This window comes from Salvelinus namaycush, chromosome 15, assembly GCF_016432855.1.
Source record: "Salvelinus namaycush isolate Seneca chromosome 15, SaNama_1.0, whole genome shotgun sequence".
Lineage (NCBI taxonomy): Eukaryota > Metazoa > Chordata > Actinopteri > Salmoniformes > Salmonidae > Salvelinus > Salvelinus namaycush.
The window spans coordinates 7,993,998-8,138,176 of NC_052321.1; the positions used below are offsets into that span (position 1 = coordinate 7,993,998).

Consider the following 144,179-nt stretch of genomic DNA (forward strand, 5'->3'; position numbering starts at 1 on the left):
GAGGTCAAATTGCCGAGGGAGGCGTTTTCTGTCGCTCTCTTCTGTCGGGTTGTGAGGATGGCATTCCTTCATGTAATATGATCTCTTTCATCCCTTCTTTCTTTATGGCGACTTCCTTAAGTGCACTGTCTGTATATACAATTACAGTTTATGGGAGTCTCTAGTCGTCAGATCACAACACATCAAAGTGGTTCAGAATATCCTATCACAAGAAATGACCAGGAAAGCGAGCAAGCATTTTTTTGTTGTCTTTGAATGAGTTGCGTTCAAGAGAGTCCATTCCAGCCTTTTTGTGTCCCAGGTAAGAGACGTAGTAAGGGTAGGGGCTAGGCTAGGCTAGGGGCTAGGGTAGGGGCTAGGCTAGGGTAGGGGCTAGGCTAGGGTAGGGGCTAGGGTAGGGGCTAGGCTAGGCTAGGGGCTAGGCTAGGGTAGGGGCTAGGCTAGACTAGGGTAGGGGCTAGGCTAGGCTAGAGGGTAGGGGCTAGGCTAGACTAGGGTAGAGGCTAGGCTAGGGGCTAGGCTAGGGTAGGGGATAGGGCGTCCTGTGTATGACTAGTCAGTCCCCTAGTTTATGGACATAGTTCACAGGGAATGTCCCACTTCTGGATGGATAGCCCTCGATGTGGCCGACCTGGAGGTACAGAAACAATCAAGATCACTAACCGACTAGATAGAAAATACAGAGGTAATATATTTGATATAAAGGGACATTAATGAAAGGGCTTTGCCTATGGATTTTGTGTTTGCGCAGAAGGAAAACCCTCCAGTTGCCTTTTTTTGTAAAAATATATAGGTTAAAACATGTTTGGCTTAATACAGAAAAGCAAATAGCTCAACGTTCTGTTTTAAAGCTGTGCTTATTAAAAGTAACAACGGATTTACAGAGGTAAAAAGATAGAGGTGTAGTTCTACTCACCCACCAGTGGGGGTCCTCGGTGGCTGTGACCACGATGACCTCATCCTTGAAAAAGGCCAGCTGGTCCGAGCTGACGGCTCTGCAGTCCACCAGCGCCTTGACCCTCTTCTGGGTAGGCCTCCTCTGAGACACCTGGCGGATACACACGCTGCTCTGTCATGCTCTTGTACATACTAGTGTCCCGCTACTGTATTACAGACAACTGATCTGTACATGTAACCCATTGTCAGTTGGTTGGGCTTTATTATCCTTCAACATCACTATTCAATGTGCGCCGCATCTCAGTGCAAGAGGCGTCACTATAGTCCCTGGTTCGAATCCAGGCTGTATCACATCCGGCCGTGATTGGTAGTCCCATAGAGCGGTGCGAAATTGGCCCAGCGTCATCCGGGTTTGGCCGGGGTAGGCCGTCATTGTAAATAAGAATTTGTTCTTAACTGACTTGCCCAGTTAAATAAAGGTTGAAGATAAAACATTTTTTAAATGTAACAGCGTTATTGTGCCTTAAATTGACATTGAATAGTGATGTTGCAGGATAATAATGCCAACCAACTGACAATGGGTTACATGTAGCAGCTGAAGAAAATGTATGAGTATTTCTATCAGAGTACCCACAAAAATATATACATTCTTTATATTTCACGTGTCCTAAAATGCATCCCAAAAATATATTTTAAATATGTTTTTTCTCTCGTATGGGGGCATTATTTATTTAATTCCATGCTCTAACTAGCATACCATATATAGATGCCATTCTCACTCAGATACCAGTGGTTTTGTTGTCACAGAAGTTGGCAGTGTTTGAAATGATGCTCCAGTATTAGTGGTAAGGTCATGTTGCGTGTCCTACCATAGCGTTTCTGCGAGGGCGCACAGTGATAGGAGAGGAGGAGGAGGAGGCTGCAGGTGTGGCGCCGGGGGCGGGACCAGTAGGTACCACGCTGCAGTACAGCTCCTCCTGGCTGCCCAGTGCCACACAGCTGGGTGAGGTCACAGCTGAGGTCACGGCTGAGGTCATGGCTACAGAACACTTCCCTTGTCCTCCGCTGCTGGTCCGCCGGTACGATGTTGTTTTCTCTGAGCTGGGGAGGAGGAGAGGACAGGTTGGTAAAACACAAGGACTTCACCTACTCACAGATACATAGGGCACATACAGTACCTACATGGGTCCTACTGGATTTAGATAGTTTGGATTTTCCATCTGTAAATGCTATTAACAGACTGTTTGCTAATGATTCCAGGATGGACAAAATGTGTGCACTCACTACTGCAAGTCGCTCTGGATAAGAGCATCTGCTAAATGACTAAAATGTAAATGTAAAATGTTACGGTTAAGATAAGAGTTAAGGTTAGTAGATAGTTAGTTGAAATGTTACTGATAGTCTGTAGACTGTCCAAATAAAGTGTTACCATGTCTTTTCATGTAATGTAATCCAGTATGCATGTAATGTAATCCAGTATGCATGTAATGTAATCCAGTATGCATGTAATGTAATCCAGTATGCATGTAATGTAATCCAGTATGCATATAATGTAATACAGTATGCATGTAATGTAATCCAGTATGCATGTAATGTAATCCAGTATGCATGTAATGTTCACCAGTATGCATGTAATTGCAAAGTTTTGTAACATTAATGATTTTTTTTATATAATTCATTATCAAACATTATTTTGCTCACTAGGAGTTTTTTTGGGGGACAGTGACAAAGTAGGTGGTCATTACTGTCAGAATGCGCTATGTGCTCAGCTTGTAGAGAATTGTTAGGCTTCAACAGCGGGCGCTGTGAGGTCATTTTACCTGGCAGTAAACTGCTGCCCGAAGGCAGGCATCTTCAGAACTGATGAATTCTCTCTCTTAACTCTAGGGTTGTTCCATTTAAACATATATGTATGTTTGACTATTCATTTCTAACAGTAAGGGAAATCAAATCATGAATACAAACATTTTACTGTGAAGACCAGGAAGGAGTCTAACATTTTAACTAGCAGGAATAGAGGGAGTCTATCCGTCATAACATTGCAAAACCACACTGATCTCCTACTTTCTCTGTCGGTTATGAAAGTATTTTAGGATTACCTGACAGGTCCTATGTGGTTCTGAGGGGAGCTGGAACTACTGTTAGACTTGGTGCTGTCTCTGTCTGAGGACCCTGACCCAGTATTGGCCTGACCCTCCCAGGCTGCGGTCTGTCTCTGTCCCCTCACCAGGATGCCCTGGCCGTGGGGTGATTTGGGTGGTCGCCCCCCCTGACCCTCCAGCATGGGGGAGGGGGGGCTGGACTGGGGGGCTGGGTTGGAGCAGCTGCACCTGTTGCTTAACCCCTCCTGGGTGGACAAGGAGATCTGGGGGTCCGAGCGACCTGGGGGTGCGGAGAGAGGGAGACAGGATCAGGTGAGTGAGAGACACATACAGCCATACAAAACAATTTGTCCTTCCTTGATTCCTCACATCCTTGCCTCCTCAAAAGGTGAGGAAGATGCGAGGGAAGGTCCTCAAATACAGTTAAGAAGAAAATGGGATGAGGAGATGAGATGAGCGGAGAGGAGATGGGAGGAGAGGAGATGGGATGAGCGGAGAGGAGATGGGAAGAGAGGAGAGGAGATGAGAGGAGAAGAGGGGATGGGAGGAGATGGAAGGAGAGGAGAGACAGCTCTCTCAGCTACGAGACTCAAACACCCACTATAAACTATACTAGACCGCTTTCCAGGGTCTTGTTCATTTAAGCACCAACCAGAAGAAAACTGACAAACAGAGGGGGACTACCTGGGCTATAATGTTCATGTCAATGCGTGTGTTCACCTCTCATGATGGCTTTAGCGGGCAGAGGGGGCGGGGGCAAGAGGACGCCAGATGGAGCACTATTGGGGGGGTTACGGTAAAGGAAGTCCACGTTTTCGTAGGTCTTACACGCCACGGGGGCGTTGGCGAAGCTCCAGCGGGAGGGCGAGGCTTTGGAGGGCAGAGGGGAGCGTAGGTTCCTGTGTAAGGGGTTCACCTGAAGAGTAGAGAGGAAGGGGGAGATGGTCAGTATATGATGCCAAACATGACACTGGGGTTTCATCAAAAACAACCTCTACCCCTACCCCCTACACCCTAGGCCCTTGTGTTCTGAAATAATTGGATAAGAGTAAACAATATGGTGAAAATTCCATCTAGCTTACATCCATCCCCCATTCTTCCATCCCTCCATTCTAACACCCCCACCCCCCATTCTAACACCCCCCCCCCCCCTCATTTTCCATCCCCCATTCTAATATCCACCCATTCTAACACCTCCCCCATTCTAACACCACCCCCATAATTGTTCCATCCCCCATTATAACATCCCCCTCATTTCAACATCCCCCATTCTAACAACCCTACCCCCATTCTAACATCCCCACCCCCATTCTAACACCCCCCACTCTAACACCCCCATCCCCCATTCTAACACCCCCACCCACATTTTAACACCCCCACCCCCATTCTATCACCCCCACCCCCATTCTAACATCCCCACCACCATTCTAACAACCCTACCCCCATTCTTACACCCGGATATGAGCAGAGTCTCAGAGGTAAAGTGTGGTTGCACCGAGGTAAACACTGAATAAAACTCTAGTGCAGTGTTTCCCAAATCCAGTCCTTCAGTAACCAGTACACATTTCTTATGTAACCCCAACAGTACACCTGGTTCAACTTGTAACCCCAGACACCTGGTTCAACTTGTAACCCCAGACACCTGGGTCAACTTGTAACCCCAGACACCTGGTTCAACTTGTAACCCCAACAGTACACCTGGTTCAACTTGTAACCCCAGACACCTGGTTCAACGTGTAACCCCAGACACCTGGTTCAACTTGTAACCCCAGACACCTGGTTCAACTTGTAACCCCAGACACCTGGCTCAACTTGTAACCTCAACAGTACACCTGGTTCAACTTGTAACCTCAACAGTACACCTGGTTCAACTTGTAACCCCAGACACCTGGGTCAACTTGTAACCCCAACAGTATACCTGGTTCAACTTGTAACCTCAACAGTACACCTGGTTCAACTTGTAACTCCAGACACCTGGTTCAACTTGTAACCCCAACAGTACACCTGGCACAACTTGTAACACCAGACACCTGGTTCAACTTGTAACCCCAGACACCTGGTTCAACTTGTAACCTCAACAGTACACCTGGTTCAACTTTTAACCTCAACAGTACACCTGGTTCAACTTGTAACCCCAGACACCTGGCTCAACTTGTAACACCAGACACCTGGTTCAACTTGTAACCTCAACAGTACACCTGGTTCAACTTGTAACCCCAACAGTACACCTGGTTCAACTTGTAACCCCAACAGTACACCTGGTTCAACTTGTAACCCCAGACACCTGGTTCAACTTGTAACCCCAACAGTACACCTGGTTCAACTTGTAACCCCAACAGTACACCTGGTTCAACTTGTAACCCCAGACACCTGGCTCAACTTGTAACCTCAACAGTACACCTGGTTCAACTTGTAACCTCAACAGTACACCTGGTTCAACTTGTAACCCCAGACACCTGGGTCAACTTGTAACCCCAACAGTATACCTGGTTCAACTTGTAACCTCAACAGTACACCTGGTTCAACTTGTAACTCCAGACACCTGGTTCAACTTGTAACCCCAACAGTACACCTGGCACAACTTGTAACACCAGACACCTGGTTCAACTTGTAACCCCAGACACCTGGTTCAACTTGTAACCTCAACAGTACACCTGGTTCAACTTGTAACCCCAGACACCTGGCTCAACTTGTAACACCAGACACCTGGTTCAACTTGTAACCTCAACAGTACACCTGGTTCAACTTGTAACCCCAACAGTACACCTGGTTCAACTTGTAACCCCAACAGTACACCTGGTTCAACTTGTAACCCCAGACACCTGGTTCAACTTGTAACCCCAACAGTACACCTGGTTCAACTTGTAACCCCAACAGTACACCTGGTTCAACTTGTAACCCCAGACACCTGGTTCAACTTGTAACCTCAACAGTACACCTGGTTCAACTTGTAACCCCAGACACCTGGGTCAACTTGTAACCCCAACAGTATACCTGGTTCAACTTGTAACCTCAACAGTACACCTGGTTCAACTTGTAACCTCAACAGTACACCTGGTTCAACTTGTAACTCCAGACACCTGGTTCAACTTGTAACCTCAACATTACACATTTCTTTTGTAACCCCAGACACCTGGTTCAACTTGTAACCCCAGACACCTGGTTCAACTTGTAACCCCAACAGTACACCTGGTTCAACTTGTAACCCCAGACACCTGGGTCAACTTGTAACCTCAACAGTACACCTGGTTCAACTTGTAACCTCAACAGTACACCTGGTTCAACTTGTAACCCCAACAGTACACCTGGCTCAACTTGTAACACCAGACACCTGGTTCAACTTGTAACCCCAGACACCTGGGTCAACTTGTAACCCCAGACACCTGGTTCAACTTGTAACCTCAACAGTACACCTGGTTCAACTTGTAACTCCAGACACCTGGTTCAACTTGTAACCCCAACAGTACACCTGGTTCAACTTGTAACCCCAACAGTACACCTGGTTCAACTTGTAACCCCAACAGTACACCTGGCTCAACTTGTAACCTCAACAGTACACCTGGTTCAACTTGTAACCCCAGACACCTGGCTCAACTTGTAACCCCAGACACCTGGTTCAACTTGTAACCCCAACAGTACACCTGGTTCAACTTGTAACCCCAGACACCTGGTTCAACTTGTAACCCCAACAGTATACCTGGTTCAACTTGTAACCTCAACAGTACACCTGGTTCAACTTTTAACCTCAACAGTACACCTGGTTCAACTTGTAACCCCAGACACCTGGCTCAACTTGTAACCCCAGACACCTGGCTCAACTTGTAACCCCAACAGTACACCTGGTTCAACTTGTAACCCCAACAGTATACCTGGTTCAACTTGTAACCCCAACAGTACACCTGGTTCAACTTGTAACCCCAGACACCTGGTTCAACTTGTAACCCCAGACACCTGGTTCAACTTGTAACCCCAACAGTACACCTGGTTCAACTTGTAACCTCAACAGTACACCTGGTTCAACTTGTAACCTCAACAGTACACCTGGTTCAACTTGTAACCCCAGACACCTGGTTCAACTTGTAACCCCAGACACCTGGGTCAACTTGTAACCCCAACAGTATACCTGGTTCAACTTGTAACCTCAACAGTACACCTGGTTCAACTTGTAACCTCAACAGTACACCTGGTTCAACTTGTAACTCCAGACACCTGGTTCAACTTGTAACCCCAACAGTACACCTGGCTCAACTTGTAACACCAGACACCTGGTTCAACTTGTAACCCCAGACACCTGGGTCAACTTGTAACCTCAACAGTACACCTGGTTCAACTTTTAACCTCAACAGTACACCTGGTTCAACTTGTAACCCCAGACACCTGGTTCAACTTGTAACCCCAACAGTACACCTGGTTCAACTTGTAACCCCAGACACCTGGTTCAACTTGTAACCTCAACAGTACACCTGGTTCAACTTGTAACCTCAACAGTACACCTGGTTCAACTTGTAACCCCAGACACCTGGGTCAACTTGTAACCCCAACAGTATACCTGGTTCAACTTGTAACCTCAACAGTATACCTGGTTCAACTTGTAACCTCAACAGTATACCTGGTTCAACTTGTAACCTCAACAGTATACCTGGTTCAACTTGTAACCTCAACAGTATACCTGGTTCAACTTGTAACCTCAACAGTATACCTGGTTCAACTTGTAACCTCAACAGTATACCTGGTTCAACTTGTAACCCCAACAGTATACCTGGTTCAACTTGTAACCTCAACAGTACACCTGGTTCAACTTGTAACTCCAGACACCTGGTTCAACTTGTAACCTCAACATTACACATTTCTTTTGTAACCCCAGACACCTGGTTCAACTTGTAACCCCAACAGTACACCTGGTTCAACTTGTAACACCAGACACCTGGTTCAACTTGTAACCCCAACAGTATACCTGGTTCAACTTGTAACCTCAACAGTACACCTGGTTCAACTTGTAACCCCAACAGTATACCTGGTTCAACTTGTAACCTCAACAGTACACCTGGTTCAACTTGTAACTCCAGACACCTGGTTCAACTTGTAACCTCAACAGTATACCTGGTTCAACTTGTAACCTCAACAGTATACCTGGTTCAACTTGTAACCTCAACAGTACACCTGGTTCAACTTGTAACCCCAGACACCTGGTTCAACTTGTAACCCCAACAGTACACCTGGTTCAACTTGTAACCCCAACAGTACACCTGGTTCAACTTGTAACCTCAACAGTACACCTGGTTCAACTTGTAACCTCAACAGTACACCTGGTTCAACTTGTAACCCCAGACACCTGGGTCAACTTGTAACCCCAACAGTATACCTGGTTCAACTTGTAACCTCAACAGTACACCTGGTTCAACTTGTAACCTCAACAGTACACCTGGTTCAACTTGTAACTCCAGACACCTGGTTCAACTTGTAACCCCAACAGTACACCTGGCTCAACTTGTAACACCAGACACCTGGTTCAACTTGTAACCCCAGACACCTGGGTCAACTTGTAACCTCAACAGTACACCTGGTTCAACTTTTAACCTCAACAGTACACCTGGTTCAACTTGTAACCCCAGACACCTGGTTCAACTTGTAACCCCAACAGTACACCTGGTTCAACTTGTAACCCCAGACACCTGGTTCAACTTGTAACCTCAACAGTACACCTGGTTCAACTTGTAACCTCAACAGTACACCTGGTTCAACTTGTAACCCCAACAGTACACCTGGTTCAACTTGTAACCCCAGACACCTGGGTCAACTTGTAACCCCAACAGTATACCTGGTTCAACTTGTAACCTCAACAGTACACCTGGTTCAACTTGTAACCCCAACAGTATACCTGGTTCAACTTGTAACCTCAACAGTACACCTGGTTCAACTTGTAACTCCAGACACCTGGTTCAACTTGTAACCTCAACAGTATACCTGGTTCAACTTGTAACCTCAACAGTACACCTGGTTCAACTTGTAACCTCAACAGTACACCTGGTTCAACTTGTAACCCCAACAGTATACCTGGTTCAACTTGTAACCTCAACAGTACACCTGGTTCAACTTGTAACCTCAACAGTACACCTGGTTCAACTTGTAACCCCAACAGTATACCTGGTTCAACTTGTAACCTCAACAGTATACCTGGTTCAACTTGTAACCTCAACAGTATACCTGGTTCAACTTGTAACCTCAACAGTATACCTGGTTCAACTTGTAACCTCAACAGTATACCTGGTTCAACTTGTAACCTCAACAGTATACCTGGTTCAACTTGTAACCTCAACAGTATACCTGGTTCAACTTGTAACCTCAACAGTATACCTGGTTCAACTTGTAACCTCAACAGTATACCTGGTTCAACTTGTAACCCCAACAGTATACCTGGTTCAACTTGTAACCTCAACAGTACACCTGGTTCAACTTGTAACTCCAGACACCTGGTTCAACTTGTAACCTCAACATTACACATTTCTTTTGTAACCCCAGACACCTGGTTCAACTTGTAACCCCAACAGTACACCTGGTTCAACTTGTAACACCAGACACCTGGTTCAACTTGTAACCCCAACAGTATACCTGGTTCAACTTGTAACCTCAACAGTACACCTGGTTCAACTTGTAACCCCAACAGTATACCTGGTTCAACTTGTAACCTCAACAGTACACCTGGTTCAACTTGTAACTCCAGACACCTGGTTCAACTTGTAACCTCAACAGTATACCTGGTTCAACTTGTAACCTCAACAGTATACCTGGTTCAACTTGTAACCTCAACAGTACACCTGGTTCAACTTGTAACCCCAGACACCTGGTTCAACTTGTAACCCCAACAGTACACCTGGTTCAACTTGTAACCCCAACAGTACACCTGGTTCAACTTGTAACCTCAACAGTACACCTGGTTCAACTTGTAACCTCAACAGTACACCTGGTTCAACTTGTAACCCCAGACACCTGGGTCAACTTGTAACCCCAACAGTATACCTGGTTCAACTTGTAACCTCAACAGTACACCTGGTTCAACTTGTAACCTCAACAGTACACCTGGTTCAACTTGTAACTCCAGACACCTGGTTCAACTTGTAACCCCAACAGTACACCTGGCTCAACTTGTAACACCAGACACCTGGTTCAACTTGTAACCCCAGACACCTGGGTCAACTTGTAACCTCAACAGTACACCTGGTTCAACTTTTAACCTCAACAGTACACCTGGTTCAACTTGTAACCCCAGACACCTGGTTCAACTTGTAACCCCAACAGTACACCTGGTTCAACTTGTAACCCCAGACACCTGGTTCAACTTGTAACCTCAACAGTACACCTGGTTCAACTTGTAACCTCAACAGTACACCTGGTTCAACTTGTAACCCCAACAGTACACCTGGTTCAACTTGTAACCCCAGACACCTGGGTCAACTTGTAACCCCAACAGTATACCTGGTTCAACTTGTAACCTCAACAGTACACCTGGTTCAACTTGTAACCCCAACAGTATACCTGGTTCAACTTGTAACCTCAACAGTACACCTGGTTCAACTTGTAACTCCAGACACCTGGTTCAACTTGTAACCTCAACAGTATACCTGGTTCAACTTGTAACCTCAACAGTACACCTGGTTCAACTTGTAACCTCAACAGTACACCTGGTTCAACTTGTAACCCCAACAGTATACCTGGTTCAACTTGTAACCTCAACAGTACACCTGGTTCAACTTGTAACCTCAACAGTACACCTGGTTCAACTTGTAACCCCAACAGTATACCTGGTTCAACTTGTAACCTCAACAGTATACCTGGTTCAACTTGTAACCTCAACAGTATACCTGGTTCAACTTGTAACCTCAACAGTATACCTGGTTCAACTTGTAACCTCAACAGTATACCTGGTTCAACTTGTAACCTCAACAGTATACCTGGTTCAACTTGTAACCTCAACAGTATACCTGGTTCAACTTGTAACCTCAACAGTATACCTGGTTCAACTTGTAACCTCAACAGTATACCTGGTTCAACTTGTAACCCCAACAGTATACCTGGTTCAACTTGTAACCTCAACAGTACACCTGGTTCAACTTGTAACTCCAGACACCTGGTTCAACTTGTAACCTCAACATTACACATTTCTTTTGTAACCCCAGACACCTGGTTCAACTTGTAACCCCAACAGTACACCTGGTTCAACTTGTAACACCAGACACCTGGTTCAACTTGTAACCCCAACAGTACACCTGGTTCAACTTGTAACCCCAGACACCTGGTTCAACTTGTAACCCCAGACACCTGGTTCAACTTGTAACCCCAGACACCTGGTTCAACTTGTAACCTCAACATTACACCTGGTTCAACTTGTAACCTCAACAGTACACCTGGTTCAACTTGTAACCTCAACAGTACACCTGGTTCAACTTGTAACCTCAACAGTACACCTGGGTCAACTTGTAACCCCAACAGTACACCTGGGTCAACTTGTAACCCCAGACACCTGGTTCAACTTGTAACCCCAACAGTACACCTGGCTCAACTTGTAACACCAGACAACAGGTTCAACTTGTAACCCCAGACACCTGGTTCAACTTGTAACCCCAGACACCTGGTTCAACTTGTAACCCCAGACACCTGGTTCAACTTGTAAACCCAGACACCTGGTTCAACTTGTAACCTCAACATTACACATTTCTTTTGTAACCCCAGACACCTGGTTCAACTTGTAAACCCAGACACCTGGTTCAACTTGTAACCTCAACATTACACATTTCTTTTGTAACCCCAGACACCTGGTTCAACTCAATGAGGGCTTGATTAGTTGGTGAATTGAATCAGGTGAGTTTGTACAGGGATACAATATAAATGTTCTGTTGGGGTCCTGGAGGACTGGTGTACTGGTTGTACAGTGGTTAGTGTGTGTGTTTACCCTCTCATCCAGGTCGTATTTGGTGTGTCTGTGTGTGTTAACCCTCTCATCCAGGTCGTATTTGGTGTGTCTGTGTGTGTTAACCCTCTCATCCAGGTCGTATTCGGTGTGTCTGTGTGTGTTAACCCTCTCATCCAGGTCGTATTCGGTGTGTCTGTGTGTGTTAACCCTCTCATCCAGGTCGTATTCGGTGTGTGTGTGTCTGTTTGTTCCTGTGTGTGTTTACCCTCTCATCCAGGTCGTATTCAGTGTGTGTGTGTGTGTGTGTGTGTTCCTGTGGGTGTTTACCCTCTCATCCAGGTCGTATTCAGTGTGTGTGTGTGTGTGTGTTCCTGTGGGTGTTTACCCTCTCATCCAGGTCGTATTCAGTGTGTGTGTGTGTTCCTGTGGGTGTTTACCCTCTCATCCAGGTCATCTTCGCTGTCATACAGGTCCTGGCTCTGTGTCTCCCACACGTACTCCACATGGATCTGACTGTTGAACTTCCCACTCTGGGCCAGCTCTAGCTAAAACACACACACACACACACACACACACACACACACACACACACACACACACACACACACACACACACACACACACACACACACACACACACACACACACACACACACACACACACAGGAACAAAAACACACACACACACAGGAACAAAAACACACACAGGTCAGCTACAAATCCATATTTTGCTCAGATTACAAACATAGCATAGCTAGTCAAGTCATTGCTCCTATCAGTACCTTTAAACACTCAAGTATCACCCAGAAAATAAAATAGTATATTCAAGCCTTGGGACAACTGTTAAAACCACTGAAACTTTAGTGCTAGAAACCAGAACCAAATCTTACATGTGCTGGCCAGTGACTTAATTATGCTAACATTTATGTTAAAGTGCAATTCCACCACTTTTCAACCTCATTGTCATTATCTCCAGCACAATGCCAGTGTCTACATATGTGAAAACGGCGCTTTTCTACGTTTTGTAGAAGAAAAAAAAATAAAGTTAAAAAGGTCTACCCGATGACATCATCTAAAGTTAAAACGTTTGAAAATACCCCTCTGTCTAGAAACTCACTGCAGGTTTTGAAAATCACTGTTTTCTTACTTTAAATCTTACCCTGTGATGTCACAGAAGCATTTATTTATTTATTTTACTTTATTCATTATTTTTCTTTACCACAGATCATAGAAACACGCTGTTTTCACATATGTAGACACTGGTATGGTGCTGGAGATGGTGAATATGTAGACACTGGTATGGTGCTGGAGATGGTGGATATGTAGACACCGGTATGGTGCTGGAGATGGTGAATATGTAGACACTGGTATGGTGCTGGAGATGGTGGATATGTAGACACCGGTATGGTGCTGGAGATGGTGAATATGTAGACACCGGTATGGTGCTGGAGATGGTGAATATGTAGACACCGGTATGGTGCTGGAGATGGTGAATATGTAGACACTGGTATGGTGCTGGAGATGGTGAATATGTAGACACCGGTATGGTGCTGGAGATGGTGAATATGTAGACACTGGTATGGTGCTGGAGATGGTGGATATGTAGACACTGGTATGGTGCTGGAGATGGTGAATATGTAGACACCGGTATGGTGCTGGAGATGGTGGATATGTAGACACTGGTATGGTGCTGGAGATGGTGAATATGTAGACACTGGTATGGTGCTGGAGATGGTGGATATGTAGACACTGGTATGGTGCTGGAGATGGTGAATATGTAGACACTGGTATGGTGCTGGAGCAGGTGAATATGTAGACACTGGTATGGTGCTGGAGATGGTGAATATGTAGACACTGGTATGGTGCTGGAGCAGGTGAATATGTAGACACTGGTATGGTGCTGGAGCAGGTGAATATGTAGACACTGGTATGGTGCTGGAGCAGGTGAATATGTAGACACTGGTATGGTGCTGGAGCAGGTGAATATGTAGACACTGGTATGGTGCTGGAGATGGTGAATATGAGGTTGAAAAGTGGCGGAGTTGCCCTTTAACAGTCTGTCACGAAACAGTATTGAAACAACAACTTAGGTTACTTGACTTATCACTGTTTTAACAGGAAATAATGGATATGGTTTTCCAGTAAAACACAACCAGAAGGAAATGAACACTTTCTTTCATTACGGACTTTACTATGACAATTCAGCACCTCACCATAATCAGAGACAGTGAGCATGTTATCTATTGTTCCATAAAGGATAGGAAGACAGGAAATTGAACGGGGTCAAAGCAGGTTTAGCAGGGGAAAACAGGGAGCCAGAAGGAACATAAAGACTGTATTTGCACTGAGAGTTGACTGTAAAGTCAGGGTCAGTCAGTCCCTTTCTTGGCAAGAGCTCTCAAACTACGCAGATGACTATCAGTAAAGACATTGATACTTATATTTATTGATTTAGTGTTTCGCCAATTTGTTGTTTATGACGACGATTAACTAATTCGGCTAATCATATCTTCTTCGTTGTGTTTTATATTGTAAGATATCGCATTTTATGCTCGTTTCTGCTTAAGTACCAAGATGTTGAAAACAACCTAAACCCAGTCAGTCATGTCTTACCAGTTCCACACACTGGGAGTGCTGCAGTCTCCTGGCGATGTCCAGAGCCGTCTCTCCGGATGAGTTCACTGGATGACGAGAGAGAGAGAGAGACCGGTTAAGTCTCTAACTGTGGGATCCCTATTGAACCCAGCTTACAAGCACTAAAGGCACTGTGTGTACATACTGTATATATACTGTAGGTGTGTACATACTGTAGGTATATATATACTGTAGTTGTGTATATATACTGTATGTGTGTCGATACTGTAGGTGTGTATATACTGTAGGTGTGTGTATAGGTGTATACATACTGTAGGTGTATATATACTGTAGGTGTGTATATACTGTAGTTGTGTATATATACTGTATGTGTGTCGATACTGTAGGTGTGTATATACTGTAGGTGTATACATACTGTAGGTGTATATATACTGTAGGTGTGTATATACTGTAGTTGTGTATATATACTGTATGTGTGTCGATACTGTAGGTGTGTATATACTGTAGGTGTGTGTATAGGTGTATACATACTGTAGGTGTATATATACTGTAGGTGTGTATATACTGTAGTTGTGTATATATACTGTATGTGTGTCGATACTGTAGGTGTATACATACTGTAGGTGTATATATACTGTAGGTGTGTATATACTGTAGTTGTGTATATATACTGTATGTGTGTCGATACTGTAGGTGTGTATATACTGTAGGTGTGTGTATAGGTGTATACATACTGTAGGTGTATATATACTGTAGGTGTGTATATACTGTAGTTGTGTATATATACTGTATGTGTGTCGATACTGTAGGTGTATATATACTGTAGGTGTATACATACTGTAGGTGTATATATACTGTAGGTGTGTATATACTGTAGTTGTGTATATATACTGTATGTGTGTCGATACTGTAGGTGTGTATATACTGTAGGTGTGTGTATAGGTGTATACATACTGTAGGTGTATATATACTGTAGGTGTGTATATACTGTAGTTGTGTATATATACTGTATGTGTGTCGATACTGTAGGTGTGTATATACTGTAGGTGTGTGTATAGGTGTATACATACTGTAGGTGTATATATACTGTAGGTGTGTACATACTGTAGGTATATATATACTGTAGGTGTGTATATACTGTAGGTGTGTATATACTGTAGGTGTGTGTATAGGTGTATACATACTGTAGGTGTATATATACTGTAGGTGTGTATATACTGTAGGTGTGTATATATACTGTAGGTGTGCACATACTGTAGGTGTATATATACTGTAGGTGTATATATACTGTAGGTGTGTACATACTGTAGGTGTGTACATACTGTAGGTGTGCACATACTGTAGGTGTATATATACTGTAGGTGTGTACATACTGTAGTTGTGTATATATACTGTAGGTGTGTACATACTGTAGTTGTGTATATATACTGTAGGTGTGTGTATAGGTGTATATATACTGTAGGTGTATATATACTGTAGGTGTGTATATACTGTAGGTGTGTACATACTGTAGGTGTGCACATACTGTAGGTGTATATATACTGTAGGTGTGTACATACTGTAGGTGTATATATACTGTAGGTGTGTACATACTGTAGGTGTATATATACTGTAGGTGTGTATATACTGTAGGTGTGTACATACTGTAGGTGTGCACATACTGTAGGTGTATATATACTGTAGGTGTGTACATACTGTAGGTGTATATATACTGTAGGTGTGTATATACTGTAGGTGTATATATACTGTAGGTGTGTACATACTGTAGGTATATATATATACTGTAGGTGTGTATATACTGTAGTTGTGTATATATACTGTAGGTGTGTACATACTGTAGGTATATATATACTGTAGTTGTGTATATATACTGTAGGTGTGTGTATAGGTGTATATATACTGTAGGTGTATATATACTGTAGGTGTGCACATACTGTAGGTGTGTATATACTGTAGGTGTACTGTATATATACTGTAGGTGTATATATACTGTAGGTGTGTATATACTGTAGGTGTGTATATACTGTAGGTGTGTATATACTGTAGGTGTGTATATACTGTAGGTGTACTGTATATATACTGTAGGTGTATATATACTGTAGGTGTGTATATACTGTAGGTGTGTATATACTGTAGTTGTGTGTGTATAGGTGTGTATATACTGTAGGTGTGTGTGTAGGTGTGTACCATGTACCTGTGTGGAGGACAGCCTTTCCTTTGAGCAGCAGTTTGAGGCACTCTGTTTTGTGGTGCTGAGCGCTGTAATGTAGAGCAGTGTTCCCCTCTAGAGTCCTCTTCTCCAGACAGACACTGTTAAGTGGCGACAGACAGTTGGAGTCAATGTGATGTACATGTATGTCTCCGGGGGCTGGTGTAGCTAAGACAGTACTAAAGGTCAGTGCTGGTGACAGAGAATGTGTCCCAAAATGGCACCCTATTCCCTACGTTGTACAGTCGTGGCCAAAAGTTTTGAGAATGACACAAATATTAGTTTTCACAAAGTCTGCTACCTCAGTTTGTATGATGGCAATTTGCATATACTCCAGAATGTTATGAAGAGTGATCAGATGAATTGAAATTCAGCTGCAGGATCGGGGCACCACCAGTACAGAGCTTGCTCAGGAATGGCAGCAGGCAGGTGTGAGTGCATCTGCACGCACAGTGAGGCGAAGACTTTTGGAGGATGGCCTGGTGTCAAGAAGGGCAGCAAAGAAGCCACTTCTCTCCAGGAAAAACATCAGGGACAGACTGATATTCTGCAAAAGGTACAGGGATTGGACTGCTGAGGACTGGGGTAAAGTCATTTTCTCTGATGAATCCCCTTTCCGATTGTTTGGGGCTTCCGGAAAAAATCTTGTCCGGAGAAGACAAGGTGAGCGCTACCATCAGTCCTGTGTCATGCCAACAGTAAAGCATCCTGAGACCATTCATGTGTGGGGTTGCTTCTCAGCCAAGGGAGTGGGCTCACTCACAATTTTGCCTAAGAACACAGCCATGAATAAAGAATGGTACCAACACATCCTCCGAGAACAACTTCTCCCAACCATCCAGGAACAGTTTGGTGACGAACAATGCCTTTTCCAGCATGACGGAGGCCCTTGCTATAAGGCAAAAGTGATAACTAAGTGGCTCGGGGAACAAAACATTGATATTTTGGGTCCATGGCCAGGAAACTCCCCAGACCTTAATCCCATTAAGAACTTGTGGTCGATCCTCAAGAGGTGGGTGGACAAACAAAAACCCACAAATTCTGTCAAACTCCAAGCATTGATTATGCAAGATTGGGCTGCCATCAGTCAGGATGTGGCCCAGAAGTTAATTGGCAGCATGCCAGGGTGGATTGCAGAGGTCTTGAAAAAGAAGGGTCAACACTGCAAATATTGACTCTTTGCATCAACTTCATGTAATTGTCAATAAAAGCCTTTGACACTTATGATCCCGTGTGGCTCAGTTGGTAGAGCATGGCGCTTGCAACGCCAGGGTTGTGGGTTCAATTCCCACGGGGGGACCAGGATGAATATGTATGAACTTTCCAATTTGTAAGTCGCTCTGGATAAGAGCGTCTGCTAAATGACTTAAATGTAAATGTTATGAAATGCTTGTAATTATACTTCAGTATTCCATAGTAACATCTGACAAAAATATCTAAAGACACTGAAGCAGCAAACTTTGTGAAAATTAATATTTGTGTCATTCTCAAAACCTTTGGCCACGACTGTACATAGTACACTACTATAGGCCCTGGTCAAGAGTAGCACACTATATAGGGAATAGGGAGCCATTTGGGACCCAGACAGTGTAAGGCTAGAGGAAGGAGTGCTGGGGTGTGTTCAGGAGGAAGGAGTGCTGGGGTGTGTTCAGGAGGAAGGAGTGTTGGGGTGTGTTCAGGAGGAAGGAGTGCTGGGGTGTGTTCAGGAGGAAGGAGTGCTGGGGTGTGTTCAGGAGGAAGGAGTGCTGGGGTGTGTTCAGGAGGAAGGAGTGCTGGGGTGTATTCAGGAGGAAGGAGTGCTGGGGTGTGTTCAGGAGGAAGGAGTGCTGGGGTGTGTTCAGGAGGAAGGAGTGCTGGGGTGTGTTCAGGAGGAAGGAGTGCTGGGGTGTGTTCAGGAGGAAGGAGTGTTGGGGTGTGTTCAGGAGGAAGGAGTGTTGGGGTGTGTTCAGGAGGAAGGAGTGTTGGGGTGTGTTCAGGAGGAAGGAGTGCTGGGGTGTGTTCAGGAGGAAGGAGTGCTGGGGTGTGTTCAGGAGGAAGGAGTGTTGGGGTGTGTTCAGGAGGAAGGAGTGTTGGGGTGTGTTCAGGAGGAAGGAGTGTTGGGGTGTGTTCAGGAGGAAGGAGTGCTGGGGTGTGTTCAGGAGGAAGGAGTGCTGGGGTGTGTTCAGGAGGAAGGAGTGTTGGGGTGTGTTCAGGAGGAAGGAGTGCTGGGGTGTGTTCAGGAGGAAGGAGTGTTGGGGTGTATTCAGGAGGAAGGAGTGCTGGGGTGTGTTCAGGAGTGTGAAACGTGATCACGTATTTCTATCTGTACCATTCTAAACGTTTTTGCCTCACCGAGAACACACCCCCTGGGCCGTGTCTGAAGACGTTACTAGCCGTCAAATACTTGCCTCCTCCTTTCCTTGTTCCCTAAACTCCTTTCAAAGCCATTGGTTGGAGGAGGTCTGAGTAAGGGACCTTGGATCCTCTCCTCCAATGCACTTTGGGCCCGATTCAGACTGGGGATAAGGGGTTAAGTCTACTTATCTCAGGTCTGCATAGGGCCCACTAAGGAGGGTGTTATTGAGGGGTCTGGTGTTATTGAGGGGTCTGGTGTTATTGAGGGGTCTGGTGTTATTGAGGGGTCTGGTGTTATTGAGGGGTCTGGTGTTATTGAGGGGTCTGGTGTTATTGAGGGGTCTGGTGTTATTGAGAGGTCAGGTGTTATTGAGAGGTCAGGCGTTATTGAGAGGTCAGGCGCTCACACCTGTTCTGTATGAGGAAGTCCACCAGGGATAGAGAGCTCCTCTCCTCCAGTCTCACAGCCAAGTGAAGAGCTGTTTCTCTCAGATGCTAGAAGACAGAAGAAACTCATTAGGTACACCCACTGAGTGTGTGTATGCGTGTGAATGTGTATTTATGTGTGTGTGTGTGTGTGTGTGTGCATGTGTATTTGTGTGTGTGTGTGTGTGTGTGTGTGTGTGTGTGTGTGTGTGTGTGTGTGTGTGTGTGTGTGTGTGTGTGTGTGTGTGTGTGTGTGTGTGTGTGTGTGTGATGAATGAGTACGACTATGGAGTGTTCCCCTTAGCTCTCTGGAGACATGAGCTCTGACCCAACAAGCTGAAATAATAAACCATACCCTGCCAACACACACACACACACACACACACACACACACACACACACACACACACACACACACACACACACACACACACACACACACACACCCCACCACACACACAAAACACACACAGATCAAAATGTGTGCAGGACAGTACTATTACATACCCTTAGGAAGCAACAGACGGTGAATTTGATTAAAGAAACGAAAAGAGAAGGAGCGAGAGAGAGGAAACATAACCTTTTAACAAGAGAGGAGAGGAGAGAGAAGGGTGTAAAATGAGAGGGATAGATTGAGTGTGATTACAGAGAGAGAAGGGAGTGGTTACTAACTACAGTTCTGGGACTTCTAACTTACTACACAATCACACTCACACACATTTCATTGCGGACACACACACACAGCGATATTTACAACATTACAAGGTAGAAGAATTGTAGCGGTCTATTTTGAGATAATAACCCACAGTAGTCTTGTGAGAGAAGAGGCCAGCCACAGCCAGATGAAACAAGCCCATTGAGGCATGTTAAAGTCGCAGTCTGAGATCTGGCAATCTGTTCAATGATCATCTTCATGTTTTGTTGTTCTTCAAATCCCAGAATGTAGTTTTAATGGAGCCTTCCGCCATTAGCTAGCTAATTAAACCATATGGGGACGACCCGCTGCCTTTTGTTTGAATCATTTCACAGCTCTTTACATTAAAAAAGGCAGAGCAAACACTTCAAACCTTCCACTGGGAAGTTATCTTGGGGATTTCATACGCAATCCTACATGTAATATGACCATGTTCATGTTTATGCTGTGTGTGTGTGTGTGTGTGTGTGTGTGTGTGTGTGTGTGTGTGTGTGTGTGTGTGTGTGTGTGTGTGTGTGTGTGTGTGTGTGTGTGTGTGTGTGTGTGTGTGTGTGTGTGTGTGTGTGCGCGCGCAGTGGGGCAAAAAAGTATTTAGTCAGCCACCAATTGTGCAAGTTCTCCCACTTAAAAAGATGAGAGAGGCCTGTAATTTTCATCATAGGTACACTTCAACTATGACAGACAAAATGAGAAAAGAAAATCCAGAAAATCACATTGTAGGATTTTTAATGAATTTATTTGCAAATTATGATGGAAAATAAGTATTTGGTCACCTACAAACAGGCAAGATTTCTGGCTCTCACAGACCTGTAACTTCTTCTTTAAGAGGCTCCTCTGTCCTCCACTCGTTACCTGTATTAATGGCACTTGTTTGAACTTGTTATCAGTATAAAAGACACCTGACCACAACCTCAAACAGTCACACTCCAAACTACACTATGGCCAAGACCAAAGAGCTGTCAAAGGACACCAGAAACAAAATTGTAGACCTGCACCAGGCTGGGAAGACTGAATCTCAATAGGTAAGCAGCTTGGTTTGAAGAAATCAACTGTGGGAGCAATTATTAGGAAATGGAAGACATACAAGACCACTGATAATCTCCCTCGATCTGGGGCTCCACGCAAGATCGCACCCCGTGGGGTCAAAATGATCACAAGAACGGTGAGCAAAAATCCCAGAACCACACAGGGGGACTTAGTGAATGACCTGCAGAGAACTGGGACCAAAGTAACAAAATCTACCATCAGTAACACACTACGCCGCCAGGGACTCAAATCCTGCAGTGCCAGACGTGTCCCCCTGCTTAAGCCAGTACATGTCCAGGCCCGTCTGAAGTTTGCTAGAGAGCATTTGGATGATCCAGAATAAGATTGGGAGAATGTCATATGGTCAGATGAAACCAAAATAGAACTTTTTAGTAAAAACTCAACTCGTCGTGTTTGGAGGACAAAGAATGCTGAGTTGCATCCAAAGAACACCATACCTACTGTGAAACATGGGGGTGGAAACATCATGCTTTGGGGCTGTTTTTCTGCAAAGGGACCAGGACGACTGATCCGTGTAAAGGAAAGAATGAATGGGGCCATGTATCGTGAGATTTTGAGTGAAAACCTCCTTCCATCAGCAAGGGCATTGAAGATGAAACGTGGCTGGGTCTTTCAGCATGACAATGATCCCAAACACACGAAGGAGTGGCTTCGTAAGAAGCATTTCAAGGTCCTGGAGTGGCCTAGCCAGTCTCCAGATCTCAACCCCATAGAAAATCTTTGGAGGGAGTTGAAAGTCCATGTGGCCCAGCAACAGCCCCAAAATATCACTGCTCTAGAGGAGATCTGCATGGAGGAATGGGCCAAAATACCAGCAACAGTGTGTGAAAACCTTGTGAAGACTTACAGAAAACGTTTGACCTCTGTCATTGCCAACAAAGGGTATATAACAAAGTATTGAGATAAACTTTTGTTATTGACCAAATACTTATTTTCCACCATAATTTGCAAATAAATTCATTAAAAATCCTACAATGTGATTTTCTGGATTTTTTTCTTCTCATTTTGTCTGTCATAGTTGAAGTGTACCTATGATGAAAATTACTTTTTTGCCCCACTGTATGTATGTATACTTGTGCATGTACGATCCAGTACCTGTCCCTCAGGCAATTCTAATGGGTTGGCCAGTAGTGTGTGTGTGTGTATCTCTCTGCTATCTAGTACAGGGCTGGCACAGTTACCGTATAATCGCGTAACCGACGATTATGGATGAAGACCGTCGTGAAAATAAAATAACTGTCAAATGTCTTATTTTAATTCATTTTTTTGTGGAACGAACAGCTGACTGAAGACGGGACAGCCGGGCATTTGTGCGGTTCAGTCCGTTTCTGAGGTAACATGGACTCTTTACAAAATCGAACGATTATAACGGTGACCATGGTCATTTGGCTGACCATAACTGTCATCCAAATTTCCATGACCATCTCAACCTTATGTCTAGTACCTGTCCCTCAGGCAGTGCTAGCGGCTTGGCCAGGTCCTCTCCCTGGGCGTACAGCTGCAGCAGAGCGGTCAGGTCCCGGCTCCTCACGGCATCGTACACACGCCACGGCTCACCCTCCTCCCTGTCCCGGTCCCGGTGCAGCACGTAGCGCCGTTCCACGTACTTGGCCACGATATACTCCTTCCTGGCATTCCTGGTTGCACAACGGGACAGAGCCATAGGTATGCAGCAACTGGTAAACTATATCCTCCATGTTGGCACCAGCAACTGGTAAACTATATCCTCCATGTTGGCACCAGCAACTGGTAAACTATATCCTCCATGTTGGCACCAGCAACTGGTAAACTATATCCTCCATGTTGGCACCAGCAACTGGTTAACTATATCCTCCATGTTGGCACCAGCAACTGGTTAACTATATCCTCCATGTTGGCACCAGCAACTGGTAAACTATATCCTCCATGTTGGCACCAGCAACTGGTAAACTATATCCTCCATGTTGGCACCAGCAACCGGTTAACTATATCCTCCATGTTGGCACCAGCAACTGGTTAACTATATCCTCCATGTTGGCACCAGCAACTGGTAAACTATATCCTCCATGTTGGCACCAGCAACCGGTTAACTATATCCTCCATGTTGGCACCAGCAACTGGTTAACTATATCCTCCATGTTGGCACCAGCAACTGGTAAACTATATCCTCCATGTTGGCACCAGCAACTGGTAAACTATATCCTCCATGTTGGCACCAGCAACTGGTTAACTATATCCTCCATGTTGGCACCAGCAACTGGTTAACTATATCCTCCATGTTGGCACCAGCAACTGGTAAACTATATCCTCCATGTTGGCACCAGCAACTGGTTAACTATATCCTCCATGTTGGCACCAGCAACTGGTTAACTATATCCTCCATGTTGGCACCAGCAACTGGTTAACTATATCCTCCATGTTGGCACCAGCAACTGGATAACTATATCCTCCATGTTGGCACCAGCAACTGGTAAACTATATCCTCCATGTTGGCACCAGGGTTGTGTTCAATTTCATTTCAATTCAATTCAGTCGATTCAAGAACTGAATTGAGCCCAACCCTGGTTGATACCAAACATTCTGTTACAACATTCTCACTTTAATGTCATTGTTTTTGGAATTTTTGGTGCCAATATGGCTTCTGTCAAAATGTGTTGTTTCAAACCAAGATTGCCCCACCAATGAGAACATGATTGAAGTATGAGGCGTATTAATGGACTTACATGTCACTCTGGGGGAGGGGTTTGATGGAATCATTGGGAAGATTGGCCTCCATGATGTCATTGAAGCGGGTGTTGCCTATACTGACTGCCAGCTGTGGACAGACGGAGAGTGGAGGCGTTAGGATACAAGATATGTGAGTACAGCTGTATAGGGACTAAACTTTCAGTGCATCAAATAACACATATCTAACCCATGCCATTATCACAACTAAAAACCAAGTTAGCATGCTGAGCTAAAGCCAAAGCAGAGCTCAGAAAACTAACGCTTGTTTAGAAATGGAGGTGTATGTGTGTATAGATCAGTGTGTGTGTATTGGGACTAAGACGGAGTCAACATTACTAGTAGTTCGGAGGTGCTGAGCATGTCCAGCGTGAGGGACTGGATCCTGGAGTAGTGGACTCCCAACTCCCTGTGGATCCCAGAACACTCTATACACGTCAGGATGCCCAGGTTAGTGGAGAGCCACGTGGGGTCTGTTGACAACACAGGGACAGAACACGACGAGTACAGTTAACACTGGATTTACACTGAAGCAATAAGGCCCGTGGGGGTTTGGTATACGGCCAATACACCTGGGCTAAGAGCTGTTCTTAGGCACGACGCAACGGAATTAGAGCAGTAAAAATAAATGTTTTGTCATACACATGGTATATTGTCTATTATAAACTGGGTGGTTCGAGCTCTGAATGCTGATTGGCTGACAGCCATTGTATATCAGACCGTATACCACAGGTATGATAAAACATTTATTTTTACCTCTCTAATTATGTTGGTAACCAGTTTATAATAGCAATAAGGTACCTCTGGGGTTTGTGATATATGGCCAATATACCACGGTTAAGGGCTGTGTCCAGGTACTCCGTGTTGCGTTGTGCTTAAGAACAGCCCTTAGCCACGGTATATTGGCCATATACCACACCCCCTCGTGCCTTATTGCTTAAAAATACCACGGCTGTCAGCCAAATCAGCATTCAGGGCTCGAACCACCCAGTCCTACTGGCTGTGTCCTGATTCTCCACCCTTCTCTTTAAGTGTGGAGACAGGACAAGAGCACATCCTAAAGTCTCTCGGTGAATCCTCCCACTGACTATCTCCTGTCCACCAGTCTCACCGTGGGCTCCACAGTCGGCGCAGGCCTCGTTGCCGGACATGTGTCTAAGCTCGGTGATGACTGCCCTGGCCAGCTCCTGCAGCCCGGAGTCCTGGAACTGCGGCTGGTCCCCTCCCAACACTGTGTTCAGGGCTTCCTCCTTACTGTTCTGCAGCACCGACACCCAACTGGGGGGGGGGGGGGGGGGGGGAGAGAGATTAAACAATGCAATATAGTGTTTATACAGTTATGTATTGTAGTACAAGTCATTCTTTCCGGGAAATGTCTTCCTGATTTTTTTTTATGGATCTACGACAACCGGTACACTTGTTTAAAAAAAAATGAAACTACTATGGTGGTCTACATTATGTGCTTCAAAAGCACGGACTGCCCACATGATAGTCCTGTGTGCAGCTGTGTGTCTTTAACCCAAGTATATAATTGTACCACTGAGAGCTTGGCACATTCACACTGCAGTAAACCTCCTTTCTCTTTCTCATCCCTCTCCTTCTCCATTTTTCTTTCTTTTTGTTGTTTTTGTTTCAGCTGACCCTCCCTCCTTCTTCTTCTCCTCCCCACAGACACAGATGACTTCCGAAGGCTTGATCCTGAGGCCCACACAGAGAGGAGAAGAGGAAGAGGGGCTCCCGAGTGGCGCAGCGTTCTAAGGCACTGCATCTCAGTGCTAGAGACGTCACTACAGACCCTGGTTTGATTCCAGGCTGTGTCACAACCGGCCGTGATTGGGAGTCCCATAGGGCGGCGCACAATTGGCCTAGTGTCGTTAGGGTTTGGCCGGTGTACGCCGTCATTGTAAATAAGAATTTTTTTCTTAACTGACTTGCCTGGTTAAATAAAATAAAAATAAATAAAGAGAGGAGAGAAACCCCCTACTCAGCTCTGTACGCTCTAGAGAGAGGTCCCAACCCAAACTAGTTATCCGCTCTTGTGAAGCTGAGTTACCACCTCATTTTGTGGCCAGTAAGCACATAGCCTCGAGAGCCAGGTCTGCCTACGGTGGCCTCTCTCAATAGCCTACGGTGGCCTCTCTCAATGGGTCATTCACAGTGGTCAGGTATTCTGCTACTGTGTACTCTCTGTTTAGGGCCAGATAACATTCCAGTTTGCTCTGTTTATTGGTTGATGTTTCTTTCCAGTGTGTCAAATTGTTTTCTCATAATTTGGTTTGGTCTAATTGTGTTGCTGTCGTGGGGCTCTGTTGGTGTTTGTGAACAGAGCCCCAGAACCAGCTGGCTGAGGGGACTCTTCTCTAGGTTCATCTCTCTGTAGGTGAGGGCTTTGTGGTGGAATCTGTGGCCTTCGCTTCCTTTTAGGTGGTTGTAGAATTTAACAGCTCTTTTCTGGATATTGATAATTAGCGGGTATAGTCCTAATTCTGCCCTGCATGCATTGTTTGGGGTTTTGCGTTGTACATACAGTAAAGGACATTTTTGCAGAATTTTGCATGCAGAGTCTCAATTGGGTGTTTGTCCCATTTTGTGAATTCTTGGTTGGTGAGCGGACCCCAGACTTCACAACCATAGAGAGTATTGGGTTCTATAACTGATTTAAGTATTTTTAGCCAGATCCTGGTTGGGATGTCAAGTTTTATGTTCCTTTTGATGGCATAGAAAGCCCTTTGTGCATTGTCTCGATTGTTGTAACTTCGGGAAATTACCTGTGGTGTTGATGTTTAGGCCGAGATAGGTATAGTTCTTTCTGTGCTCTAGGGCAACAGTGTCTAGATAGAATTTGTATTTGTTGTCCTGGCAACTGGACAACCATTATTTTTGTCTAACTGAGATGTACTCAGGCCCCAAGTCTGACATAATCTGTTCAGAAGATATAGGTGCTGCTGTAGGCCCTCCTTGTGGGGACAGAAGCACCAGATCATCTGTAAACATGTGACTTCAGAGTACAGTAGGGTGAGGCCCGGTGCTACAGACTGTTCTAATGCCCTCACCAATTCCTTGATATATACCGTGCCTACAGAAAAGTCTTACTCCCCGTTCAAAATGTTCAAATAGCCTGGAATTAAAATGCATTTTAATGATCTAAACTTCCTACCCCACACCTTCGAAGTGAAAAAAAATATACAGGCTTTTATGGACAAGACTGGTCAAAGTCTGCATGAGACAACGATATCCCAAACACTCCACAAATCTGCCATGTATTGTAGAGTGGCCAGAAGCAAGCCATTACTCAACAAAGCCCACCATGAATCCTGTTCGAAGCTCTGGAGATTCTGTAGCCATGTGGCAAAACGTTTTATGGTCTGACTAAACTAAAATTGAACTTTTTGGCCTAAGTGCAAAGCATTACGTTTGGTGCAAACCCAACACGGCTCATCACCCAAAGAACACATCCCTACTGTGAAGCATAGTGGTGGCAGCCACATGTTATGGGGATGTTTCTCATCGTCAGGGACTGGGACACTTATCAGGATAGAAGAGAAGATCAATGGAGAAATGTATATAAAAGTCCTTGAAGCAAACCTACTGCCCTCTGCAAGAAAGCTGAAACTGGGAAAGAAGTTCACCTTTCAACATGACAACGTCCTGAAGCACACAGCCAAAGCTACAGTGGAGTGGCTAAGGAATAAAAAGGTAAATGTCCTTGAGTGACCCAGTCAGAGCTCCGACCTAAATCCAATCGAAAATGTGTGGCACGACTTGAAGATTGCTGTCCAAGGAACTCGAAAGTACAGTTTTGTAAAGAAGAATGGTCAAATATTTCCTAATCTAGGTGAGCAAAGTTGGTAGAGAGCTATCCCAACAGCAATCACAGCTGTAATTGCTGCCAAAGGTGCTTCCACCAAGTATTAACTCAGGTGGGTGGAGACTTATCCCATTGTGATGTTTCAGTTTTGTATTTTTAATACAGCATTTCACCCCCCCCCCCAAAAAAATACCTTGAAAGTCTGGTTTGTTAATCAGTGGGAAAACATTTTTATTTAAATGCATGAAACTCTGAGGCAATGACAAAAAAAGGAGGAAAAAATTCACAGGGGTGTAGACTTTCTATAGGCAGGGTATGTTCTCTGCTGCCAATGACTGGAACGAACTGCAAAAATTACTGAAGCTGGAGACTCATATCTCCCTCACTAGCTTTAAGCACCAGCTGTCAGAGCAGCTCACATATCACTGCACCTGTACATAGCCCATCTGTAAACAGCCCATCCAATTAATTCATCCCCATACTGTATTTATTTATTTATCTATCTTGCTCCTTTGCACCCCAGTATCTCTACTTGCACATTCACTGTATATAGACTTTTCTTTTTTCTACTGTATTATTGACTGTATGCTTGTTTATTCCATGTGTAACTCTGTGTTGTTGTATGTGTCGAACTGCTGTGCTTTATCTTGGCCAGGTAACAGTTGTAAATGAGAACTTGTTCTCAACTAGCCTACCTGGTTAAATAAAGGTGAAATAAAAATAAATACATTTAAAAAATGTTGAAGAGGGTGGGGCTCAAACTGCATCCCTGTCTCACCCCACGGCGCCAATTTTAACAGCACACGTGTTGTTCGTATGTTTTCTTTCTACGTATCTCTATCTTGGTATCTTTTTCTATTTCTCTTTCTGACAGAAGATCTACCTTGCATCTGTTCCTCTCTTTGAAATAAATACTATATTGTAATCTTTTCCAATTTTTTTATGGAATTTCTCTCTTTCTGAATGACACAGTCACTGTCCTTATCTACACCTCAGTGGATCTGGAACAATGCTTGTATAGAATCTAGGAAGGATGTCAGTGTATTTGGGATAATCATAGAAATTGAAGGAATAGAACGGGTTTGGAACCTTTAACCCTGGCAATTTGACTGGTAAACTCATGGGTACACTCTTAGTAGCTGCCTGGTATTGTGATGCAACAATTTCCATGGTAATGTAGAATGTTCATCCAAATTATGTTAATTGATGTGGCTCATGCAATGGAAAGTATTTTCGTATAGTCAGTTGAGGTGATTCAACAAATCACCGTACAGATTGATGGGTACACTTGCTTTTACTTCCTGCTTTGCTCCTATGGGTACACTCGCAATGGCCGCCAGTCCACCCATTATGCCACCACTGACTTGAATGGGGATGCCCGTTCTATTCATTACATTTATATGAGAACAATGCTTGTTTAGAAACAAAGGAGCGATTCCAGTGTATTTAGAACAATACTTGTATATAAACAAGGAGGGATTCCAGTGCTGTGCTTACATCATGCATTCCTGCTCGTCCTCGGCTTGGAAATGGTACGTCCGATTATCTGGAGAGAGGAAAGATAGGTGTGAATTTAGAGGGACAGGAGAGGAGAGAGAAAGGAGGACGACAGAGAGAGTGCAGTAGGCTACATTCCAGGGGATACATACAAGGGGAAAACCTGATCCACAGACACAGAGAGAGGATCGGTTGAGGGAGACTCGCCTCTCTGCACCGTCTTTCCATTACATACACAGGCTCAGACAAACACACACACATAGACAGGCAAATGCACTTGCACACAGCTCAGACCATAGTTATGTGGAGAGAGGTGAGAGGTCAAGGAGGGGTGAACCTACGTGTGACCAGGTCAAAGGTCCTCCTCTCATCGGGGTTGGGGCGCACCTGACAGGTCAGGAGGTTGAGCTTCGCAGGTGGTCGGTTGATCTGTGGAACCAACGACACTGGGGTCAATTCCCACCCTAGGGCTGACACACACTTTACTACGCTGGCTCAGATGCTAGCTTTTCACATCGTCTTTTCCAGAATGGTCCCAACAACTATGGTATATAGGGCATTCGGAAAGTGTTCAGAACCCTTCACTTTTTCCACATTTTGTTACGTTACAGCCTTATTCTAAAATTGATTAAATATATTTTTTCCTCATCAATCTACACACAATATTCCATAATTACAAAGCAAAAACAGGTTCATAAATTTGCATAAGTATGCATAAGTATTCAGACCCTTACCTCACTACTTTGTTAAAGCACAGCCTCAAGTCTTCTTGGGTATGACACAACAAGCTTGGCACACCTGTATTTGGGGAGTTTCTCCCATTCTTTTCTGCAGATCCTCTCAACCTCTGTCAGGTTGGAACTATTTTCAGGTCTCTTTTCAGGTCTCTCCAGAGATGTTAGATCAGGTTCAAATCCGGGCTCTGGCTGGACCACTCAAGGACATTCACAGACTTGTCTCAAAGCCACTCCTGCCTTGTCTTCTATGTGCTTAGGGTCGTTGTCCTGTTGGAAGGTGAGCCTGGAGCAGGATTTCATCAAGGATCTCTCTGTACTTTGCTCCGTTCATCTTTCCCTCGATCCTGACTAGTCTCCCAGTCCCTGCCACTGAAAAACATACCCACGGCATGATGCTGCCACTACCATGCTTCAACGTAGGGATGGTATTGGCCAGGTGATTAGCGGTGCCTGGTTTCCTCCAGAAATTCAGGCCAAAGAGTTCAATCTTGGTTTCATCAGACCAGAGAATTTTGTTTCTCATGGTCTGAGAGTCCTTTAAGTGCATTTTGGCAAACTCCAAGCGGGCTGTCATGTGCCTTTTACTGAGGAGTGGCTTCCGTCTGGCCACTCTCCCATAAAGGCTGGATTGGTGGAGTGCTGCAGAGACGGTTGTCCTTCTGGAAGTTTCTCCCATTTCCACAGAGGAACTCTGGAGCTCTGTCAGAGTGACCATCGGGTTCTTGGTCACCGTGCTTCTCCCCCGATTGCTGGCTGGGTGACCAGCTCTGGGAAGAGTCTTAGTGGTTCCAAATTTCTTCTATTGAAGAATTGTGGAGGCCACAGTGTTCTTGGGGACCTACAATGCTGAAGAAATGTTTTGGTACCCATCCCCAGATCTGTGCCTCGACACAATCCTGTCTCGGAGCTCTACAGACAAAACAAGTTGTAGAAACATCTCAAGGATGATCAATGGAAACAGGATGCACCTGAACTCAATTTCGAGTCTCATAGCAAAGGGTCTGAATAGTTATGTAAATAAGGTATTTTTAAATAAAATTTGCTACAATTTCTAAAACCCGTTTTTGCTTTGTCATTATGGGGTAGTGTGTAGATTGATGCAGAATAAAAAATAAAAAATAAACATTTTAGAACAAGGCTGTAACGTAACAAAATGTGGAATTAGTGAAGGGGTCTGAATAATTTCAGAGTATGCATTACTAGGCCAGCCCAGTACAGCTTGGCTTAACTATAGTACATTTCAAGAGCATCAGCAACCTGGCGACTAGGGCTGTCCCCAACAACAACAAAAATCTTGGTCGACCAAGAATCGTCTGTTCTTTCGACCAATCAATTGATTGAAATATAGGCCTAAGTAAGTGACGGTATTAAGACTAAACAGGAAACGCTCTCAGGCCTACAGCTCGATGGTGGTTATACAAGGCTGCTAATGACAGTGACATTACCTATTATTATAATGATGATCATAATAATAAATAGCAATATGGAGATCAAGGAAAAAGGAGGGTTATTATTATTATAAATAAATAAAAACAGACAATTTAAAACGATGTAAACAACGCTAAATAAATGATAAGTAATATCAGAGAGGCTGGTCTAACTGTCACGTTCCTGACCTGTTTTCTGTTGTTTTTGTATGTGTTTGACGGTCAGGGCGTGAGTTTGGGTGGGCAGTCTATGTTTTCTGTTTCTATGTTGGTTTAATGGGTTGCCTGGTATGGCTCTCAATTAGAGGCAGGTGGTTTTCATTTCCTCTAATTGAGAGTCATATTAAGGTAGGTGTTTTCACACTGTTTGTTTGTGGGTGGTTGTCTCCTGTGTCAGTGTTTGTCGCGCCACACGGGACTGTCTCGGTTTATGTAGTCTGTTCCTGTTCGTGAGTTCTTCGTGTATTTATGTAAGTTCCATGTCCAGGTCTGTCTACTCCGTTTTGTTATTTTGTTAATCATTCAAGTGTATTTCGTTTCGTGTTTTTTTCGTCTTGTTCATTAAAACCATGTCATTTCACAACGCTGCGTTTTGGTCGAATCCCTGCTCCTCCTCTTCGGATGAAGAGGAGGAGGAAAGCCGTTACACTAACGGAAATAAGTGTCAAGCCTTTATTACAGGAAAGATGAAAAACAACCGAGTTTGTGAAATGGTTGCGTGAGGCTTGGTGCTTATGGAATCAATAGGCTATTACACAAACAGTCAAACAGGCAGGATCTGTCTTATTTCTGTATATACACAGTACCAGTCAAAAGTTTGGACACACCTAATCATTCAAGTTTCATTCATTTTTTACTATTTTCTACATTGTAGAAAAATAGTGAAGACATCAAAAACTATGAAATAACATGTATGGAATCATGTAGTAACCAAGAAAGTGTTAAACAAATCAAAATATATTTTATATTTGAGATTCTTGTAAGTAGCCACCCTTTGCCTTGATGACAGCTTTGCACACTCTTGGCATTCTCTCAACCAGCTTCATTAATTAACAGGTGTGCCTTGTTAAGAGTTAAATAGTGACATTTCTTTCCTTCTTAATGCATTTGAGCCAATCAGTTGTGTTGTGACAAGGTAGAGGGTATACAGAAGATAGCCCTATTTGGTAACAGACCAAGTCCATATTATGGCAAGAACAGCTCAAATAAGCAAAGAGAAACGACAGTCCATCATTACTTTAACACATGAAGGTCAGTCAATACGGAACATTTCAAGAACTTTAAAAGTTTCTTCAAGTGCAGTCGTAAAAACCATCAAACGCTATGGTGAAACTGGCTCTCATGAGGACCGTCACAGTAAAGGAAGACTCAGAGTTACCTCTGCTGCAGAGGATAAGTTCATTAGAGTTACCAGCCTCAGAAATTGCAGCCCAAATAAATGCTTCACAGAGTTCAAGTAACAGACACATCTCAACATCAACTGTTCAGAGGAGACTGTGTAAATCAGGCCTTCATGGTCGAATTGCTGCAAAGAAACCACTACTAAAGGACACCAATAAGAAGAAGAGACTTGCTTGGGCCAAGAAAAATTAGCAATGGATATCAGACCGGTGGAAATCTGTCCTTTGGTCTGATGAGTCCAAATTTTAGATTTTTGGTTCCAACCGCCATGTCTTTGTGAGACACAGAGTACTGTAGGTGAAGCATGGAGGAGGAGGTGAGATGGTGTGGGGATGATTTGCTGGTGACACTGTCTAATTTATTCAGAATTCAAGGCACATTTAACCAGCATGGCTACCACAGCATTCTGCAGCGATACGCCATCCCATCTGGTTTGCGCTTAGTGGGACTATCATTTGTTTTTCAACAGGACAATGACCCAAAACACACCTCCAGGCTATGTAAGGGCTATTTGACAAGAAGGAGTGATGGAGGTCTGCATCAGATAACCTGGCCTCCACAATCACCCGACCTCAAACCAATTGAGATGTTTTGGGATCAGTTGAACCACTGAGTGAAGGAAAAGCAGGCAACAAGTGCTCAGCATATGTGGGAACTCCTTCAAGACTGTTGGAAAAGCATTCCAGGTGAAGCTGGCTGAGAGAATGCCAAGAGTGTGCAAAGCTGTCATCAAGGCAAAGGGCGGCTACTTTGAAGAACCTAAATGGGGTGTCAGCCCTGTTGGCGACTGATTTAAAGTTACAGGTAGTCAAGTATACAGTAGTTTGAGGATTACTTTTGGCACTGAGCTTTACTGTATGGTTTATATACTGTATTGGGTACAGGATATGAGAGGTGAATGAGATGTCAACTAAAAGGCCACATGACATGTTGAGTCTCACCGTGCTGTGGGAGATGGTCAGACAGCCGTACTTGACACCACACTTCCTCTTCTGCCAAACCTTCCTAATCCTGGAGGGAGGGAGGGAGGGAGGGAGGGAGACAGAGCGCACGAGAGAGAGGAAGAGACTCAGACCACATTCTAAGTCAGGCATAACTTACTGTATATCTACAGTACCATCAAGCTTACTCATCATATCTATCTAGGAATACAAGTTCGTTTCCCCAACTGACTCACATCCCCCCTATGTTATCACACTGTAATCTAACGCTCTGAGAACAAGGAGAAAACAGGGGAGAGAGGGGCTGGAATGGAGACATAGGACTGTTTTAGACTTCCAGGCTACCCCTGTCTCTCTCTCTCTCTCTTTACTCTCCTACCCCTCTCTCTCTCTTTCTCTCTTTACTCTCCTACCCCTCTCTCTCTCTCTTCTTTCTCCTCTCTCTTTACTCTTTCTCTCTCTCTTCTTTCTCCTCTCTCTCTCTCTCCTCTCACTTTACTCTCTCTCTCTCTCCTCTCTCTTTACTATTTCCCTTTCTCTCTCACGCTTCTTTTTCTCTCTCCTACCCCTCTCTCTCTCTTCTTTCTCCTCTCTCTCTTTCTCTCTCTCTTCTTTCTCCTCTCTCTTTACTCTCTTTCCCTTTCTCTCTCTCCTATCCCTCTCCATTTTCTTTCACTCTCTTTCTCTCTCTCCTCTCTTTCTCTCTCTCCTCTCTTTCTCTCTGCATGACATGGGTTAGCTGGAGTAGCTGAATCCACTCATCCAGCCAGGCCTCTTCGCCAGGATCCAAACCCCAGAATAATGAAGACCAGCTGGGGCTGACATAGCACTGTGCCCCCACCCCTCCCACCCAGCCTCTCCATAATGTCACGCTGCACCCTGCTACAGACCCTAACCCTGCTGAGGCCTAACCTTAACCCTGCTCAGGCCTAACCTTAACCCTGCTGAGGCCTAACCTTAACCCTGCTGAGGCCTAACCTTAACCCTAACCCTGCTCAGGCCTAACCTTAACCCTGCTGAGGCCTAACCTTAACCCTGCTGAGGCCTAACCTTAATCCTGCTGAGGCCTAACCTTAACCCTGCTCAGGCCTAACCTTAACCCTGCTGAGGCCTAACCTTAACCTTAACCCTAATACTGCTCAGGCCTAACCTTAACCCTAACCCTGCTGAAGCCTAACCTTAACCCTAACCCTGCTCAGGCCTGCTCCCATGTTAGCCCCATAGATATCCTAATATCATATACCATATGTATACATCACTGGATCATTGCCTGAAGAATCTATGGGTCAGGAACCCTGAACTTGAGCCATATAAAGTGGATAACATGATAGCCATAAAACAGGGTTGTGACTAGATGGAGTACAGCTACAGACAAGACTTACCACTGAACTTGATTTTGGAAGTTTTAAAGCCAGACGATGAGACGGGGAGGGCACTTTCGTTGCTAAGGCGATAGCTAGCTAGCCTCTAGCGGTAGGACAGCAACAGGTTGTCAGTAGGGGGAGAGTTTTGATTTGAACATACCATATTTAGGCAGCATTGGCATTTAGCAGGACAAATTGGCTTGGTTCTATTGTATCTGTTCACTGGCAATAAAATGGGATGTTTATTTCCCACCTCCACCAGAATTTGGCATGCGCGAGCGAATACATGATAGGATAAATATGATTAATACATTGTGCACTACCGTTTGTTTATATCGATTTAGCTAGCTAGAATTGTGAAGAAGTGTCTATGGATACAAGCAACAATACACAGATATTTAAATCAGAAATAAACTAAATCGCCAGTGAAGCTATTGATTTTTACTTGAGAACTCTAAGAGATATCTGACTCCGACTCATCATCAAGTCCCAACTTCCGTGGTAGTTCAATGGTTAATCTCGTCCGTACCTGTACTAGCCACAACCATAAAACAGCCTGTGGAATCCTAGCCTAGTTCCGGGTCGGTTTGTGCCGTCTTGCCAAATCCAATGTGTGCTAGCTTATCATATAGCGCCGCCCCCCTTAAACTTGCCTCTGACTGGGCTTTAACCACGGTCCTCTGCCTCACCAACACATGAGACCGCCCGCTTGACAACATAAAAACCAGTTGAGCTATAGAAAAGGATCCAATTCGATAGCACCATTGGCAACATTTCAAGCTGGCTGTGAAGTGAGCTCACAGCACGTTCTAATCTCCGTTACACAGGCTAACAGAATCCTTCTACTGGGGTTAATGCTGGAAGTGGAGCCTTGTGTGTTTTCAGTACACGGTCAGTATATTTATCAGTATTTTCCACAATCTCCAGACAGACTCACCCGTCACTCCTCTTCTGTAGGAAGCCTGACTTCTCCGTACCGTACTTCTTGTTGCCTTGAGGCTGGTGGATGCTGTAGCCGTTACCAGAGTTCTTTCTGGTCTGGTACTCCTGGGACAAAACGGGAGAAAAATACTTTATTACAATATAGATTGACTATGATTAGTTTTCTTCTTTTTTTAACCACCCACCAGGGTTGTGTTCATTAGGGCAAGCAATGGAAAATGTTTAAAGCATTTTCCAACGGAAAATGAACACTTCTTATTGGACAAGCCCAGGTAGTCCCCCTCTCTGTTTCGGTCAGTTTTCTTCCGTTTGGTGCCTAATGAACAGTACCTCTTTCCCCTCCATCTGTAGCAGCAGTCTTAGGGAGTCTCGTAGCTGAGAGAGCTGTCTCACCTCTTCTTCCTGGTCCTGACGCACCTACCGTATACACACACACACACACACACACACACACACACACACACACACACACACACACACACACACACACACACACACACACACACACACACACACACACAAGACAGATCAGCTGAATGCAATCTACTGTAGCTACTATATAAACAGACACTGATTTGGCTAATATATTGGGAGCATTTGGAGGGAGTTGCTGGTGTACGTGGCGTGCACTAGCTTTTCACAACACCAACTGTCTCTCAAAAAGAAAGGATTTGGGATGGGTAGCTTTGCTGATCTGTTCCCAATCAATGGGTGTGGACAGCTATTAAACCAAGCTTTGCATAATGTCTCAAAATAAAGTGTAACAGAGCATACTAGAACAGTCTTTGGTTTCTGGGTCCCCATCTTAGCCTGGTCCCATATCAATTTGTGCTGTCTTGCCAAATCAAACAGGATAACAACACAAAAACGTTTAGGTGAACCGTGAAAAAGTCCCAACAGGTTTCTTTTCCATAATTCTTCCTTGAACCTGAAAACAGCGTGCCCGAGCTTGCCCCTTTTCCAACCATGTAGAGCAAGAAGAACCACTGACACTCTCATTAAACTCAAGTGTCCGTTACGAGAGAGTGAGTGAGTGAGTGAGTGAGTGAGTGAGTGAGTGAGTGAGTGAGTGAGTGAGTGAGTGAGTGAGTGAGTGAGTGAGTGAGTGAGTGAGAGAGAGAGAGAGAGAGAGAGAGAGAGAGAGAGTGAGAGAGAGAGAGAGAGTGTGTGAGAGTGTATGTGTGTGAGAGAGTGAGTGTGTGTGTGTGTGTGAGAGAGAGAGAGTGAGTGTGTGTGTGTGACAGAGAGCAACCCGACACTAGGTCAGTAAACCACTAGGTGGACCAGGCTCAGTATAACCACCACACCATGTCATGTAAGGTGGACCAGGCTCAGTATAACCACCACACCATGTCATTTAAGGTGGACCAGGCTCAGTATAACCACCACACCATGTCATTTAAGGTGGACCAGGCTCAGTATAACCACCACACCATGTCATTTAAGGTGGACCAGGCTCAGCATAACCACCACACCATGTCATTTAAGGTGAACCAGGCTCAGTATAACCACCACACCATGTCATTTAAGGTGGACCAGGCTCAGCATAACGACCACACCACCAGGCTCAGTATAACCACCACACCATGTCATTTAAGGTGGACCATGCTCAGTATAACCACCACACCATGTAATTTAAGGTGGACCAGGCTCAGCATAACGACCACACCACCTGGCTCAGTATAACCACCACACCATGTCATTTAAGGTGGAAAAGGCTCAGTATAACCACCACACCATGTCATTTAAGGTGGAAAAGGCTCAGCATAACCACCACACCATGTCATTTAAGGTGGAAAAGGCTCAGTATAACGACCACACCACGTCATTTAAGGTGGACCAGGCTCAGTATAACCACCACACCATGCCATTTAAGGTGGACCAGGCTCAGCATAACGACCACACCATGTCATTTAAGGTGGACCAGGCTCAGTATAACCACCACACCATGTCATTTAAGGTGGACCAGGCTCAGTATAACCACCACACCATGTCATTTAAGGTGGACCAGGCTCAGCATAACGACCACACCATGTCATTTAAGGTGGACCAGGCTCAGCATAACGACCACACCATGTCATTTAAGGTGGACCAGGCTCAGTATAACCACCACACCATGTCATTTAAGGTGGACCAGGCTCAGTATAACCACCACACCATGTCATTTAAGGTGGACCAGGCTCAGCATAACGACCACACCACCAGGCTCAGTATAACCACCACACCATGTCATTTAAGGTGGACCAGGCTCAGCATAACGACCACACCACCAGGCTCAGTATAACCACCACACCATGTCATTTAAGGTGGACCAGGCTCAGTATAACCACCACACCATGTCATTTAAGGTGGACCAGGCTCAGTATAACCACCACACCATGCCATTAAATACTCCCACACCACTGCCATGTAACCCTGACAACCATAACCGGTACCGAGTGATAGACTCCTGGTTTGGCAGTTGGGGGATATGGGCAGGAAAATGTCTGGTCTGGTTTGGAAAGCCTGTCTAGGCGATTATAGCATAAGGGCCCGTACCTCCAATGAAATTGGGAAATAATTTTGGTTTCCCTTTCAGGAATGAAGGAGCAGTTCTAGGAATTGCATCATAGTGGACAGACCGTGTGTTGGGAAAGTCTGGGAGGAGAGACGAGGTTGAGGTTTAGGAGGTTTGTCTTCAGCGATGCATAATCTGTTAGTGTCTGTACAGGACTTCAGTAGCAGCTGATCACTAAGGTCCAGTTGGAGTTGGTAGTTAGTTAGTGTGTGTGTGTGTGTGTGTGTGTGTGTGTGTGTGTGTGTGTGTGTGTGTGTGTGTGTGTGTGTGTGTGTGTGTGAGACAGACAGACAGACAGACAGACAGACAGACAGACAGACAGACAGACAGACAGACAGACAGACAGACAGACAGACAGACAGGTAGACAGGTAGACAGACAGACAGACAGACAGACAGGTAGACAGACAGACAGACAGACAGACAGACAGACAGACAGACAGACAGACAGACAGACAGACAGACAGACAGACAGACAGACAGACAGACAGACAGACAGACAGGTAGACAGACAAAACAAAACAAATCGGTTGTTACTACCATGTGCACCGATGTAGCCAGCTTCTCCACAAAGGGACTAAGGTTCTCGGCAGCTTTCAAGCCGTCCTGGAAAAAACTGAGATGATACAACAATACTGAGTCATTGGTGGATGTCGACCATAACACTCAGGTACACACACACACACACACACACACACACACACACACACACACACACACACACACACACACACACACACACACACACACACACACACACACACACACACACACACACACACACACACACACACACACACATAACATATGGAACAAAATTGTTAAGTAGCGTGGCAATACCTGGTAAAAGGAGCCAAAACCAAACAGCCACAACATTTGACACCAGAAACCACAGTAACATTCCTGAGGTAAGATCTTGGTGCTGTTACTATGAGTAGTAGCAGGGAGATATGAAAGCCATACGCTTCCCATAAGGCCAAAGGAGTACAGCGAGTACTCTTACGATTCACACTATAGGACCAACCAGAACCGTACTGTCTTTGATATTACATTTTCTTAAAATGTTTTCTTTTAGACTATAGTGCAGTATAGCTCGGCTTGGCTCAGTAGCGTGAAAAAGGGGCATTAAAGCATAGAAGGAGAACTTACTTGAGCTGGGCCTGGAAGTACTTGATGAGACTCTGGAGCAGGTCTGGACCCTGACGTACCCTCAGCTCCTGGATCTTCAGTAGATACTGGACAAACCAGAGGACGAAAGTACTGGATTAGTAACCATGGTTACAGAGCTGGTTTCAGGTTCAGAAACGGTCACACTGGTTATAAACCGTTGGGTATCATTTTACTGATTTAACCAGTCACTCATTGAATCACGGTAGGAGAAATGTACTGTCTGTTCAGGAAAAACTCCTGGTCTTAGTTGTAGCCTGGCACAGAGTTTTTCCTGGTCAGGACACATGGGCAGGAAAAATGCTAGACTTTCATATGAACAAGTCTCTTCTGCCATAGACAATATGCTTCTCAGGACATAGCCTAAACATGACACGGCATAGAACAGTTTCAGGGTGTGTTTTTTTACCTGATCCATTTTTTGAACTGTTTGAAGTGTTTTAAATGTTGCTTTAAAAGGGAAATGCCTTGGTGAGAGCCAGCTGAAGGAGCTCTCTGCTGCTTTTGGAAGGAATGACTGCAGTCTGCTGTGTCTCTGCTCCATAAAGCCTTGTTTAAAACTGTCTGTCTGCGGCTGTGCTGGGTCATGTTTATTATGCACCAAATGGGGCAAAACGGACTGAAACAGCCCACTGGGCAAAAACTGGTAGAATCAACGTTGTTTCCACATAATTTCAACCAAAACAAAATCAGTGTGATGATGTTGAATCAACGTTGAAAACAGATTGGATTTGCAAAAAGTAATCAACGTAAAGACGGGGTTTTTTACCCAACTTTTAAGCTAAATCCATAGACATGGTGACAACTCAACCAAATGTAAATCCAAACTGGATGTTGAACTGACGTTTGTGCCCAGTGGAAGGAATGTACAACCTCGACTTATCCAAAAACGTATTTTCGTTTTCAGTTGCATGTTTTCAAATGTTTTCTCTTGTGTGCCATAATGAACATGACCCAGACAAGGGCCTTGGAGAAGGGGGGGGGGGGGGGAATTCTCCTCCTCTACTTCTCCACCCATCTCAGCAGCTGGCCTCACAGAGAGTCCAACTAAAGAGTAAATTCCCCTACGCTCGTAAAGTGTAACTTTGGACTTTAACTGAGCTTAGCATTGGCTTCAGTGCCATTTCCAATCTGTACTGCACATTTTTACATTTCACAGTCCAGTCTGGGTCTGGCATCCTCCCCCACCTTGACACGATCTGTGCCGTTCAGGGGAGAAATTGTCCATATGCACAGACCTAGGATCAGATTCCCATCCCCCAAACCTACCCGTAAGTATTAGTGGCATTAGTGGAATAAGTGGCATTAGCGCCGTTTGCCGTAGTAGTAGTGCTGTTAGTGGTAGTAGTAGTGGTGTTAGCGGCATTAGTGGTATTAGCAGTGTTAATGGTAGTAGTGGTGTTAGAGGTATTAGCAGTGTTAGTGGTGGTAGTAGCAGTGTTAGTGGTAGTTGTCCCGTGTAGCTCAGTTGGTAGAGCATGGCGCTTGCAACGCCAGGGTTGTGGGTTCGATTCCCACGGGGGGCCAGTACAAAAAAGTATGAATGTATGTACTTGTAAGTCGCTCTGGATAAGAGCGTCTGCTAAATGACTTAAATGTAAAAATGTAAAATGTGTTAGAAGTGGTATTAGCGGTATTAGCAGTGTTAGCGCCGTTAGTGGTAGTAGTGGTGTTATCAGCATTAGCGGTATTAGCGGCGTTAGCGGTAGTTGCAGCGTTATCGGCGTTAGCGGTAGTAGTGGTGTTAGCGGCGTTAGCGGTAGCAGTGGCGTTAGCGGCATTGGCAGTGTTAGTGGTAGTAGTGGTGTAGTGTTAGTAGTGGTATTAGCTGTGTTAGTAGTAGTGGTTTTATCACCACTATTACCAAGACTTTAAATCAGTGTCTATGGGTAACTTTATCCTACTACGTGTGTGTCCGTCCTAGCTCTGTGTCCTCACCTCACACATCTGCAGCTGGAAGGTCCTCCTCTCTCGCTCCATGTCCTCCGTCACGTCGTATCCCTCCATCCTGATCAGGCCCGGCTGACGGCTCTTCTCCCTCCTCTCCTTCTCCAGCTTCCCACTGAGATAGAGAGAGAGGTAGAGAGAGGTAGAGAGAGAAATGTAGAGAGAGAGAGAGGTAGAGAGAGAGAGAGGTAGAGAGACAGAGGTAGAGAGACAGAGGTAGAGAGACAGAGGTAGAGACAGGTAGAGAGACCGAGAGAGAGGTAGAGAGACCGAGAGAGAGACAGAGAGAGAGAGAGAGAGAGAGAAAGAGAGAGAGGTAGAGCGAGGTAGAGGACTTTAGACTGTAAAGCATCTTTATTGATACCGTTCAATGAAAGAAAAGAGCATTGTTAAATGGAGACGGACTCAACGTCAACATTCGTGGACACAGATGCTGACGAGTGAAAGGACAGTGCATTAGATATATGTAGAATTGTCTTGGCATGAGGTGTGAGTGTGTGCATGTCTGTGTGTGAATGATAGAAAGAGATACGGGTGGATTTACAGGTATTTACTGTCCTAATCTTGGCCATTTTAAACATCATTTTCCTGTAACACACTCCCAACTATTTCACCTGAGGAAACAGGAGAAAGGATAAGAGAGAGTGGAGGTGAAACCCCATTCTTATATTACATTGACTTAAAACCAGAACATGACTGGATGGGTGTACAGGAACACTCTCTTTTCATCTTTCTGAGAGGCACCACAAACCATATGGAAGACTACTTCCCTCATAATCACTTTGGTAGAATGATATCAACTCACACTTTGATGTCATAATCCTTCCAGCTCTTCTCCAACTGTTTCTTCAACTCCTAAAGAAGAGAAGACGGAAGACCGATAGTTGAGTTGGGCTGCGCTCCAGACAAGTCAAATAAACACTGCGTCTATATTATCTGAAGTGTGGACAGTCACAGAACACTGTACAGTCACAGAACACTGTACAGTCATAGAACACTGTACAGTCACAGAACACTGTACAGTCACAGAACACTGTACAGTCACAGAACACTGTACAGTCACAGAACACTGTACAGTCACAGGACCCAGGGGTGAATAGTAGGCTCTGGCCCCTTCATACACCTTATATGACACTTCAACAATGCGGTTTACTGTACCAATAACAAAACCTATTGCTGGTGAATGACCTCTCATTAAGTAGGACAAGGAAGCCTGGCCTGGTAAAACTCCAGGCCCTAGTACCTGTAGCCTTTGGCTCGGGAGAGGCAAAGGTCGAGTCATGCGTCCTCCGAAACATGACCCGCCAAGCCGCGCTTCTTAACACCCGCTCGCTAAACCCGGAAGCCATTTGCACCAATGTGTCGGAGGAAACACCGTTCAACTGACGACCAGAGTCAGCCTGGAGGTACCCGGCCCGCCACAAGGAGTCGCTAGAGCGCGATGAGCCAAGTAAAGCTCCCCTGGCCAAACCCTTCCCTAACCCGGACGACACTGGGCCAATTGTGCGCCGCTCTATGGAACTCCCGGTCACAGCCAGTTGTGACACAGCCTGGGATCAAACCCCAGGCTGTAGTGACGCCGCAACACTGTGATGCAGTGCCTTAGACTGCTGTGCCCCTCGGGAGGCCCTAGATGTATCTCTTATTGTCTAGATTACTTTACAGACACAGTAGAGGAGACAGAAGTGTTCCACTATGTAGTGTACACTACAGTAGGGTTACTCACCAGTCTGCTGTCTCTAAGCTCACTCTTCAAGACATTCTCCAATGGAAAAGAGATTATATTGTTCAAATTCTGGACCTGGAAGACAGGAAGGGAGCGAGGGAGGGAGAGAGGGAGAAAGAGGAAGAGGGAGAGAGGCAATGAGTCACATAGCTACACACAGACACACACGTTCCGATTTAAAACGATGAAACAACAAAAACCTGTATTGGTTCCTAGGGACCCTATAATGTTGTTCCAGCTTCCCAGTGAGTCACATTCCATGGGATGGCTATGATCAACTTGTGATTCAATCCATATGTTCCCAGAGTGCACCATAATTTGTATGATTTTATTTGTGGGCTCAGAATGTGTGCATTACCAAATCAAAATTGCGATTCAGATGGAATGACTGTATTCTAGTTAGTCATGCTGAGATACATCCTGTTATGCAGTCAGTTGGACTACAGATGTACGGTGCCCGTTTTAGGACATCCACAAGACATGTCCATTAAAATGAAAGCTTGGTGCAGTAAAGTCGGTCAAGTCCTCCTCCACCTCAGATCTTACAGGGCTAATAGATCATATAAACCCTACCACCCAGGGAAAAAGGAAATGTCCTTAAATATACACCATACACATGAACGCTTGGTGCAGTCAAGTCCTCCTCCACCTCAGATCTTACAGAGCTAATAGATCATATAAACCCTACCACCCAGGGAAAAAGGACATGTCCTTAAATATACACCATACACATGAACGCTTGGTGTAGTCAAGTCCTCCTCCACCTCAGATCTTACAGAGCTAATAGATCATATAAACCCTACCACCCAGGGAAAAAGGACATGTCCTTAAATATAAACCATACACATGAACGCTTGGTGCAGTTAAGTCCTCCTCCAGTTCTTGCTCTTACAAGGCTAGTGCATCATATAAACCCTACCACCCAAGAACATGGCACCGTGCCATCCCCTCCCTCTCTCTTATCTCAAGGCAGGGAGGGGAACTACTGAATGATTAGCTCCACGTGTTGCATAGTGTCTATGTAGGTTTATTCTCATTCATATACAGTAGGTCAACATGTTGGGGTTTTAGGCTGGGCTTCTGTATAGAACTTTGTAACATCGGCTGATGTAAAAAGTGCTTTATAAATACATATGACTGATTGATGTCCGCCATTTTCCTCTGTTTTGAATAACAGCATGTCACATGGGGAAAATCTACATTGGTTTAAGCCTGTTCTTTCAATTCAATATACTTCATTTATCCCACAAGGGGAAATTATGTAGACAGGAGTGAATATGTGACTTGTTTTAGGAAACTAGGCGTATGTCGCACGTCACTACCTCACAGGAGAGCCATTTGAACTGAAACATTTACCAAAATGTGTTTTTTGGCAGAAATGCCTTCTGGAACATGTGAACTTTTATGTGCCTTAATAACAAACTTGTATTCCATCCATAAATACAAATAAAATTGTTAAATTATGAGCATAGTTGGTTTAACCATGGAAAAAGCCAGGAAGCTTCCCGCTAGCCATGATTGGCTAAGATAATGGATGGGCTGGACATGCCGGGAGAGGAGTTTGGATTGGTCTGCCATGTAGCATGCGTCTGTCTATAACGTTAGCTGTTCAGTATGTGTTGACGGTCCTTTCTACTGCATCGTTTGTGAAAGATATAACGTTAGCCATCGAGAACAACAAAAGTTTTGCTGCTTTTCTCAACAACGTAGATGCCCTGAATTTAGCAGGCGCTATCGACAGATCAGTTGGAAAAAGTGATGGTCTTTCTGCACACGCCACGGTCAGTGTGAACCGGAGTGACTTGACACAACGCTGGCCAAACAAGATGTAGCTACAAACAAAACAGAGTTAAATGGTTCCAGTCTGCCGTGTAGTATTCATCCATACGGGTAAGAGGCTAGCTACATTTTTAGAAATAAGTTTCTAATTTTGTCAGAAAGTCATTTTTATTGCAAGTTATTAAAGAGTACTGTTAGTTAGCTAGCAAACGTTAGCTTGCTGGCTCGCTAGCTAACGTTACGTGTGTGATCTGTGTAGTAATGTTATTCAAATCAGAAACCCATTTGCATTGCTAGTTATAGCCTAATGTTAGCTAGCTAACATTAAACCTAGTTTGTTAGCTTTAAGCTACAAGCAGATTCATACTACAGCTAAGACCATGTTTGTATTGGTAGTAGTATGAGTATGGATTATTCCAGTTCATTGTTTAGGTAGCTTGTTACATGTCTAAACAGAAGACTATACTTAGGCCGGATTATTACATGACCCATCAAATTAGCCAGGTGTGTCTGGGCGTGATTATGGCCATCTATTGTATTTCATGAACATGCGTACATGTCTAGACAATAGTGACCCATCCACTTAGCTAGATGTGGCTGGGGGGGGGGGGGGGTTACAGCATTTCTTTCACATGACCCATCAATTTACAAGTGTGTCTGAGTAAGCGTCATCTAATAATTATGAAATATTTATCTGTACACTTCCTGTTTTTGATATTGCTACTATGCAAGTAACCACTTCACTGTACCGTTTACACCTTCTGTATCATATGCATGTGACAAATATACTTAGATATTGTTTGATATATGGTGTGTTTACCACATGGCCTCACATGTGAAACCTTAAAGAGATGGGTGGGGCTAAGGCTTAAGAGGGTGTGAATGATGCTGAATGGATGTAGACAAAGAAGAGCTCTCCAGTAGGTGTACCAAAACATGTAAAAAACACAATTTCAAATTTTGCTACATGAGACCGAATCGAGGCGGTCGTTCACATATACAGTTGAAGTCAGAAGTTTACCTACACCTTAGCCAAATACATTTAAACTCAGTTTTTCACAATTCCTGACATTTAATCCTAGTAATAATTCCCTGTCTTAGGTCAGTTAGGATCACCACTTTATTTTAAGAATGTGAAATGTCAGAATAAAAGTAGAGAATTATTTATTTCAGCTTTTATTTCTTTCATCACAATCCCAGTGGGTCAGAAGCTCACATACACTCAATTAGTATTTGGTAGCATTGCCTTTAAATTGTTTAACTTGGGTCAAACGTTTTGGGTAGCCTTCCACAAGCTTCCCACAATAAGTTGGGTGAATTTTGGCCCATTCCTCCTGACGGAGCTGGTGTAACTGAGTCAGGTTTGTAGGCCTCCTTGCTCGCACACGCTTTTTCAGTTCTCCCACAAAGTTTCTATAGGATTGAGGTCAGGGCTTTGTGATGGCCACGCCAATAACTTGACTTTGTTGTCCTTAAGCCATTTTGCCACAACTTTGTAAGTATGCTTGGGGTCATTGTCCATTTGGAAGACCCATTTGCGACCAAGCTTTAACTTCCTGACTGATGTCTTGAGATGTTGCTTCAATATTTCCACAATTTTCCTACCTCATGATGCCATCTATTTTGCGAAGTGCACCAGTCCCTCCTGCAGCAAAGCACCCCCACAACATGATGTTTATTTTATTTTTATAGTACCTTTATTTAACCAGGTAGGCTAGTTGAGAACAAGTTCTCATTTACAACTGCGACCTGGCCAAGATAAAGCAAAGCAGTGCGACATACAACAACACAGAGTTACACATGGAATAAACAAACATACAGTCAATAATACAATAGAGAAAGTCTATATACAGTGTGTGCAAATAGTGACAAAATAGGCCATAGTGACAAAATTATTACAGTATGGCAAATTAAACACTGTGGTGATAGATGTGCAGAAGATGAGTGTGCAAGTAGCGGTACTGAGGTGCAAAAGAGCTAAATAAATCAAATAAATAACAATATGGTGATGAGGTAGTTGGATGGGCTATTTACAGATTGGCTATGTACAGGTGCAGTGATCTGTGAGCTGCTCTGACAGCTGGTGCTTAAAGCTAGTGAGGGAGATATGAGTCTCCAGCTTCAGTGATTTTTGCAGTTCGTTCCAGTCATTGGCAGCAGAGAACTGGAAGGAAAGGCGGCCGAAGGAGGAATTGGCTTTGGGGGTGACAAGTGAAATATACCTGCTGGATCGCGTGCTGCGGGTGGGTGCTGCAATGGTGACCAGTGAGCTGAGATAAGGCGGGGCTTTACCTAGCAACGACTTATAGATTACACTGATGATGATGCTGCCACCCCCGTGCTTCACAGTTGGGATGGTGTTCTTCGGCTTGCAAGGCTCCCCCTTTTGCCTCCAAACATAACGATGGTCATAGTGGCTAAATAGTTATATTTTTGTTTCATCAGACCAGAGGACATTTCTCAAAAAAGTACGATCTCTGTCCCCATGTGCAGTTGCAAACCGTAGTCTGGCTTTTTTATGGCGGTTTTGGAGCAGTGGCTTCTTCCTTGCTGAGCGGCCTTTCAGGTTATGTCGATATAGGACTCGTTTTACTGTGGATATAGATACTTTTGTACCTGTTTCCTCCAACATCTTTACAAGGTCCTTTGCTGTTGTTCTGGGATTGATTTGCAGTTTTCGCACCAAAGTACATTCATCTCTAGGAGACAGAACGCGTCTCCTTCCTGAGCGGTATGACGGCTGCGTGGTCCCATGGTGTTTATACTTGCGTACTATTGCTTGTACAGATGAACTTGGTACCTTCAGGCATTTAGAAATTGCTTCCAAGGATGAACCAGAGTTGTGGAGATCTACAAATTTTTTCTGAGGTCTTGGCTGATTTCTTTTGGATTTTCCCATGATGTCAAGCAGAGGCACTGTTTGAAGGTAGGCCTTGAAATACATCCACAGGTACACCTCCAATTGACTCAAATGATGTCAATTAGCCTATCAGAGTCTTCTAAAGCCACGACATAATTTTCTGGAATTTCCCAAGCTGTTTAAAGGCTCAGTCAACTTAGTGTATGTAAACTTCTGACCCACTGGAATTGTGATACAGTGAATTATAAGTGAAATAATCTGTCTGTAAACAATTGTTGGAAAAATGACTTGTGTCATGCACAAAGTAGATGCCCTAACCGACTTGCCAAAACTATAGTTTGAAATTTGTGGAGTGGTTGAAAAACGAGTTTTAATGACTCCAACCTAAGTGTATGTAAACTTCCAACTTCAACTGTACGTACATCAATAAAATATATGTTGGATGTGAAACAAATACAAATCTTGTTCTGCCCACAGTTTCTATTTACTTCATATGATGGATGAAGTGATATCACTCAATGGAAACAACCATTCTCAAATATAATTCTTAGATAATCAAACCTATGAGCAAACAACATTCCAGAAAAGCATCCAGAAAATTGTGCTTACTGGGAAAACATCTGAAGGTCTTATGTAAATCCAATTGATTAACAATACACTGACTGACTGTTCAAAAACATGTCCTGTACTGAAGCAGCTTTGTAGGTAAATACAAGTCAACCACTTCCCTCTTCTGAGTTCATACACAAGTTAACCTTGAGAAATTGATCCAAAGCTTTGTTTGTTTTGATTGGCTTCCAATAACTTAGCCAATGGAAAAAGGCCTTGTGTAGGCCAAACAGTGAAACCACACACACAGTTTACTTTGAAAGCCCCTAAATCAAACAGCGGTAGTGAGTTGGATTGGTTTCCCCAGTTCCCTCAAACACTTCCTCTAGAGCCTGCATGGGAAACTTTGATTGACAGATGGGGGGAGGGACCTTGTCCACTCACAACACACAGAAGTCTGGGAGGAATTATCATTGCCATGGAGACTATCAGTGGGAGGGTTTCGGCTTGCTCCAGTTTTCTGAATGGCTCTAATTGCTCTCATGCAGCTGTTGTATCCCTCCAACACACACACACACACACACACACACGCACGCACGCACTCCTACACGCATTTATGCACACACACATACCTGAGACAAGTTTCTCCCCTCACCCTTCCTCTCCCTAAAAACTGAGGCGCTTTGACCCTCGAGTTGTGACCAAACTGCAACTCATTCATAAATAACCCCTCTGACAGCACACACCCACACACACACACACACACACACAAGGGGTTATTGAGATCATGGCTTGCATCTTGCATCTTAACGTTGACATTGTGGAGAGAGTTGAGTAATGCTTCTAGGACCATACTTTAATCATGTAACATAACCAGATAATAATTTAATTGATGGAGCTCAACTACACAGGTTTATGGATTATAATATTGCCCCGGGGTGTTTTCATTATGCTACAAATAGAAGAAATTGACTGAAACAGTGACCACAGGACAAAATGTAGACAATAGTACAAATAAAAAACCCTTGAATGAGTAGGTGTGTCCAAACTTTTGACAGGTACTGTATATACACTACCGGTCAAAAGTTTGGACACACCTACTCAATCAAGGGTTTTTCTTTATTTTTACTATTTTCTACATTGTAGAATAATAGTGAAGACATCAAAACTATGAAATAACACATATGAAATCACGTAGTAACCAATTTTTTTTTTTTTTATCAAAATATATTTTATATTTGAGATTCTTCAAATAGCCACCCTTTGCCTTGACAGCTTTGCACACTCTTAGTATTCTCTCAACCAACTTCACCTGGAATGCTTTTCCAACAGTATTGAAGGATGTCCCACATATGCTGAGCACTTGCTGGCTGCTTTTCCTTCACTCTGCGGTCCGACTCATCCCAAACCAACCACCATTCGACCATCAAGGCCTGATTCACACAGTCTCCCCTGAACAGTTGCTGTTGAGATGTGTCTGTTACTTGAACTCTGTGAAGCATTTTGTTGGGCTGCAATTTCTGAGACTGGTAATTTTAATGAACTTATCCACTGCAGCAGAGGTAACTCTGGGTCTTCATGAGAGCCAGTTTCATCATAACGCCTGATGGGTTATGCGACTGCACTTGAAGAAACTTTTAGAAATGTTCCGTATTGACTGACCTTCATGTCTTAAAGTAATGATGGACTGTCATTTCTCTTTGCTTAATTGAGTTTCTTTCCATAATATGGACTTGGTATTTTACCAAATAGGGCTATCTTCTGTATAGCCAGCCCCTACCCTGTCACAACACAACTGATTGGCTCAAATAAGGAAATCAATTCCACAAATTAACTTTTAAGAAGGCACACCTGTTAATTGAAATGCATTCCAGGTGACTACCTCATGAAGCTGGTTGAGAGAATGCCAAGAGTGTGCAAAGCTGTCATCAAGGCAAAGGGTGGCTATTTGAAGAATCTCAAATATAAAATATATTTTAAAGAAAAACCCTTGAATGTGTAGGTGTTCTAAAACTTTTGACCGGTAGTGTATATACTACACACTACCGTTCAAAAGTTTGGGGACACTTAGAAATGTCCTTGTTTTCCATGAAAACATACATGAAATGAGTTGCAAAATGAATAGGAAATATAGTCAAGATGTTGACAAGGTTATAAATCATTATTTTTAATTGAAATAATAATTGTGTCCTTCAAACTTTGCTTTCGTCAAAGAATCCTCCATTTGCAGCAATTACAGCCCTGCAGACATTTGGCATTCTAGTTGTCAATTTGTTGAGGTAATTTGAAGAGATTTCACCCCATGCTTCCTAAAGCACCTCCCACAAGTTGGATTGGCATGATGGGCACTTCTTACATACCATACATTTCAGCTGCTCCCACAACAGCTCAATAGGGTTGAGATTCGGTGACTGTGCTGGCCACTCCATTATAGACAGAATACCAGCTGACTGCTTCTTCCCTTAATAGTTCTTGCATAGTTTGGAGCGGTGCTTTGGGTTATTGTCCTGTTGTAGGAGGAAATTGGCTCCAATTAAGCGATGTCCACAGGGTATGGCATGGCGTTGCAAAATGGAGTGATAGCCTTCCTTCTTCAAGAACCCTTTTATCCTGTACAAATCTCCCACTTTACCACCACCAAAGCACCCCCCAGACAATCACATTGCCTCCACCATGCTTGACAGATGGCGTCAAGCACTCCTCTTCATTTTTTCTGCGTCTCACAAATATTCTTCTTTGTGATCCGAACACCTCAAACCTAGATTTGTCTGTCCATAACACTTTTATCCAATCTTCCTCTTTCCAGTGTCTGTGTACTTTTACCCATCTTAATATTTTATTTTTATTGGCCAGTCTGAGATATGGCTTTTTCTTTGCAACTTTGCCTAGAAGGCCAGCATCCCGGAGTCGCCTCTTCACTGTTGACGTTGAGACTGGTGTTTTGTGGGTACTATTTAATGAAGCTGCCAGTTGAGGACTTGTGAGGCATCTGTTTCACAAACTAGACACTAATGTGCTTGTCCTCTTGCTCAGTTGTGCACCGGGCCTCCCACTCCTCTTTCTATTCTGGTTAGAGTCAGTTTGCTCTGTTCTGTGAAGGGAGTAATACACAGCATTGTACGAGATCTTCAGTTTTTGGCAATTTCTTACATGGAATAGCCTTAATTTCTCAGAACAAGAATAGACTGACGAGTTTCAGAAAAGTTCTTTGTTTCTGGCCAATTTGGGCCTGTAATCGAACCCACAAATGTTTTTATTTTTATTTCACCTTTATTTAACCAGGTAAGCTAGTTGAGAACAAGTTCTCATTTACAACTGCGACCTGGCCAAGATAAAGCAAAGCAGTGCGACAAAAACAACAACACAGAGTTACACATGGGATAAATAAACGTACAGTCAATAACACAATAGAAAAATCTATATACAGTGTGTGCAACTGTAGTAAGACTGGGGAGGTAAGACAATAAATAGGCCATAGTGGCAAAATAATTACAATTTAGCATTAACACTGGAGTGATAGATGTGCAGATGATGATGTGCAAGTAGAGATACTGGGTGCAAAGAGCAAAAATAAATGACAAATGCTGATGCTCCAGATACACAACTAGTCTTGAGGCCCAGTTTTATTGCTTCTTTGGTAGTTGGTAGAGCATGGCGTTTGCAACGCCAGGGTTGTGGGTTCAATTCCCACGGGGGGACCAGGGTTCAATTCCCACGGGGGGACCAGGATGAATATGTATGAACTTTCCAATTTGTAAGTCGCTCTGGATAAGAGCGTCTGCTAAATGACTTAAATGTAAATGTTTAATCAGAACAACAGTTTTCAGCTGTGATAACATAATTGTAAAAGGGTTTTCTAATTAGCCTTTTAAAATGATAAACTTGGATTAGCTAACACAACGAGCCATTGGAACACAGGAGTGATGGTTGCTGATAATAGGCCTCTGCACGCCTATGCAGATATTCCATTAAAAATCAACTGTTTCCAGCTACAAAGGTAATTTACAACATTAACAATGTTTACACTGTATTTCTGATCAATTTGATGTTATTTTAATGGTCAAAAAATGTGCTTTGCTTTCAAAAACAATGACATTTCTCAGTGACCACAAACCTTTGAACGGTAGTATATATATATATATATATATATATATATATATATATATATATATATATATATATATATATATATACAGTTTAAGTCGGAAGTTTACATACACCTTAGCCAAATACATTTAAACTCAGTTTTTCACAATTCCTGACATTTAATCCTAGTAATAATTCCCTGTCTTAGGTCAGTTAGGATCACCACTTAAGAATGTGAGATGCCAGAATAAAAGTAGAGAGAATGACTTACTTCAGCTTTTATTTCTTTCATCACATTCCCAGTGGGTCAGAAGTTTACATACACTGAATTCGTATTTGGTAGCATTGCCTTCAAACAATTTAACTTGGGTCAAACGTTTCGGGTAGCTTTCTACAAGCTCCCAGAATAAGTTGGGTGAATTTTGGCCCATTCCTCCTGACAGAGCTGGTGTAACTGAGTCAGGTTTGTAGACCTCGCACTTTTTCAGTTCTGCCCACACATTTTCTATAGGATTGAGGTCAGGGCTTTGTGATGGCCACTCCAATACCTTGACTTTGTTGTCCTTAAGCCATTTTGCCACAACTGTGTAAGTATGCTTGGGGTCATTGTCCATTTGGAAGACCCATTTGCGACCAAGCTTTAACTTCCTGACTGATGTCTTGAGATGTTGCTTCAATATATCCACATCATTTTTCTTCCTCATGATGCCATATATTTTGTAAAGTGCACCTGTCCCTCCTGCAGCAAGGCACCCCCACACCATGATGCTGCCACCCCCGTGCTTCACGGTAGGGATGGTGTTCTTCGGCTTGCAAGCCTCCCCCTTTTGCCTCCAAACATAACGATGGTCATTATGGCCAAACAGTTATATTTTTGTTTCATCAGACCAGAGGACATTTCTCCAAAAAGTACAATCTTTGTCCCCATGTGCAGTTGCAAACCATAGTCTGGCTTTTTATGGTGGTTTTGGAGCAGTGGCTTCTTCCTTGCTGAGCAGCCTTTCAGGTTATGTCGATATAGGACTCGTTTTACTGTGGATAAAGATACTTTGGACATGTTTCCTCCAGCGTCTTCACAAGGTCCTTTGCTGTTGTTCTGGGATTGATTTGCACTTTTCGCACCAAAGTACGTTCATCTCTAGGAGACAGAACGCGTCTCCTTCTTGAGCGATATGACGGCTGCGTGGTCCCATGGTGTTTATACTTGCATACTATTGAATGTACAGACAAACGTGGTACCTTCAGGAGTTTGGAAATTGCTCCCAAGGTTGAACCAGACTTGTGGAGGTCTACAATTCTTTGGCTGATTTTCCCATGATGTCAAGCAAAGAGGCACTGAGTTTGAAGGTAGGCCTTGAAATACATCCACAGGTACACCTCCAATTGACTCAAATTATGTCAATTAGCCTATCAGAAGCTTCTAAAGCCATGACATCATTTTCTGGAATTTTCCAAGCTGTTTAAAGGCACAGTCAACTTATTGTATGTAAACTTCTGACCCACTGGAATTGTGATACAGTGAGTTATAAGAGATTATTTCAGTCTGTAAACAACTGTTGTACAAATTACTTGTGTCATGCACAAAGTAGATATCCTAACTGACTTGCCAAAACTATAGTTCGTTAACAAGAAATTTGTGGAGTGGTTGAAAAACAAGTTTTAAAGACTCCAACGTAAGTGTATGTAAACAAATTTGTGGAGTGGTTGAAAAACAAGTTTTAAAGACTCCAACGTAAGTGTATGTAAACTTCCGACTTCAATGTATGTATGTATGTGTATATATATATATATATATATATATACACACACACACATTGAACAAAAATATAAAACGCAACATGTAAAGTGTTTGATGAGCTGAAATAAAAGATCCCAGAAATTTTCCACATGCACAAAAAGCTTATTTCTCTAAAATGTTGTGAACAAATTTGTTTACATCCCTTTTAGTAAGCATGTCTCCTTTGCCAATATAATCCATCCACCTGACAGGTGTGGCATATCAAGAAGCTGATTCAACGGCATGATCATTACACAGATGCACCTTATGCTGGGGACCATTAAATTAAAGGACACTCTAAAATGTGCAGTTTTGTCACACAACACAATGCCACAGATGTCTCAAGTTTGCGGGAGTGTGCAATTGGCATACTGACAGCAGGAATGTCCACCAGAGTAGTTGCCAGATAATTTAATGTACATTTCTCTACCATAAGTCGACTCCAACGTTGTTTTTGAGAATTTGGCAGTATGTCCAACCGGCCTCTATGCAAACATTTCTGGGATCTTTTTATTCCATGAAACATGGGACCAACACTTTACATTGTTGCGTTTAGGATGCTGGAATTATAATTTGAACGAACGTGCAAAATTGTGACTGGTTGTGTTAATGCCACATATGGAAGGTAATACATTTTAAAAGTTAAATTATTTAGTTAAGCTTTCCTGAATAAATGGGCCTGCCGGGAGCCACATAATTATAGGACAGCGCATCTCCGTATCAGAAGTAAAAATACAGCCAGACTGGCCTGCTACTGTGCCTTTCTAGACTGTGGAGAGTCGACCCACAACTGGTCCAAATGAAATGAAACGTTCAAAATCACAGGGTTTTTTGTGCTGTTATTCAAATGACATTTTCACTGCAGCCCTATAGTAGAATGTTGTACTCACTTGGAAAACAATAATGCAGTTATTCATTGCATTGTGATGTTGTAGGCTACTACAGTCTAGGTAGGATAGTTGTATTGTCCCTAAACAAGATCAATATAAAGCTTTTTGAGCTGCAAGTCTCATGTCTCCACTTTTCTTTTCATGTGTAATGACCCACCTGGCCTCTCCACTGCCCATCAGCTATTCCTCGATCTTGTGGATTCATAGAAAAAAAAATTGATGCAGCTTTGAATGCTTTTATGTGTGGTATGATCGCTAGTTAGCCTATCGCAGATCTGGACAAACGATCCACCTATCACTATTGTCACTATGAATGGTGGATAGAGGGCAGGACAGCCAAGAGTGGTATACTATATTGACCTGTGGTATAGTAAAACTGCAATGCATAAGGGAAGTACTAAAACACCTTGAAATCGAGGAGGTGCATGCAAGCAGATGAGGACATGTGGCTCGGATGGAAGACATTATATAGTCAAACCTGCAAAAGAGCCAATGTAAACCAGGGAGAAAACACACTACCCTCCCCAAAGCAAGAAAAATAAAAACTTCCCCCACCCCCCCAGTAAATTTCAAACTGTCCCTTACCCAATCTATATGTGCATATCTATCTCAATGACATCGTACACCTGCACATCGACTAGGCTCTGGTACCCCATTTATATATCCAAGGTATTGTTACTAATTTTGTATTTATTTAATGTGTTACTATTTTTTTAAATGTTTCTCTCTGCATTGTTGGGAAGGGCTTGTAAGTAAGCATTTCACTGATAGTCTACACCTGTTGTTTATGAAGCATGTGACCAATACCATTTGATTATCTACCAGCTCCCCTATTAGTCACACCAGCCAGCATTCTGTTCTGTCACCACCAGCACAATAACAATCAGATCACGTCTGTCTGCCCTGTTTCCCTCTGAACCGTACCCTTCCCTCTTCCTATTACTGTCACTGCAGTACATCAACACCATCTCAACACCTCATCACCATCACTCCAGTACATCAACACCATCTCAACACCGTCACTGCAGTACATCAACACCATCTCAACACCGTCACTACAGTACATCAACACCATCTCAACACCATCTCAACACCGTCACTGCAGTACATCAACACCATCTCAACACCGTCACTGCAGTACATCAACACCATCTCAACACCGTCACTGCAGTACATCAACACCATCTCAACACCGTCACTGCAGTACATCAACACCATCATCACCGTCACTGCAGTACATCAACACCATCTCAACACCGTCACTGCAGTACATCAACACCATCTCAACACCGTCACTACAGTACATCAACACCATCTCAACACCGTCACTACAGTACATCAACACCATCTCAACACCGTCACTACAGTACATCAACACCATCATCACTGTCACTGCAGTACATCAACACCATCTCAACACCGTCACTACAGTACATCAACACCATCTCAACACCGTCACTGCAGTACATCAACACCTCTCAACACCGTCACTACAGTACATCAACACCTCTCATCACTGTCACTGCAGTACATCAACACCATCTCAACACCTCTCATCACCGTCACTACAGTACATCAACACCATCTCAACACCGTCACTACAGTACATCAACACCTCTCATCACCGTCACTACAGTACATCAACACCATCTCAACACCGTCACTACAGTACATCAACACCATCATCACCGTCACTACAGTACATCAACACCATCACTCCAGTACATCAACACCTCTCAACACCGTCACTGCAGTACATCAACACCTCTCAACACCGTCACTGCAGTACATCAACACCATCACTACAGTACATCAACACCTCTCATCACCGTCACTACAGTACATCAACACCATCACTACAGTACATCAACACCATCTCAACACCATCACTACAGTACATCAACACCTCATCACCGTCACTACAGTACATCAACACCATCATCACTGTCACTACAGTACATCAACACCATCTCAACACCGTCACTACAGTACATCAACACCATCTCAACACGTCACTACAGTACATCAACACCATCTCAACACCGTCACTACAGTACATCAACACCATCTCAACACCATCACTACAGTACATCAACACCTCTCATCACCGTCACTACAGTACATCAACACCATCATCGATGTCACTACAGTACATCAACACCATCTCAACACCGTCACTACAGTACATCAACACCATCTCAACACCGTCACTACAGTACATCAACACCATCATCACTGTCACTACAGTACATCAACACCATCTCAACACCGTCACTACAGTACATCAACACCATCTCAACACCGTCACTACAGTACATCAACACCATCTCAACACCTCTCAACACCGTCACTACAGTACATCAACACCATCAACACCGTCACTCCAGTACATCAACACCATCATCACTGTCACTCCAGTACATCAACACCGTCACTACAGTACATCAACACCATCATCGATGTCACTACAGTACATCAACACCGTCACTACAGTACATCAACACCATCAACACCGTCACTACAGTACATCAACACCATCATCACCGTCACTACAGTACATCAACACCATCACGTCACTACAGTACATCAACACCGTCACTCCAGTACATCAACACCATCTCAACACCTCTCATCACCGTCACTACAGTACATCAACACCATCATCACTGTCACTACAGTACATCAACACCATCTCAACACCGTCACTACAGTACATCAACACCATCTCAACACCGTCACTACAGTACATCAACACCATCTCAACACCGTCACTGCAGTACATCAACACCATCACTACAGTACATCAACACCATCTCAACACCGTCACTACAGTACATCAACACCATCTCAACACCCCTCACTCACAAATCTTCCCCCAAGTCTTGCACCCATTGCCTCTTGTCCTCTCCCCCACTTCCCGACTCCCAACCTCCTCCCCCTCCTCTCACCAGGTTCTTGAAGAGAGAGGTGACCTCCCTGGTGAAGACGGCCATGTTGAGGAATCCTGTGGACACCTCGTTGTTGTCCTGGGTCAGGTGACTGTTCCCCAGGTTCTCCAGCACCTCGATGTACTGCTCCTTGTTCTCCGCATGACCTAGAACCACAAACACACTTCATTGTTGTTTCTCCCTCTCTCCCTCCCCCTCTCCCCTCCCCCCCACACTCTCTCTCCCCCTCGCTCCCTCACCCTCTCCCAGTGTAGTGTCTAACCCAGCGGTGCCACTGCTCTCTGACTACAGCCTGTCAACATAAACATAACAAGAGAGAAAGTGACCACATATACCCTTTCATATACTCTTTTCTCACTACTGAGCAGATCTGTACTAGATGTAATAGTTGCTGGAACCCAGCTGGATCAGATCCAGCATACTGTCGTTTGCACAATAGTGTGAAATGGGTAATGTAAACAAGTCTTTTTGAGTACCTATCTCCAGTTTTCTAGCATGGGTGCCAGTATGTGGATCCCAATCTGTTTGTGCTTTAGCCAGGTCCTTTGTCAAAGGTCTGGCATGGCAACGACAGTGGGAGCAGTAACAGCCTGGCACCGAGGCTACAGTTTTTCCAGTAACTATTACAAAATGTACATCTATGCCATCCTGATGGCTTACCCCAGATAATAGTCTGCTTTTGTTCAAAATGGTCTCTTTCAGTCTTTAATGTTGTGTGTGTGTGTGTATGCTTGTTTGTGTGTCAGAGCCAAGGTCTGCGGCTGCATCCTAACTGCGGGTTTGTTGACAACATAAATCTGACGAGCAGCACAACATTAACTAACATATTTGAGGAAGATCATAAATGGCCCCATGGGGGGGGGGGGGGGGGGAGAGAAGAGAGAGAAGAGAGAGAGAGAGAAGAGAGAGAGAAGAGAAGAGAGAGAGAAGAGAGAGAGAAGAGAAGAGAGAGAGAAGAGAAGAGAGAAGAGAGAAAGAGAGAAAGAGAGAGAAGGATGGTGAGTCAACCAACCAACCACATACTGTATCACTCATGGCTGATTGAGGGGTTCTGAATCAGCCAGCCACTAGCAACAAACAGGAAAAGAGGGGCCCCCCTTAGCCTTACTGGAATGGAACAGCCTCATATGATTCCAGTTAAGAGGGAGAAAGAAAGTGGGGGTTTAGAGGGGGGATGTGTGGATAGAAATGAAGTTGGGGTATCTCTGTACTGACTGACCAAACATAATTTCCTAACTTTGTCTCTCTCTGACTTACAACCGAACAGTTAAACCCCCCTAATAGGAAACAGACTATTTCACAGTTCAGTAAGAAGAAAAACAACTTCTTTTTTTATGTGTTCATCCATGTTTTCTGTATGTTGTTATCATTGTGAATCTGGTGAGTAGTTGCTTCATCACATCAGTATGAAATAGTGAATAGTAGTCATCGGGGTTGGGTAGGTTACTTTATAAATGTAATCCATTACAATTACAAGTTACCTGTCCAAAATTGTAAATCAGTAACGTAACTTTTGGATTACCCAAACTCAGTAACGTAATCTGATTACATTCAGTTACTTTTAGATTACTTTCCCCTTAAGAGGTATTAGAAGAAGACAAAAATTGAACAACATCTATTAAATCAAAAAAATAAATCAATGTTAAAGTTAACATAGCTGGCCATATATGGATGTTAAATGTTACTTTATAGGTTGGTTATGTAGGCTTCTTCTAACCCATCGCTTTCTACTACATATAATAATACAATTACATTATATCTTTACATTAAAAACCAAAGTCTATCAGAATTCCAGTCATTCCAATAAAAGTTATACCCCTTATTCAAGAATAGGACTTGGAAATATGGAAGTGTAGATTAGCAAATTGTTTTACCTGAGCTAACCCCAAAACTAAGGACTTATTAGCCAGCCCTGCTCTGTTTATGATTTTGTTGTCATGGAGGACTGATTGGGCTCATTGATTCGAGTTAAAAAATAAACGCTGCACTCATGGAATGGCATGCTTTGAGCAATACTGAAAAGTGCTATGTGAAAAATGAATACCATATGCTGCACTTGCTATAGGCCTATTGTTTACCTTTTTAGTTGGTGACACTTTGATATCTTGATAATATGCATCTGTTTAAAGGGCAAATCCACAGATGAAACAATAACAAAATGGACCCCTGCCCCCTGTTTTTTTTTAATTATTTTTTTAAAGCTGAGGTATGGGCCTGGACAAATGGAACCACTCTCAGATTAATATGGGGACCTCGGTTCCGTCAGCACTGTGAACCCGAAAGATATATTTTAATGTATTCTATCGTATAAAAATACAAGACCTACAGGTTATGTCTACGCTGCGTTCTATGCCTCTCGAGTAAAACTGAGCTGGAAAAAAAAAACACAGTTCAGGCTACACCCGTTAAAACAAATAGTTGTAAAACAAACAACTTTGTTATCAAAATTCAACTCTTTAATTGGCGCATTTCAAACTGTCATTTTGTGATGCGCAGCCGGGAACTAGTTCTGTACTACGGCGAGTAGTGGGGTCGATAAACCAGGAAGATTCTCCATCGTTTAAATCTTCAGTTTGGGAACATTTTCCCAGTAGATTACAACGGTGATGGACAGAGAGAGTATGTCTCCACTGCTCAACCAGAATAACCTCTGCAGCTGCCAACACCTCAAACATGTTGACACATTTACGTCGACATCACCCCAGTATTACCCAGGTTTCAGCACCTCATGAAAGAGTTCGAGCCACGTTACGAACTTTGTTCACGGGCACCCATTTCAGCAAACAGGTAGTACACGCTCTATATAAGCAAGCTAAAGTCGAAGTTGTCAATGAATTGGCCAATGCACCCTGTGTTGCGTTTACTACAGGTAGATGGACCTCTAGGGTTACAGACAGCCCATCACATTACCCCGGAGCAGGAAATTAAAAGTACCGTGCTACAGACCCTTTGAGAGTCACACAAGTGCGCATATTATCTCTGTACGAAAACATTATAGCATAGACCTATACAATGTCTGAGCCATGTTTATATATTGATTTCACATGTATATTGCACTTTATTTTAGTGTTGTTCAAAAATCGAATCCAATTTATTGGTCACATACACATATTCAGCAGATGTTATTGCGGGTGTAGCGAAATGCTTGTGATCCTAGCTCCAACAGTGCAGTAATATCTAACAATTCACATCAATACACACCAACCTAAAAGGAAAAGAATGGCTCCCAAGTGGCGCAGGAGTCTAAGGCACTGCATCGCAGTGCTAGAGGTGTCACTACAGCCCCTGGTTCGATTATAGGCTGTATTACAACAGGCCGTGATTGGGAGTCCCATAGGGCGGCGCACAATTGGCCCAGTGTCGCCCGGGTTAGAGTTTGGCCGGGGTGGGCCGTCATTGGAAATAGACATTTGTTCTTAACTGGCTTGCCTAGTTAAATAAAATGTAAATAAAATGTAAATAAATATTTAAATATTAGGACGATCAATGTCAGAGTGGCATTGACTAAAGTACAGTAGAATAGAATACAGTATATACATATGAAATTAGTAAAGCAGTATGTAAACATTATTAAAGTGACTAGTGTTCCATTATTAAAGTGACCTGTGATTCCATGTCTATGCATATAGGGCAGCAGCCTCTAAGGTGCAGGGTTGAGTAACAGGGTGGTAGCCGGCTAGTTATGGCTATTTAACAGTCTGATGGCCTTGAGATAGAAGCTGTTTTTCAGTCTCTCGGTCCCCTTCTTTGATGCACCTGTGCTGACCTCGCCTTCTGGATGATAGCGGGGTGAACAGGCTGTGTCCTTGATGAACTTTTTGGCCTTGCTGTGACATCGGGTGCTGTAGGTGTCCTGGAGGGCAGGCAGTTTGCCCCCAGTGATGCGCTTGGCAGACCGTACCACCCTTTGGAGAGCCCTGTGGTTGTGGGCGGTACAGTTGCCGTACCAGGCAGTGATACAGCCCGACAGGATGCTCTCAATTGTACATCTGTAAAATTTTCGGAGGATCTTAGGGGCCAAGCCAAATTTCTTCAGCCTCCTGAGGTTGAAGAGGTGCTGTTGCGTTGTTGTTGAGTAATCGTGTTTTCATTTAAGAAAATGTAGAATACCAACACTTTGGATTTTCTTAAATACACTAAAATTAAGTACAGTAACTGTTGGCAATACATTTTCCTACTCTACCGAAACGTGAACCCAAAACCACAATACATACCGAACCATGGGTTTGATAAACTGTTACACCCCTAAAAGACAGACAGGGTGGAGTGGCTTAGCCAACGCATCATATAGAACCCATACAACGACACCATCCCCAAAACACACATTATCCCTCATCCCACACCCTTATCACGTGACTAACAAAGAAGCCTAACAAACAATGCCCACACAACAAGCCACTTGATGTCATTTATAAGGGAATTGGCAGCCATTTTGAAAATGCTGCTGATCAACACTTTTTAATTTTTAGTCAGTTAAGAACAAATTCGTATTTATAATGACGGCCTACCCCCGGCCAAACCCTAACCTGGACAACGCTGGGCCAATTGTGCGCCGCCGTATGGAACTCCCAAACACGGCCGGTTGTGATACAGCCTGGAATCGAACCAGGGTCTGTAGTGACGCCTCTAGCACTGAGATGCAGTGCCTTTGACCGTTGCGCCCCTCGGAAGCCCCACCTAAAGCCTGTCGGTATAATGCTTTATAACTTGTTGAACACATGTATGAGCCTTTATAATGTATTATAATAAGGCTTATAATGCCGTGTATGTATGTGTGTGTGTGTGTGCGTGCGTGCGTGCGTGCGTGCGTGCGTGCGTGCGTGCGTGCGTGCGTGCGTGCGTGCGCTTACTTAGTCCAGAGCTGTGGATGGCCTTGATCATCTTCTTCATCCTCTGTAAGGTGCTCTGGTCCATCTCTAAGGACTGCAACACATAAAGAGAGGAGAAGAGACTTAAGGAAACATATACTTGACATGTATTGAGCAGTATAGGGAAAGATCTGCCTTCCTGAAACCCTGAGGTAAATCCTAACTTCCGATCGGTCTGTCCATGCAACTCTGACTTTGACGTAAATCATGTATTGATGATGTCAATGACACTTGAACATTTTTGGGGGGGAATATTACAACACAGACTCCCAAGTTAGGATTTCACCCAGTAGTAATGAGAAACAGCAATGGAGAAAAAAATGTACCCTGTCCAAACTGTCTCTAGGGAAAACACACTTTCTTTGACTTTCTAGCAGCGGTCATGACGACTGTTTAGTTCCCACGCCATGACTAATGTTAAGTGAACAGGTGAATCAGCACTTAGTCCGTATAGCACCGTCACATTTACCATCATTGGGCTGATGTCACTCACTAACCACCGACCTCGCCTGACGTTTTGTTTCAGGTTCACCGACTCTTTCAGGTTCACCGTGCATTTGACATGTTGAAACTTCCCTCTGCTCTGTTTGCATTAGAACAGTGGTATTCAAATCTTAGCCACGAGGTCTGCTGGTTTTCTCTTCTACCTGATCATTAATTGCACCCACCTGGTGTGCCAGGTCTAAATCAGTCCCTGATTACAGGGAAGAATGAGAAGAGAAAAAAACAAGTATGGAACTGGATTCGAGGTCCAGATTTACTAGTTACAGTTTTTATAAGGATTATTACATTAACTCGATCAGTAGTGGTTAGTTATCCTGTGACATAACGGCTCTTGTGGGGGACTTCCACATGTCTTATTTGTCAAATTCAAAAGAGCATGGGACTTTATACTGTATAGAAATGTATGGAAAGACTCACTTCTGCTTTATTTTCCACTTTTACAGTCAACTGCTGAGCAAGGCCACGTACAGTAGGAGTCAGGGCAAGACATAGTGGTCAAAGTGAAACTGTTACGCTCCAAGGTCATAAATGTGTTTACTTAAGTCTATGAGACCGTCCGGGTGAAGGTGATGTGTCCAATATGATGTTCCCTATGAACAAAATGATGTAATGTCACCATTTAACAAAGAGATAACCTTTTTAAAACCTCTCCTCGTACACAGAACCCAAGTACAGGCCACACCACCATGGTGCAGTAGACGGTAGAACAGTTACAACGCACCCTGTTACGGTAAATCAAAAGGTATGTTACGCTTCCTAACGGAGACTTTAAAACCCCCCCAGCATGCATTTAGCATAAAACCTAAGGTCCCGAGGATCAGACCTTGTGGTTCATCCCTGCTGTGTCCTGTCTGCAGCATCTGCTGATACTCTGTCTTACACACACACACACACACACACACACACACACACACACACACACACACACACACACACACACACACACACACACACACACACACACACACAGAGCTGCTGTAATAATAGAGCAGTGTCCAAGGTTTGAAACAGACAGTAGAATGGAAGATTGCATTGTCTGTGGAGAATACACCCAGTCTGTCTCAATGGTAACACGTGTATTTATGGGCGTAACTGTTTTGCTCTTCTCTCAAGGGTATAGGGAATTTTGGTATGTGTGTGTCCCTGGTTGCATGTGTGTGTGTGTGTTGTGTCAAAACCCCAGTGTGTGTCACTGTCAACCCATGGTCAGGCAGCACAACAGGAATTCCTGGCTTCGGGGATATCTGATCCTATGAACCTGCTGCTGGCAAGAGGACAGATTTGTTGAATAACCACAAGAACGACTAGCCCTTGGAATCTGTCTTTCCCTTACTCTCTCTCCTTTTATCTCTCTCTCTCTCTCCATTCAAATAACCTTATCAGCACTCAACTACTATCAAGAGTAACAAGCAGCAGTAGGAGGCCACAGCCAGACCAACACAACCACTATAGCCATAACACACTGCCTCCCCTAAAACATCACGACCTAGTAATGGGATCACTCTGCCCTCTGATCACTCTGATACCGAGCCAGCATTTGTAAATGGCACTGATCACGTTGCATTAAAATGGATTCTCTCCATAGCTGCCCTGCATATATGGGTTCAAATCCTAATATTAATTGGCTTTAGCCTGCATAGAGTGGCAGGCACTTTTGGGACTTTCCTATTGGTTCCATTGCACCAGGCAAGCTCAATGAAGCCCAGCTAAAGTATTTGAAATGATTTCAAATAGTATTTAAACCCAGGTCTGGGAATCAGATTCCAAAATGGCCTCTCCCCAGCGGAGCTATCCCAGCTATGTTTCCAGACTGTCGTAACTATAAATAGTTAGATTAGTCATATAGAGAAATGGTTGGACTGGCACCGCAGGGTATCTCTGTTGGACTGGCACGTCCAACCCTAGGGTATCTCCGTTGCTTACCTCTCTTTTGTGATGGTTATCAGGAGAAATGTCATACACAGTGTGCGTGTGTGCCCATCCAACAGCCCTTCACCTAAACATACTGACAGAGATACACAAACAGACTCTAGCATCCAGCGGTACTGTTCAGTTAGGAGAGCTGGCCAGGAACCCAGTGATCTATCCTATCATCTTAAAGGAGCAATCTGTAGTTGTTACATCCATTGTTGGATTTATAAATGAATAATATACCCATAGATTCTTGGAAGAATTTAACTTAATGCCTCATGTACACCATCAGAACCCAAAATATAAGATTGTTTTACTACAATGATTGTAAACAATGTAAACCTCAAAACATGGTTAAAACTATAATGTTGATATCATGGATGGTCAGTCCTGGCATCCATAGCTCTGACTATGAATTTGAGAATGGTTACATTTCTCCAGGCTAAGCTTTTCTTTTTTCTTCTTTTTTTTTTAAAGAGACAGGGTGTTGTTATAGTTTAAACTGCAGATTGGTCATTTAAAATGTGTCATATCATTATTACACAACTGAAGTTTGTGTAAGGCTATATATATAGTTGGGTAACGTGTTTTTTTTTTTTTACCATATCTTCTTTCTTTGGACTTTCACTGGGATATTTCAGACCACTGAGGTTTACTTGGATCATAGAGATATATATTCATGAATAAAGCTTAGTGATGTCACAGTCAGAAGCCAGCTTCTCTCTCTGATTCATCTACAATGTTGAGAAGCCTTGAAACCACAGTCCGAGGAGAAATGGATTCAAACAAACATTAACACATACATAATCCCCAACAGGCCTTGAGGCTGGAGTTCCGCCCACCAAACCCACTGTCCTCCCCCCCCCCCCCCCCAGCACAACACACACTAATCCTTCCTAGCCGTCCACACTCCAAACGAGTGCCGTCTGGCTGGCCTGCTGTGTTTGTTTCCGGTGGTCCTGCTACAAGCTCAGCCAGGTCATCCCAGCCCAGAACCCCATAGAGCCCCAGTCACAGCCCTCAGGAACTGAGCTAATTAAAGAGGCTCTGCCATAATCCCTTCAGGAAACTCTGCCAGAGATGTGCTGTGCAGCCATGGGCTTCTAGCGGGGCTGATTGGCTATTTTAGCCTAGCCCTGCTGTGAGGAAACCAGACATGGGATTATGCTGAGTCAACATTTGAGGAAGGCTGTGGAAAGGTTGATTTGGAGTTGAGATTCAGTCTATGGAAAACATAATTCTCCTTGCCTTGCTGTGACAAAATCAAGGCATGGGAGTCAACGTTTGGAGAAGGTTACGAGAAAGTTGTGGTAATGTTGGTCTTTTGGATTCATTCAGTCTGGCAGGTCTGCCATGCCAAGTCTGAAGAGCATTAGTCAAACGTGTTCCAGCCAGGATTACATCGTGCTTCTATTGCCAGGCGTTTTATCCAGCCTCAGCATTTTTTGTTGTGTAAAAAGAGGTAGGAAATACTTAAGTGTGTTGGTAGAACAAATGAAGGCCTCTGATTATGTAACTGATGAGGAACAGACATTTTATTTCATCCTCCCAGCCTTCAGTTCAGCCTCTCCAATTAGAGGCCATCGACTCTTCTAGCTGACAGGTTCCCAATAACAACCACAACAACGACGATAACAACAAATCAAGATCTGCGTGATGCTCTGCGCTACAGCTTTCTCCAATAGCGAGTCAACACTGATGTTTACCTGTGTCATTTTTTTACAGTTCCATGCACTGCTAGCTGATCTTCACCATCATAATCACTCCCTTCTCTTATAAGAGCTAAGATCTCTCTAACAACTACCTTGAGGAGAATCTACTTACTCCTAATCTCACGTTGACATCGAAGTTCAGTAAAATGCGTTCCATCAAAACCCGCCAATAGCGATCAAAGCTGTGGCCAATCATAGCTCAAGATTTTGACGAAGGCTCGGATGATTATTGCCCATCTGAACATCTGTTCCACAATGGTCTCTCCAATAGTTCACGACAGAGACCATGAGAGACTATTCCTCAGTAGTCAATGTCTCCGTGGGTATGGTATTGGTATTTTATTAGGATCCCCATTAGCTGTTGCGAAAGCAGCAGCTACTCTTCCTGGGGTCCACACAGATCATGAAACATGACATACTACAGAATATTAATAGACAAGAACAGAACTACATCAATTTAAAAATGGCACACTTAGCCTACCTATCAATACATACACACAAAATATCTAGGTCAAATAAGGGTGAGGTGTTGCTTTATCTGTTTTTTGAAACTAGGTTTGCAGTTCACTTCCGCTATATGAGATGTAAGGGAGTTCCATGCAATAACGGCGCTATATAATACTGTACACTTTCTGGAATTTGTTCTGGATTTGGGGACTGTGAAAAGACCCCTGGTGGCATGTCTGGTGGTGTAAGTGTGTGTGTCAGAGCTGTGCGTAAGTTGACTATGCAAACAATTTTGGAATTATCAACACATTAATGTTTCTTAGAAAAAGAAGTGATGCAGTCAGTCTCTCCTCAACTCTTAGCCAAGAGAGACTTGCATGCATAGTATTTATATCAGCCCTCTTGGTTACAATTAAGAGCAAAACGTGCAGTACTGGGTCAGCTGCAGCTTAACTAGGTATTTCTTAGCAGCACTTGACCTATGATGACCTATGACCGGACAATAATCAAGATAAGATAAAACTAGAGCCTGCAGGACTTGCGTTGTGGAGTGTGGTGTCAAAAAAGCAGAGCATCTCTTTATTACGGACAGACCTCTCCCCATCTTTACAACCATTGAATCCATACATTTTGAACATTACAGTTTACAATCTAAGGTAACACCAAGTCATTTTGTCTCCTCAACTTGTTCAACAGGCACACCATTCATGACCAGATTTAGCTGAGGTCTGGAGCTTAGGGAATGATTTGTACCAAATACAATGCTCTTAGTTTTAGAAATGTTCAGGACCAGTTCATTACTGGCCACCCATTCCAAAACTGACTGCAACTCCTTGTTAAGGGTTTCAGTGACTTCATTAGCTGTGGTTGCTGATACGTATATGGTTGAATCATCAGCATACATGGACACACAGACTTTGTTTAATGCCAGTGGCATGTCATTGGTAAAAATAGAAAAAAGTAGAGGACCTAGAGAACTGCCCTGCGGTACACCACACATTGACATAAGAGAAGCTTCCATTAAAAAATATCCCCTGAGTTAAATTAGATAGATAGCTCTGAAACCACGATATGGCAGAGGTTGAAAAGCCATAACACATAAGTTCTCAACAACAGGTTATGGTCAATAATATCAAAGGCTGCACTGAAATATAACAGTACAGCTCCCCTCAGTCTTCTTACTGTCAATTTCTTTGAACCAATCATCAGTCATTTGTGTCAGTGAAGTTCATGTTGAGTGAACCCATGGGCACTTTCTCTGTTATGGGAGGAATGATATTCAGGTGAAACTGGGCTATAGCCTGTTACTACAAGACAACGGTCATAACTGTATTGCAGCTAAGGTTGTCCTGTAAAGTATTCAGTGTCACAGTCATTTAGCTTAACCCTCATACAGGAAAATTACATATTTGGACATGCTTATTTGTAAATCTTATTTAAATAAACACCTCACCTATCTATCAACTGCCCCAACCCTCTGCATTGCACTATCTACTGTCCCACGACGACATGAAACACTTGTGAAATATCATGGAAATATTTATAATAGCCTACGTTTATAAATTACATCAAAATTAACTTGGCCAACTTGTTTTAGGGTTTTACCTATCGGTTCACCTTCCACAACTGTCAATAACAAGTTAGGCTACCTAATGCAGACAGGTATACAATATTAGTACGCACTGCGCGTTCACCACTCTCTCGCTGCGCTGCACTAGCCTGACTTACCTCTTCGACTGCCGAAACGGTGTTCCGACATTCACTCATTTTGGACTGAAAACTCGAGGTAGCCGGTGAAGCCAAGTCCTCGTTTGTCAGAGCAACAAACTCCGAAATGTTGATACGCTCCGGCATATTTCTCTCAATGTAAAGGGGTCCAACTGAAGATACACAAAAGTTAGTAAAAGTGTCAAACACGCATGTTTCCATGGAAAATGCACTTGTTCTCCATTGTGGAAAAGGCTACAGCAAAAGGTAAAATGTCTCACTGCGGTGCGGTTCATGAGTGAGCACCACTGCGAGCGCTAGAGATCCAATGCTGGCTCTGTGCGTGAGGTTAGGGAGGGAGTAATTCCATCATCACGTGGAATGTTTCTGCTTTCTGGCATACTGAATTGGGCGCGTGAAGAATGGACCCGCAGTCTTTTGCCGTCTCATTTCCCCTCCATACAAACCCTAGCGTGTAGTGAAAACAGTGGACTACTACACAGATGAATAGGGTGTCACACACCATACAATCTTTTTAGAATGCAATAAAAAGGGTCAGGGCGCTATGAGGAAATGGAGCAAGATCCACCATGTGAAAGCACTGCAATATTCTACATTTTAATCAAGGCTAAACTAAACCAAAACATTCAACTTTCAATACCTTCCATTGGCGTATTTCACCAGTTTAGCCAAATTATATAGCTGTCATTCTATGGCAAACCTCACCTCTACACTTGAAAAACCTTTACCTCAGCCTCTAATTCCCTGCAGGGTATAGATAGTATGACTCTGTTGGGCCCCAGTGCAGGTAACAGACTTGTAGCAAACCTTTATATACCTGCCCTTGACATTACGGTTTCACCTTACAGGTGTACTTGAGATACCCGACTCCTCATTCCTGCTACTATACAATCTGCCAACACATGAAAGGAAGGATATCAAAGTACTTTGCCTGAGGGAAGTTAAGTTTATGACTTGAAAAGCTTTGGGTGCAATGTAGTCCAGGTATGACTGTGTTTTCCAAGCCCACTGCAACCATATTGAGTATGGGGGGGACTACTTGATATGACCACAAAACCACATATTTACCTGCTGAAAGGATATAACCGATTGACCCTTCACTAAGCCCCGCCACAGAATTTGGTGCAACCTATCGCACTATTCCAATGCATAACAACTGTTGTCAAGTCTGACACACTGAGGTGTAATAAGAACTGGAGACGGCATCCAAGATGTCCGCCAGTTGTTCTCAAGGTCACGTTCACATACTCCGATATATCTGGGTTGCATCCAGTTTATGTTGATCAACATGAAATGCGCACTAGCACTCAGAGCGCACCGGGTGCAGCGACAACGCCATCACATCATCCAAAAATATGGGAGACATTGGATAAATATAAAATATTCATAGCTTTGGTTGTGAGTAATGGAAACAAATCGGCCTCAGAGACAATTATTTGAATAATAAATGTTTTGTGCACAAAGGTGATGACTAAAGTGTCTTATTAGGAATTTTAGAATCTGACTTCTCTGGGTGGCCGTATATGCGAATTGTCTTTCTGGGCCGGGCGTCAGTTAAACTGCGATACTGAAGCAAAATTGGAGGAGCAGTTGAAACCTGGCCCCCTTCGTCCGACACCTTGGACATGTTCACCTATGAAACGCATGGAAGCCATTGAAGGCATTGAAAAAAACTTGAGTTTTCATCCAAAAACACATTTTTCAATGCCTAAAAAGTTGTACAGTGCACCAGGGGCACTTGTTACTATAATTCCTAAGATGCAAAGCCTGTTGATGGTGTATATTTTTTTCGAATCTGAAATTATACTTTTGTTATCATAGTTTTCTAGCTCAGCTGGTTAGCTAGATCTCAGTCTTATTGACCACCCAACGTTGCTAACGCTAGTTAGCCAGTTAATATAAATGTTAGTTTTTTTCTCTCAAAATGTTAGCAAGCTAAATTAGCCATGTTATGAATACAACTATCATCTGCTGTCGACAATAAGGATACGATATGAGAGCACTAGTAACTAGCGTTAGCAATGGTTGGTAACTATGGCTGCATGCTAACAGAACATTCAGAGCCATCGTGGCTAGTCAAACTACAGCCTTCATTTTACCAGGTTCCAGTGAATTCAGAGCCATCGAGGGGCTAGCTACACTACAAACATCATTTTACCAGGTTCCCGTGAAGCAATTGTAATGACAGTCCACCACAACATACCGGAGGGTATTCCTGATTAGCAAGGGGTAGTCTGTGTTCAATTTCATTGTGTATTAAAAAACACACAGTTTGAGGTCATTTTGAGGGGATTTTGCCAGTGGTGTATATATAAGGAAATGGGCTTTGCATGAAAAAGAAAATCTGAAGTTGCAACAGTAACCAAGGGGGGCGGGACTTAGCGAAGGGTCAACTTGGGAAACTTTTACATGCGTCATTGTGACAGTAAACTCAAACAATCTCAAGGTTATTTCCTGAACAGTCCTGAAGGAATAGCACAGTCACTGCCAGACTTTTTGCAGTAGTAGTGCTGTGTTATTGTAATAGCAGCCTTGATTGAACACCAACCCTTACTTTATTTTTGTAAATTAACTAGGCAAGTCAGTTAAGAACAAATTTCTATTTACAATGACGGCTTACCCCGGCCAAACCCTAACCCGGACGACACTGGGCCAATTGTGCGCCGCCCAATGGGACTCCCAATCACGGCCGGGTTGTGATACAGCCCAGAATCGAACCAGGGTCTGTAGTGACGCCTCTAGCACTGAGCTGCAGTGCCTTCGACCGCTGCGCCACTCGGGAGCCTAACACGTGATAACTCTTTCATGTAGGGTGAATTCAGAAAAAGTGTGACATCATATAAACTGGGACAGCTTAATCCTGACCTTGTTTATTTCTTGGTCTGACAATTGAAAATCAAAACTATTGTTGCTAATCCCTTGCAGAGAAACCACATAATCAAAATCACGTCACTTCATTGGTGTGACTTCATTGGTGTGACGTCATAGAAGGGGCTTCTAACAGGAAGCTCGCCGTAAGATCAGTGACAGATTTTTTTTCTGTTTTGATATAAAGGTTATAAAACGGTCATAAATAATGATGAACTGTGCAAAATTGTGATGTAAATGTGCATAATATGTACTAGTACATTTTGTAATTCAGTCATTTGTTGTTGTCCCGCATTACCAACCATAGCTAGTTAAAGTAAGACAGCATGGAGTAGCTAAAGTGGGACAGTCTTATAGTCTTTTCCAATGTAGGAAAGAGATCCAGTATACATTATGGACCCTGTAATTAGATTAGACAGGGCTCTGGTTCTTGTAGTACTGCTATCTTGCACAAAGCAGAACTATAGTAGGGGGAATTCAGAAAAAGTGGGAGCCTGTCACGGCCGTCGAAAGAAGTGGACCAAAGTGCAGCATGGTGAGCGTACATTTCCTTTTATTTTAAAATGTCGCCAACAAAACAAGAAACAAAATAAACGACCGTGAAGCTTACGAGGGCTAAGTGCCACTAACAAAAGTCAACTACCCACAATCACAGGTAGGAAAAAGGGCTGCCTAAGTATGATTCCCAATCAGAGACAACGATAGACAGCTGTCCCTGATTGAGAACCATACCCGGGCCAAAACATAGAAACACAAATCATAGAAATAAAGGACATAGAATGCCCACCCAAATCACACCCTGACCAAACCAGAAAGAGACATAAAAAAGGGTCTCTAAGGTCAGGGCGTGACATAGACTTTTTACATTTCCGTCTTCTGTAACCTCTTTCAGCATCGATCCAACATATTAGCCCAACATATGGTAATTTTCTGGAATTCTCAAAATGTTTCCTAAATGCAAAAAATGGAATTGAATTGTTATTGGGGTACAATCAGGACTGTACCAGTTTATCTAACCTGCTGTCCCTGTTGAACAAATGCAAACTGAAAATATGGTTTTGGCTCTGCGTACATACATTGGTTTGTCATGCCTCCTGTGAATATGATATCAACATTTTTCCTTTTTGTCTGATTAGAAGAAAAAAAAAATCACCTTTATTTTACCAGGTAGGCTAGTTGAGAACAAGTTCTCATTTACAACTGCGACCTGGCCAAGATAAAGCAAAGCAGTGTGACACAGACAACAACACAGAGTTACATATGGAATAAACAATAAACAAGCCAATAACACAATAAACAAGTCAATGACACATTAGAAAAAAATAAAGTCTATATACAGTGTGTGCAAAAGGCATGAGGAGGTAGGCAATAAATAGGCCATAGGAGCGAATAATTACAATTTAGCAGATTAACACTGGAGTGATAAATGAGCAGATTATGATGTGTAAGTAGAGATACTGGTGTGCAAAAGAGCAGAAAAGTAAATAAAAACAATATGGGGATGAGGTAGGTAGATTGGGTGGGCTATTTACAGATGGACTATGTACAGCTGCAGCGATCGGTTAGCTGCTCAGATAGCTGATGTTTAAAGTTGGTGAGGGAAATGTAAGTTTCCAACTTCAGCGATTTTTGCAATTCGTTCCAGTCACTGGCAGCAGAGAACTGGAAGGAAAGGCGGCCAAATGAGGTGTTGGCTTTGTGGATGATCAGTGAGATATACCTGCTGGAACGTGTGCTACGGGTGGGTGTTGTTATCGTGACCAGTGAACTGAGATAAGGCGGAGCTTTACCTAGCATAGACTTATAGATGACCTGGAGCCAGTGGGTCTGGCAACGAATATGTAGCAAGGGCCAGCCGACTAGAGCATACAGGTCGCAGTGGTGGGTGGTATAAGGTGATTTGGTAACAAAACGGATGGCACTGTGATAGACTGCATCCAGTTTGCTGAGTAGAGTATTGGAAGCTATTTTGTAGATAACATCGCCGAAGTCGAGGATCGGTAGGATAGTCAGAATTACTAGGGTGAGTTTGGCGGCATGAGTGAAGGAGGCTTTCTTGTGAAATAGAAAGCCGATTCTAGATTTGATTTTGGATTGGAGATGTTTAATATGAGTCTGGGAGGAGAGTTTACAGTCTAACCAGACACCTAGGTATTTATAGTTGTCCACATATTCTAGGTCGGAACCGTCCAGGGTGGTGATGCTAGTCGGGCGGGCGCGTGCGGGCAGCGAACGGTTGAAAAGCATGCATTTGTTTTTCTAGCGTTTAAGAGCAGTTGGAGGGCACGGAAGGCGTGTTATATGGCATTGAAGCTCGTTTGGAGGTTAATTAGCACAGTGTCCAAGGAAGGGCCAGATGTATACAGAATGGTGTCGTCTGCGTAGAGGTGGATCAGGGAATCACCAGCAGCAAGAGCGACATCATTGATATATACAGAGAAAAGAGTCTGCCCGAGAATTTAACCCTGTGGTACCCACATAGAGACTGCCAGAGGTCTGGACAACATGCCCTCCGATTTGACACACTGAACCCTGTCTGCAAAGTAGTTGGTGAACCAGGCGAGGCAGTCGTTAGAAAAACCAAGGCTATTGAGTCTGCCGATAAGAATAAGGTGATTGACAGAGTCGAAAGCCTTGGCCAGGTCGATGAAGACGGCTGCACAGTACTGTCTTTTATCGATGGCGGTTATGATATCGTTCAGTACCTTGAGCGTGGCTGAGGTGCACCCGTGACCTTCACGGAAACCGGATTGCACAGCGGAGAAGGTACGGTGGGATTCGAAATGGTCAGTGATCCGTTTATTAACTTGGCTTTCAAAGACTTTAGATAGGCAGGGCAGGATGGATATAGGTCTGTAACAGTTTGGGTCTAGGGTGTCACCCCCTTTGAAGAGTGGGGATGACCGCGGCAGCTTTCCAATCTTTAGGGATCTCAGACGATATGAAAGAGAGGTTGAACAGACTGGTAATAGGGGTTGCAACAATGGCGGCGGATGGTTTTAGAAAGAGAGGGTCCAGATTGTCTAGCCCACCTGATTTGTACGGGTCCAGGTTTTGCAGCTCTTTCAGAACATCTGCTATCTGGATTTGGGTGAAGGAGAAGCTGGAAGCTGGGGAGGCTTGGGCGAGTAGCTGCGGGGGGGGGGGGGGGGGGGCAGAGCTGTTGGCCGGGGTTGGAGTAGCCAGGAGGAAGGCATGGCCAGCCGCTGAGAAATGCTTATTGAAATTTTCGATTATCATGGATTTATCGGTGGTGACCGAGTTACCTAGCCTCAGTGCAGTGGGCAGCTGGGAGGAGGTGCTCTTGTTCTCCATGGACTTTAGTGTCCCAAAACTTTTTGGAGTTAGAGCTACAGGATGCAAATTTCTTCTTGAAAAAGCTAGCCTTTGCTTTCCTGACTGACTGCGTGTATTGGTTCCTGACTTCCCTGAACAGTTGCATATCACAGGAACTATTCGATGCTATTGCAGTCCGCCACAGGATGTTTTTGTGCTGGTCAAGGGCAGTCAGGTCTGGAGTGAACCAAGGGCTATATCTGTTCTTAGTTCTGCATTTTTTGAGCGGGGCATGCTTATCTAAGACGGTGAGGAAATTACTTTTAAAGAATGACCAGGCATCCTCGACTGACGGGATGAGGTCAATATCCTTCCAGGATACCCGGGCCAGGTCGATTAGAAAGGCCTGCTCACAGAAGTGTTTTAGGGAGCGTTTGACAGTGATGAGGGGTGGTCGTTTGACCGCGGACCCATAGCGGATACAGGCAATGAGGCAGTGATCGCTGAGATCCTGATTGAAAACAGCAGAGGTGTATTTGGAGGGCAAGATGTGTCGGATAGATGTGTCGGATAGATGTGTCGGATAGATGTGTCGGATAGATGTGTCGGATAGATGTGTCGGATAGATGTGTCGGATAGATGTGTCGGATAGATGTGTTGGATAGATGTGTTAGATAGATGTGTTGGAGATGTGTTGCTGTGTTAGATAGATGTATTGGATAGATGTATTGGATAGATGTGTCGGATAGATGTGTCGGATAGATGTGTTGGATAGATGTGTTGGATAGATGTGTTGGATAGATGTGTTGGATAGATGTGTTGGATAGATGTGTTGGAGATGTGTTAGATAGATGTGTTAGATAGATGTGTTGGATAGATGTGTTGGATAGATGTGTTAGATAGATGTGTTGGATAGATGTGTTAGATAGATGTGTTGGATAGATGTGTTGGATAGATGTGTTGGATAGATGTGTTGGATAGATGTGTTAGATAGATGTGTTAGATAGATGTGTTAGATAGATGTGTTGGATAGATGTGTTGGATAGATGTGTTAGATAGATGTGTTAGATAGATGTGTTGGATAGATGTGTTAGATAGATGTGTTGGAGAGTGTTAGATAGATGTGTTAGATAGATGTGTTGGATAGATGTGTTGGATAGATGTGTTAGATAGATGTGTTAGATAGATGTGTTGGATAGATGTGTTAGATAGATGTGTTGGATAGATGTGTTGGATAGATGTGTTGGATAGATGTGTTGGATAGATGTGTTGGATAGATGTGTTAGATAGATGTGTTAGATAGATGTGTTGGATAGATGTGTTGGATAGATGTGTTGGATAGATGTGTTGGATAGATGTGTTAGATTGATGTGTTAGATTGATGTGTTGGATAGATGTGTTGGATAGATGTGTTGGATAGATGTGTTGGATAGATGTGTTGGATAGATGTGTTGGATAGATGTGTTAGATAGATGTGTTGGATAGATGTGTTGGATAGATGTGTTAGATAGATGTGTTGGATAGATGTGTTGGATAGATGTGTTGGATAGATGTGTTGGATAGATGTGTTGGATAGATGTGTTGGATAGATGTGTTGGATAGATGTGTTGGATAGATGTGTTGGATAGATGTGTTGGATAGATGTGTTGGATAGATGTGTTGGATAGATGTGTTGGATAGATGTGTCGGATAGATGTGTCGGATAGATGTGTCGGATATGTGTTGATGTGTTGGATAGATGTTAGATGTGTTAGATAGATGTGTCGGATAGATGTGTCGGATAGATGTGTTGGATAGATGTGTCGGATAGATGTGTCGGATAGATGTGTCGGATAGATGTGTCGGATAGATGTGTTAGATAGATGTGTTAGATAGATGTGTTGATGTGTTGGATAGATGTGTTAGATAGATGTGTTAGATAGATGTGTTGGATAGATGTGTTAGATAGATGTGTTAGATAGATGTGTTGGATAGATGTGTTGGATAGATGTGTTGGATAGATGTGTTGGATAGATGTGTTGGATAGATGTGTTGGATAGATGTGTTGGATAGATGTGTTAGATAGATGTGTTAGATAGATGTGTTAGATAGATGTGTGATGTGTTGGATAGATGTGTTGGATAGATGTGTTGGATAGATGTGTTGGATAGATGTGTTGGATAGATGTGTTGGATAGATGTGTTGGATAGATGTGTTGGATAGATGTGTTGGATAGATGTGTTAGATAGATGTGTTAGATAGATGTGTCGGATAGATGTGTTGATGTGTTGGATAGATGTTAGATGTGTTAGATAGATGTGTCGGATAGATGTGTCGGATAGATGTGTTGATGTGTTGGATAGATGTGTCGGATAGATGTGTTGGATAGATGTGTTGGATAGATGTGTTGGATAGATGTGTCGGATAGATGTGTTAGATAGATGTGTTAGATAGATGTGTTAGATAGATGTGTTAGATAGATGTGTTGATGTGTTGGATAGATGTGTTAGATAGATGTGTTGGATAGATGTGTTAGATAGATGTGTTGGATAGATGTGTTGGATAGATGTGTTGGATAGATGTGTTGGATAGATGTGTTGGATAGATGTGTTGGATAGATGTGTTGGATAGATGTGTTGGATAGATGTGTTAGATAGATGTGTTAGATAGATGTGTTGATGTGTTGGATAGATGTGTTGGATAGATGTGTTGGAGATGTGTTGGAGATGTGTTGGAGATGTGTTGGAGATGTGTTGGATAGATGTGTTGGATAGATGTGTTGGATAGATGTGTTGGATAGATGTGTTGGATAGATGTGTTGGATAGATGTGTTGGATAGATGTGTTGGATAGATGTGTTGGATAGATGTGTTGGATAGATGTGTTGGATAGATGTGTTGGATAGATGTGTTGGATAGATGTGTTAGATAGATGTGTTGGAGATGTGTTAGATAGATGTGTTGGAGATGTGTTAGATAGATGTGTTAGATAGATGTGTTAGATAGATGTGTTGGATAGATGTGTTGGATAGATGTGTTGGATAGATGTGTTGGATAGATGTGTTAGATAGATGTGTTAGATAGATGTGTTGGATAGATGTGTTGGATAGATGTGTTGGAGATGTGTTGGAGATGTGTTGGAGATGTGTTGGAGATGTGTTGGAGATGTGTTGGAGATGTGTTGGAGATGTGTTGGAGATGTGTTGGAGATGTGTTGGAGATGTGTCAGATAGATGTGTCGGATAGATGTGTCGGATAGATGTGTCGGATAGATGTGTCGGATAGATGTGTCGGATAGATGTGTTGGATAGATGTGTTAGATAGATGTGTTAGATAGATGTGTCGGATAGATGTGTCGGATAGATGTGTTGATGTGTCGGATAGATGTGTCGGATAGATGTGTCGGATAGATGTGTCGGATAGATGTGTCGGATAGATGTGTCGGATAGATGTTTCGGATAGATGTTTCGGATAGATGTGTTAGATAGATGTGTTAGATAGATGTGTTGGATAGATGTGTTGATGTGTTGGATAGATGTGTTGGATAGATGTGTTGGATAGATGTGTTGGATGTGTCGGATAGATGTGTCGGATAGATGTGTCGGATAGATGTGTTGATGTGTTGGATAGATGTGTTGGATAGATGTGTTGGAGATGTGTCGGATAGATGTGTTGGAGATGTGTTGGATAGATGTGTTGGAGATGTGTTGATGTGTTGGATAGATGTGGAAAGAGGCTACAGAAGACTGAAATGCAGAAAGTGTCCCACTAATTCCGAATGTCTGTCTGTCTGTCTGTCTGTCTGTCTGTCTCACACACACACACACACACACACACACACACACACACACACACACACACACACACACACACACACACACACAGAGAGAAACACACACACACACACACACACACACACACACACACACACACACACATACTCCACCTAGGTCACTACTACAGTGGAAAATCAGGGGAGTGGTTAACAAACATGCCTAGTTAAATAAATAAAACATGTCAAAAATGTTTTATTTTCCCTTTGCGAGGTGACACTGAAAAAGTTGCGCTCAATCGAGACTGCAGTGAAGAAAATTCTCTTGCCGACCAAGGCATTGAGGTACTACTCTTTTTTTTTCACAATGCATGTCATGGCAAGACCTCATTGCTTGTATGTTGAAAAGTTCAGACAGTCTATGGCGAAGACTACTGCCACTTTTTATCATCAAACAAAGTGCGTCTCTTTGGGGAAAACGCTGGCTTGAAGTTATACATTCCTGGGTGTACAGTAGAGTATGATCGGCCTCCACGAGCACTGTTAGAGACAGGCTCCATGTAGTGTTGAGCTTAACAAATTGCTTCAGTGACCCAATTTGCTACAATGTTGTTTTCCCTCATGGTTTTCTGTGGCCTGTGTTGGCTGTGTGTATTAGGGTTGATGGAATACAGACATTGCAGAGACTCGCTGCCTGACTATAAACATACCCTCCTTCTGTTATCATGCAGGGAGAGAAGATGAAGCAGCCTGCTTCAGTTACCATGCAGGGAGAGGAAATGAAGCAGCCTGCTTCAGTTACCATGCAGGGAGAGGAGATGAAGCAGCCTGCTTCAGTTATCATGCAGGGAGAGAAGATGAAGCAGCCTGCTTCAGTTATCATGCAGGGAGAGGGGATGAAACACCCTGCTTCGGTTACCATGCATGGAGAGGAAATGAAGCAGCCTGCTTCAGTTACCATGCAGGGAGAGGAAATGAAGCAGCCTGCTTCAGTTACCATGCAGGGAGAGAAGATGAAGCAGCCTGCTTCAGTTACCATGCAGGCAGAGGAGATGAAGCAGCCTGCTTCAGTTATCATGCAGGGAGAGGAAATGAAGCAGCCTGCTTCAGTTACCATGCAGGGAGAGGCGATGAAGCAGCCTGCTTCAGTTACCATGCAGGGAGAAGAGATGAAGCAGCCTGCTTCAGTTACCATGCAGGGAGAGGGGATGAAACACCCTGCTTCAGTTACCATGCATGGAGAGGAGATGAAGCAGCCTGTTTCAGTTACCATGCAGGGAGAGGAGATGAAGCAGCCTGCTTCAGTTACCATGCAGGGAGAGGAGATGAAGCAGCCTGCTTCAGTTACCATGCAGGGAGAGAAGATGAAGCAGGGCCTTTCTGTGGCTGCTGAGTTCTCTGGGGTCCTATTGTGAGACTGAGACGGAGCAAGCCGGTCTGTTCAGCCACACACACTGACACACACACACACGTGTACACGTACACACAGACATACACACATACACACACACACACACACACACACACACACACACACACACACACACACACACACACACACACACACACACACACACACACACACACACACACACACACACACACAGATTAAGAACAGTGCTCATAAGACGATGGTTTGATTACAGGCAGAATTATTCCAATCTTGACAGAGACAGAAAGAAAGGAGGAGGGGGAAAGAGGAGGGGGAAAGAGGAGGGTGAAAAGAGGAGGGTGAAAAGAGGAGGGTGAAAGGAGGAGGGAGAAAAGAGGCCATTTAGAAAACTTTTACAGAAGTTCATTGTCTTTTTGTGTTTATATCCAAACTTGCAGTGACTCACTCCCTCTCTCTATCTACCCTTTCCTTTTCTACCTCCCTCCCTCCCTCTCTTCCTTATTATCCTCCACACACTCTTTCAATCTCCTGCACCATTACACTCTGCCTCTCACAACCTCTCTCTTTTTCTGTCTTTTTTTCTCTCTCAAACGCACACTTTCTCTTTCTCCATTTCTCCTCTCCTCCCTCTGTCCAATCAACATCCTTCCTTCTGCAGAGTGGCAGAGAGTCTCATGTTTCAGCTCTTGTATGAGGCTGGAGCCTGGAGGTCTTAGCCATGGCTTCCAGGAAAAGTTACCTCCAGGACAGACTTCCCCCAATTCCCAGCAGAGGTAGCGCAGCGCGCCCATCATATCAATTTACAGGGGGAGTCAGGTTTACTGTAAAACCCCTCTTCTTCTTTATTTTCCCTGGGAGGGAGGGAGGGAGGGAGGGAGGGAGGGAGTTCATTTGGACTATTTCTTGAATGGAAAAACATTTTTTTAAAGCCCCTAGGTGAAGTCATAATGTTATTGAAGACAGCTTCTATCACTGTTTTGGCTAAAACACGTTAAGCATGTATGAGTATGACTCATTGTGCAGTATTGCTCTCAGGTGGCAGTGTCAGTCAGTCTTGATTCTTTTGGTCCCTCCACTCCCCTATACTGTAGGGTTACATCCCAAATGGAACCCTACTGCCTATATAGTGCACTACTTTTGGAACACAAGAATAGATCTCAGTGACAAACAGGACTCATTTTATGACTCATCTGTCGCTAATGTCGTCATGGCAACACCTACGCGTTATGAATGGTGCTTGGGAGTTCAACTTGTTTATTATGAATGAAGGTGGTAATAAAGGCAAATAAATAGAAATGTGTGTCTGTAAAATGTTCCATTAAATTGTCTTTGCCATCGGAGCATTCAATGTCAGTCTACACCTCTAGGGAATGAAGACGGAACCTGAGTCCCTCTCTCAATCCTGACACCCACCTGACACGTTCAACTGTGGCTGCCAATGGTTTTTCAAACGGTCTCCTCTGTTTTGTGCTTTAGTAGAGCATTACTGTTTCATTACAAAATAGTAATATAGTATAAAAGAAAATAGTCTATTCATAATATTATAACTTTTACTATATGGATAACAATTTTAAGTTGTTCATGTTTACAAATTAATTTACATCTAGATGTTCCATAGAAATGGTCTGAAGCCAGTTCCTTTTGGGTTGCGGCTAAAGTCTGGCATGTAACTAGAAGCATGGTTTTGTTTACTTGGTGAGTACATGAAAATTCAACGCTTTCATTATGGTCATAATTCTAAAAGGTTTGGAAAAGTGTGGAGACCACAGTCTTTCAGAGCATGTAACAAAATGAAAGACCCATTCCTTAGTTTTACGGCTATAAATATCAGACTCCGCCTTTAAGGTGTGACCTGTCACAGGCCTGGTTGAGTCTCTGGGGTTTTAGGTTAGACGTCTGTAAAGCACTTTGTGACAACTGTTGTTGTGAAAAGAGCTTTAAGCAATACATTTGATTGATTGTTATGTTGACAGCTTATAAAGCCCAGATGCTAGAGGTTGCCAGGGGGCATTAGGGAGCATAGAGGCGAGCTGAATTTCAGACTATGCTGGCTGGGTGAGGTGTCTGAAACTGTTCATGACTGCTTGTCATAAACACGTAAAGAGTTGCATTCAGAATTCACCAGCCAAACAACTTAATGGACACGTAGGCTGGGGGCGAATAACAGTTTGGATAGGATTCAACTATTAATTATATGCTTGTGGGAAACTGTGTGATATTCCATTCTTCCAGATAAAACTAGGTTACTCGGATACTTGCTATTTTCAAAATAGAGCCAAATCCAAAATGAAATCTATACACACTTGATGGGCCCTTTCAATAGTTGTGTGGCCTCATACTCCAGTCTTCTAGCCTCACCTGTAAGTCTCTCATACTGCAGTCTTCTAGCCTCACCTGTAAGTCTCTCATACTGCAGTCTTCTAGCCTCACCTGTAAGTCTCTCATACTCCAGTCTTCTAGCCTCACCTGTAAGTCTCTCATACTCCAGTCTTCTAGCCTGTCCTGTAAGTCTCTCATACTGCAGTCTTCTAGCCTGTCCTGTAAGTCTCTCATACTGCAGTCTTCTAGCCTCACCTGTAAGTCTCTCATACTCCAGTCTTCTAGCCTGTCCTGTAAGTCTCTCATACTGCAGTCTTCTAGCCTGTCCTGTAAGTCTCTCATACTCCAGTCTTCTAGCCTGTCCTGTAAGTCTCTCATACTCCAGTCTTCTAGCCTGTCCTGTAAGTCTCTCGTTCTCCAGTCTTCTAGCCTGTCCTGTAAGTCTCTCATACTGCAGTCTTCTAGCCTGTCCTGTAAGTCTCTCATACTCCAGTCTTCTTGCCTGTCCTGTAAGTCTCTCATACTGCAGCCTTCTAGCCTGTCCTGTAAGTCTCTCATACTCCAGTCTTCTAGCCTGTCCTGTAAGTCTCTCATACTCCAGTCTTCTAGCCTGTCCTGTAAGTCTCTCATACTCCAGTCTTCTAGCCTGTCCTGTAAGTCTCTCATACTCCAGTCTTCTAGCCTGTCCTGTAAGTCTCTCATACTGCAGTCTTCTAGCCTGTCCTGTAAGTCTCTCATACTCCAGTCTTCTAGCCTCACCTGTAAGTCTCTCATACTCCAGTCTTCTAGCCTGTCCTGTAAGTCTCTCATACTCCAGTCTTCTAGCCTGTCCTGTAAGTCTCTCATACTCCAGTCTTCTAGCCTGTCCTGTAAGTCTCTCATACTGCAGTCTTCTAGCCTGTCCTGTAAGTCTCTCATACTGCAGTCTTCTAGCCTGTCCTGTAAGTCTCTCATACTGCAGTCTTCTAGCCTGTCCTGTAAGTCTCTCATACTCCAGTCTTCTAGCCTGTCCTGTAAGTCTCTCATACTCCAGTCTTCTAGCCTGTCCTGTAAGTCTCTCATACTGCAGTCTTCTAGCCTGTCCTGTAAGTCTCTAGTTCTCCAGTCTTCTAGCCTGTCCTGTAAGTCTCTAGTTCTCCAGTCTTCTAGCCTGTCCTGTAAGTCTAAAAGCCTAAAAGACACGTTGGTGAATGGAACCACCAGAATGCTTTCCCTTTTCCAGAATGGCAGTTTATTTCTGTGGTTTTTCTTCATATTTATTTCTCCTTCATCCTCTCAACTGCTTTGCTTTATCTCGGCCAGGTCGCAGTTGTAAATGAGAACTTGTTCTCAACTGGCCTCTACCTGGTTAAATAAAGGTGAAATAAAATAAAAAATACAAGTAAATCAATTGCACCCTAATGAGAGGAACACACCAGGACTTGCAGATTGACTGAATGTCAGATATTTAAAGATAGCCAGGTGGCTCAGGCTAGATTGTTCTTCACTTACATTAGAAACACATGTTTTTCATTGTCTTTGGAGAGTGAATGATAGCAGTTAGGTTTCTGCCCAACACAGAAACACAGGGATCAACACCAATCAAATACACATTTCCTTTTAGCGCTCTCTTAGCAGTAAAATAAAGGTTACTTGGCCCGAGGTTGCTTGGCTACCATGGCGGGAAGATTCAATTGTGTCCAGTTCCATCCTGACCCCTAATCCCTAACCCCTTGACATTAGCTTCATCTGCTATCTATTGTCCTCAGGTTCCCCCTGGCAACACACTAATGAGAGGAACACACCAGGACTTGCAGATTGACTGAATGTCAGCCGTTTAAAGATAGCCAGGTGGCTCAGACTAGATTGTTCTTCACTTACATTAGAAACACAAGATAAACAAAGTATTAAAGGCCCATTGCAGTCAGAAATGTGATTTTCTTGTGTTTTATATACACAAAGTGTACACAACATTAGGAACACCTGCTCTTTCCATGACATAGGCTGACCAGGTGAAAGCTATGATCCCTTATTGATGTGACTTGTTGAATCCATTTCAACCAGTTTAGATGAAGGGGAAGAGACCAGTTAAAGAAGGATTTTTAAGCCGTGAGACAATTGAGACATGGATTGTGTGTATGTGTGCCATTCAGTAGGTGAATGAGCAAGAGAAAAGATTTAAGGTCCTTTGAACAGGATATTGTAGTAGGTGCCAGGCACACCGGTTTGATTGTGTCAACAACTGCAATGCAGCTGGATTTTCCACGCTCAACAGTTTCCCATGTGTATCAAGAATGGTCCACCACCCAAAGGACATCCAGCCAACTTGACACCCACTGTGGGAACCATTGGAGTCAACATGGGCCGGCATCCCTGTGGAAAGCTTTAGACACCTTGTTGAGTCCATTCCCCAAGACGAATTGAGGCTGTTCTGAGGGCAAAAGGGGGTGCAACTCAATATTAGGAAGGTGTTCCTAATGTTTTGTAAACTCAGTGTATATTTACACAGTGGTGTAAAGTACGTAAGTAAAAATAATTTGAAGTACTACTTAAGTAGGTTTTTGTGGTATCTGTACTTTACTATTTATATTTTTGACTACTTTTACTTTTACTTCACCACATTCCTTCAGAAAATATTGTACTTTTTACTTAATACATTTTCCTTGACACCCAAAAGTACCCCGTTACATTTTGAATGCTTAGCAGGACAGGATAATAGTCAAATTCACACGCATATCAACAGAACATCCCTGGTCATCTCTACTGCCTCTGTTCTGGGGGACTCACTAAACCGATATGCTTTGTTTGTAAATGATGCCTGAGTGTTGCAGTGTGCCCCTGGCTCGCCGTAAATAAATAAAAAACTAGAAAATGGTGCCTTTTGGTTTGCTTAATATAAGGAATTTTAAATGATACTTTTACTTTTGATATATTTTAAATCAAATACTTTTAGACTTTTCCTCAAGTAGAATTTTACTGGGTGACTTTTACTTTTACTTGAATCATTTTCCATTAAGGTATCTTTACTTTTACTCAAGTATGACAGTTGGTTACTTTTTCCACCACTGTATTTACACAATATGAGGTTAGAATAATACTGTGAAAATGAAGACAATGCCCTTTTAGTGTACATTTCAGCCCGTTGTGGTGGGATGGACTTTTGGCCTGCCTGGTGACACACCAGACAGTAAATTAGTTAATAGACCAATAAGAAAGAGAGTTCCAAACATCTCTGCCAATAACAACTAGTTTTCAGTTTTCCCCTTCGCAGACAGTCCTAGCAAAATTATTGAGAAATGTCTCTTTGCTAAGAAGCCATTTTTGTTTATTTTTGACCGTTTTAATGTAAAACAATCACAGGTAAGGTACTTCATTCTTAAAACCAGAAATGATTTGATATTCAGATAAAAATGTCTGCATTGGACCTTTAAAGCTGAACCTTTATCAATGCTCGGATGTTTTTTCATTGTCTTTGGAGAATGATAGCAGTTAGGTCTCTGCCCAACACAGAAATACACAGATCAACACCAATCCAATACACATTTCATTTTAGCGCTTTCTTAGCTGTAAAAGAAAGGTTACTTGGCCCGAGGTTACTTGGCTACCATGGGGGGAAAATACCATTGTATCCAGTTCCATCGTAACCCCTAACCCCTTGACCTTAGCTTCATCCGCTATCTATTGTTTGCAGGTTTCCCCTGGCAACTTTCAAAGTCCAAAGAATGACTGTGGCTTTTTAGTGTTTTTTTTTGTCCACCTGCCAGAGTAAGTTAATAGCTGTGTCAGTGTTGTTGTTACTGCTCATGTTGCCCTATTCAGTCAGCGTGTGGGAATGTCACAATTCATTGCATCAATGTGATGTTACCCTGAAAGTCCTCAGTCCTTGTGCCAAATTCGAACAGAGAGATAGGCAAATGCTTTCCAAGTAGTGGCATGTTAGCTCAATTGGTGGCAGTGTTGTGGAGCTAAGACACCCACACTGGAGATGATGCTGGGTCATGGTACTACATTTATATTCAAGTCTGTGTTGATACTGAGCTTTGTGTTTGAATCCGTTACCATGACATATTAACCAGAATTCTCTGCTTTGAGGAATCATTTGAAGCAAGTCTAAACAGGATTAGTTATTAGTTCATTACGATTCTCTGATCAAACTGGTTTAGTATTGAACTAGGCAAACACAACCCTACGGAAGGGAGTTTACTGCTTTGAACACAGAAAAGAACAATGAGATATCTATCATTGACCTACATGTGATGTCTGCCAAGACTACTGGCGCGGCCTGCCATAGCAAATCAATGAATGATGTCATAGGAAATGGACAGAATCGGAAAGTTTACACCATGGCTTCAATACTTTATTTATTCAAACAGACCCCAATATTACAAAATATTAAGTGCCGCATGTCAATCAGAGACCGTCGCTCTTTAACAATGGTCAGTATTAAACTTTCCAAATTACTTCAGGAAAAAGATTATAAATACAAAATCAATTCTGTACAGTTACAAAAAATAATACTCCATTTAAAAAAAACTAGATTGTTGTATTCAAATTGTCTAAAAATCTACACCTTTCCCACCCTTTCACATTCACACACACAAACACACAGAAAACACACACACACACAAAATATTCAAGTTTGTTAGGACAGGACAATTGACTTAAACCCACATTGTGGAAAGAGGCAGAAAATGCACCAAAATACAATTCACTAAAAAAAGAGTCCTCCGATGTGTCCAAATCCTTTAAACTCCTAGACTAGTGTTCATTAGAGCACACAATGGAAAACGTTTTAAAACACTTTGCAAGGGTTAACAACAATCAGTGATAGTCCCTCCGCATTTCAGTACGTTTTGTTCCGTTTTGGTGCCTAATGAACACAACTCAGTCTAAAGAGACCCAACTTTGACCTTGGGGTACCATTCTGGCTTTTTTTCTCCGAGGTTTAAACTACCACACGTGGGGCTAAGCCTTCATTAACTAAAGAAAACAGAGAAAAGATATGACATCCTCTTTGATCCCTAGAGTGGGTTTGACAACACACAAACCACCATTGAATCAAAGACTTCATCTAGTTTCAGAAGAAGCAGGGATATGACGATTGCCCTCTATTTAATCTTAATGACTGACTAAATCAAAACACACATTAAAAGCCAGATGTTGTCGTATATTATTACCCTTACTGGATAATTTCCTTGGAAATATATAGTCATTCAATACTACAAAGTTAACTTTTGATTTAAAAAAAAAAAACACTATCAAATGCATCTTGATAGAGAAGCTTCAGGATGTGAAACCTAGCTGCCGATTCGCAAGCAAAGCACGATACTGTAGTCAGTCACATATAGAATAGAATAGGGACATATAGAATAGGGATTGGGTAGATAATATCCTTCACTAAAAAGACCCAGGAAGCATCCCAAATAGCACCTTATTTCTTATGGGCCTCTGGTCAAAACCATTTGGGACGTGACCCCTGTGTCTTTGGCTATGGGTCCAGAACAGCTTCTAACTAACCTCTACGATGTGATGTGGACACATCCTGTCACGGGACACAGAATATTACACTACCTGACCATCCATACAGCTGGAGGCAGTGACCAGATCCCCAATATAAACAAATGTCTTGGGTATACCCAACAACTAAATTACCCATACTGCTACACCTTGTTGAAACGCCATATTATGTTAGCACCAGAGACTCCATGGTTGGTACCTGGGTCGTGTTCAACAGGGCACAACATTTTGAAACGTTTTGCAACGGACAAAGAAAATCTACGTTCTTATTGTACACGTTCAGGTAGTGCCTCCCTGTTTTACTCCGAGTTCTATACATTTTCTTCCTCATGAACATGACCTTGGTTTAGCTTCACATACAATGATTCAACCCTGTAAAGCTGGCGAGTTTAAGCTGACATAATACAATGTTGCCCCCTAATGGCCAAAGAGCGGTACTATAAACATTTTGACTGGAAAAGACAACATTCCTGAGAGTTAATATAACACCCCCTACCCAAAATGCCCAAGTTGTTTTTTTGCGAGGTTTTTTGCTCATCAGATATGCATACAAAATGTGCTGTGTCTATATTTTTACGCAGCACACATTACAATTTAAATGTGACGGATACGAACTGTCCGCTATACAAATACACAAAACAAAAACATTGAGAGCTTTATAAGCTGGACACACACAAACACACACACCAGTGTCAATCCAGGCCCTACTCTGAATTCCAAACCACAAAGGTATAAAAATATATGTACAATTAACACAGAGACCCATTTTTTCGGACAAATCATTAACGTGGAATAGACATGGCTAAAGCAAAGAGTTGATGGCTTCATAGTGTAACATTTCCTCCCTACCCCATACCCCGACAGAGGACACTACTCCTTCATGAATAGGGCCTGGAGTTTTCCCTGACCACTTATATCCTTTTACAACTGGGGCCTGGAGGTTTTCCTGGTCAGGTCAATTACTATTTGTATTCATTCTATTTAGTGATTCTGTTTGTATGGTCACAACTAAGCTATAACTAGATGAACAAGTTTCTCCAGGTCACGCGATGTGGGAAGAACTCCTGGCCCTATTCGTGCAGATAGTCTACCCTCTCCCATCCCTCCTCTCCCTCCCTCTCTTCCTGAATCCCAAATCAACTGCTAGACCCTAAACCTTAAGCACCCTGACAGGGTTGCCAGTGCCACTTTACACCTATCCAACCCTCTCAGATCTACTCAAGTGATTAGAATGTAGGGCTTGATTTAGGATTCAAAGTCTATCTCCGGTCTCTCAGCTTCGCAGCAGGTCTCCCAGGTCGTAGGTGTCGAAGAAGTCGGACACGCCCTCGCTGTCCTCCAGCCCCCATAGGTAGTCGTCGTGGTCGAGGGGCGGTGAGAAGCTGACGAAGGGGGCGTTGGGGTCAGGGGTGAACCCGGGGCCCGGGAGCTGGTCCTCTGTCATCTGGAGCATGCTGGGGGGAAGGCCCAGGAGACCTTCTACATCCAGGAGGGTAGTGCTGCTGCTGGTGGAGGAGCTGGGGACCACCGGTGTTGGTCTGGAAAGTTCAGCTAGGAGAGAGAGAACGAGAGAGAGAGAGGAGAGACAGAGACAGAGATTAGGTCAGTAAACCACATAATGTGGACCTCAGCTGTATCAATCACAAGCCCCCCAGTTCAGCTTACCCTCCATGGGCTCCTGCTTGACCTCCTGTTTGATGGTGGTGTACTGTGGTGGTGCCATGGCTGGGGAGGTGGTGGCAGTGTGACCCAGGGGGTGATGAGAGTACTCTTTCCTGGGGGTGGTGGTGCTCTTGACGGGGCTGGCATCCTCCAGACCCTCCTCGGGACAGAGGTACACCTCGATGGGGCCGTTCTTACTCTTCAGGTAGATCTGTTGGGAGCCCTGAGGGTACGGGACAACGGGAAGCTCATGTTAATACAATGTTGTTACTCATTTAATCACAGTAGAAAAGCAACGTAATGTAAAGTGTTGCCTGTAACTGCATTATATACAGTGAGGCCAATGCAACGTGTGAAAATACATTTTGTTAAAGTCATCATAAAAACATCATTACACAAAGGCTAGTACATTCACAGATTGAATCCACAAATACAGCTGTAGACGTGCAATAAATAGTTTAGTAATGCAGTAATTGCAAAAATGGGTCCTTCCTCAAGACAAGACGTGGGCCGTAATGTAAGTAGTTGTACGAGAGGAAACCACATGAAACGGTTTGGTAAGAATGTTAGACACGTCCTCCTACACCAGGGGTTCCCAAACTCGGTCCTGGGCCTCCCCCCCCAGGACAACACAGCTGATTCAAATATCCAACTCATCATCAAGCTTTGATGATTTGAATCAGCTGTGTAGTGCTGGGGGCAAAAACCAAAACATGTACCCCTTGGGGTCCCGAGGACCAAGTTTGGGAACCGCTGACCTAAACCATACTGCCTTTATTTAGATCCAGTAAATCACCGAGAACACATGATCTTCTTACAATAACGACCTGGAACTATATATCAATCCAGTATACTGTATCAGGAACTACGTCAGTCTGATTTGTAATACTCCTTGTCTTTTTTTATTTCTTAAACGAAAGCAGAAATAGGCTAGCCGATCCGCTCCGGTGTTAACGACACGCTAACAGCCAGCTCTGTGTATCTATGACCGTTGACCACTCACCCCTGAGGACTCTGGGACCTCCAGCTTGGTTTCTGATGGGGCCTTGACGGCGATGACCGTCTGGTCCTGCAGACGGGCTATCGACCTGATGTCCTGGTAGGTAACGTAGCCTAGCCGCTGGTTGTCTCTGTGTTCGGTCAGCTCCTTGATCTGGGCACTACTGGACGTGATCAGGTCATCCAAGGCCTTCTCAGCCCTCTCCAGCTCACCCAGCTCCCGCCGCAGGGCACGTGACTTCTCCCCGCTGCTGGCCGAGCCCTCGAACACACCGCCCACCCTGGGAGGCAACGGACACATATTTTACATTATCAGCCACCTGGAGTTGCTAGACCATGTACGTGTTTGAGATGGCCTACATTGCAGTCAGATATATTATTGATTCTGTGCCATGCTTTGCTCAAACTACTGATTGACTCAAACACGCTGAATAGGATCTGTACGTCACAGTACAGGTTATGGTCAGGTATGGTTTGAACCTATTACCATATTGCTAACCCCAAAAACGGCCAGGAGTAGAGGCGTGATTTGGAATTAGACCCAGTGATGAGAAGCTACTTGTTCTAGGGATACTTTCCTAAGTGTACTTGTCCACTTCTCCTTAGTGTGCTACTCACAACCACTGGATGTTGTTCTTGGACTTCTTGCGGATCAGCTGAACGCCCTCCAGCACGTTGGTGATGTCATAGATACGTCTCTTCTGCACCTCGAGGACCTCGGTGGCCCAGTTGAGGTCCAGCACGCCGTCAGGTGACTCGCTCAGCAGGCCAACAAACTTCTTGGTCAGCAAACCAAGCGAGGTGTCGTAGCGCGTCCTCTCACCGGGAGACTTGGGCGCTGAGGATCATAGGTCATACAAGTGAGACGTGTTGGGGAATGCAGGGCAATTATGATGTGCCTATATTTTATATCTATATCTAGGTACAGTATAGGTCAAAAGTTTGGACACACCTACTCATTCAAATGTTCTTTATTTTTTACAATTTTCTACATTGTAGAATAATAGTGAAGACATCAAAACTATGAAATAACACTTATGGAATCATGTAGTAACCAAAAAAGTGTTAAACAAATCAAAATATATTTTATATTTGAGATTCTTCAAAGTAGCCACCCTTTGCCTTGATGGTAACTTTTTTGGTTACTACATGATTCCATATGTGTTATTTCATAGTTTTGATGTCTTCACTATTATTCTACAATGTAGAAAATAGTAAAAATAAAGAACAACATTTGAATGAGTAGATGTGTCCAAACTTTTGACTGGTACTGTAATACACACGTACGATCATATCTGTATATGGGGATGTTGACTGGGCAAGATTGATGGTTGGATGGATTGATGGGCGGATGGATGGATTGATGGGCAGATGGATGGATTGATGGGCAGATGGATGGATTGATGGGCAGATGGATGGATTGATGGGCAGATGGATGGATTGATGGGCAGATGGATGGATTGATGGGCAGATGGATGGATTGATGGGCAGATGGATGGATTGATGGGCAGATGGATGGATTGATGGGCAGATGGATGGATTGATGGGCAGATGGATGGATTGATGGGCAGATGGATGGATTGATGGGCAGATGGATGGATGGGCAGATGGATGAATTGATGGATTGATTGATGGGTGGATGGATTGATGGGCAGATGGATGGATGGATGAATTGATGTTGTGTCGCTTTATGCAAACCATCCCTTATTTGAGAATGAAGAAACGTTAAGTTAGGGGCCAGTGTTTATGAAGAAACGTTAAAGTAGGGGGCCAGTGTTTATGAAGAAACGTTAAAGTAGGGGGCCAGTGTTTATGAAGAAACGTTAAAGTAGGGGGCCAGTGTTTATGAAGAAACGTTAAAGTAGGGGGCCAGTGTTTATGAAGAAACGTTAAAGTAGGGGGCCTTGCTTTTTCTCATTGATGCAGATACTCACTTTTGGGACTTGGATGACTGGCTGTGGCCGTGTTCCCCTTTCCTTTAGGGGTCCTGAAGTCAGGGAGGTAGAGGGGGTCTTCTAGGTCCAGCTTCCTCTTGGCCTATGGGGGGAGATAAAGAAGAGGGACAAAGGGGTTAAAGACAGCTTGAGACAGAGTATGTGTCCCAATAATATCTCCTTTCTCCTGCAGTGTACACTCACTCGTTCACTACTTCCCACACATTTCAAATCCTTGGATGACGCAGGCTAAAGAGTTTTCTTAAACCAATCATTTCCTTTCAAAGAAAAGTGAACAAGAGCAGGGACAAAGACCCTCACATTGTCAAAGACTTCTATAGACCCTCACATTGTCAAAGACTTCTATAGACCCTCACATTGTCAAAGACTTCTAAAGACCCTGACATTGTCAAAGACTTCTAAAGACCCTGACATTGTCAAAGACTTCTAAAGACCCTGACATTGTCAAAGACTTCTAAAGACCCTCACATTGTCAAAGACTTCTAAAGACCCTCACATTGTCAAAGACTTCTGAAGACCCTCACATTGTCAAAGACTTCTGAAGACCCTCACATTGTCAAAGACTTCTGAAGACCCTCACATTGTCAAAGACTTCTGAAGACCCTCACATTGTCAAAGACTTCTGAAGACCCTCACATTGTCAAAGACTTCTGAAGACCCTCACATTGTCAAAGACTTCTAAAGACCCTCACATTGTCAAAGACTTCTAAAGACCCTCACATTGTCAAAGACTTCTAAAGACCCTCACATTGTCAAAGACTTTTAAATGCCCTCACAGGCCCTCACATTGTCAGACTTCTAAATGCCCTCACATTGTCAGACTTCTAAATGCACTCACATTGTCAGACTTCTAAATGCCCTCACATTGTCAGACTTCTAAATGCGTCCACATGCTTCCCATCCAAAACAGTTCGGAACAGTTTGTGCATATATTATGACAACTTTTCGTTCGTTTTGGGGCTGTTCGGGCAAACAAAACATTTTCTCTAGGGAAACCGAAGTCGGCAGCCGAGGTCTACGCCCGCTCGTCGGAGATTGGTCAATAGTAGGGATTTTTCAATGATGTAAATGCCTGTTGTCATTCAACGACAGACGACTCGTCCTCATGCACATTTTTTCCCTTGAGAAATACTGCACCAAACATCCCAGTCAGATGCAAAATTACCTGACTAAGATCTCCTCTGCAAAAATGTCAAAGTTAATGACAGATTTCTTGAAGTAGCTTTTTTAAGGAAGTATATACTGGCTACGGCGTCTCAAAATGGACAAAAAGTACTGCTTTTTCCTCCTCATTTTTCAAGTGAAGGTCTTTTAAGACAGTATGTAGCACACTTGGTCTAGGCGCCAGCGGAACGCCAGCGGGAGTGTGTGTGTGTATGTGTGGGGAGCACTGCCCGCCAAACGCCAGGAAATCCCTGGACTCACTCAACTCACCAACCCCATCCTCCCACTTCCTCCTCCTCCTCCTTTCACCCATGACCTCCTCACTCCTTCTTTAGCCCTCTTCTTTCTCCAGTAAACACACAGGCAGCCTGACCAACACACACACACACACACACACACACACACACACACACACACACACACACACACACACACACACACACACACACACACACACACACACACACACACACACACACACACATACCTACTAGGAGGTCCACTGTTATTTTTTTATTTTTTTATTTCACCTTTATTTAACCAGGTAAGCTAGTTGAGAACAAGTTCTCATTTAGTTCTCACTGCGACCTGGCCAAGATAAAGCAAAGCAGTGCGACACAAAAAACAACACAGAGTTACACATGGAATAAACAAACGTAGTCAATAACACATTATGGGAAAAAAAGAAAGTCTATATACAGTGTGTGCAAATGGCGTGAGGAGGTAAGGCAATAAATAGGCCATAGTAGCGAAGTAATTACAATTTAGCAGATTAACACTGGAGTGATAGATGAGCAGATGATGGTGTGCAAGTAGAAATACTGATGTGCAAAAGAGCAGAAAAGTAAATAAAACAATATGGGGATGAGGTAGGTAGATTGGGTGGGCTATTTACAGATGGACTATATACAGCTGCAGCGATCGGTTAGCTGCTCGGATAACTGATGTTTAAAGTTAGTGAGGAACATACGAGTCTCCAGCTTCAGCGATTTTTTTCAATTCGTTCCAGTCATGGTTATGGACACAAACACACACTCGTTTATGGACACACACACACACACACACGGTTATGGACTCACACACACACACTCGTTTATGGACACACACACACACACACTCGTTTATGGACACACACACACACGGTTATGGACACACACACACGGTTATGGACACACACTTGGTTATGGACACACACACACTCGGTTATGGACACAAACACACACTCGGTTATGGACACATACACACACACGGTTATGAACACACACACACACACACTCAGTTATGGACACACACACACACACTTGGTTATGGACACACACACACACACACACACACAGTTATGGACACACACACGGTTATGGACACACACTCGGTTATGGACACACATACGGTTATGGACACACACTCGGTTATGGACACACACTCGGTTATGGACACACACTCAGTTATGGACACACACACACACACACTTGGTTATGGACACACACACGGTTATGGACACACACTCAGTTATGTACACACACTCAGTTATGGACACACACACACACACTTGGTTATGGACACACACACACACACACACACACACACACACACACACACACACACACACACTCGGTTATGGAAACACACTCAGTTATGGACACACACACACTCAGTTATGGACACACACACACACACACGGTTATGGACACACACACACACACACTCGGTTATGGACACACACACATGTCCAATTTGACAACACATTTATTCATCACAACCAGACCTGTACAGTGCACCATTGTCCCAAAACTGCACGGCGCCCCTCGCCAACACACACCACCTCTAAAAAAAAAAATAAGAAAACTCTACACACTGCTGACTGAACTAGCTAACGAGGCATAGGATTTCATCCAGATGGTCATGCTGTATGTAATTAGTAACTGCTGCTTGGAGGCACATTACACACCTCCCCCAACCCCTCTTTATCCCTCTCCCATTTTCTCAATCTCTTCACACTTCGTCTTATACCCCTCTCACAGATAGGACCCACTTATTACCCCCCCCCCCCCACACACACACACCACCCCCATATTGCATCAATGATGTGCTCCATTACCCCTAACACACAACACCCCCATACTGCAGCAATGGTTTGCTCCATCCTCCCCAACACACACTAAAATGAGTTCAGTGGCAGTGGGGGACGCCTGCCCTGGGGGCACCGCAGGTACTGCTGGAGGGAGACAGAAAGGGTAGGGGTTTTACCACCCCCCCCCAGCTGTGTTCTCTCACACACACACACACACACACACACACACACACACACACACACAAGCCACTATATGTGATGAACTAGGCTATGTGACACGTGTCATGACCTGGCGCTGCAATAAACCCTGTGTACGACATTACAGTACAACTAGATACACAGAGGTGTAGCTACTCATTTGTAGTTTTCTTAAGTACTCATTTGTAGTTTTAACTTTTAAACTAGGGTCTTTGTTGCACTGGTTCTCTTTTCTCACCATGTTGTAACCATGGATAGGCTACAAACTGACAAGGGAGATTCTGGCAAAGCAGCTACTGTGTTCCCGTACTGCAGACCATACATAGGAGGCTGTAAGTCCAGAGGTTTCCTGTCATGACACAGGGTCAGGAAAAACTCCTGGCCCTAAGTAAACCATACTGTACTAGCACTCCTCCTCCGGGATGCTTTGTGAATTTGGGCCCTTAGAGGAGGCTGGAGAATGTGAGCAGCTAGTGGATTTGGACTGAAACATGGCACGGGGGAAGAAAGGTGTCATTGTCGCTCTGTCCTCCACCACATGTCCCATCCGTCTGTTAGTGACATCTGTGGCAGCCGCACACAGCAGGCGGCAGGGAGACCACAAGAGAACCTGCCTAATCCTTACAGCACACGTGCACACACACAAGTTCACTTTAGGTGCACTAACTCTGCCTACTACATAGTCTATTTACTGTCCTTGTCACCTTCACCATGACAACCAATAACTGTGTTTTAGTTACAGCAACTTGGTAGTGAAGCAAACATTTGTAGTCTACCAGTGCTACTTATGGTAACAATACATTAGTAACTATATAGGCTAATGTCTGTTTTGTGGACTGGTTTGTTCCCTTACATATTGTTCAACCTGCATCAAGATAGGACTTCTCCTTTTGACCGATCTAGAGGAAGGAAATGGATTAAGAGACACTGCCCAGAGGGGGAATTGAGGAAAGATGGCAACTACCACGCTGTTAAAGGCCGAGTACAGTCAAAAACTAGATTTCCCTGTGTTTTATACATATTTCCACACTATGAGATTGGAATAATACTGTCAAATTGTGAAAATTATGATAATGCCCTTTTAGTGTTTTAGCTGTTGGGAAAAAAACACCTGAAATTTCAGCCTGTTTTGTTGGGATGGAGTTTTGGCCTGCTTTTAGGTAAATTAGTTAATAGACCAATAAGAAAGAGAGTTCCAAACCTCTCTGCCAATAACAGGTAGTTTTCAGTTTTCCCCTCTCCACTCAGACCACACCCAAACAGTCCTATCAAAATTCTTGTTTGAGAAATGGCTCTTTGCTAAGAAGCTATTTTTGTAAATTTTTGATTTTAATTTTGTTTTGAAAACAATCACAGTAAGGTACTTAATTGTTACACAGAAATAATTTGATATTAAGATAAAAAATTGGACCTCACGGATTAAAATGTGACACTTTCACATCCAGTCTAAATGTAGTTGTCAAATACAGAAACTACAGACATGATTACATGACGTGTGGTGGTTAAAATGGCAGCCGTGTGTTGTTGACAGCTCTGTGGCCCTCCTCCTTTAACATTTTACCTCAGTTTTGCCCAGCAACTTTGCAAAGTCACAGCTGAGGCCTGTGAGTTTGTGTTTGTAGTGAGGTTTTGGATGGAGAGTCAGTGCTTTGCAAACAGTTTTACGAGTGAAAATACAAGGCCTATGTGTCAGCTAACATACCACAGGGGGGAAGAAAAGAAAAGAAAATCACTCAACCACCAAATACTAACAACACACAGTCAAGTACAGAGAGCTACAGAACAGAATGAGACACACACTAACAGTAGCTAAAAGAATGTTGAGCTCAAACACAGTGAGTTAACAGCTAAATACAGCAATTGTCAACACATTAGTAAGCCATTGCCGGGCATTTAAATACACAGAGTCCCTCCTTCACAATCCCTTCTTTATCTACATGACACAGTAAGTTATAGTGTTTCAACCCATAGTCATTATTGCCCTACAGCGACTAGGCTACACCCTAAATATGCACAAGTTCAGCTCTCCTTCCACCCACCCATGACCCAACCCTCCCCTTCAACCCCGCCATTTCACCAGATATGACTGGAATTTATTCAGAGACATTTCATAAAATATGGGTCACATGAGGCAAAGGCTTTCAACAGTCTTGCTAGCTAGACTAGCTACAGTCTCTCTCTTCAAACACCAGGGTTGTATTCATTAGTTAACAAACAGAAGGAAACTGACATCTACCACCATCACTACTACTACTACTATCACCATCACTACTACTACTACTACTATCACCATCACTACTACTACTACTACTACCACCACCATCACGACCACTACTACTACTACTACTACCACCATCACTACTACTACTACTATCACCATCACTACTACTACTACTACTACCACCATCACTACCACTACTACTACTACCACCATCACTACTACTACTACTACTACTACCACCATCACTACCACTACTACTACCACCATCACTACTACTACCACCATCACTACTACTACTACTACTATGACCATCACTACTATTACGACTACTACTACTATCACCATCACTGCTACTATCACCATCACTGCTACTATCACCATCACTACTACTACTACTACTACTATCACCATCACTAATATTACTATCACCATTACTACTACTACTATCACCATTACTACTACTATCACCATCACTACTACTACTACTACTACTATCACCATCACTACTACTACTACCATCATCACTACTACTACTACTACTACTACTATCACCATCACTACTACTAATACTACTACTACCACCACAACCATCACTACTACTACTACTACTATCACCATCACTACTACTACTACTACTATCACCATCACTACTACTATGACCATCACTACTACTATCACCATCACTACTATTACTACTACTATCACCATCACTAATATTACTACTACTACTATCACCATCACTACTACTACATCATCACTACTACTACTACCATTACTACTATCACCATCACTACTACTACTACTACTACCATTACTACTATCACCATCACTACTACTATCACCATCACTACTACTACATCATCACTACTACTACTACTACTACTACCACTACTACTACCACCATCACTACTACTACTACTACTATCACCATCACTACTACTACTACCACCATCACTACTACTACCACCACCATCACTACTACTACTACTACTACTACCACCACCACCATCACTACTACTACTACTACTACTACTACTATCACCATCACTACTACTATCACCATCACTACTACTATCACCATCACTACTACTACTACTATCACCATCACTACTACTATCACCATCACTACTACTACTACTATCACCATCACTACTACTGCAAAACAGTTTTTTGGTTTCCATTGTGAAGCTTTTGCTACGCTTTGCCCTAATGAATATGACCCAGTTCAATCACGTAGAACCAGTCTTCCCAGGTAGGGACAAGTTTCAATATGTCTGACAAAATAAATGACAAAAGATCCATTCAAAACCTAGCATATTCCTATCTACACAACACTACACCCATGGGACTGGGCGTCGGAGGCACAACAACAATGAAAAGGTTGAAATGCATTGCTGATGACATTGTCAAGGTGCCGATGGGAAAAGGGAGATGAGGGACAGGGGGGTCCAGTTGGGATGGACTTTGAAATGCTAAACAAACCCTATTGAGGGCGAGCATGCGAGCTCGTGGATTCGGAGTGGGGCCTAGGGCAGGCCGAAAAGAGAAAGGGGGGAAGAGAGAGCCTTTGGCTGGAGTGTAAACAAGGTACAAAGTGCGCAATCTCACACCCCCGGCACCCTGAGGCCTAGTCGGAATAGGGGCTCACCATGGGGTGGTCCCAGAGATGGTGAGGGCGTAGGCAATGACGACATGAGGTAGTGACGTGTGAGGGGGGGATCAGGGGGTAGCTAGCATGTCATGGAAACCTACGTACCTAGGCCTGCATTGTGGAGAACACTATTACACATTATATATAACACACAGTTTAATTCATTATCATAATAACACATTTCAGAGACATAAGGGGTGAAAATATTATCTTCTAGAACCCCTAAAGGGGATACAATGACTAGCCTAAGCCTCAATCCATCTCACACGGTCACTCAATGTGCATATGAATGCATATGTCTACTCAAACTTCCACCATGATGTGTTACATCCCCACCTATTGTGAACTTCAATCTGTGTCAAACTGAAACCCTTGACCTTTCTGTACTGTTTAATTTTCTACTGCGGAGTAAAACTTCTGTCAAACATTTACAAGTTAGTAGTAGTATCTCCTTCACAGGAAACGCAGTGAGAACGTCACAGCTAGCGCCTCGCAAATCACTCAAACATCATAGCAACCACTATAAATATTACACATTGGGGATATATCGTCTCAGGTTATCTATAATAGTACGCCACGTGACCACACCTGCGTCCCAAAAGTAGTGCACTTCAAACTTGGCAGAGGCAAGTGCAAATGTTTTTTTCCCCAAAATGGCACCCTATACATGGTATTGGGTATCATTTGGGACACAGCCCATTTGCACTTGCCTCTGCCAAGTTTGAAGTATGCAGCATGACTATGTGTGACGTGTCCTGTGAGTGACCCATATTTGAGGTTGAATTCTACTCCCACCCAAGGAGGAATATATTTGGCGTGTTGTTGAGAGGACAGGGAGAAGGAAATGTCTCGTTCACAGCAGCGCAGTCCAAAGTGTTTACGAGTAGCAAGGCAGGATGATGTTCTGCTCCAACACTTCATCTGACACACAGTGAGCACCAGACATTGAAAATACGTATTTTCAACCAAAAATATATATTTTCAAAGGTTTTAGCTCATAGTCCTATCACTCTGCAGTTTCCAGGGCAAATATAACCTCTCTGAACACTGTGCTTTCCAGACAATATAAGGAACTTATTGCCTGCCAAAGCTGACATTTTGTTGTTTATCATAACTAGGGCCAGGAGTGACCACTTGACCCGACAAGGAAAAACTCTGGGCCCTAGTTATAGGTGATGCCTGTTGTTTTACGTAGCATGTGACTAATAACATTTGATCTGATCAATAGTTGTACACTTTTTTTTAACTAGTTGTAAACTAGTAGTAACTAGTTTTATAAAATCGTTATTTTTCTCCCTGGTCAGAAAAAAACTCATAGCCCTAATCCTAACAGTAGGATAGAGAGGGTCGATGAATACCAGGACCACCTGACCTAGTGCCTTGTTCAGACTTGACCTAGAATAGGAAGTGGACATTAGAACAATGGAGAGTAGTACACAATAGAAATGGCATTAGCCCAGTCACGTGACTGGCCTAGTTAATGTCATTTTATTGGTGCAAAGCATAGGAGTAGTCTCCACTCTAGTCAATACTTTACCTGGAAATGATCAGCCTGGAAACATACACACCCTGAATGCTGTGTGTGTTAATCAGCAACATGTCATTATCTCCCTCAAGACTACTACTACTACTACTATCACCATTACTACTACTACTACCACCATCACTACTACTACTACTACTACTACTACTACCACCACCATCACTACTACTACTACTACCACCATCACTACTACTACTACTACTATCACCATTACTTCTACTACTACTACTACTACTACTACTACCACCATCACTACTACTACCACCATCACTACTACTACTACTACTGCCACCATCACTACTACTACTACTACTACTATCACCATTACTTCTACTACTACTACCACCATCACCATCACTACTACTACTACTACTATCACCATTACTTCTACTACTACTACTACTACTACTACTACTACTACTACCACCATCACTACTACTACTACTACTACTACCACCATCACTACTACTACTACTACTGCCACCATCACTACTACTACTACTACTATCACCATTACTTCTACTACTACTACCACCATCACCATCACTACTACCACCACCATCACTACTACTACTACTACTACCACCACCATCACTACTACTACTACCACCATCACTACTACTACTACCACTATCACTACTACTACTACCACCATCACTACTACTACTACCACCATCACTACTACTACTACTACTACCACCACCATCACTACTACTACTACTACTACCACCATCACTACTACTACTACTACTACCACCATCACTACTACTACTACTACTATCACCATTACTTCTACTACTACTACCACCATCACTACTACTACTACTACTACCACCATCACTACTACTACTACTACTACCACCACCATCACTACTACTACTACCAACACCATCACTACTACTACTACTACCACCATTACTTCTACTACTACTACTACTACCACCATCACTACTACTACTACTACTACTATCACCATAACTACTACTACTACTACCACATCACTACTACTACTACTACTATCACCATTACTTCTACTACTACTACTACTACTACCACCATCTTTACTACTACTATTACTACCACCATCACTACTACTACTACAACAATCACCATTACTACTACTACCACCATCACTACTACTACTACTACTACTATCACATTACTACTACTACTACCACCATCACTACTACTACTACTACTACTACTACTACTATCACCATTACTTCTACTACTACTACTACTACTACCACCATCACTACTACTACTACTACCACCATCACTACTACTACTACTACTACCACCATCACTACTACTACTACTACTATCACCATTACTACTACTACTACTACTACTACTACCACCATCACTACTACTACTACTACCACCACCACTACTACTACTACTACTACCACCACCACCACCACTACTACTACTACCACCACCACCACTACTACTACTACCACCATCACTACTACTACTACAACAATCACCATCACTACTACTACTATACCATTACTACTACTACAATCACCATTACTACTACTACTACCACCATTACTACTACTACTACCCCTACTACTACTACAATCACCATTACTACTACTACTACCACTATTACTACTACTATCACCATTACTACTACTACTACAACAATCACCATTACTACTACTACTACCACTACAATCACCATTACTACTACTACTACCACCATTACTACTACTACTACCACCATTACTACTACTATCACCATTACTACTACTACTACAATCACCATTACTACTACTATCACCATTACTACTACTATCACCATTACTACTACGACTACTACCATCACCATCACTACTACAATCACCATTACTACTACCACCATTACTACTACTACTACTACTACCACCACCATCACTACTACTATCACCATCACTACTACTATCACCATCACTACTACTATCACCATCACTACTACTACTACCACTACTACAATCACCATTACTACTACTACTACCACTACTACAATCACCATTACTACTACTACTACTATCACCATTACTACTACTACTACAATCACCATTACTACTACAATCACCATTACTACTACTACTACAATCACCATTACTACTACGACTACTACTATCACCATCACTACTACTACTACAATCACCATTACTACTACCACCATTACTACTACTACTACTACCACCACCATCACTACTACTATCACCATCACTACTACTACTACCACCATTACTACTACTATCACCATTACTACTACTACTACGTGTGTGCGTGTGGATGTGTTTCATTATTAGTAAACAATAGTAAACAAACAAAGATTTGACCAAACGGGGACATTTTGTTGTTCCCCACAAGGTCAAATGCTATTTCTAGGTTTAGGGTTAGGTTTTTGGGTTAAGGTCAGGGTTAGGGTAAGAGTACGGGTTTGGTTTAGGGGTTAGGGAAAATAGGATTTTGAATGGGACTGAATTGTGTGTCTCCGCAAGGTTAGCTGTACAAGACTATGTGAGTGTGTGTGTGACTTCAGGGCTTCCTCTCTTGAACATAAAATAATGATGTCAACTCCCAAGAAAAGTAAATGGATGTCCAGCTGTGACCTGTAAGGTAGGCAGGAACAATTCAGACAAGGTGACGTTATGGTTTGGTTAGTCAAGGTGAGGTTATGGTTTGGTTAGTGACAGCTGGGGGCTATGGCTAAACAAGGTGTTAAGCTAGATAGCATTTTGGGCAAATGACTGGTATTGCTTGGATGGGCATTAGTAAATATGTTCCCTGTCCAGGTGGAGCATTTTCTACATTTATTTAACAATAAATGGACATTTAGAATGAGACATCTCCCTCTCCAAATAGGGGTGAAATTAGCAACGGTCATTGTTGAATTCAGTGATACCCTCAGTCCTGGCTAACCCCCCACTGATGGCCCCCCAAACACTCTCAACACCCCCAACCCTCTGTGTTTAATACAGCTGGGCTGCGGGAGAAATGTCACCGACTCAAGCTCGTTTCTCGAGCTGGGCAAAAAAAATGACAACCCCTTTCATTGACACAAAGTGCACACTGCTGCTTCGGTGACGTTGTCTGATAATGTCCAACACTTTTTAAATGTCAAGCACTGCACAACTCCTATAAATATATGCATGCCATTGGAACGTGGAAATATTTTGCCCATATAATATGACACATTGTTAGTAACGTTAATTATCTAGTGGATGGCTAACTGTTATATCGATTGGTGGTAGTTGCATCATCCTTTGTTTATGAAGTCTTACCGGGAGACGGCCGGAGGATGATCTGATGGGTTTAGCTTCGGGTCCATGGGGGGTTGCATACAGGCAGTTCGCCCTTTGTTCGGCCGCTGTCGTGTTGCATATTTGGGTAAAGTATCCAGCCGGTACCGAGTTAATCGGTGGACTGGGTAACCCGGTGCTGAAGAACTCGGTCTTCACTCCGGACAAAACTTTATTCTGCGAACACGACAGTCCCCCTACAGCACCTCGACTAGACGCAGGAGAAACGCCTTTAGGCATCCGCATCATTTTAGTAAATAAAAAAATAACGACTGTTTAAAATTAATATCTTTAGCTAGCAAAGCACGAAGATTCCAGTAATCTGTATTCAGGACAGTGAATGAGAGGAGTTGTGGTCTTACCGATACGAACTGGAAACGTTATTTCTCAATTTGTAGCTAGCTTGATAAAAGTCAAAATAAGTTCATAAAAAGGTTATTTAGTTAATAATGTGCAAAATTCACAAGTGAAATATGCACCAGAGGTGTCCTTTGCGTGAATATTTTAAATGAAACGAATTTTGTAGCTTTGCAACCGATATTATCCTTTGCCCAGTAGAGGAAACGTAAACTTTGTCTAATTATAATAAATAATAAACAACAAGTAGTCCCGATATTTGCAAGTATAGTATGAGCAAACTTTTAAGTTTACGTCTTGAGATGCAGATTCCTCCAGAAAATACAAAGTTTAGAAGGATTCTTCAGATTTTCAGGAGAGGAGATATTGCTACTATCGGGTTCACTGTCCAGCTAAAAAGCTTAATTTTATATACAAGGGACTTGGAGCTCGGAAGAACTGCTTTTTTAGCGCCAAATTACGTCCCGCGAAATTTGGATCTCCCGCGGTTAGAGCTCGTATTTGATTGGTCCAGAGCACATTGCGATTGTTACATTCCGCATATATTATGTATATTTTGCATAAAACAGTTGGCGCGGGTCGTGCCCAGCCTTAAAGGAACAGCGTGTCCCTTGGTGGTCATTTTGAAGGCAAAGTTACCAATTTCGAAACTTAAATTTGAACAATAACATGTTTTTATAACACTTACTGATAAGCAGCATGATATCATGAGCACAAAAACACATCTATATATTATTTTATTTCCACTATGGAGTAGAGCACAATAACTTTTGTCCTATATTTTTATTTAATTTATTTTTATTTTTAATCCCAGGCCCCGTCCCCGAAGGAGGCCTTTTCCCTTTTGGTAGGCCATCATTGTAAATAAGAATTTGTTCTTTTAACTGACTTGCCTAGTTAAATAAAGGTTAAAAAATAATAATAAACATTCAGCTTGCTGCAGTTGGCAAACACCCTGCAGTGACTTTCCCTGCGGAGAAACTAGAAGCCATAGGCTATATGGTCAACTGGAGCAGAACCACCATTATTCAAGATACGAAGAAAAAAAACAACACTTGTCCTTTTCCTACCAGCCACTGACCGCTGATAACGTCTTTATTGAGGAAAAATGTACCTTCTACGACTATGTTGTCTCATCTAGCTATCTTACTGTAATATGAATACACTAACTGTAAGTCGTTCTGGATACGAGTGTCTGCTAAATTACTATAATATAATGTAAATGTAACAATTATATTATACACATCTGTAGGTCTTTGGTGTATGTGTTGTATTGAAATGTTACCCAGGGAGAGATGTTTGTGTGTGTGTGTGTGTGTGTGTGTGTGCTTGTGTGCTTGTGTGATTTAGTCAGCAGGCATGGTTGTTTGCTCACTGCAAAGTGAAGGTCTGTTAATCTGTTTCTGTGTTTGCACCTATTTGCTTTTGCCCTATCACGATGAAATACCTCCCACAATGGGGTCGAAATAAGCAGAGACAAACACATGTTGTCAAGCAAGTACCAATACTATGCAGTTGACCTGATTACTTTTATAATGTCATTTGTTACAAAGCCAAAAAAAGCAACCGTTGGCTGCTCTCTCATGTCTCTTAGGCTCATATGAATTCATGCTACATTTTAATTTAAAAAATGCATGTACAGCACTCCTATAAAACATTGTTTTTCCTGATTGGTTTATCTATCTAGAGTTGGTCTTATTCACTAGCAGAATGTATATCTCATTCACTATCAGAATGTTTTTCTCATTCACTAGCAGTATGTATATGGGGCGGCAGGTAGCCTAGTGGTTAGAGCGTTGGGCCAATAACCCGAAAGGTTGCTAGATCGAATCCCAGAGCTGACAAGGTAAAAATCTGTCGTTCTGAACAAGGCAGTTAACTCACTGTTCCCCGGTAGGCCGTCATTGAAAATAAGAATTTGTTCTTAACTGACTTGCCTAGTTAAATAAAGGATAAAAAAATATGGGGTGGTTGGTGGTTAGAGCGTTGGGCCAATAACCAAAAGGTTGCTAGATTGAATACCAGAGCTGACAAGGTAAAAATCTGTCGTTCTGCTCCTGAACAAGGAAGTTAACCCACAGTATCTATATCTCATTCACTAGCAGTATGTATGTCTGATAACACTCATATATATAGAGAGACTGGAGGTCATGTAGTTATGGAAATCTACGGCATTTATTGACATATCTTGCAAATATCCCCATCTTGTGGCTCAGTGAGGAATTGTATCTACACAGCAATCGCCCAAAGCACTGCAACGATAAAGAGTGATACTATCTACAGTACTGTTTAATTGTGTCTTATGCAAATTCAACAACTGTCCTTGTAAACAAACAGGAATAAACAAGAGTAAGATGTGAGAGACTAATAGATTTTCATAGGGTCCAGGACATACTTTCTAAGATGGTATAAACTATACATAATGCATGTATTTTTTTCCCTGGGAGATTTGTATTTTGTAAGACACATTTGTAACCCTTTAAATTTTGTTTAGTTTTGGTTGCTGCTTAGTTTGTGACAAATTTGTAACACATTTGTTACCTGTTAACACACATTTGTAACCTGTTAACGCACATGTGTTACCTGTTACACATTTTTCATTCACATTTGGTTGCTGCTTAGTTTTTTATAAAATGTATATAGGCCCATCTGTTTCTTCTCATTTAACAGATCACAAATGTGTGTTAACAGGTTACAAATGTATGTTAACAGGTTACAAATGTGTGTTAATGAGGAAGAAGGTACGTACCTCCAAGGGGAGAAAGGAAACGAAGAGGCCCAAGAAGGAGAAGAGCTGATTCTCTGGGTGAACGACACGGTTAAAGACCGATACCAGAAGAAGACTGAGCACATCTATTACAATGAGGAGCACAAAGGAGACAGGCTAGTGTACAAGGAGGCTTATGACATAACCCGAGTGGAGCAGGAGAGACAGAAGCTGGAGAAATGCTAGACAGATTAGCAAATTTAGGCATGACATGCCAGCAACAACCGCCGACACCACACATTCAAGTATAACTAACAAAATTATGAAAGACAAGCACTGTAATTTTGAATTCTGTAAAGTGAGTATGGAAGAGGTGAAAAAATGATTGTTGTCTATTTATTTGAAACAAGATTATTAGTTACTTTTGCCTTGTTCACATCCATAACCTGTTTTTGCGAACATTGCACTACTTGTAATATGTTTAGCATGGCAAATATCTGTTAAGGAGTGGAACGATACCAGGCTAATCCTGACTGTGATGCACACGGTAAAGTACTGCATGTTTTGTGCCTGCAATGCTGTAATGTCATAATAAGCTAGAAAACAGTCCTGTACGAATACAATAGAGCATATAGCTGTATTTAAATGAGCCTACTGTAATCTGACATTACAGGAGCACACACTGTTGCCAGTAATTCACTGTAAATGTACAATGAAATACTCCCTGAAATCTAAATCTAAGAAAAATAATACATTTTTGCATGAAATATGTTTTTCAAATTCATAACTAAGAACCCTGGCGTGACCGTGGACAAAATCCTGTGGTTATCTGCAAACATCAAAGCAGTGACTCGCTCTTGCAGGTTCATGCTCTACAACATCCGTAGAGTACGACTCTACATCCCACAGGAAGTGGCACAGGTCCAGACACTAGTCATCTCCCGTCTGGACTACTGCAACACACTGTTGGCTGGGTTCCCCATGGTGTTCAACCTTCCCAAGTTTTCCCATGTCACCCCGTTCCTCCGCACACTCCACTGAATTCCAGTCGAAGCTCGTATCCTCTTCAAGACCCTGGTGCTTGCCTACAGAGCAGCAAGGGGAACTGCACCTCCTTACCTTCAGGCTATGTTCAAACCCTACATCCCACCTCTGGTCTCTTGGCCCTCCCACCCCTACGGGAGGGCAGCTCCCACTCAGCCCAGTCCAAGCTCTTCTCTGTCCTGGAACCCCAATGGTGGAACCAGCTTCCCCCTGAAGCTAGGACAGCAGAGTCTCTGCACATCTTTTGAAAATGTCTGAAACACTACCTCTTTGAAGAGTATCTTAAATAACTCTCACTACGCCTAACACCCCCCCCCCCCTCGCCACCCCCCCAAAAACTAACAAACAGTTGTCTATATACACTTCTGTTTTTCCACCACTAGCACAGACTCTGCCGATAAATACTTTGTCGAGGGAAAGTGTACTTTATACGATTGTGATGTGTTGAGTTGATGTGATGTGTTGATGTCTCACCTAGCGATCTTAAGATGAATGCACTAATTAATTGTAAGTCGCTCTGGATAAGAGCATCTGTTAAATTACTAAAATGTAAATGTATAAATGCAAAGTTATCAACGAATTAGCAACAGTTAACATCATAATTAACAGAATTATCAACAGCTAACAGTTATGTAAACAAAGAAGAAATTATAGTGTTGAGAGAAAGTGAGAGAGCAAGAAAAATGATTCAGGTGAACCCTAATGAAAAAGTAAACAAAAGTATGAGCAAAGTCAACATTAGAGAGACATAGAGAGAGAATCATTCACTGAGTTGTCAGCTACGCGAAATGACCAAAAGTATGTGGACACGGGCTCGACAAACATCTCATTCCAAAATCATGTGCATTACTCTGGACGTTACTTGGCGTTACTCTGGACCCTGATCTCTCTTTTGACGAACATATCGAGATTGTTTCAAGGACAGCTTTTTTCCACCTGCGTAATATTGCAAAGATCAGACATTTTCTGTCCAAAAATGATGCAGAAAAATGTATCCATGCTTTTGTTACTTCTAGGTTAGACTACTGCAATGCTCTACTTTCCGGCTACCCGGATAAAGCACTAAATTAACTTCAGTTAGTGCTAAATAGGACTGCTAGAATCCTGACTAGAACCAAAAAATCATATTACTCCAGTGCTAGCCTCCCTACACTGGCTTCCTGTTAAGGCAAGGGCTGATTTCAAGGTTTTACTGCTAACCTATAAAGCGTTACATGGGCTTGCTCCTACCTATCTTTCCGAGTTGGTCCTGCCGTATATACGCTACGGTCACAAGACGCAGGCCTCCTAATTGTCCCTAGAATTTCTAAGCAAACAGCTGGAGGCAGAGCTTTCTCCTATAGAGCACCATTTTTATGGAATAGTCTGCCTACCCATGTGAGAGACGCAGACTTGGTCTCAACCTTTAAGTCTTTATTGAAGACTCATCTCTTCAGTAGGTCCTATGATTGAGTGTAGTCTGGCCCAGGAGTGTGAAGGTGAACGGAAAGGCACTGGAGCAACGAACCGCCCTTGCTGTCTCTGCCCAGCCGGTTCCCCTCTCTCCACTGGGATTCTCTGCCTCAAACCCTATTACAGGGTCCGAGTCACTGGCTTACTGGTCTCTTCCATGCCGTCCCTAGGAGGGGTGCGTCACTTGAGTGGGTTGAGTCACTGACATGGTCTTCCTGTCTGGGTTGGCGTCACCCCTTGGGTTGTGCTGTGGCAGAGATCTTTGTGGGCTATACTCGGCCTTGTCTCAGGATGGTAAGTTGGTGGTTGAAGATATCCCTCTAGTGGTGTGCTTTGGCAAAGTGGGTGGGGTTATATCCTGCCTTTTTGGCCTTCTCCGGGGGTATCATTGGATGGGGCCACAGTGTCTCCTGAACTCTCCTGTCTCAGCCTCCAGTATTTATGCTGCAGTAGTTTATGTTTTGGGGGGGCTAGGGTCAGTCTGTTATATCTGGAGTATTTCTCCAGTGTACTGTGTGAATTAAGTAGGCTCTCTCTAATTTTCTCTTTCTCTCTTTCTTTCTCTCTCTCGGGGGACCTGAGCCCTGGTACCATGCCTCAGGACTACCTGGCATCCTTGCTGTCCCCAGTCCACCTGGCCGTGCTGCTGCTCCAGTTTCAAATGTTCTGCCTGCGGCAATGGAACCCGCAGAAGTGGTAGAGAAGCGGTAGAGATACTCTGAATGATCGGCTATGAAAAGCCAACTGACATTTACTCCTGAGGTGCGGACCTGTCGCACCCTCTACAACCACTGTGATTATTATTATCTGACCCTGCTGGTCATCTATGAACATTTGAACATCTTGGCCATGTTCTGTTATAATCTCCACCCGGCACAGCCAAAAGAGGACTAGCCACCCCTCATAGCCTGGTTCCTCTCTAGGTTTCTTCCTAGGTTCCGGCCTTTCTAGGGAGTTTTTCCTAGCCACCGTGCTTCTACACCTGTGTTGCTTGCTGTTTGGGGTTTTAGGCTGGGTTTCTGTACAGCGCTTTGTGACATCAGCTGATGTAAGAAGGGCTTTATAAATACATTTGATTGATATGTTCCCATCACTGAAGGCAATCATACAGGCCGTGCTGAACATCCCAGTTAGCAGCTGCTGCTGTGAGAGATCATTCAGGGCATTAAGATGTCTACATACCTGGCTTCGGAACACAATGACCCAAAATAGAATGCATCATGACAATTGACAAAGATGACACGCTTGGGAAGGAGTGAAGTCATAGACAGGTTTGCACAGCTAGGCGATATACACTATATGCACAAAAGTATGTGGACACGCCTTCAAATGAGTGGATTCTGCTATTTCAGCCACACCCGTTGCTGACAGGTCTATATAATAGAGAACACAGCCATGCAATCTCCATAGACAAACATTGGCAGTAGAATGGCCTTACTGAACAGGAAGAGGAGCCACCTTCGGTGGGAGTCGTGACAAAGAGACAGATAATTATTATTTCTACATTCATTATTGAACCTGATTAGACACATTAAATGTACAGCACAGTGTACTGTACACACACTCCTTGTATTTAGGAGAGATCTCTTTGTCTCCAAATAGGACAGCAGCGACGCTCCCCATCCAACCTGACAGAGCTTGAGAGGATCTGCAGAGAAGAATGGTAGAAAATTACCAAATGCAAGTGTTTTAAGCTTGTAGCGTCAAACCCAAGAAGTCACTTTACAAGTTACCTTGACTAACCTGTAACCCCGCACATTGACTCGGTACTGGTACCCCCTGTATATAGCCTTGTGATTGTTATGTCATTTTCTTGGGTTATTTTTTTAAAATGTAGTAAATATTATTTATTTTTTTAAATTTAGTAAATCTTTTCTTAACTCTATTTCTTGAAATGCATTGTTGGTTAAGCATTTCACGGTAAGGTCTGTTGTATTCGGCCCATGTGACAAATACATGTTGATTTGATTTGACTTGAGGCTGTAATCGCTGCCTAAGGTGCTTCAACAAAGTACTGTGTAAAGGGTCTGAATACTTTTGTATATGTGATATTTCAGTTTTTAAAACTATTTAATCAATTTTAGAATAAGGCTGTGACGTAACAAAATGTGGGGTCTGAATACTTTCCGAATGCACCGTATGCTCAAAACAATATTTTGGGGAATACAATAAACATTTAGCTGAAAACTGGATTCTTGATGGAGTACACTTGATATCTGTTAGCCTACCAGACCCTGTTGTTCATCTAAGATTAATAATACAGCTAGCCTACCAGACCCTGTTGTTCATCTAAGATTAATAATACAGCTAGTCTACCAGGCCCTGTTGTTCATCTAAGATGGATAATACAGCTAGTCTACCAGACCCTGTTGTTCATCTAAGATGGATAATACAGCTAGTCTACCAGACCCTGTTGTTCATCTAAGATGGATAATACAGCTAGTCTACCAGACCCTGTTGTTCATCTAAGATGGATAATACAGCTAGTCTACCAGACCCTGTTGTTCATCTAAGATGGATAATACAGCTAGTCTACCAGACCCTGTTGTTCATCTAAGATTAATAATACAGCTAGTCTACCAGACCCTGTTGTTCATCTAAGATGGATAATACAGCTAGTCTACCAGACCCTGTTGTTCATCTAAGATTAATAATACAGCTAGTCTACCAGACCCTGTTGTTCATCTAAGATGGATAATACAGCTAGTCTACCAGACCCTGTTGTTCATCTAAGATTAATAATACAGCTAGTCTACCAGACCCTGTTGTTCATCTAAGATGGATAATACAGCTAGTCTACCAGACCCTGTTGTTAATCTAAGATGGATAATACAGCTAGTCTACCAGACCCTGTTGTTCATCTAAGATGGATAATACAGCTAGTCTACCAGACCCTGTTGTTCATCTAAGATGGATAATACAGCTAGTCTACCAGACCCTGTTGTTCATCTAAGATGGATAATACAGCTAGTCTACCAGACCCTGTTGTTCATCTAAGATGGATAATACAGCTAGTCTACCAGACCCTGTTGTTCATCTAAGATTAATAATACAGCTAGTCTACCAGACCCTGTTGTTCATCTAAGATGGATAATACAGCTAGTCTACCAGACCCTGTTGTTCATCTAAGATTAATAATACAGCTAGTCTACCAGACCCTGTTGTTCATCTAAGATTAATAATACAGCTGGTCTACCAGACCCTGTTGTTCATCTAAGATGGATAATACAGCTAGTCTACCAGACCCTGTTGTTCATCTAAGATGGATAATACAGCTAGTCTACCAGACCCTGTTGTTCATCTAAGATTGAAAATACAGCTAGTCTATCAGACCTTGTTGTTCATCTAAGGGTGTATTGTAGATTAATAATATTACATTGTATTGTATTGCACCCTCTCAACTTCTTCCACAGACCCCTTGGTCAAATGTGTTTTATCTGTTGTTGCTAGTAATATTATTTTTTGATCTGGTCACAGACCCCAGTTTGGGAACCACTGATTTAAAGCACTGGGCCCTCTTACCCTACTGACATATTTCTGAATATGTGCTGACATCTAGTGGTTAAATATTACTTTTAAAGATTTATATGTATTTATTTCACAGTTTTCAGGTACATTCAATCATAACACAGTTCAGGGGTGGATATATCACATAGTTATTGTAAACTTACATTTCATCACAATAAAAGGTTCAGAGGTCAGGCAAACTCCTAGTCAACAGGTACATTGAAATAGCAAGGTGTGTTAACATCATTCACACTTCTTACAGGTTCCTTCAAGGCTGCACATTGAACAGGTCAACAAGTCAACAGGTCAACAGGTCATCAAAAGGAGAAAAATCAAGAAGGCCGAGATGGTTAAAACTATAAAGTTGATATCATGGATGGTCAGTCCTTGCATCATAGCTCAGCCTATACATTTGAGAGTGGTTACATTTCTCCAGCCCTATCTCTTAATTGTTTACCTAACAAGTGATGGGGTGACCACCATAGAGATTCTATTAAATGGAACAATATCCTATTGTTCTCATTCCTAACACTATGGTGACTGCTTTGTTGTTTAATTAATCCTAGATTGCCCCGTTCAAGTCCCACAGAAGAACGAAGTATACTTTTAATATCTCTGTTCCAACAATATACAGGTATCTTCCAAATTCAGAGGAAGGACAAGACACAGTAAAAAGTAGCAGGTTATTGGTACAGAGATCAAACAGCGCATTAGGAAAGTATTTAGACCCCTTCCCTTTTTCTACATTTTGTTACGTTACAGCCTTATTATAAAAATGATTAAATAAATTGTTTTCCTCATCAATCTTCACACAATACCCCATAACGACAAAGCAAAAACTGGTTTTTTGAAATGTTTGCTAATTTATTTAAAATTAAAAAACTGAAATTACTTATTGACATAAGTATTCAGACCCTTTGCTATGAGACTCGAAATTGTGCTCAGGTGCATCCTGTTTCCACTGATCATCCTTGAGATGTTTATCCATCTTGATTAGAGTCCACCTGTGATAAATTAAATTGATTGGACATGATTTGGAAAGGCACACACCTGTCTATATAAGGTCCCACAGTTGACAGTGTATGTCAGTGCAAAAACCAGGCCATTAGGTCGAAGAAATTGTCCTTGGAGCTCCGAGACAGGATTGTGTCGAGACACAGATCTGGGGAAGGGTACCAAAAATGTATGCAGCATTAAAAGGTCCCCAAGAACACAGTGGCCTCCATCATTCTTAAATGAAAAAGTTTGGAACCACCAAGACTCTTCCAAGAGCTGGCCGCCCAACCAAACTCCGCCCAGCCAAACTGAGCAATTGGGGGAGAAAGGCTTTGGTCAGGGAGTTGACCAAGACAATGCTCCAGAGTTCCTCTGTGGAGATGGGAGAACCTTCCAAAAGGAACAACCATCTCTGCAGCACTCCACCAATCAGGCCTTTATGGTAGAGTGGCCAGGTGGAAGCCACTCCTCAATAAAAGGCACATGACAGCCTGCTTGGAGTTTGCCAAAAGGCACATAAAGGATATAAAGGAAACACGATTCTCTGGTCTGATGAAATCAAGATTGAACTCTTTGGCATGAATGCCAAGAGTCACGTATGGAGGAAACCTGGCACCATCCCTACGGTGAACCATGGTAGTGACAGCATCATGTTGTGGGGATGTTTTTCAGCGGCATGGACTGGGAGACTAGTCTCGATAGAGAGAAAGGTGACAACCTGCTCCACAGCTCTCTGAACGTCAGACAGGGGAGAAGGTCACCTTCTAACAGGACAACGACCCCAAGCACACAGCCAAGACAACGCAGGAGGGGCTTCGGGACAAGTCTCTGAATGTCCTTGAGTGCCCCATACAGAGCCCGGACGTGAACACGATCGAATATCTCTGGACAGTTTTATTTATTTCACCTTTATTTAACCAGGTAGGCTAGTTGAGAACAAGTTCTCATTTGCAACTACGACCTGGCCAAGATAAAGCAAAGCAGTTCGACACATAAGAGAACACAGAGTTACACATGGTATAAACAAACATACAGTCAATAATACAGTAGAAAAATAAGTCTATATACTTTTTATATATACAGAGTCCTGAAAATAGCTGTGCAGCGAAGCTCCCCATCCATCCTGACAGAGCTTGAGAGGATCTGCAGAGAGGAATGGGAGAAACTCCTCAAATACAGGTGTGCCAAGCTTGTAGCGTCATACCCAAGAAGACTCGAGGCTGTAATGACTGCCAAAGGTGCTTCAACAAAGCACTGAGGAAAGAGTCTGAAAACTTATGTAAATGTGATATTTCAGTTTTTTTTATATATTTGACAAAATTTCTACAAACCTGTTTTTGCTTCGACATTATGGGGTAGTATGTGTAGATTGATAAGGGGAAAAAAACTATTTGATCAATTTTAGAATAAGGCTGTAAGGTAACAAAATGTGTAAAAAGTCAAGGGGTCTGAATACTTTCCCGAATGCACAGTAAATACTTGTGTTCCAGTTAAAAAGATGACTGATGTAAAAAGGATGTTTTCCTTTGATGGCGCGATTAAATCAAATTTTATTTGTCACGTGTGCCAAATACAACAGTAGACCTTAAAGTGAGAGGCTTACTTACAAGCCCTTAACCAACAATGCAGTTTAAAGAAAACAGAGTTCAGAAAATATTTACGAAATAAAGTTAAAAAAAGAGAAAGTAACACAAAATGACAATAACAAGGCTATATACAGGGGGTGCCGGTACCGAGTCAATGTGTGGGGGTACAGGTTAGTAATGAGGCTATATACAGGGGGTGCCGGTACCGAGTCAATGTGTGGGGGTACAGGTTAGTAATGAGGCTATATACAGGGGGTGCCGGTACCGAGTCAATGTGTGGGGGTACAGGTTAGTAATGAGGCTATATACAGGGGGTGCCGGTACCGAGTCAATGTGTGGGGGTACAGGTTAGTAATGAGGCTATATACAGGGGGTGCCGGTACCGAGTCAATGTGTGGGGGTACAGGTTAGTAATGAGGCTATATACAGGGGGTGCCGGTACCGAGTCAATGTGTGGGGGTACAGGTTAGTAATGAGGCTATATACAGGGGGTGCCGGTACCGAGTCAATGTGTGGGGGTACAGGTTAGTAATGAGGCTATATACAGGGGGTGCCGGTACCGAGTCAATGTGTGGGGGTACAGGTTAGTCCAGGTAATTTGTACAGCGAGTAGCAGCAGTGTAAAAACAAAGGGGGGAGGGGGGTGTAAAATGTAAATAGTCCGGGTGGCCATTTAGTTAATTGTTCTGCAGTCTTATGGCTTGGGGGTAGAAGCTGTTAAGGAGCCTTTTGGACCTATACCTGTCGCCCCGGTACCACTTGCGGTGTGGAAGCAGAGAGAACAGTCTATGTCCGAGAGGCCTTCCTCAGAGGCCTTCCTCTGACACCGCCTAGTATAGAGGTCCTGGATGGCAAGAAGCTTGGCCCCAGTGATGTACTTGGCCGTAAGCCCTACCCTCTGTAGCACCTTACGGTCGGATACCGAGCAGTTGCCATACCAGAAGGTGATGCAACCGCTCAGGAAGCTCTCGATGGTGCAGCTGTAGAACTTTTTGAGGATCTGGGGACCCATGCCAAATCTTTTCAGTCTCCCGAGGGGGAAAAGGTGTTGTCGTGCCTTCTTCACGACTGTCTTGGTGTGTTTGGACCATGATAGTTTGTTGGTGATGTGGACATCAAGGAACTTGAAGCTCTCGACCCGCTCCACTACAGCCCTGTCGATGTGAATGGGGGCGTGTTCGGCCTTCCTTTTCCTGTAGTCCATGATCATCTCCTTTGTCTTGATAGATATCTTTTTTATCAAAGATTCCATCTACGGTGGCCTAATGAGGTCAAGTCTGCCCTCTCAAATACACAACAATGATGGGTAGGTGGAACTAATACCATATTATTGGTGATTGGTACAACTATCTGATTCTACAATTTATAGAGCGTAAGCCTGAACTAGGGGTTAATTTGGGATTGGCCACAAATCTGGGAATTGGTACACTGATTTACCACCCTAAGATATTCCTGAACAACGTCTATTTACGCCCCTACTGGATGGAAATTACAAGTGTAATGGCTGTGCTCAATGCAGTGGCATTTATAAATGCAGATCCTTCAAACACCCACAAACAGGGAAATCGATCCCAATCAAAGGTGTTATTACGTGCTCCACTAAGGCAGTTATTTATCTTATAACTTGTCCTTGTGGTAAAAATTGTGGGTAAAACAAAGCGCGAATTAAAAGTACGTATCTCAGAGCATCGTAGCACCATTAGGTGCAAAAACTTGACTTACCCAGTTGTGGCTCACTTTTTGGAGGCAGGCCACTCGATTTCGTCTCTGCGTTATATTGGCATCGAACATGTCACCCTCCCTAGGAGAGGGGGTGACCTTGATAATTTATTGTTAAAACGAGAGGCTGCCTGGATCTTTAACTTAAAGACCCTTGCTCCCTTCGGTCTCAACATAGACTTTGATCTGAAGCCATTCTTGTGATTGTTGTGACTTAGCCATTGTAATTGTTTGTAAGCTTGTGTAGTCTAAAATGAATCTATGATCTATGCTATCCATTTGTTTTTTGTATGCTGCTCTTTGTATGCCATTTTAATATTTGAGAATTAACCAATGATATTAGGCCACTCTTGGCCATGATTACAGACACCTGTGTGTCTTTTGACACTATATAAAGGAGTCATTCCGCAGTGTTTGTGATTATACCCTGATGAAGACAGCTTGGCTGTCGAAACGTTGGTAATTACATTTTTGCATCTGAGCTCCTAGAATGTGCGGCTTTCCTTTATTTTTAAGTTAATTTGGGATTGGCCACAAATCTGGGAAAATGTGGCTCTATGGTATAATAACACCACATACTAGTAAATAAAAAGATTTTTTGTATAAAACAACTTCACAACATCATGATGAATCTAGACACATTACTCTGCTGCTATTATTCATGTCCACTAGGTGGTGTAATGTCCCATGGTTTCTGTACAAGGTCTTGAACTGATGTAACCCAACGACTGTGAGGTGCCATCAGAGAACCAATCAACAGTAAGTATTGGTCAGGCCTGATTCTGAAGAGGTGTGGTTTGAAGTCGCAGTAAACTATATAAAGCAGCATTATTCAGCAACCACACTCTGAAAGACGAAGAGAAACTTAATCTCTCATTTTCAAAATGAATATGAATATTCTGGGGTTTCTTCTCATTTTAAGGCTATGCGTCACCATAGGTAAACTATTCATTATATTGTGTGAAGACATCTCTTTTGATATTGGAATTAAACTGTAGAATGTAAACTTTGTGCACATAACATGGATAAATGGAAAAGTTTTGATTTTAGGCAGCAAATGACTGACTGATTTAATATGTACATTAATGACTGTCAGTGAAATGGTAAATGTGATCTTGGTCCTCTCTCATTAGGAATCAGGGCAGAACCTTCAGTGGACCAGTATGGGTTGAAGGGGGGTTCAATATGTCTGGCTGTTGCAGAACCTCCTGAGATGATCAAAGGACTTCAATGGATGAAGGACAGTGATGTAATATTTGGAGACAAAGAGATCTCCCCTAAATACAAGGAGAAGGTGGACTATAACAATGATAACCATTCTCTGTGTATTAAGAATCTGTTGAACACAGACAGTGGAATTTACATGGTAAACTACCAGAAAAGTTGGAAAGAATCAAGGACTACATATAGACTGTTAGTGGAGGGTGAGTTATCTAAGGCTTCAGTTCTGGTAATGTGCTGTACATTTAATGTGTCTGATCAGGTTCAATAATGAATGTGAACTAATAATTATCTGTCTCTTCTTCTTTGGTTCTAAAAACTGTCTCTTATAGATCATGTTCCCAAACCAGTCATGGATGTCACATCTCTCTTCAACACAAGTGTGGGACTCTGTGATGTCACAGTGAACTGTTCAGTTAAAGATGGCTGGATGTTGTCTGTCTGTGACAGCGGTCAGTGTACACTGTCACAACAGTCTCCGTCACTAACCGGTGGTAACATGACCATCTCCGTATTGACTGGAAGGATCCAATGCACCAGCAGCAACCACGTCAGCACACAGACCATCTCTCAACCCATGGAGGACTGTAAGGACCATTTAGCCTCCACCTTCACTGTACACCTCTATCACTGTTTAATAACCTACTAAAAATATCATATGAATTCAAGTTATGTCAAAGTTTTGATATCATTATTGTAATTCTTCCCTAGTTAAGATTGGAATAATTCTGCAAGTCTGAAACTGCCATTTTATGAAGACTGTTCTTAATCTCTCTGTGTGTGTGTGTGTGTGTGTGTGTGTGTGTGTGTGTGTGTGTGTGTGTGTGTGTCCTCAGGTAGTGGTGAGGATGGGAATAACTCAGTGTTACCAGTTGGCACCATTGTGGGTGTTGTTACTGGTATATTACTCCTAGTTGCTGTGTTACTTGGTGTCAGATACATCAAACTTACCAGAAGACAGAAAATCCCTAAAGAACAACATTCACTAGAAGAGGTACCTGCTCTGTCATTCATTCATCTATGCATTATACTAGACAATAGTTTTAAATAACAATCATTTGAATCATTTAAATGTTGTAATGTTTCATCTCCAAACAGGTCATTGTTCCAAGAGCTTACAACTCAGTGAACACTTCACCAGGGAGAGAAGATCCACACCACTCTCCTGTCCAGAACCACAGCACTCTCCTGACCAGAACCACAGCCCTCTCCTGACCTGAACCACAGCCCTCTCCTGTCCAGAACCACAGCACTCTCCTGTCCAGAACCACAGCACTCTCCTGACCAGAACCACATCACTCTCCTGATCAGAACCACAGCACTCTCCTGACCAGAACCACAGCCCTCTCCTGACCTGAACCACAGCACTCTCCTGTCCAGAACCACAGCACTCTCCTGTCCAGAACCACAGCACTCTCCTGTCCAGAACCACAGCACTCTAATGGACAGAACCACAGCACTCTCCTGTCCAGAACCACAGCCCTCTCCTGTCCAGAACCACAGCCCTCTCCTGTCCAGAACCACAGCATCTCCTGTCCAGAACCACATCACTCTCCTGTCAAGAACCACAGCACTCTCCTGACCAGAATCACATCACTCTCCTGATCAGAACCACAGCACTCTCCTGTCCAGAACCACAACCCTCTCCTGACCAGAACCACAACCCTCTCCTGTCCAGAACCACGGCCCTCTCCTGACCAGAACCACAGCACTCTCCCGTCCAGAACCACAACACTCTAATGGACAGAACCAGAGATACAGACTGTCTACTTTACTGAGAAGAACCAGCACCAGCAGAACACCTCCAAGTTGAAACAGGAAGTGCATCACCAGACATGAGAGCAGAAGAACGGGAAGGTGGGCCTCTGATGTCACATCATACAGTCATTGGGTTACATCAGTTCTCGACCTTGTACAGAACCCATGAGACATTACACCACCTAGTGGACATGAATAATAGCAGCAGAGTAAACCTCTGGGCTTCATTCATCAACATGTGTCTAGATTCATCAACGTGGGTCTAGATTCATTAACATGTGTCTAGATTCATCAACGTGTGTCTAGATTCATCAACGTGTGTCTAGATTCATCAACGTGTGTCTAGATTCATCAACGTGTGTCTAGATTCATCAACGTGTGTCTAGATTCATCAACGTGTGTCTAGATTCATCAACGTGTGTCTAGATTCATCAACATGTCTAGCTTCATCAACGTGTGTCTAGATTCATCAACGCGTGTCTAGATTCATCAACGCGTGTCTAGATTCATCAACGCGTGTCTAGATTCATCAACGTGGGTCTAGATTCATTAACGTGTGTCTAGATTCATCAACGTGTGTCTAGATTCATCAACGTGTGTCTAGATTCATCAACGTGTGTCTAGATTCATCAACGTGTGTCTAGATTCATCAACGTGTGTCTAGATTCATCAACGTGTGTCTAGATTCATCAACGTGTGTCTAGATTCATCAACGTGTGTCTAGATTCATCAACGTGTGTCTAGATTCATCAACGTGTGTCTAGATTCATCAACGTGTGTCTAGATTCATCAACGTGTGTCTAGATTCATCAACGTGGGTCTAGATTCATCAACGTGGGTCTAGATTCATCAACGTGGGTCTAGATTCATCAACGTGGGTCTAGATTCATCAACGTGGGTCTAGATTCATCAACGTGGGTCTAGATTCATCAACGTGGGTCTAGATTCATCAACGTGTGTCTAGATTCATCAACGTGTGTCTAGATTCATCAACGTGTGTCTAGATTCATCAACGTGTGTCTAGATTCATCAACGTGTGTCTAGATTCATCAACGTGTGTCTAGATTCATCAACGTGTGTCTAGATTCATCAACATGTCTAGATTCATCAACGTGTGTCTAGATTCATCAACGTGTGTCTAGATTCATCAACGTGTGTCTAGATTCATCAACATGTCTAGATTCATCAACATGTCTAGATTCATCAACGTGTGTCTAGATTCATCAACGTGTGTCTAGATTCATCAACATGTTGTGAAGTTGTTTTATACTAAAATCTTTATATGTGCTAGTATGTGTTATTACTAAACCACAAAGACCACATTTTTCCAGATGTGTCCAATCCTAAATGATCCCCTGGCTCAGGTTTACAGCACATTGATTGTAGGATCAGATAGGTGTACCAGTCAGCAGTAACATGGAATTAGTTCCACCTACCCATCAATGTTCTGTATATGAGAGGGTAGACTTGACCTAATCAGGCCACCGTAGATGGATTCTTTGACACATTAATTTTTTGGTAAACAATTGAGGGATAGGGCTGGATAAATGTAACCACTCTCAAATGTATAGGCTGAGCTTTGAATGCAAGGACTGACCATCCATGATATCAAAATTATAGTTTTAACCATGTTTAACCAGTTTTTCTTTGCAATTACATAGTTTACTAACAATGGAGTAAAGCAGCTTATATTTTGGGGTGTGATGGGGTACGGCAGTTACATTAACCTCATGAGGTATCAACCTGCACTTGTGCTTTTTTGTATCTTGGCCTTCTTGATTTTTCTCCTTTTGATGACCTGATGGCCTGTTGACCTGATGACCTGTTGACCTGTTGAATGTGCAGCCTTGAAGGAACCTGTAAGAAGTGTGAATGATGTAAACATACCTTGCTGTTTCAATGTAACTGTTGACTAGGAATATGAAAAAAATTAATCAATATAAATCTTTAAAAGTCTGATTTAACCACTAGATCAATCAATCAATCAATCAATCAAATGTATTTATAAAGCCCTTCTTACATCAGCTGATGTCACAAAGTGCTGTACAGAAACCCAGTCTAAAACCCCAAACAGCAAGCAATGCAGATGTAGAAGCACGGTGGCTAGGAAAAACTCCCTAGAAAGCCCAGAACCTAGGAAGAAACCTAGAGAGGAACCAGGCTATGAGGGGTGGCCAGTCCTGTTCTGGCTGTGCCGGGTGGAGATTATAACAGAACATGGCCAAGATGTTCAAATGTTCATAGATGACCAGCAGGGTCAAATAATAATAATCACAGTGGTTGTAGAGGGTGCAACAGGTCAGCACCTCAGGAGTAAAAGTCAGTTGGCTTTTCATAGCCGATCATTAGGAGTATCTCTACCGCTCCTGCGGTCTCTAGAGAGTTGAAAACAGCAGGTCTGGGACAGGTAGCACGTCCAGTGAACAGGTCAGGGTTCCATAGCCGCAGGCAGGACAGTTGAAACTGGAGCAGCAGCACGACCGGGTGGACTGGGGACAGCAAGGAGTCATCAGGCCAGGGAGTCCTGAGGCATGGTCCTAGGGCTCATGTCCTCCGAGAGAGAGAAAGGAAGAAAGAAGGAGAGAAAGAAAGAGATAAAAAGAAAGAAAGAGAGAAAGAGAGAGTTAGAGAGAGCATACTTCAATTCACACAGGACACCGGATAAGACAGGAGAAATACTCCAGATATAACAGACTGACCCTAGCCCCTGACACATAAACTATTGCAGCATAAATACTGGAGAATGAGACAGGAGGGGTCGGGAGACACTGTGGCCCCGTCCGACGATACCCCCGGTGTCACGTTCTGACCTTAGTTTCTTTTTTATGTCTTTGTGTTAGGTTGGTCAGGGCGTGAGTTGGGGTGGGCAGTCTATGTACTATTTTCTAGGTTGTTTGTTTTCTATGTGTTTGGCCTGGTGTGGTTCCCAATCAGAGGCAGCTGTTTTTTGTTGTCTCTGATTGGGAGCCATATTTAGGTAGCCTGTTTTCCATTGTGTGTTGTGGGTGGTTATTTTCTGTCTAGTGTCTGTTCACCTTTCAGAACTGTTTCGTTTGTTGTTTTGTTTAGTGTTGCGTATTGGATTAAAGAATATGAACACTTACCACGCTGCGTATTGGATTAAAGAATATGAACACTTACCACGCTGCACCTTGGTCCTCTTCTCCTCCAGACGACAAGCGCTACACCCGGACAGGGCCAAACAGGCAGGATATAACCCCACCCACTTTGCCAAAGCACAGCCCCCACACCACTAGAGGACTGTTGATCCTGTTGTCATATACTATAATGTCAACTGTTAATGGTATTACATACCAGGCCAGTCATCACCATGTCTTCAGAGGTTGTCATTCAAAAATCATGTTAAACACTATTGCTACACACAGAGTCCATACAATTTATTATGTGACTTGTTTAGCACATTTTTACTCCTGAATGTATTTAGAATCCTGAATACTTATTTTCCACCATAATTTGCAAATAAATTAATTAAAAATCCTACAATGTGATTTTCTGGATTTTTTTTCTCATTTTGTCTGTCATAGTTGAAGTGTACCTATGATGAAAATTACAGGCCTCTCTCATCTTTTTAAGTGGGAGAACTTGCACAATTGGTGGCTGACTAAATACTTTTTTGCCCCACTGTACCTCTTCTAGTGAATGTTGTTCTTTAGGGATTTTCTGTCTTCTGGTATGTTTGATGTATCTGACACCACATAACACAGCAACTAGGAGTAATATACCAATAACTGTACCAGTAACACCACCCACAATGGTGTCAACTGGTAACACTGAGGCTTTCCCATCCTCACCACTACCTGAGGTCACACACACACACACACACACACACACACACACACACACACACACACACACACACACACACACACACACACACACAGATTAGTTTCAATACAATGATAAGAGGATAGTTTCAGGCAGAATTATTCCAATCTTAACTAGGGAAGAATTACAACAATGATATCAAAACTTTGACTTATCTTGAAGTCATATGATATTATTAGTAGGTTATTAAACAGTGATAGAGGTGTACAGTGAAGGTGGAGGCTAAATGGTACTTACAGTCCTCCATGGGTTGAGAGATGGTCTGTGTGCTGACGTGGTTGCTGCCGGTGCATTTGATAGTCCCGTTGCCATTGGAGAGGATGATGTTGACCCCAGACAGAGACAGTAACTGTTGTGACAGTGTACACTGACCGCTGTCACAGACAGACAACATCCAGCCATCTTTAACTGAACAGTTCACTGTGACGTCACAGAGTCCCACACTTGTGTTGAAGAGAGACGTGACATCCATGACTGGTTTGGGAATATGATCTATAAGAACCAATGGAGTTGGGAAAGAGATACCTACATTCATGAGTGGTCTAGAGACTACAGTTGTATTAAACAAAAAGAAGACTACCAGCACAAAAAATGCATAACACTCTCCCAGCATTTTTAGTCTGTATGTGGTAGTTTACTCAATTTTAAACCTGATTAACATTCAACTGTCTTACCTGTCACTAACTACAATACCTATGTACTCTCTGTGTGGCTTTAGCAACACAATCAACATGCATGCAACTATGCTGCAAATTCAGATGAGGTTGGCTTAGATTGTTGATTACATGTAAAGCTATATTTCGTCTCCAATGTTGATTGAAAACAAATCATTTGCATAATGACCACTTGTTGTCTCAAATACATTGTTACAGTTGTTGGTTAGCTAGATAGTGAAGTTTGGCCATATTTGCATTGACATTTTCATATTCCTTTTCATGGAAGTTTCTTTATCCGTGAAATGAAGTGGTTGGAGAACAAACCCCTCTTCACATTGATAGAATTGAAACATTCTTTTGAAATTATCAGTAAAAGTGTAAAAACAAAAAAGCAAGATGTACCATAAAACTTTTTGACAAATTGAAAATGTATCTTGACATGTAATACCCGTCTGTTAGTTTATGTACTCTTGTTTTGTATATCTATGTTGTTTAATTGTTCATAATAAAAATAACATAATAAAGAGCAAATTCCTTTAAGAATGCACAAACAATCTAGAAGCACAATCATCTAGAACCACAATCAACTCCATCCCAATGCCGATATCCACATACCCCAGAACTACCTCGTCCCCATACTACTCCTACTCCTGTATGTCCTGCTCACCCATCAGGAGGGTCCGCTGAAGCTCCCTTGTCTTCTCCTGGATCACCCAGGGTTAGGGTTGCCAACTTTCTCACTACCAAATAAGGGACAAAAGGTGGCGTGCCAGTGCACGGTGCCATGGTGGTGTGGGTATGGTGTTGTGTGAATTAATATACACTGTATATTCTTATTAAAAACAGAAAGGAAAAACATTTGTATATTCCATTTAGTCTATAGCTTTACTAAAACTGTATCATTATGTAAACTTATGTGAATAAACCTCAAAATAAATGATCAAAGAAATCACAATTTTACAGCAAAAAAAACCTTTTCAAGTGCAAAAGAGGAAAAGAGGGGCATGAGTCACCAAGTCTACTTATTTTTTGCTGCTCTTGACTGATTCAAGCAATACTTTGTCCTTTTGCATAGCCAGAGAGAAGTCATTACATGACAAGTCACAGTTCACAGATATTTGAAGTTCATTTTTGATCAGCTCTGTGCTGCATCTGTTTCTTGAGTCTGTGGTATCCTGTCTGGCTTCCTGCATTTCCTACCGGCGAGCACAAAAGTCTTCATAGAGTTGGCCCATACTGACTGTCTCTGTCATTTTGAGGGCAACCACCACCTGCTCCAGGTCAGTGAAGGAGAGCTTTTTTTTGCATGTTTATCCATATTTCCTTGATATGCCAAACCGACAGAACAACTGAAATGACTTTGCAGGAATTGGAGTGTTTACTGTGATTGGATGAATATACGGGACAAGGGTATGGGACAAGGGTATGGGACAAACCAATTTAGCCCAATATAAGAGACAACCCGGCTAATACGGGACAGTTGGCAACCCTATTTGACGTGTCAAATTAAACACTCATTTAACGTGTCAAATAGTGTTATTTGACGCGTATATTTTTTGACCCGCAACGACCCAAACTGGGTTCCATACTGTAAAGCCTTGTTCACATCAAAACCATTTTTTCTGCATATTCGATTTAAAACGTATTTTTCCTGCAGTCTGAACAGTCAAATAGCACATGGAATAGGATATTTTAAGCCACCTTCCTGGTGGTTTGAAGTCAGATACAAATATGATTACTGGCCATGCGACTTGTCTGAATGGTCAAATCTGAAGTATTTGCCCTTGAGTGTTTTTTTTAACTTATTTGGTCTCTTGTTGCTTGCCAGCTACACTGTTGACAGTTTGACAAGAATGTGGTAATTAACTAGCTCATTAATTGATTACAAATAAATGAGTGAATGTGCTAGAAAGATAAACAGCTACCAAGTGTTTTGACTGCTGTGTCTAGCCAAACAATACCTGTTTTGAAAGTTGGATTATGTGATCCTTTTAGGCTTTTAAAGTGTTCTTACACTATGATTTTAAACATTTTAAACATAAACACTCAATTGTGTTCACACAACACCATACCCACACCACCATGGCACCGTGCACTGGCACGCCACCTTTTGTCCCTTATTTGGTAGTGAGAAAGTTGGCAACCCTAACCCTGGGTGATCCAGGAGAAGACAAGGGAGCTTCAGCGGACCCTCCTGATGGGTGAGCAGGACATACAGGAGTAGGAGTAGTATGGGGACGAGGTAGTTCTGGGGTATGTGGATATCGGCATTGGGATGGAGTTGATTGTGGTTCTAGATGATTGTGCTTCTAGATTGTTTGTGCATTCTTAAAGGAATTTGCTCTTTATTATGTTATTTTTATTATGAACAATTAAACAACATAGATATACAAAACAAGAGTACATAAACTAACAGACGGGTATTACATGTCAAGATACATTTTCAATTTGTCAAAAAGTTTTATGGTACATCTTGCTTTTTTGTTTTTACACTTTTACTGATAATTTCAAAAGAATGTTTCAATTCTATCAATGTGAAGAGGGGTTTGTTCTCCAACCACTTCATTTCACGGATAAAGAAACTTCCATGAAAAGGAATATGAAAATGTCAATGCAAATATGGCCAAACTTCACTATCTAGCTAACCAACAACTGTAACAATGTATTTGAGACAACAAGTGGTCATTATGCAAATGATTTGTTTTCAATCAACATTGGAGACGAAATATAGCTTTACATGTAATCAACAATCTAAGCCAACCTCATCTGAATTTGCAGCATAGTTGCATGCATGTTGATTGTGTTGCTAAAGCCACACAGAGAGTACATAGGTATTGTAGTTAGTGACAGGTAAGACAGTTGAATGTTAATCAGGTTTAAAATTGAGTAAACTACCACATACAGACTAAAAATGCTGGGAGAGTGTTATGCATTTTTTGTGCTGGTAGTCTTCTTTTTGTTTAATACAACTGTAGTCTCTAGACCACTCATGAATGTAGGTATCTCTTTCCCAACTCCATTGGTTCTTATAGATCATATTCCCAAACCAGTCATGGATGTCACGTCTCTCTTCAACACAAGTGTGGGACTCTGTGACGTCACAGTGAACTGTTCAGTTAAAGATGGCTGGATGTTGTCTGTCTGTGACAGCGGTCAGTGTACACTGTCACAACAGTTACTGTCTCTGTCTGGGGTCAACATCATCCTCTCCAATGGCAACGGGACTATCAAATGCACCGGCAGCAACCACGTCAGCACACAGACCATCTCTCAACCCATGGAGGACTGTAAGTACCATTTAGCCTCCACCTTCACTGTACACCTCTATCACTGTTTAATAACCTACTAATAATATCATATGACTTCAAGATAAGTCAAAGTTTTGATATCATTGTTGTAATTCTTCCCTAGTTAAGATTGGAATAATTCTGCCTGAAACTATCCTCTTATCATTGTATTGAAACTAATCTGTGTGTGTGTGTGTGTGTGTGTGTGTGTGTGTGTGTGTGTGTGTGTGTGTGTGTGTGTGTGTGTGTGTGTGTGTGTGTGTGTGTGTGTGTGTGTGTGTGTGTGTGTGTGTGTGTGTGTGTGTGTGTGTGACCTCAGGTAGTGGTGAGGATGGGAAAGCCTCAGTGTTACCAGTTGGCATCATTGTGGGTGGTGTTACTGGTACAGTTATTGGTATATTACTCCTAGTTGCTGTGTTATGTGGTGTCAGATACATCAAACATACCAGAAGACAGAAAATCCCTAAAGAACAACATTCACTAGAAGAGGTACCTGCTCTGTCATTCATTCATCTATGCATTATACTAGACAATAGTTTTAAATAACAATCATTTTAATAATTTAAATGTTGTAATGTTTCATCTCCAAACAGGTCATTGTTCCAAGAGCTTACAACTCAGTGAACACTTCACCAGGGAGAGAAGAACCACATCACTCTCCTGACCAGAACCACAGCCCTCTCCTGTCCAGAACCACAGCACTCTCCTGTCCAGAACCACAGCACTCTCCTGTCCAGAACCACAGCCCTCTCCTGTCCAGAACCACATCACTCTCCTGTCCAGAACCACAGCCCTCTCCTGTCCAGAACCACATCACTCTCCTGTCCAGAACCACATCACTCTCCTGTCCAGAACCACAGCACTCTCCTGTCCAGAACCACAGCCCTCTCCTGTCCAGAACCACAGCACTCTCCTGTCCAGAACCACAGCACTCTCCTGTCCAGAACCACAGCACTCCCCTGTCCAGAACCACAGCACTCTAATGGACAGAACCACAGCAATCTCCTGATCAGAACCACAGCAATCTCCTGTCCAGAACCACAGCACTCTCCTGTCCAGAACCACAGCACTCTCTTGTCCAGAACCACAGCACTCTCCTGTCCAGAACCACAGCACTCTAATGGACAGAACCAGAGATACAGACTGTCTACTTCACTGAGAAGAACCAGCGCCAGCAGAACACCTCCAAGTTCAAACAGGAAGCGCATCACCAGACGTGAGAGCAGAAGAACAGAAAAGGTGGGCCTCCCAAACTGGGGTGGCCGGTTTCGAAAAATAATAATATTATTAACATCAACAGATTAATAAAATTTGACCGAGGGGTCTGTGGAAGGTCACATCATACAGTCATTGGGTTACATCAGTTCTAGACCTTGTACAGAACCCTTGGGACATTACACCACCTAGTGGACATGAATAATAGCAGCAGAGTAAACCTCTGGGCTTCATTCATCAACATGTGTCTAGATTCATCAACGTGTTGTGAAGTTGTTTTATACTAAAATCTTTATACGTGCTAGTATGTGTTATTACTAAACCACAAAGACCACATTTTTCCAGATGTGTCCAATCCTAAATGGACCACTGGCTCAGGTTTACACCACATTGATTGTAGGATCAGATAGGTGTACCAGTCAGCAGTAATATGGTATTAGTTCCACCTACCCATCAATGTTGTGTATATGAGAGGGTAGACTTGACCTAATCAGGCCACCGTAGATGGATTCTTTGACACATTTTATCTATCAAGCCATCAAAGGAAAACATCCTGTTTATATCAATCATCTTTTTAACTGGAACACAAGTATTTATAATCTCTGTAACAATAACCTACTACTTTCTACTGTGCCTTGTCCTTCCTCTGAGTTTGGAAGATACCGGGAGCTATTAGTTACTATACCCTATAATGTTGGATCATGCTACATAGGGATGTTAAACATACTTCATTCTTCTGTGGGACTTGAAAGGGGGAATCTAGGATTCATTAAACAACCAAGCGGTCACCTTAGCGTTAGGAATTAAAACAGTAGGGCATTGTTCTATTTAATAGAATCTCTATGGTGGTCACCCCGTCACTTGTTTGGTAAACAATTGAGGGATAGGGCTGGAGAAATGTAACCACTCTCAAATGTATAGGCTGAGCTATGGATGCAAGGACTGACCATCCATGATATCAAAATTATAGTTTTAACCATGTTTAACCAGTTTTTCTTTGCAATTACATTGTTTACTAACAATGGAGTAAAGCAGCTTATATTTTGGGGTGTGATGGGGTACGGCAGTTACATTAACCTCATGAGGAATCATGACCTTCTTGATTTTTCTCCTTCTGTTGACCTGTTGACCTGTTGACCTGCTGACCTGTTGACCTGTTGACCTGTTGACCTGTTGACCTGTTGACCTGTTGACCTGTTGACCTGTTGACCTGTTGACCTGTTGACTGTGCAGCCTTGAAGGAACCTGTAAGGAGTGTGAATGATGTAAATATACCTTGCTCTTTCAATGTACCTGTTGACTAGGAATTTGAAAAAAAGGAATCAATATCAATCTTTAAAAGTCATATTTAACCACTAGATGTCAGCACATATTCAGAAATATGTCAATAGGGTAAGAGGGCCCAGTGCTTTAAATCAGTGGTTCCCAAACTGGAGTCTGTGACCAGATCAAAAAATAATATTACTAGCAACAACAGATGAAACACATTTGACCGAGGGGTCTGTGGAAGAAGTATGATCAATGTAAACAGGATGCACCTGAGCTCAATTTCCAGTCTCATAGAAAATGAGCTGAATACTTAAACTTCTTCTTAATAGGGGGCGCTGTTTTCACTTTGGGGAAAAATCGTGCCCAAATGAAACGGCCTAGTACTCTTTTCTAGATCATACAATATGCATATTATTATTATTACTATTGGATAGAAAACACTCAGAAGTTTCTAAAACTGTTTGAATTATGTCTGTGAGTAAAACAGAACTCAATTTGCATCAAACTTCCATGCAGGAAGTGAAAAATCTGAAAACGAGGCTCTGTTTCAGGGCCTGCCTATTCAATTGCCTTATATTTATCGATATGCATGCACTTCATACGCCTTCCACTAGATGTCAACAGGCAGTGGAAGGTGCAATGGGGTGTCTAGCTTGATCTGAGGCCGAACAAGAGCTTTTGGAGTGGCAGGTCAGGAATTTTCTTTGTCTACCAAGGCGCGCGAAGGACCTCGACATTGTCTTCTGATAAGCGTTCGGTATACACGGCGAATATCTCCGGCTCTGATTTTATTTGATACATGTGATAATAACATCATAAAGTAGGTTTTTTCAACCGAGTTTTATCAGTTTATTCAACGTTTATTGGGACTTTTGGAATTTTCCGTTCTTTGCGCCAAGAGTTGATGGGCATGTTCGCGCCACATGGCTAGCTAAGGTTGCTAATTCGACAGAAGAAATGGACATTCTAAAACCAAACAACGATTTATTCTGGACCAAGGACTCCTTGTACAACATTCTGATGGAAGCTCAGCAAAAGTAAGAAAAAATTTGATGTTATTTCGCATTTCTGTGTAAAATGTTGAGTCCTATTCTCCGCCGTTTTGGTGAGCGCTGTCTCGCAATAACGCAAGCTGTATGTTATGGTAAAGTTATTTTTAAAAATCTAACACAGCGGTTGCATTAAGAACCAGTGTATCTTTCATTTGCCATACAACAAGTATTTTTATGTAAAGTTTATGATGAGTTCTTTGGTCAGATTAGGTGAGTGTCCAAAATATCTCCGGAGATTCTGGTGAATCGATGCTACGTATTCACAATGTATAATCAGGATTTGTAGCTGTAAATATGCACATTTTCGAACAAAACATAATTGTATTGTATAACATGATGTTATAAGACTGTCATCTGATGAATTTGTTCAAGGTTAGTGATTCATTTTATATCTTTTGCTGGTTTTTGCGAAAGCTACCTTTTGCGGTGAATAAATGTGTTTGTGTGTTTGGCTATTGTGGTAAGCTAATATAATTCTATATTGTGTTTTCGCTGTAAAACACTTAAAAAATCGGAAATATTGGCTGGATTCACAAGATGTTTATCTTTCATTTGCTGTACACCATGTATTTTTCATAGTTCAATTCATCAATCATTTCTTTTTCATATTTTTGTTTAATACTACCTACTATGTTTATCTTTCATTTGCTGTGCACCATGTATTTTTCATAAATGTTTTATGATGAGTATTTAGGTATTTCACGTTGCTCTCTGTAATTATTCTGGCTGCTTTGGTGATATTTTTGATGGTAGCTGCAATGTAAAACTATGATTTATACCTCAAATATACACATTTTCGAACAAAACATAAATGTATTGTATAACATGTTATAAGACTGTCATCTGATGAAGTTGTTTCTTGGTTAGTGACTAATTTCTCTATTTTGTCGGTTTTGTGAAAGCTACCTATGCGGTAGAAACATGGTGAAAATATGCGGTTGTGTGTTTGGCTATTGTGGTTAGCTAATAGAAATACATATTGTGTTTTCGCTGTAAAACATTTTAAAAATCGGAAATGATGGCTGGATTCACAATATGTTTATCTTTCATTTGCTGTATTGGACTTGTGATTTCATGAAAATTATATTATATGATATCCCTGTCCCGTTAGGCTAGGCTATGCTAGTCAGCTTTTTTGATGAGGAGGATCCCGGATCTGGGAGAGAGAAGCGGTAGAGGTTTTAAGGTATTTCTGTTTTTTTAAAATGTTTAAACATTTCTAAAAACCTGGTATCGCTTTGTCATTATGGGGTATTGTGTGTAGATTGATGAAGAAATATGTTGTTTCCATTTTAGAATAAGGATGTAACATAACAAAATGTGGAGAAAGTCAAGGGGTTTGAATACTTCCTGAATGCACTGTATGTGCCAAGGCAGCAGCCTTAACCACAAGACCAAGTGTTTGTTTCCCGTGGGGGACCAGTACTACAATGTTTGCCATCCCTACTGTAAGTCACTTTGGATAATAGCATCTGGCCAAATGTAAATGATGCAAAAAAGTGCACTTAGAGTGCATGTGTAGTGAATGACTAATGCTGCTGCATCAGCTGTAGGAACAACACATGCAGTTTAGTCCTCTTAATTGTTGTTAAAGACTGCCGACACTGCTGTTTACTTTGTGCATCACAGAATCTACCTTCTAAAGTCCTACTCCAGTCTCCTTTTCAGCTCATTTACACCAGATTTACTCTTCTTTTTAAAGCCGCATCTCAATGTCTGGTCCAGGTGTGAAACAATCTAACAAATGTTTGCCTTGGGGTAAGCCTTTATTTAACTAGGGAAGTTAGTTAAGAACAAGCTTCCTACCCGATACATAGCTTCCTGTCCCGATCCCTTCCTGTCAGGCTGATTGTAGCCATACTAGCCTCGAAGTTGCTATTTTTATCGTTACCTCAGTATATTAATATAAACACATTTCTGAGTTTTTTTTATCATTATTGTTTAACATTCTGTTTATCCGTTCAGTTAGTGATTTTTGTAATTCGATTGTGTTCTTTTTTTTTTGTCTCTTTAGCTAGCAAACGTTGGCTACCAGTACCTAGCTAACGTTAGTGCTAACGTTATTCATCTTTATTGAAAGTTAGGAAATGAAGAAGAATTCATTGAAGCATCTAATGGGCTTCGACGTCTGAGGAAGGGAGCAGTACCTCTGCTATTCTAGTGGGATATTACCATGTCCAAGAGATCCTCATGTCACTGATGGTAAGCATCAACTGCATCTGGGCTGTGGCTTGCCTTCTCACAAAACTACAAGTGTGGGATACTACTGCAACGCATACTTCCTTTCTCTGCTGTGACCATCCACATTGTCTAACATCCTGCAGTCCATTTATTGATAATAACCACCACTTCTTATACTCCAAACACAAAATATTGTAAAGAGTTTTTATTTACAGTGACAAGAGAACAGAAAATGTACTGAATTATTTTAAATCATTTATTAATTAATTGCACAGACAGATTTGTTGGTTTCTTTCTCTTTCATTAATTGAAAGATAAAGGAGCCTGTCTGTTGTCATTTAGTCTTTCCTGCCTAAGAACTTTTGCATGTACACAAGTAGTACCATTCACCCTTCTCTCTAATTAGTGAGAACACCACTGGGTCTCTATGTCTTCTCTCGACCAGAATGTCCTCATGTGCACAGACAACAAAGTCACACCACTCCAACCCAGCGACGTAGAGCTGACCTTGAACTTGCCAATAGTAGGCATACTGCCTCTTCAGGGAAGGTTCACCGTTATGCATGTGAACGTACTTGCAATCCACAAAACCCTTTACGTTCGGGGTCTTAATCTCAACTAGGCCAAAAGGTGGATGCTCGAGAGGGTCGTAGACCAGGCCATCAGGAGAAGAGGCAAGCCAAAGGACGTCAGGATGTATGATGAGGCTACAGGGTGAGATGTTGACATTCTGCATCTTGCAGTAGTCACTGGCTGCTTCCATCTCCAACTCCAGTCCCCTCTCAATGTCAGCTGTTGGTTTTGTGCCTTTGAGGATCCTTTCAGCTAGATTGACTGTGGATGTCAGCCCTCTCACATGGCAAGCCTCTCAGAACCGTGACAAGGTCAGTCTTGGTTTCCGGAGCACCTGCCAGTCGGAGACAGCACTCTGTTCTCTAGTATCTTCCTCTATTTTATGGGCTGTTGCGAAGCTCACCTGAAGAGACTATGTGAAGCTGGTCTTCACTGAACACACATGTTTAGCCTTGAAAGTTGCTCTCCAGTCTGTAGCCATCCAGGGGCAGTGAAGGGAATGATGGTGTCTCCTTATGGTGAACTATGTGTCGCGTTGTGATTGGAGGCTGCTGGTAAGACAGGAGGCTCCCCACCTGTACCTTTCCTTACCTTGTAACTTTTCAGCAGACATCCCCATGCTGCAGATCAATGGCTTGGATAGAGGGTCAAAGTTCTTATATGCCTCTTCTATCTGGAGAACTGAGCGGTCAGGGAGCGGTCCACGAAGGGCGCTGGAGAGTGTACTTCTGCTAAGCAAAGCAGCCGCTGTGGTTAGCCAATCTAAACATGTACTTGAAACATCCAGAAATTAAATCATTTTATATAGTCAAAGTGTAATAGGATATGACCAGCTACTACCTACTATACTGGCTATTAGGGAATACTACCTACTATACTGGCTATTAGGGAATACTACCTACTACACTGGCTATTGGGGAATACTACCCACTATACTGGCTATTGGGGAATACTACCTACTATACTGGTTATTAGGGAATACTACCTACTATACTTGTTATTAGGGAATACTACCTACTATACTGGTTATTAGGGAATACTACCTACTATACTGGCTATTAGGGAATACACCTACTATACTGGTTATTAGGGAATACACCTACTATACTGGTTATTAGGGAATACTACCTACTATACTGGCTATTAGGGAATACTACCTACTATACTGGGTATTAGGTTATACTACCTACTATACTGTTTATTAGGGAATACAACCTACTATACTGGTTATTGGGGAATACTACCTACTATACTGGCTATTAGGGAATACTACCTACTATACTGGTTATTGGGGAATACTACCTACTATACTGGTTATTAGGGAATACTACCTACTATACTGGCTATTAGGTTATACTACCTACTATACTGGTTATTGGGGAATACTACCTACTATACTGGTTATTAGGGAATACTACCTACTATACTGGCTATTGGGGAATACTACCTACTATACTGGTTATTAGGGAATACTACCTACTATACTGGTTATTGGGGAATACTACCTACTATACTGGTTATTAGGGAATACTACCTACTATACTGGTTATTAGGGAATACTACCTACTATACTGGCTATTGGGGAATACTACCTACTATACTGGCTATTAGGGAATACTACCTACTATACTGGTTATTAGGGAATACTACCTACTATACTGGTTATTAGGGAATACTACCTACTATACTGGCTATTGGGGAATACTACCTACTATACTGGCTATTAGGGAATACTACCTACTATACTGGTTATTGGCGAATACTACCTACTATACTGGTTATTAGGGAATACTACCTACTATACTGGCTATTAGGTTATACTACCTACTATACTGGTTATTGGGGAATACTACCTACTATACTGGTTATTAGGGAATACTACCTACTATACTGGCTATTGGGGAATACTACCTACTATACTGGTTATTAGGGAATACTACCTACTATACTGGTTATTGGGGAATACTACCTACTATACTGGTTATTAGGGAATACTACCTACTATACTGGTTATTAGGGAATACTACCTACTATACTGGCTATTGGGGAATACTACCTACTATACTGGCTATTAGGGAATACTACCTACTATACTGGTTATTAGGGAATACTACCTACTATACTGGTTATTAGGGAATACTACCTACTATACTGGCTATTGGGGAATACTACCTACTATACTGGTTATTAGGGAATACTACCTACTATACTGGTTATTAGGGAATACTACCTACTATACTGTTTATTAGGGAATACTACCTACTATACTGGTTATTAGGTTATACTACCTACTATACTGGTTATTATGGAATACTACCTACTATACTGGTTATTATGGAATACTACCTACTATACTGTTTATTAGGGAATACTACCTACTATACTGGTTATTAGGGAATACTACCTACTATACTGGTTATTAGGGAATACTACCTACTATACTGGTTATTAGGGAATACTACCTACTATACTGGTTATTAGGGAATACTACCTACTATACTGGTTATTAGGGAATACTACCTACTATACTGTTTATTAGGGAATACTACCAACTATACTGGTTATTAGGGAATACTACATACTATACTGGTTATTAGGGAATACTACCTACTATACTGGTTATTGGGGAATACTACCTACTATACTGGCTATTAGGGAATACTACCTACTATACTGGCTATTAGGGAATACTACCTACTATACTGGTTATTAGGGAATACTACCTACTATACTGGCTATTAGGGAATACTACCTACTATACTGGCTATTGGGGAATACTACCTACTATACTGGCTATTATGGAATACTACCTACTATACTGGCTATTAGGGAATACACCTACTATACTGGCTATTAGGGAATACTACCTACTATACTGGTTATTAGGGAATACTACCTACTATACTGGTTATTATGGAATACTACCTACTATACTGGTTATTAGGGAATACACCTACTATACTGGCTATTAGGGAATACTACCTACTATACTGGTTATTAGGGAATACTACCTACTATACTGGTTATTAGGGAATACTACCTACTATACTGGTTATTAGGGAATACTACCTACTATACTGTTTATTAGGGAATACTACCTACTATACTGTTTATTAGGGAATACTACCTACTATACTGGCTATTAGGGAATACTACCTACTATACTGGCTATTAGGGAATACTACCTACTATACTGTTTATTAGGGAATACTACCTACTATACTGGTTATTAGGGAATACTACCTACTATACTGGCTATTAGGTTATACTACCTACTATACTGGTTATTAGGGAATACTCACCTAATCCCTCCTTCTGCCATGCACTTTTTGGTGGGCTTGGTGATGGTCATGTTGCCTATGGGCCCAGGTTTCAGACCGTGTAAAAGGACAATACAGGGGCACTATTCTAAATCTAATTATGAGACGATTTAAGTTTCCATTAAATCATTTCTTAGCATTTTGATGTGATTATAGCCATATGATGTTGATATGTGGTATAGCTATTAAAACATACCATAGTCCTTGGCTTAAGCCACTGCTGCTCGGCCTCTGTGCAGCTGTGCACAGGTGGGACGACTGGTGTTCCCATCTGGGAATAGTGTGCAGACTGGCATAGTAATGCAACTGTGTGGTTGTATGATGCAGTGGCAGCAACACATGAACAAATATGTTGTCATATTTACTGGCTCAGAGGGCTTCAGTACAACCTACGTGGGGATATAAAAAGAAAATGATTAGACTACAAAATCACTCAACATGTGTCACGCCCAGCAAACAGAAGCGACTGGAGCAACATGCAACAGCCACTAAATTCATGACAAAAAAACGGGTTTAAACTTTTCTATTAAGGGTATATGCCCTTGTTTACATGTAATCTAATGCGTCCAACATAACAGAGTTTATAGAAACAGCAAGGAAGACGACTGAACAATTAAACACTAAGAACGGTTTCATAGACATGGGTTAGGCCTAGTCCTAGACTAAGCAATGCCTCTTAATGCAGATCTCCATTGACAGGAACTTTTTAGTCTAAGACTAGACTTAATCTCTGACTGTGTAACCGGCATATAGTGTGTCACAAACAGCTGACTTTTCACCCTACACTCAAACTGTCTGGTTTCTCATCTTTCCTCGTGGACCTGTAGCAGGAAGCCCTTATGCTGACCTCTCCTGTCACTTTGTCCCTGTTCGAAACTGTTTTGAATAAAAAGAATGAGCAATCATAATGTTAGCTAGCTACTGTAAAAGGCATGTCTTAAAGTACGTTACAGCTTTGAGTAAACGTCCTTGTCTGGTCTGGTAGGCAACTTGGCTACACTTACCTTCATAGTTGAAAAGGTCATCCTTTTCCCAAATTTATTAGTCACATGCGCCGAATACAACAGGTGACCTTACAGTGAAATGCTTACTTACAAGCCCCTAACCAACAATGCAGTTTTAAAAATACAGATAAGAATAAGAAATAAAAGTAACAAGTAATTAAAGAGCAGCAGTGAAATAACAATAGCGAGACTATATACAGGGGGGTACCGATACAGAGTCAATGTGCAGGGGCACCGGTTATTTGAGGTAGTATGTACATGTAGGTAGAGTTATTAAAGTGACTATGCATAGATGACAACATGGAGTAGTAGTGGTTTAAAGAGTGGGTGAGGGGGGGGGGCACTGCAGCATATGGTCTTGGATAGCCATTTGACTAGATGTTCAGGCATCTTATGGCTTGGGGGTAGAAGCTGCTTAGAAGCCTCTTGGACCTAGACTTGGCGCTCCGGTACCGCTTGCCGTGCGGTAGCAGAGAGAACAGTCTATGACTAGGGTGGCTGGAGTCTTTAACAATTTTTAGGGCCTTCCTCTGACACCGCCTGGTATAGAGGTCCTGAATGGCAGGAAGCTTGGCCCCAGTGATGTACTGGGCCATTCGCACTTCGAGGTCGGTGCAGCAGTGCTTCGGTGCACTTCGAGGTCAGTGCTTTGTTACTTGTCTTGGCCAGATGATGTATATCCGTCACTTATCTTTGGCAGCTTTTGCAAGCACCTTGTGTAAAACAGTGCCATGGTTGGTGAGGGGGGCGTTGACTAATTGCTAGCCACCTTACTAGTTAGCCGTTAATAACTAGCTAAGAGACAAAAAAAGACACAGAACACAATAATCGAATTACAAAAATCCCGAACTGAACGGATAAGCAGAATTTTCAACAAGAATGATAAAAAAAACGCTATAGATATATGATTATATTAATATACTGAAGTAATGAGAAAAATAGCGACTTCGAAGCTAGTATGGCTACAATCAGGCTGACAGGACGGGATTGGGACTGGAAGCTATACATCCGGTAGGAAGTTGAACGGAAGTTTGCGTTGCTATGTTGTGCAAAAGGTCTATGGCAAATTGAGCCAGTGTTTTCTTTTTAGGCTTCGGCGCAATCCAAGGCATTATCGCTGGGATGAGGTAACAACAGGGCCTGGCCTACGTTAAAAGTCCTTAACATTTTTAAAAGACAAAGTGACTGTGATTGTATTGAATTGTCCGCGCCGAATTTCTCTTGCACAAAACTGTGCTGTGCAAGTGAATTATTTTCGCAAGTGAGTGACAAGCAAAAATAATCCATATTATTTAGGAGCAGATCAGCCCATAGTTTACAGAAATATGAACGGGACCATATCCCTGGTCAACGGCAGTAGCTCAGACAGCTCCAACCCTATAGTTTACAGCAACATTTATATTCATGTTTTTTTAATTTAACTAGGCAAGTCAGTTAAGAGTAAATTCTTATTTACAATGACGGCCTACACCGGCCAAACCTGGACGACGCTGGGCCAATTGTGCGCCTCCCTATGGGACTCCCAATCACGGCCTGTTGTGATACAGCTGGAACGTGAACGTGACCATATCCCTGGCCAACAGCAGTAGCTCAGACAGCTCCATCCCAACGCCGATGTCCACTTACCCCAGAACTACCCCGTCCCCATACCACTCTTCCTCCTGTATGTCCTGCTCGCCCATCAGGAGGGTCCGCTGAAGCTCCCTTGTCTTCTCCTGGATCACCCAGGGTGCCGGTGAGGGCTGGCAGACCATCCAAAATAGAAAAAGCAATGAAATGTATAAACAATGTGCTTATCACACTTGTTCATTAAAAGACAAACTGCATTTGCGTTTTAATCGGGATTGGAATTATTTTAGTTGCCTATTTTAAATGGTTGGTGTTGAGCTAGTCGCCATACCCTGCCGTACCCAATTTAGTCTATTGGAATTGTCTTTCAGGGATTGGCGTCAATTAAACTGCAGTACAACCAGTCTAGTTAATGGTACGTGGGATGGAATACTTCTACACGGAAGCCTGCCCCCTAGCGGAACGCCACAGGAACAGAATCATCAAGAATGATGCCGCGTTCATGTCCCAGCCGGAACTAGGAAACTTAAACATTTCCGACTTACTAATTGGATGTAATTATGCCAGTTAGCAAGTCGGACATTTCCGTGTTTCCTAGTTCCGACTAGCACATGAACATGCAGTTACAGGTTTAATAGGGCGGGATCTCCGTTCTCTAATGTTCCGTAAAGACCGTTTCATCACTGCATTACTAGTCGACAGCAGTCTGACAGAAGAAGGCATATTTCATCTCTCATTTCCAAAAGGAATATGAATATTCTTGGATTTCTTCAGATTCTATTGCTAAGTATCAACACAGGTAACATTCATTATATTATTTTTATTGTGTGGAGGAATCTCTTTTGATTTTGAACTCTAGAAATAATACTTTTAGTTTTATACCAAGGTTCCTGTGTCTGTGTCATCAATCTGGAAGAGTCATTGTTGAAGGAAACTAACATCACCCCGTGCAAAGAACCACCCAGCAAGATCTCATACCTTCTGCGATTGCATCCTTTTTGACAAACAAACACAACCGCAAACACACATATTCTGTGACAGGACTTCCTCTGTCTGAGCTCTGTGGTTTGGAGGAGTGAACCCTTTAACTTAGCTACATGAGACAATCACAAAGATTGTAGATTTAAACTGCATCATTAGGCAACAGCACTCTGACAGAAGAAGGCAGATTTCATCTCTCAATTTCAAAAGAAATATGAAAATTATAGTTTTTTTTCTCATTCTTTGGCTAGGTATCAACACAGGTAACATTCATTATATTAATTATATTGTGTGGAGGAATCTCTTTTTATTTGGACTTGAACTCTAGAAATAATACTTTATGCACATAACATGGGTAAATGGAAACTTTTTGATTTTTGGCAGCAAATGACTTACTGACTCAATATGTACATTAATAACTGTCAGTGAAATGGTAAATGTGATCTTGTTCCTCTCTCATTAGGAATCAGGGCAGAACCTTCAGTGGACCAGTATGGGTTGAAGGGGGGTTCAATATGTCTGGCTGTTGCAGAACCTCCTGAGATGATTAAAGGACTGAAATGGAGGTTCAACGGGGATGTAATATTTGGGGACAAAGAGATCTGTTAAAGGAATTTTGATTCCTGTTTATTAACCAATTCAATTAAAACACTCTGCCCATAAATAAGAATTTGTAAGATAATTATCAGCATAAAATGGACAGATACCAGTCTTAAAATCAATCAATCAATAGCGTTTATTCTCGAGAGTACTGATCATAATACATTTTACATCAGGTTATATAATAAAGATGATGTCATAGGTTTTAATGTCCAACCTCCTCCCGGATACAATGGCAATACAGTTCGAGTTCTCATTACTGTTTGCCACCTGTTAAACTATCTACAACCAACCCAAGGTCTTTCCCCTCCCTGGGTAGAGACATCATTCTAGCCTGTCTGAAGATAAACCCATTCTTTCTAACAAGGAACACATAACATTCAACATTTATGATTATTCATTCTTACAGTAATATAGTAGTATTCTGTTTAGTTATAATTCTAAGTCAAATGTATACATATTTTAGTCATTAAACACAAAAATCCCGTAACATATCCACCCTATGACTAAATATTATACCTTTAATCGTACTTCTAGTTTTATTAGAAATATTAAAAAGCACAATTCTATTTTTATTAGAAATATTTATTGTTTTCCAAATACAACCTAAATCAACCACAACACCTTACACTACATCAATATATGTATTTACAATGGCTATTCCAGGCCTATATCAGAGTCGTAACTATAATCTTCATCAAAGAAACAGTCTAACATAAAAATCATCAACACAAGATGGGACCCAATATTTATAATGTCTCTAAGTAGCCGGATCTATCCTCGGTCTGGGAACCAGTATTCATCCTCCCACTGGTCAGAACTTGGAATCGGTTCATATCCTTATTATTCTTTCTAACAAGGAACAAATAACATTCAACATTTATGATTATTCATTCTTACAGTAATATAGTAGTATTCTGTTTAGTTA

General features: G+C 42.7%; 3 protein-coding genes across 4 annotated transcripts; 1 reads left to right on the top strand and 2 right to left on the bottom strand.

Annotated features, from left to right (window-relative positions):
• Positions 1 to 446: 446 nt before the first annotated feature.
• Positions 447 to 69,779, bottom strand: LOC120060163 (arf-GAP with SH3 domain, ANK repeat and PH domain-containing protein 3-like). 2 transcript variants are annotated; one of them, XM_039009285.1, is made up of 26 exons: positions 69,488 to 69,779; positions 63,168 to 63,240; positions 58,318 to 58,463; positions 43,429 to 43,503; positions 42,508 to 42,557; positions 41,694 to 41,817; positions 39,738 to 39,823; positions 39,129 to 39,204; positions 36,363 to 36,440; positions 36,028 to 36,137; positions 33,727 to 33,796; positions 29,562 to 29,649; positions 29,221 to 29,269; positions 25,027 to 25,193; positions 24,255 to 24,388; positions 23,915 to 24,006; positions 22,657 to 22,849; positions 19,455 to 19,540; positions 16,697 to 16,812; positions 14,521 to 14,588; positions 12,345 to 12,452; positions 3,720 to 3,915; positions 2,997 to 3,279; positions 1,767 to 1,998; positions 917 to 1,048; positions 447 to 631 (listed from the first exon to the last, which is right to left on the bottom strand). In XM_039009285.1, the coding sequence occupies exons 1-26, from the start codon at positions 69,686 to 69,688 to the stop codon at positions 557 to 559; spliced, it is 3,108 nt and encodes a 1,035-aa protein (XP_038865213.1). In that variant the 5' UTR covers positions 69,689 to 69,779; the 3' UTR covers positions 447 to 556. The 2 variants fall into 2 exon arrangements, with proteins under 2 accessions (XP_038865213.1, XP_038865212.1); XM_039009284.1 differs by having other exon boundaries at positions 36,363 to 36,449.
• A 20,082-nt stretch (positions 69,780 to 89,861) lies between these two features.
• On the bottom strand, positions 89,862 to 105,600 carry LOC120059813 (transcription factor E2F2-like). The gene is made up of 6 exons (XM_039008863.1): positions 105,334 to 105,600; positions 93,184 to 93,286; positions 91,868 to 92,087; positions 91,254 to 91,530; positions 90,254 to 90,473; positions 89,862 to 90,139 (listed from the first exon to the last, which is right to left on the bottom strand). Exons 1-6 carry the CDS (start codon positions 105,598 to 105,600, stop codon positions 89,862 to 89,864), a joined length of 1,365 nt encoding a protein of 454 aa, XP_038864791.1.
• Positions 105,601 to 119,571: 13,971 nt separating this feature from the next.
• On the top strand, positions 119,572 to 123,722 carry LOC120060164 (SLAM family member 9-like). Its single transcript, XM_039009286.1, has 5 exons — positions 119,572 to 119,658; positions 119,853 to 120,143; positions 120,273 to 120,527; positions 120,777 to 120,934; positions 121,039 to 123,722. The coding sequence occupies exons 1-5, from the start codon at positions 119,604 to 119,606 to the stop codon at positions 121,153 to 121,155; spliced, it is 876 nt and encodes a 291-aa protein (XP_038865214.1). The 5' UTR covers positions 119,572 to 119,603; the 3' UTR covers positions 121,156 to 123,722.
• Positions 123,723 to 144,179: the final 20,457 nt, after the last annotated feature.

What these genes read in the sequence shown, in the direction of transcription:
- LOC120059813 (XM_039008863.1), bottom strand. Translation starts at nt 105,600, where the DNA reads ATGATGCGGATGCCTAAAGGCGTTTCTCCTGCGTCTAGTCGAGGTGCT. An exon ending in CAGTCATCCAAGTCCCAAAA is followed by an intron (nt 92,088 to 93,183) that starts GTGAGTATCTGC and finishes TATGATCCTCAG; the next exon opens with CGCCCAAGTCTCCCGGTGAG. An exon ending in AGGTCCCAGAGTCCTCAGGG is followed by an intron (nt 90,474 to 91,253) that starts GTGAGTGGTCAA and finishes CCGTACCCTCAG; the next exon opens with GGCTCCCAACAGATCTACCT.
- LOC120060163 (XM_039009284.1), bottom strand. Translation starts at nt 69,688, where the DNA reads ATGGAAACATGCGTGTTTGACACTTTTACTAACTTTTGTGTATCTTCA. An exon ending in TACTTCCAGGCCCAGCTCAA is followed by an intron (nt 39,205 to 39,737) that starts GTAAGTTCTCCT and finishes GTATCATCTCAG; the next exon opens with TTTTTTCCAGGACGGCTTGA. An exon ending in TAGCACTGCCTGAGGGACAG is followed by an intron (nt 19,541 to 22,656) that starts GTACTAGACATA and finishes TCTGTCTTCTAG; the next exon opens with CATCTGAGAGAAACAGCTCT.
- LOC120060164 (XM_039009286.1), top strand. Translation starts at nt 119,604, where the DNA reads ATGAATATGAATATTCTGGGGTTTCTTCTCATTTTAAGGCTATGCGTC. An exon ending in CTCTCAACCCATGGAGGACT is followed by an intron (nt 120,528 to 120,776) that starts GTAAGGACCATT and finishes GTGTGTCCTCAG; the next exon opens with GTAGTGGTGAGGATGGGAAT. An exon ending in AACAACATTCACTAGAAGAG is followed by an intron (nt 120,935 to 121,038) that starts GTACCTGCTCTG and finishes ATCTCCAAACAG; the next exon opens with GTCATTGTTCCAAGAGCTTA.